This window comes from Micromys minutus, assembly GCF_963924665.1.
Source record: "Micromys minutus genome assembly, chromosome: 9".
In the NCBI taxonomy this organism is placed as follows: domain Eukaryota; kingdom Metazoa; phylum Chordata; class Mammalia; order Rodentia; family Muridae; genus Micromys; species Micromys minutus.
Window position 1 is genome coordinate 37,814,210 of NC_137978.1, and position 115,302 is coordinate 37,929,511.

The following is a 115,302-nucleotide window of genomic DNA, read 5'->3' on the forward strand; positions in this document are numbered from 1 at the left end:
TTGCCCCAGGACCCAAGCCCATTTTCTTCAAAGCAATCCTGGTTATAAGGGATGCTACACTGCATCATTTTAAATCTTCCTTAGAAACAGCTCGTGGCACTCCACTCCAAACAATCATATGTCCCTCATTCCCCTGTATCTGGCAAGCCTGGTGTGGCCCTTGTAAAGACACAGTGACATAGCTTCTGCCCTTGAGACAAGGCAGTGGGCCTCTGTGAGTGCCAATGGCTACTATGAGCAAAAGGCTTGTTTGTGTAATAATGATCATATTTTTTGGACCCACTAGCAGTGAAGGACTCTTTCCTTCTGAGGAATGTCCCCCCCCCCCCCTGTTAATGTTAATGACTCCATGATAATAGAAACAGTACAAGTCCAGGAGCTGAGGATGTGGCTATGTCTCACCAAATGGTAAATGCTGCCACCTTCAGGACAGCCCTTAAGGCTATCGAAAACATAGCTCTAAAAGTAAATAAAATAAAGAAAAACACTAAAAATGTGAGTTTAAAAATATATAATTTCCACCTATACAAAAAATAAGAATGCAATATGAATTTTATGAGGGACCTCATGAATCTAAAGAAATAAAAGCAGCTGTACTGTGAAACAACTTGCTAAAAAATTACTAAGAAGGAAATAGAGATTTAGAGAGTGGTGATCACAGGAGATTCCACCCAGCTAAATTTTTCTGTTTATGTTTACAAAGGCAGATAGATTCCTGAATTTAGGATCAGCCTAGGACAGAGCAAGGTTAGACTCAGGCATGGTAGAAATGGTTTATTGTTTGTGCTTAACAAAGACAGACAGATTTCTGAATTCTTTTGTAACATTAAGAAAAAATGTATGCTTGCTGTCTCTTAAGACTAAAAGGTCTGGGTCATGTGTTGGCATTAGGACAGCTCCTATCCTCAGTGATGGCACCACCCTCAAGTGACAGGGACCTGGCACATCCATCGCCATGGAAAAACAGCCAAGCATTCCCAGGATGCACTCCTTCAGAAGCCCACCTCCACCTGGAAACAAATGAAGTCACTACCCCCATAAAAAACTGAACCCCTCCCCTTCTCTCTCTTCCCCCTCTTCTCTAGAGCCCGACCCCTGTCTTTGTTCTATTAAACCTCTCCACAAGGAACCGTGTTGGTTTGGTGTGGTTTGTCTGGGCTCGAGCTGAGAAATCTGTTTAAGAACATCATGGGATGTTGACTTATAAGACAATCAAAATGAAAACCTGGTGTAAATGACTGGATTGACATGTTAAGCAAAAGGCTGGACCTGTGTTTTGCAGGAGATAAGCTATCCAGATAATTATTTTAGGATAAAAAGAGAGAACTACTTAAACACACACACACACACACACACACACACACACACACACACACACACACACTGAAGCAGGACATGGACAGAGAGTCTTCTTAGAATAGCAAGCAGACTATAGACAAAGAAATCTCTAGAAATATGCAGTACATAGAGAGAAGCAGACTGGGAAAACTATATTAAGCAGAACATAGATCATCAACTTAGATCCATGATTTGACTTCAAGTCATTTTTTTTCACTGCTCCCAGACACCCCTCCTCTCAGAAAACCCCTCTCCAAATCAAGGCTGGTCCTTGGCACAGACCTATAGGACCTAGGTCTCACAGATTCTAGAAACCTCAAATGACCAAGATGGGACTGAATGATCTCCAACATAAAGCCTAAACTCAACACTTTTTCCTCTCCCCTATCCCCCTTCCTTTTCTTCCCTCTCCCCCTTCCTTTTCTTCCCTATCCCCTCTTTCTTTCCTGGATGGCCTAAAACTGGCCATGTAGACAGGTCAAACTCAGAGATTCTCAGCCTCCTGAGTGCTTGGATTACCACCACTTAGATTCTAAACTGACACTTTAAAACACCTTATATTTTGGCCACTCCTCAGCCTAAGAACTGGGATCCTTATCTTTACCTTATACTAAATCTATGGAAAACATTTCTTTTGCCCAACTACTTCTGACTAGCACCAGCCAACACCTCTTTATAGACCCTACCTGCTAGAATACCCACCACCCAGTTGTGTACTAGGTATTGTTAGGGTCCAAGAATAGCCACACAAACCACCCAGATACCAATCTCAAGGTATCGATAGTTATTTAAAGCACAATCCAAATATGATTAATCAGAGTACAGTCAGAAGTTGGGATCCAAGAAGGCTAGGGGATCTCCAAAGTCCATGAGGCTCTGTGACAAAGTACAAGTTATTTTTGTCATGGCAAGAAACAATATGTCAAGTTAAGATTATGAGCTACAAAATGAAGGTTAAAGGAATATGACAGAGCTGTTGTCAAGTGTAATATTTAACATCCCCCCTTGAGTTGTATATGGGGTCAAATCATTAACTCCATGGTGTCCTTCATGAGCAGAAGATCCTATTACATCTTAAGAATCATAAGCTAGGCAGCAGAAATTCTTTTTGTTGTTGTTGTTGTTTTTGACAAAGGAAACCTCTGGGACCTGGTGCCAGGAGTCCCACGCAGTTCTTTGACTGGGGAAATGGCAGCCTCTTCTACCTCTATCACTGGGTCCAGCTGGCATGCACAAACCTAGGCTTGGACAAGTGAAAGCAATGCTCAGCAGGTCATGTGAACTCAGCCTTGAGCCTGTAACAACAGCACTATGCTGCTGATCTTGGCAGGGCACGGCAGAACGCTGTGGCCACCAGGCACCATGCCAAGCTGAACCCAGCTGTCCAGAGGCTCTGGTGCAGGGTGCAAAAAACTTCAGGAGAGAAAATCTCTTCCCAATAAAAGGTGTTACCAGCTCTTTAAAACAAAGGATCTCAGGTGGAGGAATAATTTCTATACCTGTCTCGCTTTACTTTTGCACCAAGCTTCTGTATAAATATAGTTTTTTAAATGGTTCAGAGTCTGACAACCAGATTTCTATTGTCTTGGTCTCAGAGCTTGAGTAGACCTTGTCTACATATTTAGGGGTGGTTCTGCTTCTGCCTAGTGTTTATGTGTAGCCACGTCTACCTGCAGGGGAAGGACTGGGGGAGTGGCCAATCTGGCTGGGGTATATGTCACATCCTCTTGAGGAGGCAGGACTTGAGATGTTGCCAACGCCTTGAGGGGCTGTGCACTGCTGCACCGCCTATGGTAACGTGAGGATTTTTGATTTCTCTAGAGTTTGGGAAGCTCCTACCATCTCGTTTATTACTCCCAGGGCTTCAACCAGTCTCAACCAAGAATCGGGGCTCTTAATTATGGCCCGAGTCCCTGTCCAACCCAGCAGAGTGGTCTGAGTTCCACAGAAACCAAGGCATTAATAATGCAGGGTCCAAACCTTAGCATCAATAAAAATAAGCAGAGGGGACCAACCAAGGCTGTGATGAGTGAAGTTAGCCAAGGGGACCAATTAAAAAGGGCTCTATAAAGCTCACTGACTGCTTTTTCTGTTGTTCCTTATGGAGAAGATTACTTTCTAATTCCAGGTGCTCCTGATTATCCCAGAGTGATTAACATGAAAACAATATTGTTCTCCAAGGGCCATACATAATCCTCCTTCCTTTAGGAACAGTAAATTTATAGTCCTTCGATTCTGTACGACTACTTCAGCTAAGGAGTCTACTTGATTCTTTAGGAAGGAAGTGGCTAAGCAAAACAGAGTTAAGTCTTTATCAACTTGTTCACTGGGGTATTTTATATTGCTAATGGTCCCGTGACTTGAGCTGCCATACCATGCACAGCAGAGCCCACTATCCCCAATCCTACTGGTATCTATCAGAACAGAGGCTATACATTGTTGTGGTGGGAGACCTGTGTTAATGCATCCTGCAGTGCTTTAATAATAATAAGGGAATCTGGAGCAGAATACTTACCAATATGCAAAATTCAGGGTTTTGCTCAATAGTAGAATAGCTAATAGAGAGATAAGGAGTAAGTCCTGAAGTACCGGCAAACCAAAGCCCTCCTGGTGCAGCCAGGAGATTTTTCTCTTTCAGCCTGATGGTATTAGAGGCCTGTATCAAAGGCACATTAGAATCATGACATATTTAAGAATAAGGTGAAGTAGGGAGGGAATATCTATTTGACCTAAAATGAGTTCCAGTTCCTCATATCTCCCCTAAGATGAAGGGAGTATCCCAGGACCATGATATGCTATCATTGAGGGGAATCAGCTTGAGGGTCTGGAAGATCGTGGTATCTATCGCTGCTATGTCTATACGGTATGAGGCTTAGGGTCTAGACAGGGCCAAAAGTCCTCTGTCTTATTGGGCTAAATACTGTTTAAAAATTTAAACATTGCTAAAACAATGTCTATTAATGGAGACCAAAGTGACAAATGAAGTCTGGGAAGTCGGGGAGAAGGGAGGTAGAAGACAAATTTGTGGTTCCTGATTCACAGGGTACAAAGGAACTTTTGTTGGGAAGAAGAGCCTTGGGAATTTTCACCAAAGGTCCTATGGATTTACAGAGATAGGGTTTAGTTAGACTTTGAATGGTGAACATGGTTCCGGGATATTAGCCATAAGGTATGATGTAAGTCCTCAGGTTCTCCTGGAGACCTAATAGTCATAAGGGGCAGCTGGTCCCATTTATTTAAGGTGATGGGGACTGAGCTACAAGTCCAGGGTATCTAACAACTAATATTTTTTCAAAGTTTATGTCTAAGTACTCATCAGCAATATTGGGCTCCCAGTGCTTAGCTCAAGTAATGCAAAAACAATGGGGACAACAGAACTCTTTTTCATCTTAATAATAGGTTTAAATATACTTGGCCCCGGGAGTGGCACCATTATGAGATGTGGCCTTGTTGGAATATGTGTGGCCTTGTAGGAGGATGTGTGTCACTGTGGGGGTGGGCTATGAGACCCTCTTTCTAACACGTGAGAGCCAATCTTCTCCTAGCGGCCTTCAGATGAAGATATACAACTTTCAGCTCCTCCTGTACCAAGCCTGCCTGTATACTGCCATGTTTCTATTTTAATGGTACTGGAATGAACCTCTGAATCTGTAAACCAACCACAATTAAATGTTGTCCTTATAAGAGTTGCTTTGGTCATGGTATCTCTTCACAGCAATGCAAATTCTAAGACTATCTCAACTCCCTCAGGACATAATATTAATCTTCCCCCACAAAATTCTTTCTTCTCAATGTTTCTAGGTTAGCACCTAATAGTGAGTCTAGACCCCGGCATCCCAAGGCCTGGCCATAAATGATATGTTAAACTGGGGAGACTCATGGGAAGAGGAGTGAGCTCAGAAGTAATTCTGTGTCTGAAAGTCTCTATAGCTATGTCCTTGGCCTACAGTTTCCTGGTTTCATAGGCACTGTGTTTTGGAATAACATCATATTAACAAGCAAGCAAAGAGGATCAAGGGAAATAGCAATCGTCTTTATCTCTAGTGGATCCTCTGAATGTGGCCTGATAATCCGTCGCTAGTCTGAGTTCTGGTGCTTTGGGGGAGTGAACTTCAGGTGGGAGTGGTGGATCCAAGTTTTAAATTCTATCAACTTTTACAGCTATGGGTATGGTCAGAAGTACAATGTAAGGGGTTAAGAAGTTCCAGCAAGGGATTAAAGATTCTCTCTGATATCTTTTGATCAGGACAAGGTCACCAGGTTGGAACCAATGAGGATTGAAGGGTAGCAGTTCATGCAAATGTTGAACATATGAGTGGAGACCTATCTGGACTTTCTGGAGTGCCTGGATTGATTTAGGAATAGGATAATCAGAGATATCTGCTAATAGGTATGTTCTAGAATTTGGGAGGATTGAAAATACTGTCTATCTTGAAAAAAATCAACAAATATTAAGAGGTATTTATAACAATTTTCCGGACTTTACCTCTGTGAAGTTCATCTCCCAGAAGACACCTGGTGCAGTTCCTCTTTCTCTTTTGGCTCATGTCCTTTTCCAGGCTAGGCTGGTCATTTAACAAGAATGACACCCAGTGATGTTTTGAAGTTCTTTAGTAAGATCTGGAACATAAAATGTGGGGGCAATCAATACTTTTATCATATTTACCTCCAAATGAATGCTCTCATGAAGTTGCACAATTATGATTCTTCCTAAGTCCTTTGTTATGATTCTCCTTCATTCTTCCTCAAGTCTTTATCTATCTTCAAAGTGAGCGTTGGTAGCCAGAGACCCATGTGCTTTCTGGTTCTCACCTGTGCCAGGAGCAGAGCCAAGGGGATGGACCTGATCCCACACCACTCACAGCCCAAGTGAAGCTCAGCTCCCTTATATATTCAGACACATCCAGGTTCACAGGATCACAGGATCACAGGAAGGACAGTCTCCAGTCAAAGATAAGAAATCCAGAGTTAATCAGATGGTGAGAGGCAAGCATAAGAAAATCAGATGAAGATGTAGAACTTTCAGTTCCTCCTGTGCCATGCCTGCCTGAACACTGCCATTCCCCCTACCTTGATGATAATGGACTGAACCTCTGAACCTATAAGCCAGCCCGAATTAATAATGTCCTTTATAAGAGTAGCCTTGGTTATGGTGTCTGTTCATAGCAGTAAAACCCTAAGACAATAGCTCTGGCAAGGTGACTTGCCTAGCATTGTCATCTCAACTTGCCAAATATAATGTCAGTTAACCCATATTCATGTCTCTTTGTGCCAAGCAGGATGTCAGTTACCCAGAGAAGTCTTGAAACTTAAAATTTATTTGACTCCTATTTAAAATGGAAGTTCTATTCAAAATGGATTCAGTTTGGTTTCATTGTACATAACTGTCAGAGAAATGCAAGTCAAAATTTGAGATTCTATCTTAACCTGTCAGAATGACTAAGACCAATAACATAAGTGACAACTCATGCTGTCAAGGATGTGGAGCGAGGGGAACACTCCTCCATTGCTTATGGAAGTGCAAACTTGTATGGAAATCAATATGGTGGTTCCTCAGAAAATTGGAAACCAATCTACCTCAAGACCCAGCCTTAGCATTTTTAGGCATATATACAAAAGATATCCCAACCTACCACAACCACACTTGCTTAGCTGTGTTCATATAAACTTTATTCCCAATAGCTAGAAACTGGAAATAGCACAGATGCCCCTCAAACAGAAGAATGTATCAGGAAAATGTGGTATATTTATACACTGGGGTGTTACTCAGCTGTTAGAGAAAAAAAAATGGCATCATGAAAATTTTTAGGCAAATGGATGAAACTAGAAAAAAAAATCCTGAGTGAGGTGACCCAGACCCAGAAAGACATGTGATTTTTACTCACAAGTGGATATTATCTGTTAAATAAAGAATAATCACATTACAATCCTGAAACATTTTGAGGATCATGGTGAAAACATCCTTCACCTCTGAAGATGACGCTAGCAAGGATTCCAAGTAACGGAGGCTATGAATCCTGAATCATCCATCTTTGATAACCTAGCAAAGCTCCCAGAGGCAGGACCTGGGCACCAAACCACCCATAAAACCTTCGACCCATACCTGCCCCGCCTACAAAATGTGCTGGGGGCCAACCAAAGACTGGTCTAACCAGGCCCTGGCCACAAGAGGGAGCTCATGCCAAACACTGCCTGGATGTCCAGAAACTGGAAACTAGGTGGTTCAGACACCTAGGGTAGAACCAAACACAACTGAGAGGAGAAAGAAGTCATTGAAATGATTCCTAATGGTGCTCATACATTGGTGCCTAGCCCAACTGACATCAGAGGGACTCCTTCCAGCAGCTTATGGGAGCAGATGGGAGATGGAAGAGACCCACTCAAACATTAACTGGAAGTCAGGGAGCCCTGTAGAAGAGAAGGGGGAAGGATTGTAAGAGCCAGAGGGGTTAAGGACTCAAGGAAAACACAGTCCACAGAATCAACTAAGCAGGGTTCATGGCGCTCACAGAGACGGAAGTGGCAGTCACAGAGCTTGCACAGGGTCTTGCTACGTCCTCTGCATACATGCTATGCTTATTTAATTTGGGGGCTTTCATGGGGCTCCTGACAGAGGCAGAAGGGATATCAGTGACTCTTTGCCAGTTCTTGGGACCCTTTTCCTCCGATGAGTTGCCTAGTTCAGTTGATATCAGTGCTTGTTCCTAGTATTATTGCATCTTGTTATGCTAAGTTCAGTTAGTATCTCTGGGAGGCCTGCTCCTTCCTGAAGAGAAATGGAGAAACAATGGATCTGGGAAGAAGGGAGGCTGCAGTTGGGAGGTATTATATAAGAGACGAAGAAATTTCAAAATAAATGTTTGTTTTCAGGCCAGACTTGATGGTGTGTGCCTTTAATTTCAGACTAGGGAGTCAGAGGCCAGCAGATCTCTGTGAGTTAGAGGGCAACCTGTCTACAGAGTGAGTTCCAGAACAGCCAGGGCCATTACGCAGAGAAACCCAGTCACAAACAACAACAACAATAATAATAATAATATCATAGTATTAGTAGTAATATATTTTCTTTTGTCCAGTGTGTTGCCTGCACATATAACTGCACACTGTGTGTGTGTGTGTGGTGCTGGGAGGAGGCCAGATGAAGAAGTTGAATCCCTGGAACTGGTGCTGCACTTGTATGGTTGCTGAGAATTGAAGCAGGAATATCTGAGAGAGGGACCAGAGCTCTTAACTACCAAGGGACCTCTCCAGCCCCTGGTTTTTTGGTTTTGGATTTTTTTTTTGGGGGGGAAGGTTGTTTTTGAGGCTGGCCTGGTACAAATTGGCCTCAAACTTACAGAGACCCTATTTTTTTTCTGTCTCCTGACTACTGAGATTACAAACAGAAGGCATCACACCTGGCCTAAAATTAACTGGTGTGTGTGTGTGTGTGTGTGTGTGTGTGTGTGTGTGTCTGTCTATCTGTCTATCTTTGTGTGTGTGTGTGTATGTGTGTGTGTGTATAGTATATGTGCACATGTGTGCAAGTGTGCACTGCTGTCTTCAGGCAGAGGCCACAGAACATCAGGTGTTCCACTCTATCAGCCTCTACTTAATTCTCTTGAATCTGGAGCAGGCTGGTGGCCAGCAAGCCCTAGCAATCCTTCCCCCAAAATAACTAGATTATAGGTGTGCATAGACCACATGCAGCTTTTAATGAACATTCTACAGGTTCTGTGGTAGCTTAGGAGTAACTTTTAAAAAACATTAGAACTGAAGTTACAGATGTTTGTGGGCTGAAAGGTGGGTATTTAGAAACAAACCCAGATCTCCTGGAAAAGCACGTAGTACTTTTAACCATTGAGCTGTTTTTCTAACCCCATAATCTTTTTAATTTTTCAGGATAATATCAGATTGTCTCCCATATTCTATGTATCTTTTTACATTCTTATCAGTAATATACAAGGTTGTAGTTTCTCCACATCATCCACAGAACCTGACTTGGTTTGGTTTGGTTTGGTTTTTGTTTAATATCAACCTTTGTAAAAACAATGGAACACACATTTCTGCCTCAGCTCTGAAACAAAGCTCCAACAAGCATAGGAGATAGTGGTACTAAAAGAACATTTAGTTTCATATTTAGTCTTTGACCACAGTTTCTCACAGAAATATTCTCAGGCCTTTATAATTTCTAGACTGGTAGAAGTGTCTGGCATAGCCCCTAAATCACTCATATTTCTCCGCAGATAGAAGCATCTTTAATTCTAATAAGATGACTATTGATTAACTCCTTCAGAGGGGCTGGTCCCAAAATGACCAAACCATGATTAGAAGTTTGGAACACTCATCCCCACCCCAATTATATACATAGAGGAGATTGAGTTATACAAGTAGTTAAGGTAGAAGAGATTGAGTTAATCATCAAAGGTCCAAGAACTTTGTCTGGAAAAACAGTTCAGTCTGGACTCAAACCTTCATTTCATCTCTAGCATTTATAGAAGAAAAAAAAACTGGATAGGATGTGTTAGACTTCAAGGTAGATTAAAGATAGAGAAGGCAGCAGGAGACCAGAATCTGACCTCAGCAGATGAGACTGTTTATTTCAAAGAGCAAAGGGCAGACATTCTCATAGTAATGTGGGTTCTGACAAGGGAAAAGGCTGACTGGGACCCTTTATGGGAGTGAGTAAGGAGCTAGGGAATAAGGAAGTTGATGAGGCCATAGGAGGATATGTGCAGGTTTGTGGTCTCTTCTTCCTGGAATTGTTTGATGGGCTGAGACAGACTATCTTGGGAAATGGCTGTCTCAGTAAACATTCCTCTCAGTGGCTGACTGATAACTGCGGGGTAAGGCCAGCTGAAACTTCACAATAATTCAGTTTTTACAACTGAGAGATTCTGATATGGTAGTTTGTGCTTGTGATCCCAGTGATAGGGCAACGGAGACAGAAATAGCCCTGGAGCTGACTGACCAGCAACATTAGATTAATTGTTGAGTCCCAGTTCCCTATTAGAAACATTGTCTTAAAAAATAAAACAACAACAATAAACAAGGCAGGTGGCTCCTAAGGAATGATATCTGAGGTTGACTTCTGCTTTTCATAAACATGCATACCTACACATGAATGCATACATATATGCACTTACACACACACACACACATACACACACACTACAAGAAGTATAGATACTAAAAATTATTCTGGAAGGCTGTCATCTGGAGGTGCCACAATATGGTGGACAAAGGTCATGCAACAGGAGAGCTGTAGCCTTTCTCATGTCTTCCCTGTATGGTACTTCATTTTCTTTCTTCTTCCATTTTGGGTTGGGTTGGGTTGGCTTGTAATTTTTGTTTAGACAGGATTCTCTGTGTAGCCCTGAATGTCCTGAAATTTACTTTATAGACCAGAAAGTTCTCCTTGTATTGAAGGCAAAGCCAAGAGCCTGGGTTAGGAAGTATCTGATGGCATTGGCCAGAAGGATAGGACTCCCTTGTTAGTCAAGTCCAGGAAGAGCTGGCTGTTTCACTGCTGTCCAGGCTGTGGGGCCATCATTGGGTAGGAGTGTGAAATAACATCATCCCTGTTCCTTGGGGAGACAAACCATACAGTGTATAATGCCTCTGTATTGCTTATCTGCCATAATTTGCTTGCTGGCATGCTGCAGCAGCAGTTTAACCTGCTTAATGGGTACTACCTCCATCTTGAAAATACTGAGGCCACTCCACCAGCCAAGAAGTCATTGGCAAAGAACACAGCAGCATCTATCATGCTGAAAGTAAAAAGAAGAGGCCGGCGAGTGAGGAACAAGACTGAGTTGACAACAGCTTTGATTCCCAGACCCTGGACTTTCCTTTCATTTTTTAAAATATTTTATTGGTTATTTTATTTATTTACATTTCAACTGTTACCCCCTTTCCCAGTTTCCCATCCACAAACCCCTCATCACCTTCCCCCGACCCCTGCCTCTATGAAGATGCTCCCTTACCTGCTCACCCACTCCTGTCCCACCACCCTAGCATTCCCCTACACTGACTGGGGCATCAAGTCTTCACAAGACAAAGGGCCCCCCTCCCATTGATGCCAAACAAGGCCGTCCTCTGCTGCATATGTTGCTGGAGCCATGGGTCCCTCCATGTGTGCTCTTTGGTTGGTGGTTTAGTCCCTGGGAGCTCTGGGGGGGTCTGGTTGGTTGATATTGTTGTTCTTTCTATGGGGTTGCAAACTCCTTCAGCTCCTTCAGTCCTTCCCCTAACTCCTCCATTGGGGTCCCCATGCTCAGTCCAATAGTTGGCTGCAAGCATCCTCATCTGTATCGGTAAGGCTCTGGCCTAGCCTCTCAGGAGATATCCATACCAAGCTCTTGTCAGTACACACTTCTTGCTATCAGCAATATTGTCTGAGTTTGGTGGCTCTCTTTTCTCTTTCACAGAAGCCTCATCTCTCGCTTTTCAGGCAAGAAGGAGGTTTGTGGTAATAAACTTTTATTGAACAAGGAGAAGAGAATCACACTCAAAGAAGAAAATACTTTTATACAAGCAAATATGTATAAACTCACATACATTCATATACAAATTCATGTACATATTCACACACTCCTGTTGGGTCAAGCTACTTACTTATCTCCTATTTTCATACTTACACACATACACACACACACACACACACACACACACACACACACACACACACACACGTGCATATGGAGCAAAAGCCCAAGTGCCAGTGCAGAAAGAACTTGCTTATTCTGATTGAAAATTTAGCTATAATCTTTATTGCATAGGGATAGAAAAAGCTTCTACCCAATTATTGCTAATGAATTAAACCCAAGTCTGTAAGAAAAGCTTCTTCCTCTTTAGTAAGACTAAGTGTCCCTTGCTGCTAAGAAAAGACCTGTTCTTTTCTTATGTAGCAGGAGCCATGAACCAACCCATGTATGTTTTTTTGGCTTAGTCTCTGGGAACTTCGAGGGGTTTGTTTAGTTAACACTGTTGTTGTTTTTCCTATGAGGTTGCAATTCCAGGGGTGAGGTAGGAGTGGATGTGTGGGGATGCACCCTCTTTAAGGCAAAGGTGAAAGGGATAAAGTGGGGGTTTCATAGAGGGAGAATCCGGAAGGTAGACAACACTTGAAATGTTAAATAAATAAAATAATTATTAATAAGAAAAGACCTGTTTCATCCCATGGTAAAGAGAAGCCTGCCTCTCTTTTCCTTCCTGCTCTCTCTCTGCAGCTTCTTCTTTGTTCCTCTTTCTTTCTCTCTGCATTCTTTGTATTGCTCTCTTTTGCTGCTCTTACCTAAATGTCCTCTTTATTTCTAAGGGAAAGTAAAAGGGGAAAAATCTATCAGATTATATGCTCTTTTCATTTCTAAGTTACTCTACTGTCCTCCTTCCTACTCCTTATCTTGCTCTCTCCTTCTGCTGTAATAACTTTCCTAGGTTTTCTTTCTTTCTTTCTTCCTTCCTTCCTTCCTTTCTTCCTTTTGTACTTTTTTAGAAGAATGTATCACATGGTTTTTTCAAGCATTCTTTTTTAAATGAAAGTTTACTAAAAGTTCAAACATAGCTTCAAGTCATAAATCGAATAAGAAGTTTACAACAGAAATATTTACATGTGCTTCATTAGAAGAAGATATCTCATAGACATTCATTATCTGTCACTAGGCTCCACCAGTTCATTAAGAGTCTAAAACTATATTTTTTTGTGACTAAGTTAGCATTGAAATTTTGTATAGATAAACACAGTCAGTGTTTTATCTTCTGTCCTTACACCTACAATAAATGTTTTAAAGCTTCTAGGAATGTGTTCTAAGATGTAAATGCTTACTTCCTATCTCAGAAGCGGTTAACAAGTGACACATGAAAACTGGCAAAGTTCTAATCGCAGTTTTCATATCAGAGAGGGCTTTAATTGCAGTCCTATTATAAAAAGTTTAATAGTTATTAATATAGTTGTAGGAATTCTTATAAAGTCATCATTTAGAATTAATAAATCATCTATTTGTGTATATAACATCATTACAAGACAGTACATCTTCATTGATCTGCAGAAATTCACCCAATAGGGTGGACCCAATGTTTTTAATACTAATTTTATAAGGACAGAAAAGGTATATCAGCTGCAGAAATCATTGCCTGAGATTTTGTTCTTTGGGCCTTGCCTCTCAAAGGCTCTTTCATAGTTGTTCCATGCTGAAACACCTCTGGAAGATCACCCGCTAGCTTTTAGCCTTTGTTAAATGGCTCCTGCACTCAACAGATGAAAGGGTGTAGTGAGTGTGTGGAAACAGCAAACAGTAGTAAACAGAAGACTCACAGACTTAGGGGAGCTGTGGACACTTCTAGAAAGTTTACTTTTACACATTCAATACATTGGGCCTTAAAAAAAGAAAAGGAAAAAACTTCTGAGACCAAGTCTCATTATATAGACCTGGCTGACCTGGAACTCACTATGTAGGTAGGGAAAGCTGGGCTCAAACTAGGGACAATCCTCCTGCCCCTGCTTCTAAAGTGCTGGGCTTACAAGCATTGACAGATCCAAATTACTTTTTTCATATTTCTTTAACTGTTGGTTTTTGATAAATCAGAATATTACCGTTTCATCTTAGAACTTACTTTATATATCAATGCATCCTAAAACTGTCCACCTTCCTCTAAGCCCAACAAGCTTCTGTCTTCCCATTAAAACAGTTATCCTTTTTAAAACTATTTTATTTATTATTATGAAGGTAAGGAGCAGGGTGCATGTGGTCAGGGCAGCTTTGTGGAGTCGGTTTTCTCCTTCCACCTACATGGGCTGTGGGGATTAAACTCAAAGTATCATCAGGCTTGTATGACAAGTGCCTCCAGCCACTGAGAAAATTGCCTGTGCTGAAACATGTCTCTAGCACTAAATTATCTTTCTCAAAATCATTCTGCAGAGGGGCTGAGGGTGTGGCTCAGCAGCTGAATACAGTTCATACCCTGTAAAGAAACCCCAACATCCCCAAGACAGAGCCTGAAAAGAAAAATTACTAAACATGTGCAACTTCTTCACAGTGGTCTGTGGTTCGGTAAGGATTAGTTTCTTGTTTTCTTCTAACATAAGCTGATAGCAACTCATTTTACAACACTGTCTGAAGCATCTTTATTCTTTATTGGTGACTGTTGAAGGGACTCTGCCGAGCTTGAACACGGCAAGCATGCCTCTGGTAGGTCTTTCCCTTCTCCCCATAACCCCTGCCTTGCTAAAAACTGTCAAATTTCTTTCCTAACGCTAGCCACCAAGGTCTGTTCCCTATTTGTCCACTTCCTCCTCGTGGGGCTGACTACCAAGGTCCAGCTATCAAACTATTCAAGTCCAGCAATCAAAAGCCTCATTTGACGTACCCAATTAACATATCCAATTAAAATTAAACACCTCATCCTAACAATGGATTTCCCCATTTACCTTTATAAACCATTTGTTCCTCTCTACCCAGAGGCAGTCCTTTGTCCATCTGTGCCGTCCACCAGACTCCCAGACACAAATATCCCTTCACCCTTTCCCCTGTTCCCTTCCCTTTCTACATCCTCAATCTCCTGTCTTTGTCTCTTATTCCCTCCCCGTGTCCTTCTGGGGCAAATAAAACACATTTGTGCTGAGAACTTGGTCTTGGGGTGAAGCGTGCAGATATCAGTCTCTTCACCTGTAACTGAGAAGGTCATTATTTGATATATACATATTTCACCAATTGTAATCTCTGAATATCTTCCTTCTCTAGAGCCTTTATTTCTTTACCTCCTATTTATGTGTGTATGTATATATAAAGGACTAAATACATATATATTATATACAAATATCCCTAAGTATATATTTATAAATACATGTATATGTATGTATGTAGGATTAGTGGGGTATAAAAAGTCCTCCATTTTGTGCCAAGCTCAGATAGCTGTTCAGACAATGGTAGACTTCAACCTTAATTAACAGGGCCCAATGGGAGTCCTGGTCCGTAGGTTGAGAAACATTGGCCTAGACTTTCCCTCCCTGGTACTTCCTCTCTCAAGCCATTTGGGCCGTCTGATGATTGCAGGTTATGTTAGCCCTCTTTCTCTGAACTGTCTCTTCCCTCCCTGATCTGGACCCTTATTTAGTCAATGTTGTTTCAAAATGGGTTTATCTTCCTAACTTTATATTTGTCATTGTGACAGTCAAAACAAAACAAAACAAAACAAAACAAACAAACAAACAAAAAAAAACAACGCCTTCAGAAAGCAACAGAAAGTCATTTCTTTAGAGACATCAATGTTTTACAAAATCAAAAAGACTAGAGGGTTGCAAATCAGAAAAGGCCAGCCTTTGCTCTCAGATTTGACACCAGCTTTCAAAGAACTAAAAATTCTAGGAATTACAGCAATTACTATTGCTTGCAGTAGTCATGTGGGTGACTGTGGAGAAATGTGTGGAGGCACCTCAAACCCTCTTGTCATCCAAGTATGGTCCCAGAAGCAATGACATGTGGCTTCTTTTGCTTTCCAAATTTCATCTCTGAGCTTTTCACTGGTGGGAACTTACCCATACCCTACTCAAAATGAATTTTGGAAAATACAGAGCTTAAATTTCCAGTCATTGGGTAATATGGATAAACACAGAAAGCTTTAAATAGTGTGGAATGCTAGTACACACTTGACATAGCCATTTCCTGTACATGAAATACACTACTCCCACCCTCCATAGTTCACCCTTCCCCTGGATGTTATATATTGAGACATATTTTTCTTTATAGCATAGGTTGCTTGGAACTCAGTCACCCACATGCTGGGATTATACAGTATCAAACTTAACTTACATTTTATTTTTATTTTCTTTTATTTTTGAGTTATAGTCTCACTATATAGCTATGACTAGCCTGGAATTTATATAGACAGGCTGACTTTAAACTCACAGAAATCCTGCCTCTGTCTCGCGAGTGTTGGCATTAAAAGCCTGTACCACCATGTTCTTTTTAATGTTATTTCTGTAATTTTCTTATTATAATACAAAATAGTAATACATACTCATAGGGGACATACAGATGTGAAGCCAGATCAGACCGAGAAACAGGAAGGAGCACCAAGACTAGGCCAGAACAGAATACATACTTTATTATTTTGCATTTGAAGATGGGTATTGCAAGAGGGCCCCAGACCTTAGCACAACTGAATCCCTGGTGGAAGTACCATTCAGGCTGTAAAACCCAGCACACAGGCAGCGCCACCTGCCAAAATGAAAACAGAGGCCTAATTCATCAAAGTCCATAGTTATGGAAAAACACTCTAGATGTACTAACTTTGCTTTTTGGCCTCTGGAGTTCTGATTCTGGATGACTTTTTTTGTTAACTGAAATATGTCAATCCTGGACATGGTTTTTGTGATTAAAGGCTTACCTGAGAAAGTCTGGGTACTACACTGAGATCCTGAACACCCCGTGTCACTGCTGAATGGCCAATAAGACTTCCTATTGGCTGAAACCCATGTTCAGGTAGTCTTTTTTGGTGGATGCCTGACAACAGGTGCCGTGTGCACACACACACACGTGTGTGTGTGTGTGTGTGTGTGTGTGTGTGTGTGTTTTCATGGAGGACAGGGGTCAATGTTGATGTCTTCCTCAACCGTTTTCCATCTTATTCTTTTAAATTTTGTTTGATATGTATATGTATATGTATATTATATATATATTGTATATATATATATATATATATTGTGTGTGTGTGTTATGCCACAATGCATATGTGGGAGTCAGTGAGTTCACCATGGAATTGGTTCTTTGCTTTCTCCTTGATATGAATCCAGGGTATCACACTCAGTTCTTTGTGCTTGTATGGTAATCGCTTTTACCACTAAGCCATCTCTCCAGACTCACCTTATTTTCCAAGACAGCCTCTCACTGAACTTGAAGTTTGCTGATTCGAGTTGGCCAGTAAGCCCTGGGGCTCCTCCTGTCTCTATGTTCCTAGTGCTGAGAACACAGGCATGTGCCACTGTGTCCAGCTTGAACTCACATGAGCATGCTAGTGTGACAGGATATTTGTCAACAGAGTCATCTGTTCAGTTTCCACCTTTATTCTTTTTTTTGTTCATAACATCTTTATTTATAATAGCCAGAAGCTAGGAAGAACCCAGATATCCTTCAACAGAGGAATGGATACAGAAATTGTGGTTCATTTACACACTGAAGTATTACAAACAATGACTTCATGAAATTCTTTTCTTTTGTATCCAATATATTTTTCCTTACAACTTTATTTTTTTATAAAAACCAAGATACATGTACAAATTATTAAAAAGCATTTATGAATATATTTTTGTCAGTACTTGATTTTTTTAAAGGTTCGATAGTATGCATTGAAATTTTACTATTTACAATGATCATAAAGTGTATATAAAACAAAACATAACATAGAAATAGTCAAAGTTTTCTTGGTGACCTTTATTCTTTATATGCAAACAAATGGCACATGATTGAAGCTTTGTAAATGTAGCCACAATGTAACGTGGTTTATTTATTTTTAAAACTTTCAGTGGACGTGTGGTTATGTTCAGCTTTCTTCCCTTATCAGAGGTTCCGGTGCAGCAGCCTGGCTTTTTTGTCCTTAGCAGATGCTAGTGAGGAGACTTCAGGCCCCCAGGTATCCTATGCTTTCCTCTGTCAACTGTTCTTGTAGAGGTTTCGGTATGTATGATGTGTGCCTCTTGCCTCCGATGCTTCTTATGTGAGAAGTGCATAACACCAACTTTGTTGTCACTTGTGAATAACAAGTGAGTGAGAGTTAATGGGCTGGGCATGTTGATACCTTTAGTATCAACACTTTAATATCAGAGGGAGGAAGATCTCAGTTCTGGGCCAGTCTGGTCTACATGGAGCAATGGTTCTCAAGCTTCCTAATGCTGTGACCCTTTAATACAGTTCCTCATGTTGTGGTTGTTAGGCTGGATTCCCTGCTCATATCCCTACACACAAGCTAGGAAACCCCATCTATTCTCCTTCCCCTAGCCCCTCAAATGCAGGAAAAAACTACCCCACCCCTCAGAAAAAACTCTGAGCTAACATGTTCCCTCCTAGTCTCTACATTTCTGGCAACCCACCCAAGAGTGCCCGCCCAGGGGTTCAATTTTTGACCATGTGTGGAAACAAATCCCAGCTCCTAGCTCACAAATCATCATCCCTGCACACAAGACACATAAAAATCCCCTTGCTTCAGCCTGGTTGCAATGACTTCGCTGACCTCCACCTGTGAGACTGGTAAACCCACCTAAGAGCTGCCTCCTAATAAACCGGCCTTTATCTACTTGTAATCTGGTCTAATCTGTACTATATCAGAAAGAGAAGAAGAGAAAAAGTTTATCTTGTTGGTGCTGAAACCTTGGAGGTGTTGAGCCCCCAGCCTGGTCCCACCTTCCCCAACCTGTTTTGTGGGGACCTCTCCCCTGCCACCTCTTCACCAGATGTAATCAACTTTCTCGCCATTTCCCAGCCACAGCCTAAGAGATACCGGGTCCTTTCTTCAGGGTCCAGGGTCCCTAGGATCCAATACTCCTCGACCACTGGTCATTCTTGTCCCTCCAGGAACTCCAGCTTTCTTAGCCCCTTGCTACTGTGACCTGCCCCAAAGTCTTCCAGACCCTGCAGCTGTCCCCATGGGTCCTCCAAATTTTTCCAGCTGCACCACCCCAACAGCCCCACCTTCTCCTCACAGGCAAGGCTCCAAAAAAGCCTACACCTTTCCAAAAGCTAAATTTACCACTGCTGATAACCACAGAAGCTACTACACAATTTATGACCTTGTGATAACAGCTCCCCTCAGGCCAAGTCCTTGCCATTTTCCCCAATTATTAACCGTTTCTTGTCCTGATGCTACCTTTAGCTTAAACCTAATCATATAAACATTTATTGTAAACTATTAAAAATAATTACATACAAGCTAATGATCAATTACCTCATAAATAATTATAGTTTTTCTTTTTTTTTTAAATTGGATATTTTCTTTACTTACATTTCAAATGTTATCCCCTTTCCCAGTTTCCCCTCTGGATTCGCCCTATCCCATCCCCCTCCCCCTGCAGCTATGAGAGTGCTCCCCCACCCACCCACTGGATACCATCTTCCTGCTCTGGCATTCCCCTACACTGGGGGATTGAGCCTTCACAGGGCCAATGACCTCTCCTCTCTTTGATGCTTGATAAGGCCATCCTCTGCTGCATTTGCTGCTAGAGCCATGGGTCCCTCCATGTGTACTCTTTGATTGGAGGTTTAGTCTCTGGGAGCTCTGAGAGGTCTGGTTGGTTGTTGTTCTTCCTATGGGGTTGAAAACCCCTTCAGCTCCTTCAGACCTTATTCTAACTCCTCCATTGGGGACCCCATTCTCAGTCCAATGGTTGGTTGAAAGCATCCTCCTCTGTATTTGTCAGGCTCTGGCAGAGCCTCTCAGGAGACAGCTATATCAGACTCCTGTCAACATGCATTCTTTGAATCTGCAATCTTGTCTGGGTTTGGTGACTATATATGGGATGGATCTCCAGGTGGGGCAGTCTCTGGATAGCCTTTCCTCAGTCTCTGCTCCAAACTTTATCTCTGTATTTCCTCCTGTGAATATTTTGTCCCCACTTTTAAGAAGGACTGAAGAATCCACGCTTTGGTCTTCCAACTTCTTGAGCTTCATGTGGATTGTATCTCGTGTAATCCAAGCTTTTGGGCTAATATCCACTTATCAGTGAGTGCATGCCATTGTGTGTTCTTTTATGATTGGGTTACCTCACTCAGGATATTTTCTAGTTCCATCCATTTGCCTAAGGATTTCATGAAGTCATTTTTTAATAGCTGAGTGTGTAATGTGTAAATGTACCAAAATTTCTGTATCCATTCCTTTGTTGAAGGACATCTGGGTTCTTTCCAACTTCTGGCTATTGCAAACAAGGCAGCTATGAACATAGTGGAGCATGTGTTCCTGTTATATGTTGGAGCATCTTTTGGATATATGCCCAGGAGTGGGATCCTCGGGCAATACTATGTCTAATTTTCTGAGGAAACTCCAGACTGACTTCAAGAGTAATACCAGCTTACAATCCCACCAACAATGGAGGAGTGATCCTCTTTCTCCACATCCAAGCCAACATCTACTGTCACCCAAGTTCTTGATCTTAGCTATTCTGACTGATATGAGGTGAAATCTCACGGCTGTTTTGATTTGCGTTTCCCTGATGAGTAGGGATATTGAGCATTTCTTTAGGTGCTTCCCAGCCATTCAGTATTCCTCAGTCAAGAATTCTTTGTTTAGCTCTGTACACCAGTTTTAATAGGATTATTTGATTTTCTGGAGTCTTAACTTTTTCAGTTTTTGTATATATTAGATATTAGCCCTCTATCAAATTTAGGATTGGTAGATATTTTCCCAATCTGTTGGTTGTCCTTTTGTCCTATTAACAATGTCCTTTGCCTTACAGAAGATTTGAAATTTTATGAGCTCCCATTTGTCAATTCTTGATCTTAGAGCATAAGCCACTGGTGTTCTGTCCAGGAAATTTCTCTGTGCCTATGTGTTTGAGGCTTCTCCCCAATATCTCTTCTATTCGTTTTAGTGTATCATATTTTATGTGAAGGTTCTTGATACACTTGGATTTGAGCTTTGTACAAGGAGATAAGTATGTATTGATTTGCATTCTTCTACATGCTGACTTCCAGTTGAACTAGCACCATTTATTGAAAACACTGTCTTTTCTACTAGATGATTTTAGCTCCTTTGTCAAAGACCAAGTGACCATAGGTGTGTGCCTTCATTTCTAGGTCTTCAATTCTATTGCATTGATCTACCTGCCTATCTCTGTACCTAAACAAAACAGTTTTTAATCACAATTTTTCTGTAATACAGCTTGAGGTCAGGGATGGTGATTCCCCCAAAAGTTCTTTTATTGTTGAGAATAGGTTCTGCTATCCTGGGTTTTTGTTTTTCCAAATGAATTTGCAAATTGTTCCTTTCAACTATCTGAAAAATTGAGTTAGAATTTTAATGGGGATTGCATTGAATTTGTCGATTCCTTTTTTCAAGATGGCCATTTTTACTATATTAATCCTGCCAAACCATGATTGTCGGAGATCTACCCATTTTCTGAGATCTTCTTCAATTTCTTTGTTGAGACTTGAAGTTCTTGTCATATAGATCTTTCAGTTCCTTGGTTAGAGTCACACCAAGGTATTTTATATTATTTGTGATTCTTGTGAAGGGTGTCATTTCTCTAATTTCTTTCTCAGCCTGCTTATCCTTTGAGTAGAGGAAGGCTACTGATTTGAGTTAATTTTATATCCAGCCATTTTGCTGAAGTTGTTTATTAGGTTTAGGAGTTCTCTGGTGGAACAGTAATATTTTTACTTCCTCATTGCCAATTTGTATCCCTTTGACCTCTTTTTGTTGTCTAATTGCTCTGGCTAGAACTTCAAGTACTATATTGAGTAGGTAGAGAGAGAGAGTGGGCAGCCTTGTCTAGTTCCTGATTTTAGTGGGATTATTTCAAGTTTCTCTCCATTTAGTTTGATGTTGGCTACTGGTTTGCTGTATATTGATTTTATTATGTTTAGATATGAACCTTGAATTCCTTATCTTTTTGTCAAATGCTTTCTCAGCATCTAATGATGATCATTTTTTTTCTTTGATTTTGTTTATATAGTGGATTATGTTGATGGATTTCCATATAAAACCATTCTTGCATCCCTAGGATGAATCCTACTTGATCATGATGAATGATCGTTTTGATGTGTTCTTGGATTCAGTTTGCAAGAATTTTATTATTTTTTGCATCAATGTTCATGAAGGAGATTGGTCTAAAGTTCTCTTTCTTTGTTGAGCCTTTGTGTGGCTTGGGTGTAAGTGTAATTGTGGCTTCATAGAAGTAATTGGGTACTGTTCCTTCTGTTTCTATTTTGTGGAATAGTTTGGAGAGTATTGATATTAGGCCTTCTTTGAAGGTCTGATAAAATTCTGCCCTAAATACATCTGTGTCCTGAGCTTTTTTTGGTTGGGAGACTTGTGATGATTGGTTCTATTTCTTCATGGGTTATGGGATTGTTTAGATGGTTTATCTGAACCTGATTTAACTTGGTACCTGGTATCTGTCTAGAAAATTGTTCTTTCCTCCAGATTTTTCAGTTTTGTTGAATATAAGCTTTTATAGTAGGATCTGATGACTTTTTGAATTTCCTGTTTTTCTGTTGTTATAGTTCCCTTTTCATTTTTGATTTTGTTAATTTGGATTCTGTCCCTGTGCCCTCTGGTTAGTCTGGCCCCAACTCCAGACTGACTTTGCCAAGCCTGGTCCTAGGCAAAGACACAGAATTAATGTCCCTTTGTCCTTTTATCAGGTTCTCAGAGAAAGCCTTGGATAGGCCTGGCTCCCAACACCTGACAGTCATGCTCAGTGATGTGTTTATAAAAAGATAAAAAGAGGGGGGATGTGTTCTATGGAGTAAGGTTGAGGTATGGGGGAAGGGAGAGGCCTCTGGTGGGCCCATGTTGAGGCAATGAGGGGCATCCCTTCCCGCAAGGACCAGCCACACAATGGTATAGTATATAATAGAGTTTATTTAGGGCATGGGTAGTGAAGTTAAGAAGATAGTAGAGGCAGAGAAGCAAAGAGGCAGAGGGGGAGAGGGAGAGAGAGAGAGAGAGAGAGAGAGAGAGAGAGAGAGAGAGAGAGAGAGAGAGGGAGGGAGGGAGGGAGGGAGGGAGGGAGGGGGAGGGGAGGCCTGTCATGAGCATGTGGAGAAAGGAGAGACAAGCATGAGGAGAGAGTGGGGGCAAAAAGGCAAGAGCAAGAGAGCAAAAGGGTAAGGAGGGGCAAGCAGCCCCTTTTATAGTGTCAGGCATACCTGGCTATTGCTAGGTAACTCTGGGGTGGAGCTTGGACAGAACGCTAACACCCAACACCTTCTCTTCAAACCCCAGTGCTGACAAATAAGTTGTAAGGGCAAAAAAACATATTCTTTGCTTAACAGTTTTCTCAAGATTGAAACTTCCAGCAGGGAAGTACCTTAAGCAGGAAGGTAAACAACTGGGACTGGTTTTAGGAAGTACCTGAAACTGACCAGATTCACAAGGCCCCTCCCTGCCAGAGTAAACAATACTGGTTGGGGATCCTTCTCAGAGGAAGGGAAACTGAGCTGCAAAGACTCTGAGAGCAGACCACCTTCCTGGTTAAAGCAGAAAATCAGCTGAGCTGCCTGGAAGATGTTAAGACCAACTGAGGTACCTGGAAAGGACACTCTCCAATCTGTTGAGCTGCCTGCACACTGTGCAGTACATAAGCTCCCGGTTACCAGCTTTGTGAGCTGTCAACCCATGATGGGGTGGGTTTTGGGGATGCAGCTGGCTGAGTCATTTCCATTCCTATAAACAAGCTTTCCCCACATATTCCTGAAAGTAACCCCAATAAAACTCACCAAGCTGGACTTTGGTGGTATCTGTACTTTGGTCTGCTGTGGATTTACTATTTAGGGTAAATAAATATGTGTTATGTCTCCTCAGAAAAAGCTTTGTCACCCAACACTATGCTATAGGGCCATTCAAAAGACACAGAGCCATGCCAGGTGGTGGTCATGCATAGCTTTAATCCCAGCTTTGGGGCAGCAGAAGCAGGCAAACAAAAAGGGGGAGAGGGAGGTTGGAGGCTTGAAGATAGTTGAAGTTAAAAGTTCTTGCAGCACACAGACATATGTTGGATCCCCAGGTGCAATGGTGCATGTTGTGACCCCAGTGCTGGGGAGGCAGAGTAGAGGCTACCTGGGACTTACTGACCAGACAATGTAGCCTAACCAGTGAGCCCACGTTCCAGGCAGATGGCTCCTGAGGACTTACACTCAAGGTTGACCACTGGTCTCCACACATGTACACATACACCTGCACCTCCTAAACATGCTTACATACTTACACATACTACATATCAAAAAAAGAAAGAGAGAGAGAGAAGGGGAAGCTATATATTCAAACACAAAGGCAATAAAGATACATTATTCAATACTTCTGCAATAAGGGAGATAGATTCAGGAAAAGTGAGTTCAATTTTAAATACACCAAAAACATGGTGAGGCCCAGTGTATGGAATATATAATACAGGGAGATAGAAATATATGGCTTCATGTGTGCAAGGCTAGCCTTGAATTCACTATGTAGCTAAAGATGACTTTGAACTTCCAGCCCTCCTACCTCCATCTGTCTAATGTTGGTGTTCAGGCATGTTCCACTATGACTGGTTTGGAAAATTACTAAGATCAGACCTTTCTTCTTTCTTGTTCTATCTCTTTCCTTGTTGGTTTCCTGTGTGTATATGTGTCTTGATTATATGCATTTCCAACTCCCCCCTCCTATTCCTCTGGATTCCTTGAACACATGCCCATCACATTTTCATGCCCACCACTCCTTCTCCTCCACCTTCTCCTCCTCCTCTCCTCTTTCCAACCTGTGCTGTCTACTCTCTCATCTGCCAGGCTGTAACAAGCTGAACTGCACGCTCCCCAGTCGTGGACAGGAGCTGCCCTTGGCACCTACCATGAATGCCACCACACCTTTCATCATCAGACTGGATTGTCTTCCCCTCCTCTTCTCCCTCCTTGTTCTCCTGCCCCACCTCCACTCTTTTCCTGTTTCTTCCATTTCTATAATCCATTGAGTCCAATTAGTGTTGCCTGAGTGAGCATGTGTAACCTAGCAACAGTCACACCAGAAGAAAAGTGACTCCCTGTCACCCCAGCAGCCATCAGTTGACAATAGCTCCTCAGCTAGGTGGGGAGCCTCATGAGCCTGTCTCTCGAAAATGCTGGGATTTTTGACTGACTTGATCTTGTGTGGGTGAGCATTACTGCTCCTGTTCAGGAGGACAGTGGACATGTCATATTCAAAAGACAGCATGTCCTCCCCCACAGCAGTCCTCCCCGTCCTCCAGCTCTTAGTCTTCCCACCCATCTTCTGAGTTACTCCCAGATTTATGGGGTTAATACAGATGTCTTAGGGCTGAACACTCAATACTCAATCTCAGGACCTTAACAGTCATGACTTTCCACACTGACTGCTGGCCAAGGTCAGCAGCAGCACTAACTTATGAGCATAAATATAGACAATGCTCGTGTCTGCTTTGCAAAACAAGAACAGTGAGTTCCCCTGTTAGGATCTATAAGCTCCTATGACCTCACAGCACTGGTTCTCAACCTTCCTATTGCTGAGATCCTTTAATATAGTTCTTCATGTTGTGCTGACCCCTAACCATAAAATTATTTCATTGCTACTTCATGACTGTGATTTTGGTACTATTATAAATTGTGATGGAAATATCTGCTATTCAGAATATCTGGTATTTGACCCCCAAAGGTCATAACCCACAGGTTAGGGACCACTGCCTTATAGGCTTTTGAGCAGGTTTCAGTAGTACTGATCGCATCCTGCCAAAGGTAGGCCGAAGACAAACGTTGAGGGTAGGTAACATGAGGGTGGTCAGATGGTATCAAGGGAAGAGGGTGATTCTCATTAAACAGACTTGGTGGGATTCTTGCTCTAAGACTGGACAAGAGATTTGGAGGTTTGTGTAAGTGGTAAAATTCTTGCCTAGCATGGAAAAGACCCTGGTGGCAATCTCAGGTGGCAGAGATCAGCAAAATGAAACCAGATGGGAGTGTGGCTCAGCCTACACAGTGCTTGCTTAGCATGCACAAAGGCCTGAGTTCAGGTACCACCAAGTGAGTCATTAAAATGTTTAAGCTATAAAGTGCTTGTATTTCGTGTGTACAGAAAAAGAAATCTGACATTTGAGAGCATTTGGATATTTCTCAGTTCCCATAGTTTCTTGCATGATACAAATTATTTGGGGAACTGCGAGAGAGCTTAATCGCTTTCAGTTCTATTTGAAGTTAATATGGAAATTCAGGCATTGAAATGTCCTTATTAAAATCACAACTTAAATTGAGAGAACTGTACCATCTTCCGCTAGACATTTCCTCCTAAAACCAAATTCAGAGGAAGCAATAACTCTTGTCTGTTCTCCTGTAAACAGTTTTAACTATTTGATTAAAATATTTGAACATGGGACGGTCAAGAGAAGAGATGGACCAAAGAGAACAAAACAAAACCCACTGTTATTGTTATGAGAGGAGATTTTAACATGTTTCCTCCAAACTCAAAAACACAAATGAAGAAACACAAATGTTACGTGGAAAATATGAGAAATAAAAACAACTGGCCTCATGGGCATATTTGGAAACTCCAATCCACCACACACACACAACTACCTTCTTCCCCCTTTTCTGTCCCTCTCTTCAACCCATGCCTTGGACCCAGTCGCTCTGCCTTTGAGCCACACTGCCATCCCAAGAGCATTCTTCTCATACATAGAAAATAAACTAAGTACTTGGGCCAGCAAAATGGCTCAGTAGGGAAAGGCACCTGCCACCACTGGGCAACCATCTCTGGGACCCACATAAAGGAGAAAACTGAGTCTTAAAAAGTGGCCCTCTAACCTCCATTTGTGCACCATAGGATATGTGCATCCACACACATAGCTACACACACACACACACACACACACACACACACACACAAACATACAACACACACACACAACCCATTTTTTATTTTAAAAAACTATACCTGATTTAATGTGATTCTCAAATTATTCTATTTCCTAAACTAACACTTGTTTTTCCTTCTATTACATAGGCTTCGGCCTTTGGGGTGTGGTGTGGCTGCAACTAAGAGGGAGGAAAATGTTGCTTTCCCCCATGTTTGCCAACAGAACAGTCCTCTACTCTTGCTGCTGAAGCAGTTTACATGCAATCTTTAATGTGTACGTATCACTGCATTCTGATTTCCGAAGTCATGTTTCCATAGACGGTGATGAAAACAGCTGTGATTCTAACAAGGAGGCAGAGGTAGGAGAGCTGCCTCAAGTTGAAGGCCAATCATAGTGTACATAGCAATTCCCAGTCCAGCTAGGACTCTGTGAGTCTGTTTCTCAAAGGGGCGTGGGGGGCTGGGACATTGCTCAGTCAGTAAGGGGTTGACCTGGTAAGTTCGATCCTCAGAGCCCAGGTAAAAATATCAGGCATGGTGCTGAGTGCTTATAATCCATGGGTAGAACTGGGTAGACAGAGACAGGCAGATCCCTGGGGAATTTCTGGCTAGCCAGCCTAGGTTACTTGGCAAGTTCCAGGCCAGTGAGACCCTGCCTCAACAGAACAAGTGGCTGGCTCCTAGGGAGTGACACCTGAGGACATCCTCTGGCCTCATTATGCACTCAGTCACATAACAACACACACACACACAGTGTGTGAGCCTTGCTACATGTCCTTGCTATAAAAATACAAATCATACAGCAATGTATAAAGTAAAAAATGAGCTGGGTATGGTGGCCCAGGCCTACAATCCCAGCACTTTAGGGGCAGGGGAAGCAGGAGTTCAAGGTCATTCACAGCTACATAGAAAACGCCAGGCCAACTTGGGCGACTGAGAACTACCTATCTGGTTTCTTTCTTCCTCCCTCTCACCTCATGTCTGAGACAGAGGCTCCCACTAAACCCGGAATTTGGTGATCTGATTAGATTGTCTGGCCGGCAAGCCCCAGGGACTCCCTTGTCTTTGCCTCCTCCACGCTGGGATTACAGGTGCACTGCTCCACACCTGTGGGTGTGGGCATCCAACTCGGGTTCTCGGGTTCATGCAGCAAGCACTTTAATGATGGCTGTCTCCCTAGCCCTGGGCCTATTTCTTCTTTTCTTTGTTTATATTATGATTTATTTGTTTACGTGTCTTTGTGGGGACATGTGACTGTGTAGAGTTCAGAAAACAACTTGTTCAACTTGTTTGTTGTTGCTGCTGTTGTTGTTGTTGTTGTTGTTAACCTCAAACCATCATAGTGCCAAGAGGAAAGGATCCAGAATGGCTTAGTGGCCATTGTTTTATCCAGTTGAGCAATCTCACCGAACCAAAGCTTATCAAACTGTGCACTGTATAATGCATCATAATCCTGGGTTTTAATTGGCATTTCAATTACTAAGTAACTGCTAGTTTCGGTTGGGTGGTACAGAAGGGTTTGTGTGGGTGTGCAACTGGTTATTCTTCTAGATTTTTCCTATGTTGCTATCTATAAGACTACTTCATCCTTTGTAGAAGCCGGTGTCAGAGAGTCCCACTGGACCGTGAATACACCCTATTTAACAGGTTCACTTAAACATTTTTAATGTTATGGGGGGGGGTGTTTGACCCCGTCATTGAGGCACCGAGGCTGCACTGAGAAAATCTGGAAAAGATGTGAGGGCAGACACAAGCACCTCTGGCTGTAACAAAGCAGAATGTAGCCTGGATAGGAAGTGGCTATGTTTCCCCATTTTCCTAGTTCACAAAACACCTGAGAGTCTGTGACAGCCTGGAAGCCCTGACTAGATCTTTAATAAGATACTTTTCCCCCTCAGGAGTTCAAACTTCCTCCTCCCTAATTACATCTTTGTCTGTTGAAACCCCATCTTAGCTTTACGATCCACAACAAAACTCACCAGGATATAACTTGCCCTGGATGGAAAATCAAGTCTCCCAGTCCCAACACTGAGCCTTTTCTTCCAAGGGCTGTAAGTACTACAGCATAGTGTAGAAGAGTTCGATGCCTCTGTGGACCTTACCTAATTTCTCACAGGGCTCTATACGCGCGCTAAAATAAAGTCTCCTGGGGTAAAAGTACCTGCAGCCAAGCCTGATGACCTGAGTTCAATTCCTCTGACTGACAGAGTGGAAGGCAGGAAGCACTCCTGCAAGCCGCCCCCTGACCTCCACACATGCGCTATAGCACGCGTGCCATACACATATAAAATGCCCACACACAGAATGAAAATAAAATAACGTGTAAATGACATAATTGTTAGGGAATAAATAGCTCGTTTCTGCTACTACACAGCTGAAAAAAGAGACCCAATTCCGTCGGGGGGAAAATGTCACCTAGGCGTCCTTGGGTGTAAAATGAGAGTGGTACATAAGATCAATTAAAAGATGGAAAGCCCTTATACAGTCGTCTGATGGGTGTTAAGCAATGCATAAACGTCAGGCGGCAGAGCCCGGCGGGGGCGTGGCCACCGGAATTACCTCGGTTCCCCAAGTCGGCGCTCGCGATCACGTGATTGCTAAGATGGCGTCTCCCGGTATCCGGACACTGCTAGCTGCGGCTCTGTTGCCTTGGTGTTGCGTTGCCTGGGCCCTGAATCATGTAGACCCACCTTCTCCACCACCGCTGGTGATCTGGCATGGGATGGGTGAGTGGGTGTGGACGGGGGCATCCATTTCCCGCCTCGGTTCTTAGATCTGGAAGATTGGGAGCCAGAGCTCCCGCCTAGTCCAAGGTTTTCGGATTTGGGGGCTGCTGTGCACTGGAGGGAAGGGAGCCTGGTGTCTTTAGTGAGTGATCAGGGAGTATTGTCCACTGTTGCCTTTACACTTTGTTAAAATCCTAGCAGCTGTGGCATCAGCCTGCAGAAGCTCACAGTCAGGCCAGCCTGTCCCTGCAGAGCTGGAGAGCACACTCAGGCTTTCATTCCTTCACATCTGAATAGAGATCTATCAGCACCTGCATGTCCTTCACACAGTGACCTCACAGCACCTGCTCCACCTGAGCATGAAGCGTTCTTCATCCTCGGGAACCTGCTTTCCAGTGGGGAAACATTATAACAAAATAAGGGAAATATGTCAAATGGCCATTGGTACAGTGAAGACAGACTACACCAAGAAGAGGTGTGAGCTTGTGTTTGTAGAGAGCAAGGTAAGGACGGGATTCACCCAAGAGTGACAACTGAGCAGAGCTGAAATAGACAAGGAAAGATGCCGTATGGATGTGTGTTCAAAGGAGTAGAAAATGCAAAGGCCCCAAGTTTGGTACATCTGTGTGCTGATCAGTGTAGCAGGAGCAGAGGGAGCAGGGAAGAGAGGTGGTCACAGATCCTGGGGCGTTTAAGACGCGTGTAAGGACTTGGGATTGGACTCAAACTAGTGAAGAGATTAGTAGCAGAATGTGCCTACTTTACATTTGTGAGAAATGGTTCTCAGCCCATTGTGCTAGTCAGTGACTGCAAAGTGCCAGCTTAGGGAAGTAACTCCCCTGCGTTCAGAAGGCAGAAGCAGGAGGAACACCCCAAGTCTGAGGCCTGCATGATCTTCCATGTCAGCCAGAGTTACATGGGAAGACCATATAATTAAAATTAAAAATGACATGACAGGTTCATGCAGACCCTTCAAGTGGTCACTGAACAAAGGCTGTGGCTCTGAGCTCTGGGGAGAAGTTCTCTTTAGAAAGAGAGGGATTGAGAACGTAGGTCAGCTGAGGTCATAGGGAATTCAGGCTCCTTGTCGCCAGAGACAACAGGCACTTTCTCGGGCATATTCTCTGGGAGTTCAGATTTATTAGCCGTGAAGATTCGTTTTCTTGAAGAGTCTTGGGGAGATTCCCCTGTGTAAGAGTTCAATAGCCTGCTTGTCCTAGAGAGTCCCTGGCTTTATCCTGTAGCTACTCAGTTGTTTCTTTTTATCATGGGATAAGGTGAAGAGGATCGGGGCCAGGCTCATTCCAGGACTGTAGAAAGGGAGGAGGGAGACCATATAGGACCACACTTTATGGATTAAAAGCATGAGAACATGTCTTTTTCCCACCATGGCCCACATTTCCGTTTTAGTTGCTGGGTTGAGAATAGATTGTAGATGTCACGGGAGCTGGATGGCCACACTGCAGACCTTAAACCCCAGAGATGCCTGTGGCTCAGAGCTGCTTAGCAACAGCTCTGTGGTAACATGAAGTGTGGTGGGAGTTTGATATACTTGAGGGTGGCATCAGAGGATTAGATATGGCATGAGAGATGAATGTGGCAGCCATGACGCCACCAGTTTTTGGCTTGGACGATAAGAAAGCGAAGATTGTTTGGTGAAGATGGGATTTCTTGTAGGGTGAGCACACTTGGGGTGTGTACGTGAAGTCAGAATATTTTTAAACCAAACAAAATAACACACACTGGTACTTGCTGCCCTCCAGAAGCTCTAAGAGTAGGGTCCTAGTCCCAGGCCAGTTGAGATACATAGTCAGACCCTGTCTCAGAACAAAAGAAATAGAGGTTCTGCTTTTGGACTTAGTAACTTAAAGGGTGCAATGTTATTGTTATTGTTGCTAAGTTTAAAGTATCTCTTATTACTGTGTTTGTATGTGAGTGTGGCATGTAACCCCTGCACAATTACAGACCTAGTTTTTGGCTGAGACAAGGTCTCGTTTGGTGCAGGCTAGCTCACAAATTATAATTGTTGTCTAGACAAGAATGACTTTAAACTTCTGATCTTACCCCTTCCCCTACAGCCCCCAAGGAGCTAGAATTATAGGCATGTGCAAATATGCTGGTCTCATTTGGTTGGTTTGGTTTAGTTTGGTTTGGGGATAGTATCTTTTGTAGGCCAAGCTATCATTGAACTATGAGCCAAGGCCTCTTTTGGTCCTTACTCATCACATGGTGGATGTCATCAGGAGAGACATAGAAGCTTCTCTACGGCAGAGTGTTTTCTGCTTTGCCTTCCCATCCAGCTGGAATGCTGTGATCCAAGTACAAAGTGGAACACCATATCAGCCCACATTTCTACTCAGTGGTCCATTTGCTTCCTGTTCTCACTTCTGGTTATTTTCAGGAAAGGAAACAATCCTAGGGCTAGGCTGAGGCTCCAAACTCCGAGGCTGACTCCCCAAGTTTTTATAACTTGGAGGTCAGCCATTTTCCAAAGTGCACAGTGACTGGTTACATTTTGTGCTTTGGGCATTTCTTGGACCTTCATCCTGGTCCCTGAATGTGTGACACCAAACCTTCCCCCTTGTCCCTGATTTACAGATGTGTGACACTTTGCCTGCCTTCTCTTTTTTCTTTCTTTCTCTTTCTTCTTTTGCTTTTAAGACTCATGCAGTTTAGGCTAGTCTCAAACTTTGGTATGAAACCAAGGATGACCTTGAACTTCTAATTCTTCTTTCTCTGCCTTCAAAGTGCTTGTGTGTGCACTCCTTTTCTAGTTTATCCAGTCCTGGGGTCCTACCCAGGGCCTGATACATGCTGGGCAAACACTCTATCAGCAGGACTACTTCTCCAGCTCCGCCTGGCCTTCTGAAGCTTGTTAGCGCTTGCTGGACAAAGCTTCTGCTTGTGTTCTTTGTTGCTGTTGAGGTGAAACTCATGTAATATCAGGTTTGCAGTTTTCAGTGCACAATTCAGTGGCATTGAGCCTGTTCACAAGCTGAGGCTTCCTTGTAGTTTCAGAACTTGTCGGCACCCTGGAAACCTCCATATGGGTTAAGTCATTGTTTCCTTCCCCCTCCACTCCCGATAACCTCCAGCCTATTTTCTATGCTTGTGGGGGTGTCTTGTTCTCGACATAACAGGTAAAAGGTATTGGATAATTTGTTCTTTGTGCAGGATTGTCTTACGGATCATGCTTTGAGGCTCATCCAAGTTGTAGCATGTGTCAGCACTTCATTTCTATTCATGGGTGAATAGTATTCCATTGTATGAATACACCACAGATTATTTATCCGGTAATGGACATTTGGCTTATTTCTGCCCTTTAGCTATTACCAATAATACCACCTTAGATATTTGTGTAAGGTTTTATCTGTATGTCTTCATTTTTCTTAGTTATCTAGTAGGAGTAGAATTACTGGATCATTTGATAATTGCAGGCTTAATTTTTTGTTTTTGTTTATTTGTTTCTTCAAGACAGGCTTTCTCCACATAGCCCTGGCCATCCTGGAACTCACTCTGTAGGCCAGGCTGTCCTTGTCAACAAACTCACAGAGATAGGTCTGCCTCTGCACCTTGAGTGCTAGGGTTAAAGGCATGCACAGCCACTACCCAGCTGCTTAATTTGTTTTTTAAAGGCATTGTTATACTTTTTCGCAGAGATCGAATTGGTACAGTTTCATTAACAGGGTACAGGCATACCTAGTTCCTTGTATCCTTGCCAACACTTATTAAAATGGTTTTTTTGTTTGTTTGTTTGTTTGCCAGATGTGGGGGTACACACCTTTAATCTCAACACTGAGAGACAGAGGTAGACAGATAGCTCTGAGTTTGAGGCCATCCTGGTCTATATGAAGAGTCCTAGTCCAGCTAGGATTATGTAGCAATACCCTACCTAGACAACAACGTTGTTGTCTTTAAGCAGTCTAAGTGGGTATGGATTGACAGGTCATTGTTTCAGCTTGCATTTTGTCATCTATGATTCTATTGAGCATTTTCTGTCTTCTTAGAAAACTGTCTTTCCATTCTTTTCCAATTTATTTTCTAAGATTAAGAAAAATTGTGTGTGTGTGTTGAGTGTGTGATACCATATGTGTGTATGTGCCCATGGAGACTAGAAGAGGGCATCACTGGATTCCTGGAACTATAGTTATAGGTGGTTTTGAGGCACCCAACATGGATTCTGAATCTGAATTCAGAAGTTCTGGAAGTGCTCTGAACTGTAGACCCTTCTCTCTGGCCTCTTCATTTCTTTTATCTTAAAATTATTTATTTTTATTTTTGTGTATATGCGTGTGCCTATGTGAGTGTATGACAAGTACATGTAGATAGGTAGCCAGATGATGGTGATACCATAAGATTTCCTGGAACTGGAGTTAAATGTAGTTGTAAGCCATCCAACATGAGTACTAGGAACCAGACTTGGGTTGTATGCAAGAACAATCAATGTCTTTGTCACTGTTGCTATGAAAAGACAGCATTTCCAAGGCAACTCGTAGAAAAGAGGGCACTTAATTGGGGATTTGCTTACAGTTTCAAAGGTTGAGTCCATTATCATCATGGTGGTGAGCTTGATGACACTCATGGTGCTGGAACAGTAGCTGAGAGCTGCATCCTGATCCAGATAGACAGACGGACAGCCCCTGGCATGGGCTTTTAAACCTTGGAGTCTACCTCCAATGACACACTTCCTCTAACAAACCCACACCTCGTAATCCTTCTAATCCTCTCAAAAAGTCTCATTCCCTGACCAAGCATTCAAACCTATGGAGGCTTTCTTATTCAACCCATCACAAGCAGCCAGCATTCTTAATAACTAAACCATCTCTCTACCGTCCCCTTCATGTCATAATTATATTGCCTTATTGAATTGTTAGAATTACTTGTGTATCTGGACACTGAATTGAGATGCACATTTCACAAATATGTTCTCTCCCTCTGGAATCTGGCATCTCAACTTTTGGTTTCCAGCTTCTTACATTGTGAGTTAGGTCCCCATAGGGGATTATGTTAATAAGTATGAGGATCTAGAAAAATGGTGTTCTGAACACTCAATGAGTAAAAATTTATTCATAGTCAAGGGTGAAGTGAAATGAGTTATTTCTGGCAGTGTGTGCATCTCCCACTCCACTGGGGTCTTGGTTCTGAACAAAGAATACCGCACTTTGCCCTGTGCTTAGTGAACACCAACAGATACTTCCTCCAACACTCTGCTCAGACTCCAGGCTGCTGGATGTTATAAACTCCAGTACTCTTATTGTGTATACCATGTCTTATGCTCTTCTAGTGGTTTTATTGCAGAAAACAAGGACTTAATATTTTCATCAGCATGTAAGTGCCAAATTCGTTTATCTTTCTATCATATTATGTCCCCGTGATTAATTTTAAAGTTGCTGTTTGAGAGGGACAGAGACATGGCATAGTAGTTAAGAAAACCTCTGATCTTCAGAGGACTTTAAGTTTGTTTCCAGCACTTACATGATAACTCACAGTTGCCAGAAACTCTACTTTCAAGGGCAGACACCCTCTTCTGGCCTCCAGAGGCACCAGACATGCATATGGTGCACATACATACATGTGAGCAAACACTCCAACAGTTTGTGAGATAACCCCAATCGTGTTTCTGGCTATTATAAATAAGGCTTCTATGAACATTTATGCCTAGGAGTGGTATAGCTGGGTCCTCAGGTAGGACTATGTCCAATTTTCTGAGGAACTGCCAGATTGATTTCCAGAGTGGTTATACCAGCTTGCAATCCTACCAACAATGGAGGTGTGTTCCTCTTTCTCTGCACCCTCACCAGCATCCGCTGTCACCTGAGTTTTTAATCTTAGCAATTCTGACTGGTGTAAGATAGAATCTCAGGGTTGTTTTGATTTGCATTTCCCTGATGACTAAGGATGTTGAACATTTCTTTGGGTGCTTCTCAGCCATTTGATACTATTCATTTGAGAATTCTTTGTTTAGCTCTGTCCCCCATTTTTTTAATAGGATTATTTGACTCTCTGGAGTCTAGCTTCTTGAGTTCTTTGTATATATTGGAAATTAGACCTCTATTGGATGTAGAATTGGTGAAGATCTTCTCCCAATCTGTTGGTTGCTGTTTTGTCCTATTGACAATGTCCTTTACCTTACAGAAGCTTTGCAATTTTATGAGGTCCCATTTGTCAATTCTTGATCTTAGAACATAAGTCATTGGTGTTTTGTTCAGAAAAATTTCCCCTGTGCCCAAGTATTCAAGGCTCTTCCCTCCCCACTTTCTCTTCTATTAAATTCAATGTATTGGGTTTTATGTGGAGGTCCTTGATACACTTGGATTTGAGCTTTGTACAAGGAGATAAGAATGGGTTTATTTGCATTCTTCTACATGCTGACCTCCAGTTGAACCAGCACCATTTATTGAAAATGCTGTCTTTTCCACTGAATGGTTTTAGCTCCTTTGTCAAAGATCAAGTGACCATAGGTGTGTGGGTTCATTTCTGGGTCTGGGTTTAAACGGTGACCTACTATGCTGGGATGAAAATATAATTCTTTATGTAAAAATAAACAAGTACAGTGTTCATCATTTAGTAAAATTAATTTTGCCCTTTATAAATGATAAAATGCAATGTATGTCAAAGAATTATTTTACAGTAAATTTCTTCATGATTCATTATCAATAAATGTTGATATACTTTATGCACCCATATAACCAAGGTAGCATTAAGAATTTCTGAAGTGAGAAGGCGGCTGCGTAGGAAAAGCTGGCAAAGCCCTGCATCAGACCACTGCTTCCGTGTTCTCTCCGCTCTGTGTGCTGCCCTTTCTCAATCGTTCGTACCCTTTGGTGTGAGACATAAAAGGGTTTTGTTTCTTAAATAATGTTCTAGTCATGAATTTCCACGGTTGTTTTTCTTGGCTAGGGGACAGCTGTTGTAACCCCATGAGCATGGGCGCCATTAAAAAGATGGTTGAAAAGGAAATACCTGGGATCTACGTCCTGTCTCTAGAGATTGGGAAGAACATGATAGAGGTAAGAGCCGAGGGGTTTGATAGACAGTGCTATTTGAACGGTCCACCTTGCATTGTTAGCAGCACACCATAGCCCCACTGGTTTGCTTTTATTTTACTTTGGAATGTAGGCTTTTGCTCTGTAACACAGGCTGGCCTAGAACTTGATCCTCCTGCCTCATCCTCCCAAGTGCTTGAACTACAGGGTTGTCCCATCATGCTCAGCTATGTTGACCCATGCCAGCCCCTGTCTTAGAGAAGATGCTACTTACGTACAGTTCCTTCTTTTCACTCCTCACCACTCCTCTTTTAGGACACGGAGAACAGCTTCTTCTTGAATGTCAATGTCCAAGTCAAAATGGCATGTGAAATTCTGGAAAAGGATCCGAAGTTGCAGCAGGGATACAATGCTATTGGCTTCTCGCAGGGAAGCCAGTTCCTGTAAGTACCTTCTGTTCCATGGTACCATCGTAGAAAGAAAGTTATTCTTAAAATGTCGCTGTGTAAAAAGCTTTGTGGAACTTAATTTCTTTTCTTCTATATATGCGCAGACGTGTGAGTATGTGTGTGGAGGACAAAGGTCAGCGTTCAGTGTCTTCAATTACTATCCACCCTAGTTTTTCAGGAAAAATTGTAAAGATTTTATATTTATATCAATTATGTGCGTGTTGGGACATGTGCCCGTGTTAAGTGCAGTGCCCACAGAGGCCATCAGATCACCTCAAGCCTGAGTTACAAGTTGTTGTGAGTGACCCATTGTAGGTGCTGGGAGCCAAACCTGAGTCCTTTGCAAGCAGCCAACATTTTTAGTCATTGAATAGTTTCTCTCCAACCCTTATTTTAACTTTTTAACTTTGGGGGGGTGGGAGGTTAGAGACAGGGTTTCTCTGTATCCCTGGCTAACCTGAAACTCACTATACAGACCGGGCTGGCCTGGAACCCAAGAGATCTACATGATTCTGCCTCCCCAGTGCTGGTATTAAACATGTGCACCACCACCATGTGGCTTAACTTAAAAAAGTGTACATGTCTGTGTATGTATGCATGCATACGAATACACCCGTGTGTGTGTGTGTGTGTGTATGTGTGTGTCTGTGTGTATGTGTGTGTCTGTGTGTGTGTCTGTGTATGTGTGTCTGTGTTTCTCTGTGTGTGTGTGTCTGTGTGTGTGTGTGTGTGTGTGTGTTCTCCCCTTTCACCACGTGGGGCCCAGGAGTCAAAGTCTGGTCACCAGGCTTGGCAGCAAGTGCTTAACCCTCACTGGACAACGTGATTTTATTTTTGTTGTCGTTCCCATCGCTGAGAAAAGATTTCTTTGTGAACCTGGAGCTCAGTATTAATAGACCGGCTGTTGGCAAGCCCCAGGGACCCTCTATCTCTATCCCCCTCACACCGGCTGATATTACTGGGTTACTGTTGTGCCAAGCTTTTTCTTGTTTTAAGGAGGAGCATGCAGTCCAGGCTCAGTTCTTCATGCCTGCATGACAAGCACTTCACAGACTGAGCATCTCCCCAGCCTCTCTTGATTTATTGTCTATGAAATAAGGTTTGTATTTAGCCTTAGGGGAGAAAGATCCTGTTAGTCTGTGGTTTGTGGACCTGTGGTTTATTAAATGGCTTAATCTGTGAAGTGACTATTGATGTATCCTAACCTGACCATCAGAGCTAACAGCCACCCTTGATTTCTCCAGGAGGGCAGTGGCTCAGAGATGCCCAAAACCTCCCATGATGACCCTGATCTCAGTTGGGGGACAACATCAAGGTAATGGTCATCTCTTCATTCCCATGATTCTCTCTCTTCCTCTTTCCTAACCCATGTCCGTCTGATTTTTTTTATTTCTTTTTACTTCCATTTTCCTTCCTTTATTTTTCCTTCCTTCCTCCCTTCTTACCCTTTCTTTGTTTCTTTCTTTCCCTTTCTGCTCCTCCTTCTTCTTTTTAGGTAAGGTCTTGTTTGGTAGCCTAGGCTACCCTCAAACTTTAAGCAATTCTTCTGCTTCAGCTAACCAGATGCTGAGATCATAGGTGTGCATACCCAAACATGTGCATGTGTGCGAGTGTGTGCATGCGTGCGTGCGTGCATTTAATTTAGTTACATGTACAGGGGGATGTGAGAGGACAGACGTATTACATTTCCCTGGAGCTGAAGTCATGGGAGATTGTAAGCCACCTTGCGTGGGTGCTGGGAACTGAATTTAGGTCCTCTGCAAGAGCTGTTCATGCCCATAACCATTCCACAGCCTTGCCTACTTTCTTTTTAAAATGTAGTATTGCCGGGTGGTAGTGGCTCATTCCTTTAACACCAGCACTCAGGAGACTGAGGCAACTAGATCTCTGTGAGTTCGAGGTCAGCCTGACCTACAGATGAAGTTCCAGAACAGCCAGGGCTACACAGAGAAACCCTGTCTCGGAAAAAAAAAAAAAAAAATGAAAGAAAGGAAAGATGTAGTAGTTTGATTTGTACACTTCGGTCAGCCACCCTTGTCAAATGCCATTTCTACATAGTGGAACAAAGTTACCATCACCAGTGGAGGAATAGGAAGCTTCTCCGGATTGCAAAGCTCTGTAGCACAGGCAAATCTGGTAGCCATCTCTTCTACTTCATTAGTAAGATTTTTATAGAGGTAAGAGTTCCATCCATTGGCAGTTGGTAGTTGAGGACTTGCACAAGTAAACTGGGCTTCGCATGTAGCCTGGTGGTCATACAGTCGTCCAGCATGTGCAAGGTCCTGGGTTCTACCCCAGCACTCCCAGAAAAAGGGAAAGATGCTGGCATTCCCTGTTTTCTGACTGTGCTGTGCTACTGACATTAACCAGGGTGTAAGCTTTAATACCACTCAGAAATGCCCATTGGAGGGAAAAGCGGTGTCACTGGATTAGAACTCATGCTGTAAGTTATTGTCAGCATGTTTGACGAGAAGTAAAGCTTGGGTGCAAGCTCTAGTGTTCTATTAATTTTATGTATTTATTTTAGTTTTTCCAGACACAGTGTCGCTGAGTAGCCTCACTGACTGTCCTGCAACTCGTTCTGTAGACTAGGCTGGCCTTGAACTCACAGGTATCCACCTGCCTCTGCCTCCTGAGTGCTGGGACTAAAGGCATGCGCCACTGCCCAGCAATTTTTTATTTAATTTTTTAAGATGTATTTATTTTATGTATGTGAGTACACTGTCGCTGTCTTCAGACACACCAGAAGAGGACATCAGATCCCATTACAGATGGCTGTAAGCCACAATGTGGTTGCTGGGAATTGAACTCAGGACCATTAGAAGTCAGTGCTCTTAACTGCTGAGCCATCTTTCCAGCCCCTTTATTTAATTTTTTAAAAGCTTTATTTCATATTTATGTATTATATTCATATCATTTCCTGCCCTCAACCCTCAAGCACCTCCCACTCCCTCCCAAATTCATGACCTCTTCTTTAATTATTATCAGTGTACATACATATAGATGTGTGCGTGTGCTTGCGTGACCTGCTGAGGCCATTTAGTGTTGCTCATAAGTATATGGCCACATAGGATTGAATAAACTCCCAGGGCTCATTCCTGAAGTCTGATTCTCCCTCTCTCTGCTATCATTGAGTGCCTGTAGTTCTTCATTTAGGCGTGGGGCCCCATGAGATTTCCTGCACCTGCACTGGCATGTCAGTTGGTGTTAGAATCACACATTTCAGTGACCATATTGTTGGGATTTGATGTGTGCAGCATCCCTGCCATACAGAGAAGACACCAGCTCCACAGCAGCCATGCTGGTCTTCTGGCTCTTACACTCTTCCTGCCCCCTCTTCCAACATGCTCCTGAGCCTTGACAGCACGTTGCGTTGTCTAGGTAGCAGTTGCACTTGGGCACCTCACAATCACCGTTCTCTGCATTTTGACCAGTTGTGGTCCGCTGTGGTGGTCGCCATGTGCTGCAGACAAGCTTCTGGGAGGAGCGTGTGAAGCCACACATCAGTGAGTGGCCCATGAGTGTGGATGGCAAGCTCTCCCTCTCTCCCTCCCTGTCTGTGTGTGTGTAGTGTGTGTGCATGCGCATGTGTGTTGCTGGGGATAAAATCCAGGGTCTCCACATGTGAGGCAAGAATTCTACCACAGAGCTGCACCCAGCTCACATTTGGCCTTCTGAAGCCAAAGTGTTCCATATCTGTAGATTCAAAGATACACCGATGAGAACTACGCTGGGAAATGTCAAGGAGTTTGTGTGTGCCTACAATCCCAGAATTTAGGGATTGGGGGCAGGAGGATCATCCTCAGAGAGTTTGAGTTCAGCCTGGGTTTTATTAGACCCTACCCTATTTTCATAAAAGGACAAAGGGGAGGCAAGGGAGGGCAGAGGAAACGAGTCAAGAAACAATTGAATCTGTGCTGTTAATGTGCACGTTCTTTTCTCGCTCCCTGAATGACACAGTACAATAACAATGTGGGGACCATTCGTGATGTAGGTGTCAGAAGCAATTTGCACAAGAAGAAGAAGTCAGAGCATGACTTGGGAGGGGAATGGGGACACGGAACCAGATGATTTTCCCAGAAAGGATGAGACAGCCATGTGCTGTATGTAACAGCCACACTTGGGCGCCTCTGGGGCAGAGGTCCCTGGGGAATGCCAGGAGGAAACCGCCGGTGGGGCTAGTTCTCAGCACTTGGACTTTTTTATTTTTCCGGTTTCACAATGCTATGGTGGCATTCAGTAACTGATTATTGGAGTAATGCCTGGCTGTCTTTCTCCTACACAGGTGTCTTTGGGCTCCCCCGATGCCCGGGAGAGAGTTCTCACATCTGTGACTTCATCAGGAAGTTGCTTAATGCTGGTGCTTACTCCAAAGCTGTGCAATTGCGGTGAGTGCAGATAGCTGTCAGGGCTAGACTGGGCATTCCCTGCGGCATGCATGCTCCGTGACTCTAGAAGCAATTGCTAGAGGTATCCCAACAGTTCATAACTCTAGTCTCGGGATCCTCTGGCCTCTGGGAGCATTGCCTGCACGTGGTGCATAGACATACATACAGATAAAATACCGACATACATAAAAATGAATAAATGTGGGGCTGGAGAGATAGCTCCGAGGTTAGGAGGCTGTTCTTCCAGAGGCCCAGGGTTCAGTTGCCACATGGTAGCTCACAACTGTCTGTAACTCCAGCTCCATGGGATCCTGCGCTCTCATGTATGCCGTCAAAACACCATGCACATTTAAAAAATAATTTTTACAAAAATTAAAAGACAAACAAATGAACAAATCTTAAAAAAAAAAAAAATCAGGCCTAACACTTTAAAAAAAAAAATTAGGTAGGGACAGAGTCAGGCAGATCTCTGTGAGTTTGAGGCCAGCCTGGTCTACAGAGTGAGTTCCCAGACAGCCAGGGTTACATAGAGAAACCCTGTCTTAAAAATTAATTAATTAATTAATTAAAACCAAATTTACAAAAGTAAAGGACTTGCAAGAGGCAGAGAGAACGAGAGGCATGAAGAGCCAATAGTGGAGCTCAGCATGTTTCTGAAAGAGCAGACTGGAGGACCCTCTAAGAACTGCTGTGGCTCAGCTGAAAGGCTTTGCCTCTCTAGAAGGCTCACTGCAGAGACCCATGCTCTAGAGCCCCAGGAAAGCTTGGAGACTGCTCAGACTAAGTCAGGTTTGGTAAGTGGGCAGGGCCAAACTAGGACCTTTTGAAAACCTGAGGCAGGAGCATTCTGAATCCTGACTCAAACATCCAGGTGACTACTTTTTCCCACCCTGGACCCTGACAGGAGACACACAATCTACTCTCTCAGCAGTTTAACTGGATGACCCAGACTTAGAGCTAACATTGTTATGTAACAGGCAGGAAGTAACTAAGGGAGAATTCTTGATACAGGGTGGAGGGATAGCACCTCCTTTAATCCCAGCACTTTGGGAGCAGAGGGAACTGGATCTCTGTGAGTTTGAGGTCATCCTGCTCTACATAACACATTCCAGGACAGCCAGGGCTACAGAGATCCTGTCTTGAAAAATTTTAAAAAGAGAGAAAAAAAAAAAAAAAAAAAGAAGAAGAAGAAAAAAAAGGGAAGAAGGAGGAAGAGGAAGAATACAAGAAGATACCAAACCATTATTATGCACAAGCTTCCTGACTGAAAATTCATGAAGAATAGATCCCAGCCAGGATGGATCGGGAAAAATGCAAATCCTGGGGGCAGCATGCCTACCCAGAAGGCAGTGGTGCAGAGCTTTGTGACCTGAGGAAAGCTGTTGCTAACTGCAAACCTGTGTGCCTGTACCAAGGGACAACCCAGAGATGAGGAGGGGCGTGACCTTCAGACATGGGAAGGGAGATGGCCTCTTGTGTTTTCTGGGGGGTTGTTGGAGAGCCCTCATTCTGTCATCGGCTAGCTGTGTGGCCCTGGGCACTTTAAACCCTCTGACATGAGGTTAGTAACATGCTTTACTAGAGAGTCGTTTTTCAGGTCAAGTAAGTTGAGAATATGCTATTTAGTGCAGCCTGAACTCCTATTAAGTAATGACTGTAATTGTAGTTGGGACAGATTTAAAACATTGAGCTTTCTATTTTTTTTCCTGGTGTTGTCATTTATTTTCTCTTTTAGTTGCAGTTGTGAAGTCTTTCATTCATAGTTTCAAATATGGATTACTATTTGCCAGATCTGGTTGTGCGCTTCTTAGATACCATAGAACAGAAGGCAGTTGGGCACGCTGGTCTCATACAAGTAGGGGAGGGGAAACAGGCACCTTACATGGAATCTGCTAAGATGCAGGTGTGCAAGTGACATTAGTGTTTCCTACATTGGCACCTTTAATCTGGGGTGTGAAAGGGGAGATGCAAGGAATGTGGGAGAAGCCAAGAGAAGAATGGCCAACACCAAGGCAGGGACAAGTTTGGCTTGTCCCGGGCTGGGGTGACTTTAGTGATGATAGATGGGAGAATGAAGAGACAAGTTGGGGCTCTACCATGGAAGGAATTGGCCAGGAAAGGAGCACTGAGAAATGCTGTTCTCTCTGTAACAGCATTTGAAGCTGTTGGGGGTTTAAGCTGAAGACTAACATGACTTAGTCGTGTTTTCAGAAGGCCCCCATTGCTTTGTAGAAAGTGGATTCTGAGAGGGCTCAAAGAAAAACAAGACTCCTTAGGGTCTGTGCAGTGGTCTAGGTGAGACAGTGGGGGCTGAGATGCTAAGGTGACAGTTAGCTGGAAGGATGTCTTGAGGAGTGTTGTATGACACTAGATGAGTTAGGCCTGTGAGCCACCACAGCACAGCACTAACACAGTCTCCCTGGGTGTGTGTTCTGAATTCTCAATGGCTGGTAGCACAGACTAACTTTTAGGCCACCATTTAATTTTCATAGGGTTGTTTGCTTTTCCTTTTTTAAATGAATATGAGCAGAGCCTCATTTGCACAGGTGGCCAATATGGCACAAAATGGGAAAGGGTCTTTCTGCCATCATGCCAGGTTGTCTTTTGTGTGGGAGAGGATTCTGATGACCAGAAGGAAACCAAATCCAGCCAATCTTAAAAGGGCCTGTCTGGGTCCCAAGAGGTGGCTGAGTATTTAACATGCTTGCTGTGCAGACGTGAAGGCCGGGGTCCAGATTGCCAGCACCTACATAAAAAGCTGACCACAGTGGCAAGTGTCTGCAACTCCAGCCCTAGGAGGCAGAGACAAGGTGATTCCTATCATAGTCTCAAGGAATATGATGCAGAGAAAGGACACCTGGTGTCAATCTCCACAAGAATAACACGTACACCTATACAAACATACACACAACCACACGTAGACACTAAAATAAATCAATGAAATTCCCTATTTGGTTCCCAAAGCCTCAAAGAGCGTGGTGGTTCACACCCATAATGCCTGAAGAGCTCAGGAGGGTGAGGCAAGAGACTCAAGTTTGCTGCAAGTCTGAGGGCCCCACTGAGCCCTCAGTGAGGACCAGGCCAGTCAGAGTTACATAGCAAAACCTTTCCTGATAAAAAAACAAACCAAATAAGTCAAGTGTGGTAGTGTATGCCTGTAATCCTAGGACTGGGGACACTGAGACAGGAAGTGTCCATTTGACTGTATCCGGGCTACAGAGTGAAAAACCCTGTCTCAAAACACCAGATCAGATAGTCTTCCTGTCTAGTGACAGTGCACACTGGTTCTCCTTCTCCCAGGCCCCTCTGCTTCTGCCCACCTTCAGGCCTCTACTGGGTGGGACTACTTACATCAAGCTCCTTACAGTAGAATTTCCCTTGCATCTTCCTGTCCTCTCCTCTTAGCTGTCTCATTTTGGTGGCAAAAGCTGGAGTGATGGTTGGCCTCATGCCCACCCTTAGTCATCAGCTTCCTGAAATTCTGGGCCCAAAGACCTTCTTCACCATCACTTTCTATTATTGAGTGAACCATGATCAACCGCCCCCAGAAAGTGTGTGGTGTTTTGACCCTGCAATCCCCCTTCTTATCACTCCAGCCCCCAGCATGTGAGCTAGCAGACCCCTAGTACTGAGCATCTTACTGTCTTACCAAGGGCTTTACAGTCCTGTAGGGGCAAAGTAGTGAGCAGCAATGTAAAGCCATGGCTAGGTCAGCACTGGTGGTAGTCATTTATAAATGTTCAGTCTGTTTAACTTTATTTATCTATGTTTGCAGTGCTAAGGATCATCAAACCCAGAGTCGTGTGCAGGTCAGACACATACTGTGAACTATATATACGTTTAACCCTGAATCCATTTATATACTATTGTATATTTTCATTCTACATTTGGGTGTTTTATCTGCATGTATGTACGCACACCATGTGCATGCCTGGTACCCAGGAGGCGAAGGAGGTGGCACTGGATCCTCGGGAACTGGAGTCATAGATAGCTAGTTGTGAGCCACCATGTGAGTAGGGAGAAATCAAACCCAGGTCCTCTGGAAGACCAGCTAGTACTCTTAACCACTGAGTCATATCTTTAGATCCTAGCCCTGAAATTTTTTAAAAATGTATTTATTATATATAAGTACACTGTAGTTGTATTCAGACACCAGAAGAGGGCATCAGATCCCATTACAGATGGTTGTGAGTCACCATGTGGTTACTGGGATTTGAACTCAGGACCTCCGGAAGAGCAGCCAGTGTTCTTAACCGAGTCATCTCTCCAGCCCCTGAAATTTTAAGTATCAGTGAAATTAACTTTTTAGAACTTCCAAAGCTTTTTTTTTTTTTTTTTTTTTTTTGCACAACAGGGTCTCATGTTAGTACAGACTGACCTTAAATTTACTCTGTAGCTGAAGATAACCTTGAACTTCTGAACCCTGTGATTCTACAGAGCTCCCATGTGCTGCTACTACAAGTGGGTACCACCACATCCCACTCCAAGCACATTTATAAACAGACTGACAGACTGGAGAGGTTCATTCTGATGATAGTCACTCTGACATGGCTCAATCTCCATTCCAGTCTGAGGAAGATGAGGAGAGGGATAACAATGGAGGGGAAGCGGCAAAGGCAGCTGAGTCTTATGGGATAAAGAGGAAGCAAAGGAGAGTGAGGGAGGTGAGACTGTAAGAAGGGATAACCTGGACTACTGTATTAGGAGGCCCAGTATTAATGAATCTCCTCCCCAAATCTTTGGCCTTTCTGTGTCTGCCAAATGTCATTCTCTCAGCAAGATATTCTGTTGACAGGTCTAAGAAGCAGTCCCTATTAGAAGAGAAGGCCTGGGATGTCATCCTTTTGGAGTCTCTTGGTTACCTAGGCACGGGGGCATACTCCAGGCGTGCTGACTGAAAGCACCCAGTCACCTTCATTCTTTTTCTTCTTCAGCGTGGTGCAAGCACAGTACTGGCATGACCCCAACAACGAGAATGTGTACCGAAACTGCAGCGTCTTCTTGGCAGATATAAATCAAGAGAGAGTAAGCACCCAAATAGGCTCCTTTGGGGAGGCATTGCTTTCTGACCATGAGAAATCGGCAGTGGCCTTTTTTTTTTTTTTTTTTTTTTTTTTTTTTTAAGAATACCCTGAGCAGAAAAGAAGGTAGGAACCATGGGTTTTGCTGGTGAGAGGCAGTGCTCATGAGTTTCAGTTCCTTTTAGGGTAGCTGGGCTGGGACTCATCTGGCTCTCCTCCCTGAAGTCCTCCCCTTCCTTCATGTGACATATTACAGTAGGTGGCCCGCTGGGCAATGTGGAAACTCACAGCTGCTGTCTTCACAAATGACATTCCTCCAGGTGGGACCCTTCAGGGCAGGCTTTTCTCAGAAAAGACGTACTTGAGAGACTCGGGGACGGGCATGTTTTGGGATATCCTGGTAAACTCAATGGATCATTTTATATGATGGCCAACTAGGGGGAGTTTGTTGTTTTAAGTAAAAGAGTTGAAGCAGATAGCAAACAGATTTCTAAGAACAGAATCAGATGCCAGAACAGCCCAGTATTCTGTCCTGTGTTTGACACTTGTGACCTAAATGAGTAATGTAAACAGAGTGTAGATAGAATTCATGGCAGATCCAGACTATGGCTGATGACATGCCAGTCAGACAGGTTTTAAGGGAAGGCTGAACTTGACAGTAGTGACCTGCATGACTGTCCACTCTTTTTCTAGAGTGTCAATGAGTCCTACAAGAAGAACCTGATGGCCCTCAAGAAGTTTGTGATGGTGAAATTCTATAATGATTCCATGGTGGACCCTGTAGAGTCTGAGGTGAGATGTGTCCAGAATGCCAGAAGATTGCAGGACGTCAGTGGTACTGACTAATTGACGCAAAACCAGCCTTCACCTGTGAACAAGGTGTCCCATCAATGAGATACCAAATCAGCGCCAATCCCCTAGTTGTACCCAGAAGTTATGTGGTGTACTCTGTGGGGGAAGGGTTTATGGCTTTAATGAGCTTCTCAAAGAGATCTGTGACCCAAAAAGGCTCAGAATCACTAGCCCCATCTATAAACCTTGAGCTTAACATCCAGGCCTGCCCCAGTTCAGAATGATCAATCTTTCCAGCTTCGTCACGCATATTTTAATACTTAAAATGTCCCAAGCCTCTCTCTCACATGCCCTGTCTTTTGAGAGCTTTTCCCTGGCTTTTCCATCTGACTACTCCTGTTCTTTGTTCAGGCCAAATACAACATCATTCTTCTAGGACACATCCCTACTCCCAGATTTTGGTTGCCTCCGTTTGGAGGGGTCCTCCTGGTTTGGGCTGGCCTCACCCTCTTGAATGCTGGGATGACAGGTGTGAGAAGCCACCAGCTGCTTCCACTTTTGAAGTCACCAATCTCAACTGAAGCTCTGTTCACACTGTCAGATCACAGTGGAAGAGGGGAAGGCAACCTAAAGGCCAAATTTCACTATATTTTTGAGTGGCCTGTGAGCTCAGAACTTCTACTTCTATAAACAGAGAAAAAATTTAAAATATTTTAAGCTGTGAACACTGTAAGAAGCCAAATTCCCATGTCTATAGAGACATTTTTATTAGAAAATTCCTACTCACTTCTCACACACTGTTGCTCCGGGAGTAGTCACAACCACGTGATTCTGTATCGGGCCTTAACAGAAGTCTGACCAAGTGCTATACAGTGAACTGGTTCTGTGCCTGCCAGACTGGAGGCTTTGTGGGAAAGGGGCTTGTGTGTCATCCTTGAATGACTGGGGCAGCACAGGGACCTTCAGGAATTATATATTCAAGGAAGGAAACACAAGTTAAAATGAGATAACTCAAGATACATCTTTTTGTTATGTATGACGGCACATGCCTATGGCTAAACCAACCTAGGTACATAGTCCCAGGTCACCAAAACTAAAACCCCATTCCCGTTCTTCCTTCTTGCTTACTATGTCATGTATTATAAAGTTCATTTTGCTGGTAGTTTTAGGTACTAGCTAGCCTCAAATGATTTTTCAAAGTGTGCTGGGTGCATGATCTGACCTATTTTCTTCCTTCTCTCCTGAAGTGGTTTGGATTTTACAGAAGTGGCCAAGCTAAGGAAACCATTCCCCTCCAGGAGACCACACTATACACCGAGGTAACAGGGAAAGATCTACTTTGGGAGACTGAAACTATTTCTCTCCACCCTGGTTCCTGAAGCTGCTGTTCAATGGGACTAGACCCCTCCCTGCCTTGTCTGTCCTAGAACATACTAAGAACATACAAGCCATCTGACTTAGGTCAAAGTAACTTCCTGGGTGTTGATTTATAGATATGTACTAGATCCTAAGACTCCTTGCTCATAATTTTTAAACACAAAAGAGAAACATCAACTCTAAGGCTTTACTTTTGAAAAAAAGGTTTGGAACTGGCTTCCCTTACAGAGTTAGTTTACTACATATCCCAGAAGCCCCTAACTAAATGCAGATATGGGTGAGGTGTTATGTCATGACAGCCATGAAGTGTGAACTTTGGTGGTCTGAGGGTATGCCTCAGTGGCAGACGTGTGCTTAGCATACAGGATGACTTTTGGGTCTGTGCCTCAGCACCAAGATTAAATCTATCAATCTGTTATTGACAAGGGGAACTCTCCGACAGTCTCTCAACTAGGGCTGTTAGGCAGGTCCATTCTCTGGAGCAGAAGTTGCAGTGTTTCACCACATCAGTTATTGCTTGCCATCAACTATTTATACTGGAGATGGACTCACAGATGCCCAAGTACCATATCTAACCCACCTTTTATTAGTCTCCCCCATACCCCAATTTCAGAGGTGGATTTTACTCTGTTTTCATATGTGTGGTGTCCTAGTTTAGATGAGGTAGAAATAAAGGAAAGCTAGGTTCTGGCAGCTTTGGAAATTATAGCCAAGATTGTCCTTATCATAGAAATCAAACCCAGGGTAGACAAGCAGTGACACTGGTCTAGCATGCTAGATTTTCTCTTCCCGCCTTGGCTAATGGGGGATGTCCCTTATCAGTTCATTATCCTGAGACTCAGATATGTTGGATATTAAAACAGTTGACTAATTTCCCGTCTTTGTTCTGGGCCAGTTGTGCTTGCCCACTGCTTTTCAGAAAGCTGACTGCCCTGGGTGTTCACTTCTAACATCTTACTGGGGTTGGAAGTGGGGCAGAACATAAAACAATCTCAGCAATATTTTTCTTTTTTTTTAAGACAGCTTGTAGCCCTGAATGTCCTGGATAGCCTTGAACCCAGAGATCCACCTGCCTCTGCCTCCCAAATGTAGAATTAAAGGGGTGTGACACCATGTTGACCTTGCACGTGTATTTTTAATGCTTAGAAGCAAACTGAAGGAACCAGTATGAAACATGCTTATAATCCTGGCACTCCAGAGGCTGAGGTGGGATTGCTGCAAATTTGAGGCCAGCTAGGACTACAAAACAAGACCCTGTCTCAAAAAACAAAAACAGAACAAAGACCTGAAAGGAGTTATCTTTTTTTCATCAACAGTGTACCTCTAGTTTAATACTGAGGAGAAAGTGTATCTTGAGAGTAAATGTTAATATTTTACTGGTTTAGTCTGAAACCTTTCAGTAAACCTCTTGGATTCATTCTGGCCTTTCTCTCTACAGGACCGCTTGGGGCTAAAGGAAATGGACAAAGCAGGAAAGCTGGTGTTTCTGGCTAAGGAAGGGGACCATCTTCAAATATCTAAAGAATGGTTTACTGCCCACATCATACCTTTTCTTAAGTAAAGCCCTTGCAGAGTTCATGAAACCACAGCTCTTCCACGCCATGTAAATAGTTCTTCCTGCTCAACCCTGAACTCTAGCTTGCAACCAATCCTTTCCTGTTATCATCTAACATGCCCTACTTGGAAAGATCTAAGATCTGAATCTTATCCTCTGCCGCCTGCTATCACCATATGGTGTTGAATTCAAGTTTAATTAGCTAATAACCATGGAGATTGTTTTACAACCTTGTGATATGGTCAAGCTTCCTTTTAAGAAAGGAGAGTCTGCTGTTGCAGATCAATATTTGTGCCTAAAAGAGATGGCAGTGAAGCAGAGAGAGACAAGCTCTGAGGGAAAACTCATACAAATCTGGAGCAAATAAAAGCTTCAAGACCCTGAGATGTTCACAGGAGCAATTTCTCAACACTGCTGTGTGGGCGACGTATGATGTTTCTACATCATTTAAGGCTGTTTTCCTGATTAAGTGGTGCCCTCTAGTGGCACCTAGCAGTCACTCAGAGCTCGCCTTGTATCCTTAATCCTCAATAATTGAATTAGTCACAAAAAGCAGGGTTGCTTAGGAGAGGAAATGTACTTTCTTTTCTTCTCTTTATTTTGAGACAGGGTTTTATTTGCTTTGTAACCCTAGCTGGCCTGCAAGTCACTAGGTCAAGCAGACTGGCCTTGAACTCAGTGTCACAGAGCTCACCTGCCCCTCTGCCTTCTGGGTGCTGAGATCAAAGGCATGCACCACCAAAGCCTACAGCAATTCGTGTTTACCATAAGACAGTGAGGGAATGGAGAAGTGAACACTAGGTGGTGGTTCTTGCCACTACACTCTTAGCTAAAAGATCTCAGCATGTTCTAGATTCCTACAGAGACTGCTTTGGAGAAATGACTATTAGCCTGAAAGCACCATTTGCACTGCAGAATTCATCCATTGCTGGGTTTTCCTTTTCCTTCCTCAAGCCTACTGAAACAAAAGGATGAAGGTTTTGGGCAGGAAGTGGGAGGATCTGAAAATAGCTTTGAGGTTGTCTTAAAAAAAATAAAAGACTAGTTTCTTATCCTTGGTGTCATTTTCAGTATTTTTATATCTCAGTACAGAAAACACCGGGTGAGTAACTAAACAAGTTTGGTATTAACTTTATTCTATTTTCTGTATAACTTTAAGTACATAAAGGTTTATTTCCACAGGCCTCAGGTAATGGGCAGAAGTCACAGGACAATCTCTTCCTCTTTTCCCACCAAAAAAAAAAAAAAAAAAAAGTTTGCATATTTTGGTCAGTGTGTCCTAGAGAGAACTGGGATTTTGCAGTACTAACGTTGTGCAAGATTCTGATGTAAATCAAGACCTAAACAGCCGCAGTGGAGGCCTTAGTCCTATCCAGGTTCCTGCACGGAAGCCCTAAGGTGCTGCGTGTGACCAGCAGGAGGATGAGTGGAGGCGATGACAGTCATCTGGCAGGGAGGAGGAACGCCAGATTCCTTGGAATGCTGTGTTGTTTTTCTTTTTCCCTTTATTCTAAGTTGTTCCCCATGGGAATCAAGGCAGTCATCCCAAGGGGAAAGGGTACTGCTACTGTTCTGCAGCCGCATGAGGAATGCCTGCTATGTTGTGGTGGATGCTGACCCAGGATGGAATGCAGAAGGAAGGATGCTTTTAGGAAACAAGTCTGCTTGGAATGCTGAATGGCAATTCTTAGCTTTTGGTCAGATGCAACCCTGGCCTCACTTGTCAGCAATGGAAAACTAGGTTGGTCAGAACCTAATGGGATCACTGGCTCCTGCTACCTCCATGCTCACCATTAGAAGATTAGTGTGCATTCTGATGTTTGTTTCCAGGATGTTTTGAACCCAAGGACTGTGTGTTGGTAGAATGACCCCCAAAGCTGAAAGCTTCAGTGCCCCAGCCTGGGTCTGCAGCTCCATAAGCTCAGACTGTGGTGCAGCTGCGCTGATGCAAAGAAGCTGCACCTTCCGGTGAAAATCCACTGACCTGCTGTCCCGCCCGCCTCAGCCTGAGGTATATTCAGTGAAGGCAGGTAGCTGGGCTTCTCAGAGCAGAGAAGCAGTTTAAGAGCAGAAAGGTAGAGGAAATCTAGAAAAGAACCGTCTCCATACAGATGTATCCCATGGTGTGAAGGAGAGGGCACAGGACCCATGCATTCGCTTATCCAGCGATTTCCGTCACTGTGGTGACCAACTTCTGTCCGTTCCACAGGGTCTTGAACTGCTCAGGGACTGGGAACTCGCTCTGCAAAAAAGAAGTGACCAGTTGATGGGACTGGAGAAAGGACTAGGTAGCTAAGAGCATTTGCTCTTAACTTGAGCTACCTGCTGTGGTAAAAATAAAAAATGGATCGGCGGCCACTGGTTCCTGCACACCATGTGCCATTTAGCCGGAACCACTTGCCCTGGCTGCTTCTCTACCAGCCAGGAACTTTGCTCACATTCCTCACAACACAGTAAAATAATGACTCAATAACCAACAATTTATCAATCATTTATATGTTAAGTTTTCAAACTACAATATATCCACACAATAAATTCATTGCCAATTAATACAGATATAAACTGCCCACCTAGACAAAATAAAACTGATCTAGTTCAATGGCCCACAGCTCCACATGAATGTAAGCTGACTGAGAACTCTCCAAAACCAGTAGCCACCGATCCATTCTTTATTTTTACCACACATACCAATGTGGTGGCTCAGACCCTTTGTAGTTCCAGTTCCAGGTGACCCAGTGCCCTCCTCTGACCTTAGGCAAACAACCTCCCCAGCCATGCTGCTTGGCATCTGCACTGTCCTGGACACTTAGCTCTAGACAACAGCCTGATGGGAGTGGGGGGCTGGGGGAACAGCACTCTTACTCCTAGTGAACTAAGAAAGGTAGGAATGACCCTCCCTCTAGAACCCCCTTCATAGAACTACCTGGTCTCTGTGTCTGTTGTGTCTATTTACCTGCAGAATGCCAAATATCCACCAAATAGTTTTCTCTAATTCAATAAGTATTCGGTCCTATTTCAGTTGTCTGAGACACTGTAGGAAGATTCTGAGTTTGAGGCCAATCTAGATCGGTAAGACCCCACAGGGAATACAGGTGTATGCCAACAGCCCCAGGTTATTTCTTCTGTTTTTAGTGTCATGTTCCTCAGGGATATAGCTTAGTGGAAAGAATGCTTGCCTAGCATGCACAAAACCCTGGGTTCAATCTCCAACAGAAAAGAAACAGCCCTGTGCTATATGGCTATATCTCAGCTCTTAGGAGTCAGAGGCAGGAGGATCACCATGAGCTCCAGACAAGTCTGGAATACAAGAAACACTGTGGAAGGAAAGATGGAAAAGAAAAGAAAAAGAACTTACAAAATCACCGCCCTCTGTAGGAATGAGGACGTTCATCTCAGAAGACTTGGCACTGACTATCTCGCAGTCCAGGGAGTTCTTGCTCAGGTAAACGTGGCAGCCATCTGTTTTGTTAATGGAAATGGTTGGCACTTTTCCCATCACCTGCAAGAGGGGAAAAGACAACTGAGTCCCAGCATGTATGAGTAGACTAAGCTGCAGAGAGTACTCACTGTTTTAAGTGATTGCACTACTTTACAAAAGCACCCAGTGCACACCAGATATTAGAAACTGGGGATGGGCTAGGCCAAGTCCTAGAAAGAGCTCCCTTAAAGAACCAACTTCCACCACATCCAAAGTAGCTCAGCTTACAGACTTTGGAGAATCAGATTCCTGCCCAAGGAACATCTGCGAGTCTGCTGTGTCTCTCTCAATTAATTCTTCAGGGACCAAAAGAAGAAGCCAAGACATCAAGTTACCTGAACTTTGACATCCCTACTATTGATTATCTCCACAATGCCCACCACGTCATCAAACACCAGGCCAAGCTTCTTACAGTTATCTACAAGAAAAGAAGATCAACAGTGGCACCAAAAAGGCAGTAGTCTAAGACTTTACAAACAAAGTGGCTCTAGCCCTCTGGGGCCAAGGGTCAGAACCTGCTTAGGACAGCAAGGGGGACTCACCTACTGTAATGGAGTTAATTTTGCCCTTGATTTGCAATGTCGTGTTGACACATTTGTAGATGTAAGCCACCTGCTTCAGCTCAGTTTCATCAATCACCAGGTTGGGAACATTCTCCTGGTTTTCCTGATAAGGACACATCCCAGGATTCTTACCACAAAGCACACATCAGCAAAAACAATGCCCATCCCACCAAAAGCCAGAAACAGCCACCCCCTCCCCCAACCGGCACTCTCCAGCTAAACTGTGCTCAAAGCCTTCTTCTTATTCCCTTCTAAGAGTCCAGGCTTAACTCACCACTCTCCATTTCTTGCCTTCCAGTTCCAGCAGAGCTGGTTCCTTCTTTGTGGCTGGTTTGGGGGAGGGGCTAGTTTGGGGTTTAGGTGCAGAGAATGGTTTGGGGCCACTCCGAACTGGACCACTCTGAGCTTTCAGGGCAGGGTTCTTGTGAGTCTTCATGTCATCAGATACGTGTTTCAGAGCTGTAAGAACACACCACAGCTACCTCGCTCCTGCTCTTCATACTAGAGCTTTGGGCTGAGGCAATAAACAAGGTCTGCTATTACTAGTCCTTAGCAGAAACTTCAAAGCAAGAGCTCAAGCTCTTGAGAGACCATCTTGCAAAACAGCTTTGAAGAACTGCCTTTATGTTTTCTCTTGTCCTCTTAAGTTATATGGTTTTAACCAAGTGTTGGCATTTGACTTCCTACCTTTCTCTTACGTATATTAATTACACACACTAATGTGTTCCACTGTGATTTTTCATACACATATGGAATGTGTTTTGTTCATATTTACGCCCACTACCTTCTCTTGCTCCCTTCCACTTCTACTGACCCCTTCCTCCCCTCACAAGTTCCCTTCTATTCCATGTGTCTGTGCTTTTAGGACCATGGGTAAGAGGTTATTTACTGATCTCTTCTATCAGCTAGTCTCCAGTCATCCTGTCTTATGTGCTTATAGCCATACTGGGTGTTAGCAAATTTAATCTAGTTAATTCATATTCAATTAAAATTAAAACTTACTCATTTTTTTTTAGCTTTTTCCTTTTTCTTTGAAAAGATTGCAATTAGTGAACAGGCTGGCCCAAAGTTTGCTAACTGCATAAAGCAAAAATGAGTGCCAGTTTTAGCTCTACTGTTGCTTACTACTGCTTCTGGTTGTAATGTATTTGGTTTTGGAAGTAGGAGCTGTTTTGTGAGGGGGCACAGTGAGATCCACCTTATTCCACGGGGCTGGAGATCCATATCTGCTACTTCCTTACCCATTACATGGTTCCTTTGTTGGAAAATGTGTATCTCATGGCTGTACAGCATCCCATCAAGAGGATATACCACAGTTAATAGCCATTTCCCTTAATGCTGGATATTTCCCTAATTATACCACTACTGGCTACTATCAATAACTGTATATGAAAATATTTTTATTTTAAGTTAGTCAATAAGTCAAGTAAGAATTCCACTAGCTAGTATAGAAGTGTCTACTTTCTCTGTAACCATAGGTCCCTATTTGGCAAACTTCCTGTGTGACAAGAATACATCCTGAGACGTTAGCATCCTAACACATGACTTCAGAGACCAGGTGGAACCATGCCACAGGCTCTGGGAAAACCGCCATCACTGTGAGCTGGCTCAGATGCCCTGTGCATGCTACTTAATGACTTCACTGGTGCTACCCTTGTTCAATGTCTACTTATGAATTTACTGTAGGAAGGGAGAGGGGAGTCAGGGGACAATGTGCAGGAGTGGGATCTCTCCTTCCACCACGTGGGTCTCAGGAGTCAAACACATCATCAATCAGGCTTGGTGTGCACCTTCACCCACTGAGCCAGCTGTTCTTAACTCAGTTATCACTGTGGGTGTGAGGACACATGCTAGTGTGCACATGGAGGAGAGGACAGACTACCAGGCTTGGCCTACAAACATCTTTTTACCTACTGAGCCATCTTACTGGCCTGTTGGTCACCAAACTTAATTCAAGTTTGATGTCCCTTTGAGTAACTTGAAGGCAAGTGACACCCCCAAATGAACGTTTCCAATGCAAGCCAGGATTCTGGTTTAGACTGGTATCTGATTGATGCAGTCTAATGCAAACCATTTGCTTTACCAACTGCCCATGCTAAAATACTCACCATGTGTGATGCTTTCCCCCTGATTAATCTGTGCAAACAGTGCTGATCGAGAAGCAGAGTCGTCAGAGCCAGAACCAGTAGGGACTGGGGGAGGAGGCGGGCCTGGTGGGGGAGGGGGTGGGCCAGATCCCACAGAGGGTCCAGATGGCAATCCGCTCAGTTCTTTTGCCACAGGCCCCTGAACAGAAATGCAAGAATACAGTCATACACTCCTCATCTTCTATATTTTTATTTGCTGTGGGCTGTGTATTTATTACAGTATTTAACTTGTTAATTTATAATAGGGGCCTGTGTTTGTATTTTTAAGTTTATTTTAACTGACTCTCATTTTATTGTGTATGTGTATTTTGCCTACATGCATGTGTATTCTACATGTGCTCCTGGTAGTTAAGGAGGACAGAAAAGGGTGTTGGAGTTATAGACAATTGTGAGCTGTCCTGTAGGCACAAAGAATCGAAACCAGGTCCTCTAACAGATTAGCCAGAGCTCTTACTGCTAGACCATCCCCACAGCATTCCTTTTCTGGCCTTGGGTGATCCTATCCTGGAGAGAAAAGGGAAGGTTCACTAACCGTCTTACTCCAGGCCAGGCCAGTGGTATGGAACTCCTTGATGTAAGCCTGCAGTTCCGTCCATATACTCAAGTAAGCTCGGACCCAGTCCACATGCTTTTTATCTCTGAAAATCACAAAAGAAGCTTAGAGTGCGGTAGCAACTCCAGACCCCCTCCTGCCCACTGGCTCACATCCTCCTGCTGTGGCATTTCTTAGGCTCTGCTCAGTGACAGCTTCCCTATCACCAATAATATTTTTCTAATTAGTTTATTTTATGTGTATGGGTGTTTTGCCTACACATATACCATCTATAAGCCACATGTTTGCCTGATGTCCAAGGAGACCAGGATTGGGTGTTGTATCCCCTGACTGTTGGGAATCAAAGTAGGGTCCTCCCCAGGAGCTGTCAGGCTCAAAATTGCTTAGCCGCTCATCAGTGATGTTAAAAAAAAAAAAAAAAAAAAAAAAAAAAAAAAGCTGGCCATGAGGTACACACCTTTTCCTAGCACTTGGGAGGTAGAAGAGGTGGATCTCTGAGTTTGAGGCCAGGACAGCCAGGACTATGTAGAGAAACCCCGTCTCAAAACAAGCAAACAAAAACAAAAAACAAACAAAAGAACCAAAACCTTACCCTCTTACCCTAATTAGACCAAATTCCCACAGAGCAGGGACCTGGGTTACATGTTTATCTTTGGCAGCAGTATTTATCAATATTTTTGTTAGGACCAATTTTTTTCCCCAAAATATACCATAGGCAGAACCTAACAGCAAGGCTGTTAAAAACACATTTATGTAGGAAGCCACAGTAGAGCCAAGATTAGTGAAGCATTGCCATGGGACTGAGGGATTCCACGAGCCCACTGCCTATGTCAGCAGTGTGCCCACAAGCCCACTGCCTATAACAACAGTGTGCCCACAAGCCCACTGCCTATAACAACAGTGTGCCCACAAGCCCACCACCTATATCAACAGTGTGCCCCAACTACAGGTGCTCCTTTAAGAGGAACAGTCAGCTGGCACTGTGGCCCAGCACTCAGGAGACAGAAGCAGGTGGATTTCTGTGAATTCAAAGCCAGCCTGGTTTATAGTTCGAGTTCTAGAACAGACACATATAGAAATACTGTCTCAAAAAGACAATAAGCAAACAAAACCAAAAAGAAAGGGGGTGGGGGACAACAATCAGCATTTATTATAGAAGATACACTGCATTGTGTCTAGAATAACCCTTCTTTTTAAATGTTAGCTGGAAGGTTCTGTGCTTACTTAGCCCAAGACCTAGCCAGCTATAAAATGACAGTGTAAATTCCAAATAGGGTATGGGTAATTCCGGGCGTCTAGAAGGATTTATGAAAGTGTGAGGGGTTGTGGGACACATTTCACACAAATGAAGGCTTTTTTCTTACACAGCTTCAACAAATGTCTATTGACTGATGATGTCTGTATAGTTTTAGCTAAGCAACTATAGTTATTCCAGCTCAAAAACTAGCAACGGAGAGTCCCTCAGGACGAGCATGGTTATGTGGCTAGAACACAATGACTGACCCTGGAACACATGAATACACAGGGTAACTCTCTCAAGCCCTACTGACCCCTTCGCCATAAAACCATCTGATACAAACAAGCAACTTAAAGACCTGGAGAGATGGCTACTTAGTTAAGAGCAGTGGCTGCTCTTCCAGAGGACCCTGCATCAATTCTTTAAACACGAATGGTGTCTCCTAAGATCTGTAACTTCAGTTCCAGAGGATCCAAAGCTCTCTTCTGGCTTCTGAAGGCACCAGGCATGCACACAGTGCATAGACTTATAAGCAAAAAAGAAAAAAAAAAAAAAAACCCATACATATAATAATGATAATACAGTAATCTTAAAAAAGCAACTTAAAAGGCATTAATGTTACCTCCAACATAACCCCCTAAACCTGGGGTTATTGACTAGGAAACTAAAGAGCCCCTGACAGTCAGAGTGGAAAAAAAGATGGGAGCAGAAATATTCCCTGCTTGCAAATGCAGTTTCTATAAGCTGGGAGCTACTGTTTCCATGAAACAGCCTTGAAGTGAGAAGACCACACGAAGTCACTCCAAGAGGTCACAGCTGCATTTGTCCTGCCCCCCTGGGGAAAGGCAGACTCACACATCTCTGTACTCCTTGAGGACTCGGTTTGTGTAAAACATGGCCGCATCATTCATCTCTTTCACAAAGGGGCCAGGTTTTGCAGCCTGTGGAGAAAGAAGCAGCCAGTGACAAGAGAGCCTCTGCAGCCATATCCCCTTTCCTGCTTACACTTTCCCTTCCCTCTTACCAGAGCCACCCAGCCCAGGGCCTGGATGCTTTCACTGACAGCTGATAAATGATTAAAAAACTTGCTGCCTCGGTTCTTCTCCCTGAAGGTTATAACTTCTTGGATCTGCTCTGAGATAGGTGCCAACAAATCAGAGAGTTTATTCTAGGAGAGATGGGAAATGAATGCAGTTAGTATTTCTAAAAAAAAAAAAAAAAAAAAAACATACATATATACATATTAGAATTGACTCTTAACTCTGAAGGCAGGTGTTTCTCCTCTTCAGTTTACAGAGACAATATTCTATGTAACCTAGAATCCAGAATACTCCTGCCTTAGCCCCCAAGTGTTGAAATTATAACCATGTACCCAAAGAGCTGGCAACGGGAGAATGTATTATGGCCTATAATGAACACTAAGGTAAACTTTGTATCCACCCCACCTTGACTCACATGGCTAAGATACAACTCACATCCTTCCTCTGCATAGTTTCAAGTCCTCAAGAGAGACTCTGTGCTTGGAACCTATATTCTATACAGAAAAGCCCCTCCCTCCATCCAGGCCATTTGTCTGTTTTCTGACCCCCTAATAGAAGACACAGCTCATTCTTGTTTCTTATTTCTCTTCTTCCACTCCTCTAAATGCTTCATGTGGCTTCCCTATCACATGTCAATATAACCAATCTTGATACCTTACATACAACACTGCAAACTATCTCTGGACCCATGGATGTCCTTCCTTTCCCTCGTTTCTCAGTAAGACGGGATCCCATGCAGCCCAGACTGCTCTTTATGTAGCCGAGGATGACTTTAATTCCTTCTGATTTTTGTCTTCACTTCCCAAATGCTAGAATTTTGGTGCTTCTTTTTCTGTTAATTTTGTCAAAGACCAGGGCTTTGTCTGAATTCTCTGTCCTCAACGCACCCTGAGCCACACACAGCAGCTGCTGAGCAGAGATCTGGTGATTCAAATGCAGTCCGTTCAAAGGCACTTAGTGAGATGGCTAAGCCTTGTGTTCCTATTTTTTGGTCCTCCCTCCAAACCAGGTTTCCTAACCATGTCAGTCCTCAGGTCCTATGTGCACACAGTCTAACATGAAGTAGGAAAACTTCTCTAAAGTACTAATCAGTGAATATCTGTTCCCCAAAAAACTTCACTTTCATAAATAGGTGGAAAATAAGACCAGCCTGCAGTCTGTGGTTTTGCTAACCTTAGTCTACAACATGAAAGTGCTTTATTCATCTGGGAAAGGGTGAACTTGGAGAAAAGACTGAGATGAAACACTCTTGTCACTCAAGACAGACATTTATATTATCTGCATCATTTTCACAGACTTAGGCATGACAAGGATTCAAGGGTTTTATTTATTTCACCTTAGCAGGAAGACTTGTTTTAGCATCTTCTGTGACCAGGAAAGCCTACGACAAGTTAATAATCTTCCATACCAGGCAGCAGAAAATGCTGACGTAAGAGTCGAGTTAAAGGGAGGTAAAGGATAAAGGGAATCCCAGTTCCAAAGGCTCAGCATCCTTACCACTGCCTTGCCACCCACCCAACACTAGAGCTGCCTCTGTTTCCTCACAAAAGCAGTGGCATCCCAGGGGCAACTAAAGTAATGTACAAAATGACAGAAAACAAAAAGTCATTGGGGACCGATAACTACCCAAGGCACAGTCCCATGGGGCACTTGAGGCTGCTTTTATGTCTGTAAATTACTGTGTATTATTGTATCATGTTGTGACAGCCTCTTGGAAATTTGTTTGCCCTGAACATCAGACCAAACTGAACTATCTAATACACTTACACCGGCTGGCTGCTGGCACTGAGAAGCTGTGACCAGGAGAGCTCTCTCCAGCTTCAGGCCTGTGTGGACCATCTCCGCCTGCAGGATAAAGCAATCTGCTGTCACACCCACAGACCCTGGTGGTATCCAAGCCCTCCATGTTGTCTGCCTCATGTGTTCCAGAGTTAGGGACTGATACCAGAATCACATTCACTGTTTCTGTTGGAACTGTCAAGGGTAAATAGCCAGAAGTGGAAATAAAGATAATCAGCCATAGGTGAAGGCAAGTTAGTGAGTTCATATAAAGTACTTTGGGATCTATCTATTTGGGTGTTTGGTTTTGGGGGTTGTTTGTTTGTTTGTTGAGGTACTAGGGATAGAATCCAAGGCTCAATGAATGGTACAAAAATATTCTACCACTGAGATAATACTATATCCCAGTCCCAAGTAAATTTGCTTAAATTTACTTTTATTATTTATTCATGTGTCTGTGCAGATCCCAATTAAGGCCAGAAGAGGGCGTCAAACCCCCTGAACTGGAGCTGTAGATTGTTGTGAAGCACCTGAAGTGGGCTGGGAGTAGAGTGCAAGCCACGTGCAAGAGCGGCTCTCCAGCTCCTCATTTTATTTTATTTTATTTTATTTTTTGATGTTTTGAGACAGGGTCTTAAAAGTATGACATCCTCCTGTAGTCTCCCAGGACTAGGATGACAGGCAGAGCTACCACATTGCAGCTGGATTTGTACTTTCAGAGAAAAAAAGTGACGTTTTATTTTTTTTCCCCAAGGAGCTAGAGAGGGCTCAGCAGTTTAGAGCACCAGCTGTTCTTCCAAGGGACCCAGAGTTAGTTCCCAGCACCCATCATGGCTCATAGCATCTGTAGCTCAACTTCTAGGGTATTCAATGCCCTCTTCTAGCCTCTCTGGGCACTATGCACACAACTGGCTTATGGACTTGCATGCAGGGAAAACACCAGGACAGAGAATGTTTTTAAGAAGGTGGCTTAAATCTTGTTCAGTGTTGCACGACTGTCTGAAGTAAAGAGTACACCACCGCCCCCACCAATGGAAAGTCCCAGCACCGCTCCACAGAGCTCACACCTCTCAGACTCTGCCAACGGCTGGTGGATAAGGGGCTCGGGTCAGTTAGATCCTAAATAATTAGAAATGATCATTCAGTGTACCAGCAAAAAGGTGCTGGGTCTCAGGAGAGATGCAGTGTGTCTGTGAGTGAGGGATGCAGGAGGTGGTGACAGTGTAGGAGGGAAAGCATGAAGGGAAGTGGGAGGACAGGCATCTGTCATTGCCTACTTCATTCTCACAGGGGGCTAGATGGAAGTAATCCATATTAGCATAGCTAATAACTACCATGCACAGTTTTATAGACGCTAAGTCATGAGAGTGATTCTTCCAAATAAGCCACCCTCCACTTGGTTACATAACATTAAGGTAAGACTGCAAGGACCTTTGCCACCACACGCTACCACAAAGATGAACACAGCTGTATTTCATGACCAAACAAGCTTTGTCATAAAAGAAACACAAAGCATGTAGTAAAACAGGAGGCCTAGAAAAATATACTCCATTTCTGTTTCTGGACCAATGTAGAAGAAAAGTCAGGAAGCTCCTAGGGGGCCCCTATGCTGAGGGTGAAGGAGATGTGAAGAAAGCTTCCAGCCATTAAATAGGAAGGAAAAAGAAAGGCCCCACATCCTTACGTGTTTGTGCACATCTCCCCCAATCTCCTTACTCATCTTCAAGTACTCTGCCACAGGATTGGCAAGCAGCGTGTCAAATGCTTGCACATATGGAACTGCTCCTGGGGAAGGCAAACACACCCAATAGGAAGCATCAGTCATGCACCAGAAGGACTAAAAAAGACACGTGAGTGATGAGTGCTGGCACTTATGTGGTCATCAGGACACTGTCAGGTATCTGTCCTTCCTGCCTGCTTGGACGCAGCGTCCCTTCTTGTCCACTACGGCACACACCTGGCTAACTAGCCCACAGGCTCCCAGGATGTCCTTGCCTCCCACCTTGACACAGGAGCACTGGGATTATAGACTCACGCTACCATGTGCAGTGTTAAGAGAGCTCTGTGGACTGAACCCAGTGAATCCTGTCCCCAGACAGAAGTTTCTAGAAAGTGGAGAGCCAATGAGACACAGTGCACAGAAAACAGAAGCAGGAGTCAGGCAGCAGAGCTCTGGCTCTAACCCCATCACTAACTGAATCTGTAACATCCTTACTCTCTGGGCTTAATGTTCATCTATAAATTGAAAACAAACGTGAAGATCCTCCAAGATCCCTTTCATCTCTAACAGTCTATGTCTGGCTAGTATTAAGGCAAAATGGATAACTGGCCATATCACTTAGAAAGAAGAAACTAGTATCACTTGTCACTTGACAGAATGACTAGTCATTCTGCTACAGAAAGGACAGGAAACACCACACAAGCAGGAAGTTCTTGCGTTAAAATTATTTAACCACAGGGAGGTCTGTACCAAGTCACTTCCTTCCTTATCTGTTCCCAGGAGATGAACTACCTATCTAAGTCTGGGGGATGCACTCCAGAGAAGGTTCACCAGGACAGAAAAACTAGGCCAGGATCACACAGAGCAGCCCACTGGGTCTGGCTTACCTTTTGAAGGACTGTCTCCATATCCACAGTGCGTATCAGAAGTATTTGACACTGCCTCCAGGCGGCCCACTGCCCTCTCCAATCTTTCTACAAGATTTTGCATGTCAGCCATAATGTTCCACCTGCTGAAACAGATCAAATATCTTATGTTATTTTAATATTATACCCACATGAGGTGAGGAGGATGCCAATTCTGTGGAACAAGATAATTTAGTAATAAAATACAGGGGAAAGTCATCTAGAACATTTGCAAAACCATGCAGACTTCATTAAGTAAGAAAACTACTTAGGAAGAAGTGTTTGCTAATACAAATCTTATTCAAATGCTTGAAGACTTAGTATATACTAACAAATATTTGTGTAGGAGTTTAGAATTTACAAAGTAGGCCATACATACTTTCTCAGGTTAAACCTCCCTACAACTATTCGGGATAATTACTATACTCTTTTTGGAGGATGGGAGGTTTAGCCCATCTTAGATAAGGTCTTATCTAAGCCCATCTTAGTTTAGGTCTTCTTAGATAAGCGCTCTACCACTGAGTCACACCCTCAATCAATCACCATAACTTAAAGATAGAAATTTAATTTTCAGAAACATTTAATGCCTTGTCTCTAGTAACACACTAGTCACCACAGAAGCCAACATTCAAACCTCCAAGCTATACATTCAATGTGGTTTCTACCCACCCCCAACTTCCTGTCTTCAGTGGGACATCACATACCAGGATAAATACCATCCTTACTAACTTTTTACTAAAGGTGGGAGAGGGTATTTAACTTATATACTAATAGCTACCAAACAAACTGGGGAAAAAGCCAAAGGTGACAGAAGCTGCAGATAGAGTGGCATGGAGTTTCAAAGACGGGCTGAATACATCAGCTGGGAGATCAGATAAGGGTATCATGAAGCTGCCATCTGAGCCAAGCTCAAAAGAGAATGGGTGGGGTCTGGATATGCAGCCTAGGAGACCACAGACCTGAAAGCTTGCTACACACTTTTCACAGTACCTTACCTGAACTGGCCTCATTCTCTCCAAGAGAGGAGAAAGGCTAGTTATCTAGTTTGCCCCTTACTCCACTCATACTTCTAGGCCAACTACCAAGCTGTTTAGGTTGAAGGTGTGCAGCACTTACATATGAACCTATACACATCATGAGACCACAGGAGAACAGAGCTCTGATAGTTGTTTGGACTACACACCCAAGTGTGAAACATTACCTATCTGCACCTGTACACAGTAACTGTGGTTACAGAATTTCAGTTAATTCCTTGACTTATTCTGATTCATCAAAACATTAGTTAATTCAAGTAATTGAAGATGACTGGACTCAGAGACTCCTAAGACAATCAGAATCTTCCCCAAAATGATAGATAAGATGCCAGAGTATCTCACTTGGCATTAGCTTCCCTGTGCAGGAGATAAGCTGCTCGCCAGACAATACAATCTCTGTTCATTCTTCTCCCGAATCCAGTCGCTTGTTACCAAATGTTTTTTGAGTGTCAGTGCTGGGGGTAGGGAAATAATAGTAACCGTGAGAAATCAACTTTTCTGTTTCCTGAACTGAAGCGGCAGCAGGAACCTCTGGGTCTGTCCCTGCTCACAAGGGAACCATCACACAATATTCAAACTGCTCCTCTGATCCATTCTGGGTACTGGCCAAGGCAGACTCACATGTAACCCACACTATAAATCTAAAGGAACAAACTAGATCCCAAAGCTGCCACCCAGTTCTGCTGTACAACATGCTCTGTCACACATAAAGGTAGGAAGTGAGGCCAATGCTAACATAGGAAATACAATCCAATAATAGAAAGTACAATATAAACTGTGTAGGACAGTACAAGCTACCACAGCTGTGAAAACTAATGTCATTTTATCTTAAGATTTATTTTTATTTTACATGAATGACTTTTTGTTTACAAGTATGTCTGTCCATTTTTTATATATGGATAGCCCCCAGAAGACAGAAGGTCAGATTTCCTGGAACTGAAGCTACAGACATCTGTGAGCTGCCATATGGGTGGGTAAATTGAACCCAGGTCTTAAGCTAGTGCAGCCAATGCTCTTAACCACTGAGAGCAGTGCTGGGGAAGGTGAGGAATTGTATTTCAGTCTGAGGTACCTTTGGGACAGCCAGGGTTAGATGTCTAAATGGAAGCTGCATCTAGGATTCTGAATTCCAGAGAATGGCTTGACTTCAATATGCTGCTCTGAGGTGTCCATCTCTCCAGCCCTGACAACTAATTTCAAACGTTTAAAATAATAATCAATGGTAAAAAAGTGTGTCCTCCTCTCAAAAGACCTGAGTTCTGCTCCTTAGCACCCACTTCAGAGAACTCTCCACCACCTATAATTCCAACTTCAGGGGATCTAATGATTCGGCCTCTGGGGACACTTATATTTACATGCAGATACCCACACAAATACACATAATTTAAAAAATTAATCTTCCTCTAACTCCCAAGTTGCTAAAGATGATGCTGAACTCCAAATCCTACTGTTTCTATCTCCCATATGCTAAAAATACAGTATGAACCACCTTACCTGGATATAAAACTACCATTTATAGCTAATCTCCTCCTACCACTAACCAAATATAGAGCAGTAACCAGGGCTTTGGGGTTGTTTTGTTTTGTGGGAATAGAGTGAGATTTGATAGGTTGTGGGAAAGAACGTCCAAAAGCAAAGGGACCCAACGAGAAACCAAATGACACGACTTTCTTCCCAAGTGCTCAGATTACAAGTGTGAGCCACCACTTCCAGCAAGACACACTTCTTACCCTACACACTCTCTCAGGGTGATCATGTCTACTTCTCCCTAGCCCTCAATTGCTGATACTATAGAAACACAATCAACCCACTGCAAGCACTTATCTGTTAAAGACCCCAGAGCAGAATATTGAAGTCAAGCCATTCTCTGGGATTCAGAATCTTAAATTCAGCTTCCATTTAGACATCTAACCCTGGCTGTCCTAAAGGTACCTCAGACTGAAATACAATTCCTCACCTTTCCCGGCACTGCTCTCCCAAGCCCTCTGCAAACCGTCTCAGTGGTCCAGCACTGTTGGCTATCACATAATTGCCCAAGCTAATAACCTGGAAACTGTTAGCCAGAATATAGTGAACAAGAGTGGTCTTTCTGCTGTTTTGTAGAGACAGGGTCTCACACAGGATAGGATAGCCTCAAAATTCCTGATTCTCCTGCCTACACCTCCCAAATATTGCATGAAACACATCTTAAATAAATAAATCTACAGGCTTTATTTTGCATACCTCAAGAATAAATGTCCCTTGCCTTCATCTGGACTTTAACCCACCAACCCCCCCCCAGGAAAAAAAAAACACAGGAAAAAAAATTACTTAGACTTTGCCTTGGTTACTGCCATAACTTCCTAGCTAATCTCCTAAATTCAGCAACATACCCTTTCAGCCATGTCAAATGCAAATATAATTAGGATGTACATTTTTTTAAAGCTTGTGGGGATGGGTGTGGATATCGGAGGGGAGTCGGAGCGGGGAGAGGGATGCTTTTAAGGTGTTGATTCTCTCCTTCTACCTTGTTTTGAGGCACAGTCTCTCAGTGTTTCTTGAGGTTGCACTGAGTATGTGATCTTTGGTTGATTCTCTTGTCTCTGCCTCCCATCTTGCTGGCAGAATGCTTAGACTACAGATATATGCCCCAGCATCCACCTGGGATTTTTTTCCCAACGTGGGTTTTGGAATCAAACTAAGTCAATAGGTCTTATATAGCATGAGCTTGTCCTTACTGTGCTATTGCCCTGGCCCATAACAGGGCCATGTTTTATTTAATACCGTTCGGTATTCCACATAGCATTGAGGGTAAAGTCTAAATAAGCCTTTCCACCAAATGGCCCTACGCTATCACCTATCCTCACCGGGTCTGACCTCTCACCACCTGTCTTAACCACTTCAGCAGCCAACTCACTGCATTTCCATAAATGGCCATGTCTTCACTCACTCACTGAGCTGCCCGACTTGTGTGGCTGCACTTTGCTCCGCCTCAGGAACTCTTATTGTCCTTTTAGTCTTAGGGAATATGTCACCAGGCAATCTGCCACCCTAGGGCAGGGATCATGGCTTCTCTTTGTAAATCCAGCATTAGAAAATTAACCAGCTAAATATACAGTGGCTCTTTGGACAGATGAATGAAAAAATGAGTGAGACCCTACCCACTGACATCCAAAGCAGACCTGCCAACTCTGTGGGGCGTGTTTCTTCCTCCTTCTTAAAATTCTTTGCTTGTTTTTGTAAAACCTTACAAATAATGTTCACCTGGAAATAAATGCTGCTTTCTCAGGCACAATTCACATTACTGTATAGATTTCATGGAACTAAGTGACACAGAGAAATGGTTTTGCTTATTAGACTATGACGTTTCAGGGCTCGAAAGATGGCACAGAAGGTAAAAGTACATGCCACCAAGTCTGACAATCTGAGTTCAATACCCAGGACCCACGAGGCAGAAAGAGAACCAGCAAGCCATCCTCTTCTTATACACACTGTAATGTTTTCTTTCATTTAAAAAAATTTTTTTTAGCTGAGCAGTGGCATGGTGCAGGTCTTTTATCTCAGCACTGGGAAGGGAGAGGCAGGTAGATCTAAGTTCCAGACCAGCCTGGTCTACAGAGTGAGTTCCCGAAGAGCCAGGGCTACACAGAGAAACTCTGTCTCAAAAAAAAAAAAAAAAAAAGAAAGAAAGAAAGAAAAGAAAAAAGAAAAAAAAGTTGTGTGTGTGTGTGTGTGTGTGTGTGTGTAGGGGAAGTAAACTGAGCCATTTCTCCAAGCCCACTTACAAAAGCGAGTGCCCATGCACACACACGCGAGAGCACACGCACAAACACACACACACACACACACACACACACACACACTTTTTTGTATGTGTGGGATCTATGACTTTGAAGCAGCTTGATCTATATAGTGAGAGTTTCAGGCCAGCAAGAGCTACAGAGTAAGGCCTTTTCTCTAAGATAATAAAAGAAATAGACTATGTTTAAAAAAAAAAAAAAAGTCAGGAATGTATGCACTATGAAAATAAGGCAAGCTGAGTCAGATAGTCTAGAAAAGCCGGCTAGTGTAGGGTCTGCTTGACATAAAGACGGAAGTGAAAGAAGGAATTCAGAAGAAAGAAAGCAAAGCATTTACAAGCACTGTCTGGTAAACGGAATAGGAACTGAATAAAAGGGAAAATATCAGGGTCTGTAAGGTTGCACACCTATCAAGCGCCAAAATGCTCAGGAAAAGATGAAGGCTACTACAAAAGACTTTGGGGGGGGGGTAAGGCGGGGGGACAGAGATTTGCTAAGTAGCATTGGCTGGCACAGAATTCTCTGTGTAGACCTGCTGGCCTCAAATTTATGGAGATGTTTGCTTCTGCCTGTAGTGCTGGGATTAAAGACATGCTATGATGCCCAACTCATCAAGATGATACTTCAAACAAACAAACAAAAAAAAAAAAACCTACAATAATTGGTACCTGAAAACCATCAATCAGCCTACAATCAATTCCCTTTTAGGCAACTGAGAAAGTGGCACCTAAATTAAGTGCCAGAGTTTTTTTTTTTTTTTTTTTTTTTTTTTAAGGGTGAAATAGTTTCCCTGCCCAAAGGGGGAGAGGCAAAGCTACCTTCCATAGAATAAGCTTCTTGGGATTAAAAGTAACTGTAGAAATCACCTTATAAAAACTCCATTTAATGCCAGAATAGTCCCTTTGACATTCTTAGCAATTAGTTGGGCAGCCTGTGATCAAGCACCTTCAGGGATAGAGAACCCTAGACTTCTGAGACAGCCCATTCTTCTCAGACAGCTCAAAGTATTCCTTATATGGAGGCAAATTTGCCTCCCTGCAACTTCCACCCACTGCTCTCAGCTCTGCCCTTGGAGGGCACACACAAGTGTGAACCAGACGGAGAACAAGGGTAACTGTGGTCCTGACTGAAGGCACCACAGCATTCAGAAGGGAGAGGAGGGCAATTCTAGAGTGACAAGTATGGGGCCTTACAAGAATGATGGCATTAAGGCAGTAGCAGGTTCTAGTTACAGCAAAAAGATGATGTCTGCTTTGATGTACAGTCTGAAGAGTTGGAGATTCTAAATAAAAATGTCCATTAAGTATTTAAAAAGAGAGCTTGGGAAAGGATCAAGCCTGGAGACAATGTTTACAAGTCACTGGCAAGAAAAGCTTCATGACATCACCATGCAGGATACAAGGAAACTATGAGCTTGATTCTCCAGCAATTTTTTTTTTTTTTTTTTTGCAATCTGAAACCAAGAAAAACTAGAAATGGCTCAAGACCTTTGCCAACACTGCTTCGCTTTCGCCATTCTGTATTCCGTGGCACTAGGGAGAGAACCCAGACACTGTGCTACTGAGCTATGTAAGCAACTAGCAACCTCTCAATCTCTTCGTGCCAGCAACTTCTTACTACTCATTAACTCATGCCGAAGGCCATGGGCTGGGTTACTATAGCAGCTCTGGTCACAACTCAAGAGGCCATTAGGGTATTAGTGAGAAATGGTTTCTACTTTATCTCATGGGAGTTCAAAGTCATCAATTCATATAAAACAGAAATGAAAACAACTATCCAAGTCAGCCTATAGTCTTAACCTTAAAATTCTTCTCTTGTCTAGGAAGTGGTGGCACATGCCTTTAATCCCAGCACTCGGGAGGCAGAGGCAGGCAGGTCTCTAGTGTTCGAGACCAGCCTGGCCTACAAAAACAAAACCTAAACAGAGAGGGAGAGGGAGAGGGGGAGGGGGAGGGGTGGAGAGGGGAGAGGGGTGGGGAAGAGGGAAGGGAGAGGGAGAGGGAGAGGAGGAGGAGGAAGAGGAGGAGGAAGAGAAGAAGAAGAGGAAGAAGAGGAGGAGGAGGAGGAAGAAGAGAAGAAGAGGAAGAAGAGGAAGAAGAAGAGGAAGAGGAGGAGGAAAAAAGAAGAGGAGGAGGAAGGAGGAGGAGGAGGAAGAGAAGAAGAGGAAGGAGGGGAAGGAGGAGGAGAAGAATGCTTTTTTGGGCTTGTGTTTGTATGCCTGTTGACATTTTTATCCTAAGAGAGTAAACTATCACAATAGACTGAAAGTGTTAACATGAAGATATTCACTGCAATGTTACACAGTGTTACATATCTATCCACCCTCTACAGTGATGCACCTTGGGCTCCTAATTTTGGGAAACAGCTAAATGGACTGGGGGTGGGGGGGGGGGGCTGGAAGATAAGATTTACAATAGCTAGCACATGACAAAGTTTTCAGGAAACTTCTCTTTCTTTCTAAACTTTCACATATTAGTATAGTACTTTAGAATTTTTTTTAAAAAGCATCTTTAACCTAGCACCCAGGAAGTTGAGGTCAGCGGGTCTACATTATGAGACCTTATTTCAAAAAGAGACTAGGGAATGAGGGAGAACACTAGCTCCTGGGTTGTCTTTTTCAAGCTTCCGCAACACTATATATATTAGTTAGTTCTAGCCCTAATAATATAGAAATTCCCAGTGCTAGGTTCTAGACATGCTAATAGAAAATACCTACATATAGATTGATGTTCTGGTTGGTTTTATGTCAACTTGACACAGCTAGAGCTATCAGAGAGAAAGGAGCCCCTCAAAGAAGAAAAATGCCTCCATAAGATCCAGCTGTAAGACATCTTCTTCACTAGTGATCAATGAGGGAAGCCCAGGCCATTTGTGGGTGGTGTCATCCGTGGGCAGGTAAGGTTCTATAAGAAGGCAGCTGAACAAGTTGTGGGAAGCAAGCCAGTATGCAGCACTCCTTCTTAGCTTCTGATTTAACTCCTGCCCTGTCCCTGTCCTGACTTCCTCCAGTGATGAACAGTGTTGTGGAAGTGTAAGCCAAAGAAACACTTTCCTCCTCAACTTGCTTTTTGATCACAGTGTTTGTTGCAACAGCAGAAATTCTAAAACAGCTGGCTTAACCCAGAAACCAAAGAATCAACTCTGTAAAGATGTCATCTAAATCTAACCCAAATCAGGAGTCACTGTTCTTCCCTAAGATTTTGGTTTCACTGATGAAACCAATGACATTTAGTGACCAAGTCACTGCCACCTGAGGATTAGATTTAAAAAGAAAAGAAAGGCCTATCTTCTAAGGAGGGAAGGAATCCAAGTCAATATCAGGGCTTGTCTCCTATTCCCTTCTGCCATGGTCCTCTATCTGAGATTCCAGGAGTGTGAAACAAGTAATATCACCAAAGCTGAACTCAGATTCAGAACTAGCCGTTTCGATGATTTGGGGCTAACTGTTAGCCTATGACTCCTCTTGCCCTTGGGCTGAAAAGAGTATATGAGCATTCAGCAGGCCCATGTTACTTCCCTGTGTGTACGCTGTGTGACGAACAACTGCACTGCTCACTGCTTCCGGGATGGGTGCTTTAATACAACAGCCTTTCCAACTCACAAACAAAGATATTTTCAAAAATGATATCCATCCTTAGCCATGATTCAGCTACAACTATAGATATGAAAAGATCTGTGACTCTAAGTCTATAATTAATTTAAATATAGGAGTTGTAATGGCCTCTGGAGGAAGAAAAGAGCTAAAAACACTCTACCCCCAAAAAAACCTCAAACAAAAATAGCAAGGCTGCTTATTCCTTCCATTAAACATTTCAACTATTTTCCAGCCAAATGGAAAAGTTTGGCACATGACTGGTAATAGAAGGGAAACAACGCCGCACTGTAGCGAAGGAATATTTTTAGAGCTTTGACTTTTTTTTAATTGGGTTTATATAACGGTATATCAAGAAGAAAGTTTTATGGTGAATGCGAAAGTTATATTAACTTAAAGGAAGAAACTACAAGACTATCACTCTGTAATCCCCACCCACTAAACCCAAGCAAGCTAAGTACTACCAATATGAACATGACCAAGGCAGGAGTCTACAGATCCATGGTATGAAGGAAAGGCAAAGATAACTTGCCAGGTAACTCACATAAACTTTGCTGACAGTTCCTGCCAATCACTGGCCTTTCTCTATTTAAAAAGATTGCAAGTCGGGCGGGCATTGAAGAGATGGCTCAGTGGTTATGAGCACCTGCTGCTCTCAGAAAAGACCCTGAGGCTCCCAGCCCCATCCCAGGCAGTTATGTAACGGGTAACTCCAGTTCCCTCTTCTGGCCTCCATGGTAACCAGCATGAACATAGTGTACATACATGCATGCACTTGGGATGCATATATACATAAAATAAATTTTAAAAATAAATAAAAACAGGGTCTTAGGAGGGTGCCAAGGACTTCCTCGAAAGCACAATGACATCCCAGTATCATAATGAAAACAAATGATTTATTCATTAAAAGTATGATGCTTATAATCTGCCCTACACTGTACTAAATGCAGCTGCAGAGCCTCCTCTGAGACATTAGCTGAGGAAACAGACCCCGGAGAAATAGCTATGTTTTCTATTACTCTCATTTACTCTGTGTGGATGCCTGGATGCTACAGGCCTGGGTAGAGTTCAGAGGACACTTAACAGGAGTCAGTTCTCTTCTGGAACCTTGTGAGTCCCAGGGATAGACCAAGGGCTGTGCTTGGCAGCAGGGGCCTTTATATTATAAGCCATCTCCCCAGCCCACGTACGAAGTTTTCTGAAGCAGTTCTCCACCAGGAGACATTCTTCCCTCCAGGAAACATTTAGCAATGTCTCAAGACATTTTTGGCTATCACGACTAAGGAAGTGCTACCAGCATCCAATGGGTAGAGGCCAGGGATGCTGCCAAGCATCTTACAGGACAGCCCGAATGTCAACTGTGCCAAAGCTGAGGAAAAAACTGGTCTAATATAAGAAGCATAAGGGGAGAACAAATGACTCACATAAAATGCTAATCCAAATTAGAAAGTCAAGTCTGAAAATTAATTTAGGCAAGTGTCTGAGTGGGACTGTGCTATAGCTCACTGGTAGACAAGCAAGCACAAGGCCCAGGGTTGAATAGTGAATCCTTCCAAAATGAAACAAAATACAACACTGCGCAACACAACACACAAAAGTCTAATTGTTGAGGACTGGTAAGCTTGAAGAGAAATTTAGACTTGGTTCTTTGGATTATGAAGAGAATAATGGACAAGGTGAAAAGACAATTGGTTTTCAAGAACTTTAAGCTTCACTCTGGTACAGAAGGTGCGGAGTTAGGTTAGTAGTAGATAAACTGATGATGATATTTAAAGAAATAACCACAACCACTGATAAGGTAGTTTACGGTCCTCAGGTTTCTAATCTCAGCATTAAATTTCAAGCCAAAGGGTTTGACTTCCAATAACGCTTTGTGTTTGCTTTTTTAAGCAAAATGAACCTTGTACTTACAGTTTCACAGAAAACCAAAATGAAGAAGTCATTCCTTTAAACCAGTCAGTCTCTGGTTTAAAAAAAAAAAAAACAACAAAAATCCATGCACTACCATGAACATGGTTGGAAAAAAAAAATCCCCCTCAGGATGGAAACATTTCAGGAACACTGCCTCCTCTCTCCAGCACCTACCACTTGGTCTGCAGAGTTAAGTTATACTTTAAAGTACTTTCATTGCTACCAACTTTATTCAAATTCTCTGCATCATTAATTATGCTCAGTTGACCTACAGAGTATTTCTGCAAAGCAGGAAGTATCTACAGAAAGTTATGTATTCTGGGCTACAGCAACTCAATTAGTAAACGGACAACTACAAAATAAAAATCTAAACACGTTCAGATTAAGGCAACCAAAGCACCCCACCCCACTCCCAGTTTCTACCAAACTCCAGGCCTGAGTATTTCTGAGTAGTACAGACCAACCCTCTTCTGCCACACCTTTGCCCTGGCTAGATCACCACATCACACACCTGTGCCTAGGGGAACTAATGCCTAGAAGGCTCCAGATTTTGTTTTTCTTCAACATTTCACAATTTTACTTCTCTTTCCAATGAGTCTTTTATATTCCTTATCTGAATGGTACCATCAGTATCTTAGGCCAGAACAGCAGCAATTTCTAGACTACAACTATTTCTTCACTCCTATAAATAACAAGCCTCCAGTCCCTTGGATTGCAGCCTTGTAGTTGCCCCAGGCTTCAGCTCGTGACTCTCCTGCCTCAAACTCCAGGTGCGGACATTACAGACACACACTGCCACAGATGACCAAGACTCCAGTTTAATTCTGCTCAACCACAACCCTCTCATTTCCATTTCCACTGCCCCTCTCTAGCTCAAGCCAGGACACAGCAACAGCTTTTAAATATTGGTCTACTCCAGTGTCTGGTCCCTTCCCATTCTGCCAAGTGGAAAACCCTTCAAAGTATTCCCATAGCTTCCAGGCTAAAATCCAAATTCATGACTCCACAACCTCTCATTTTCTCCACTTCTCCAATACTGGAACCACAACAAGGCTGACTAGTCACTTTCACATGCCTAGGTCTCTATGCCTTTCTATCTACAGTACTCTGCCTAGAGTCTATTTCCTAGGCTCATTACATGCCTAAGGAAATCTTCAAACTCTCAAGTCCTCATTTCTGCCTAGAAGTGTGACTCAGTAGCTCTGTGCTCACAGTGCACACACTCAGCCAGCCTTCATTTGTGGGCCCCTCCCCGTACTGTACATCCCACGAGAAAACAAGTGTATTCCTAGCCACAGAGGTTAAGTGCCTAATCTAATCTGTTTTCTCACATATTGGGGTCCAATAAATGCTTAGCAAATGATGAATGTGCTGTCCTGACCCTGGATTTTCACTTCAAGGGAAAGCAATACAAAGAGCTACAGCTGGACAGTTCTGATACTAACTAACCTCTATCTAATATATCCCCACCCACCCCTTCTTGATCTTTTAAAACAGTTCTCTGCCTTTCTTGCTGCATCCTTCCTCAGCACCCTCACCACATTTCTATTTCCTACTGTCTTTCACCGCTAATTCGATGGGGGCAAGGACTAGACTTTTTAAAGCTGTATTCGATGAAATCCTCCATATTGCCAACACAGAATAAACGCAGCAATTCTAAGGCTACAGGCACTTGGCAACCGTGCCAGACCCAACCTGAATCATCTGACTTCAGATCCAGAAGTGGACAGCACCTCCCATAAAGTTAACTTGGGTTTCTAGCTAACAGTGGCCGTCTAAGAGTAAGGGGAGCTCTGAATGTAAACGCAGGGCTAACTAGCCTACGTTAAATTTAACAGACATTCCAAATTTTTAATATTTTATTTTTTTAGTTCTACATACCAGATAGCCTTTAACCTGCAACTGCCCAGATCGAAAGTTAGAGAGGTTCCAAGGAAATGGTTGTGGGAAGGATCTGGGACTGGAAACCTCCCTCTAAAACCAGATTCTTTTCTTTTCCGAGACCAAGTTACCCATCCGAGCAATGGGAACAAGACCTGGTCAGAAGGAAATTCTAAGGTCTCACAGGTTCCATTCAGTTAGTCAGGATGCCTTTAGAAATCAGGCCTCCGCAGAGGTTGATAGGCAGAGCTGCGAAATCAAGGGGAAAGAAAGTGGCTTCCCCAGGACTTCCCGACTCAATCCGGTACCCCAGCCCCACCTCAAGAGACCGCACCCAGGAGCCCGGGATGGCCGAAGAGCCCCAACCCCGGCCCTTTCAACAGGACTCCTCAAACGCGCGTAGGCTAGCAAGGCCGTTACCAACGGCCAGGTTACCAGTGGGCCCCAAAGACCACCCCAATCCTTAACCAACCACCAACCCTCACCTTAAGAGTTCCGCCTCACCTCCGGACTGCGATCAGCCGCTCTCCACTTCCGGCAAGAACCGCCCAGCGGTCTCCGCGCGACCCACTTCCGGGCCCTCACTGGGCGCGGCACCCCCACCGGAAATGAACTACCGGCTGTAACGCTAGCCCCAGAGAGAGGAAGAAGTTTGGCCGCTCGGCTCGTGACTCCGCCCTCATTCCCCGCCACCGGAGAGAGAATCTGGCCTAGGAGCGCTTGCAGAAGGGCTCCGCCCCCAAGGAAGGGGGGAGGAGGGAAGATTCGGAGAATGGGCGTGTCCACGGTTGGTCACGCCCCAAGACCAGACCAATAAGAAGCTGGAGTTTCTAGCCAAGCCCCACCTCCGCAAAGGAGGACAGGTGAGTGGCTGCTTCTTCTGTCAATTTGTGCTCAGTGACTGAGTTCGGTCTGTTTTGTTTTTTGGGGGGGGGTTGGGGGACTTTTTTTTTTTTTTTTTTTTCTTTAAAGCCTCAGTCCGGAAGAGATTCAGGGAACAACAGTGAGGCTAGAAGGCTCTGAGACCCAGTGTCTGTCTGATGGTGGCGGGGGACTGGGGCCAAACTTCGCCCTTCGCTGGGCGTGCAAGCCTTGGTTTCCTTGTCTGTGATACAGAAAAGCAATGGACTCAGTCGCGGGGATAATAGAGTAGGCCCGGCTTTGAGCGTCTGGGCATGCTCGCCCTCGCTCGATTCCGTGGCTAGGGCTGGGAAGGTGGAGAAAATCTTCCACTCGCGCCCCACTTCCTGTTTGCTCTATGCGTTTTGTGACCATAGATGGTCAGGTCCGTGGCCTCGCCAAAGCTTCCGCCTTAGGCTTCACAGTTCTTCCTCCCATCCAGCAGGGTGTGGTCCCCGAGAACGAAATGAGCAAAATTAAAGGAGATCCTGTCCCATTCCTCAGAAATCCTGCTTTTGAGGTTCCTCGCCCCAGGCTATGTATGCCCAGCTGGCTGCTAATGAGCCCATGTGCGATTCAGAACCGTAACTGCAGCCTGCAGGGCAGACTTCGTCTCTTTGTTTCCTCCGGACTTAACACTTTCCAACCGGTCATTATCCTTCCACAAAGATTTATTTCTAGAAAAAAAATTGGCGAGTGCTGAGCTATGGTTCCTACCCCTTCGACTGACAGACTGACAGCTCGGTGTTCAAGTTGAACGCAGGTGTTACATGCTAGAGTCAATCATTCAACAAATACAGTTCATGTAATAATAGCTACCATTTACTGTGCGCTGACTACATGCCAGGCTTGTGCTGAGCGCTCAAACCATTTTCACTTAATCCCAATAGCAACTCTCTGTGGTAGGTACCATTACATCCACGGAGCTTCAAATAAGGAAGCTGAATAACTTGCCAAGGTCACAAAGAAGGTGTTGAAACTTTAAACAGAACACACATTTGACTCTCTTAGAACCAATGAATTTAATAAACCCCAGTTTCCAGATCGATCTGGAAACATTTTGTAAGTTGGTTTCCTTCCTGACTCCGAGCCCCTTACTAGAGGCCCGACTTTGATCTGGTCGCTTTGGACAATTTGCTGGCCCCTCCCAGTTTGTTTAAAACAGAAATGACAACATATCAAATCATGGCACAAAAAAAATCTTACATTTAAAATATGTTCATTTGGGGCGCAGGTGTGGTAATGCTCACCTTTAGTTCCAGCAACAGGGAGGCAGAGGCAGGTAGATCTTTCTGAGTTCAAGGCCAGCCTGGTCTACATAGTGAGTTCCAGACTATCAAGGGATTCACAGTGAGACCCTGCCTCAAACAAATACATTTGGGCTGGAAAGATGATTCAACTGGCTAAAGACATCTGTTTGCAAATCTTGACAATTTGAGTTTGGTTCCCCAAGACCTACAATAGAGAGAAGACTTCAGAAAGCCATCATAGTCCATGTGGGTTCAATCTCCCACACAACAAATAAAATTCTTGTTTTGTTTTATTTTAAGACAACTTCTCACATGTGGTACTATAAAGTCTCTCTCTCTTTCTCTCTCTCTCTCTCTCTCTCTCTCTCTCTCTCTCTCTCTCTCTCTCTCTCTGACACACACCAGTAATAATAATTTGATAATAATTTGTATTTTTTAAGAGATTGGGCACTGGAGAGATGGTTCAGCAGTTAAGAATGTATACTGCTCTTGTGGAGGACCCAAATTCAGTTCCTAGCACCCATGTCTGGTGACTCACAATTGCCTGTAACTCCAGCTCCAGGGGGGATCTGATACCTCTGACCTCCAAGAACATGTATGTGTACTCATATGCATGTACCTACACAGGGATATACATACATGCACATAATTTTTAAAATATATAAATACATCTTTTTTTTAGAAGAGAAGACTGAAATATATGGCCCAAGATAAGAGAAACCGTCCTCCCGGCAGTAGCAAAGCCGGTGAGGAGAGAAGGAAGACAAACGCTTCTTTACAGCACATCTGGTCCCACAGGACTGCAACAGTGTACAACCGTGTTCCCCTAACATTCATAAAGAAACAATCCGAATCAACAGCAAGTGATGGGACTTTTAAAAAGAAGTGATTAGCCAGGGACTGGAGAGATGGCGCAGCGGTTAAGAGCACTGACTTCAATTCCGGGCACCCACATAGTGGTTCACAACCATCTGCAATAAGATCCTGTGCCCTCTTCTGGTGAGTCTGAACACCGCTACAGTGTACTCACACAAATAAGTATATAAAGTTTAACGAAAAAAAGGTAGAAGAGGGAGAGGTGGAGGAGGAGGAGGCCGTGATTAGGCTATGAGGATTCTACCCTTATGCACAGATAGTACTGATTCCTTTAAGGGCTTGAAAGCTCTGTGCCCTTTGCCCTGCTACCTTCTACCCCTATAAAAACTTGGCAACAAGAAACTATCTGGGAAACCCAGAGCAGGACCTTATCAGACACCTTAAGGACTTCCGAATTCCAGAACTGGGAGGGATAAATTTATATGCTTTACTAATTATCTTAAGCATTTTGCTACAGTAGCAGGAAGAGCTAACAGTGGGTATGTTTGCAATATTGCTGCTTTTCCTTCTCAGCGAGTCCTATAATCATAATTGTTAGGGTGGGGGTTGCTTGCTTGATTGTTTTGAGGCAGGGTCTCCCTATGTAGCACTGGCTAACCTGGAATTCACTGTGTTGACCAGGCTAGCCTCAAACTCTTAGAGGCCACCTGCCACTGCCTCCCAAGAGCTGGACGAAATTATCTTTTGATGCTTTTCTCCTCTCTATATAGTTTCTTGTGTTTCTGGCACAGAATTGATAATAAATATTTATGGGGAATTTTTGACTAAATAAAAAGGTTAACAAGTTGGTTCTGAGACCTAGTGTTATGGGAGATGGGAAGTTGAGAAGGGGGTGGAATTTTGGTAGGGACTTTGAGTTTCAGACCCCAAACTGTAGCTGGTAAGAGAAAAAGGAGGACAGGCTTGTACCAATCAGTTTGTAAGCAGGAGTTGCAGCAGGCTTTGCATACCTTATCACCTCTTTTTTGGTGGGGAGGGAAAGGGGTTGGGGGAGGGTGAGTAGGGGCTGGGTTTCAACACATTCTAGATCTGCAGAATTGCTTTGTCTCTAAGAGTGCTACCCAAGCCTCCTCCCTTATCTCTCAGGGTTTCAGACACAGAATTCTGGCAGTTCATCTGGAGTACTTCCCAGGCTGGCTGGGAGGACAGCCTGGCTCCCTGCAGCCTGGCTCAGAGGACTTTGTGCATCTGTGCAGCCTGGCTCAGAGCCTGCGTGCATTCAGGCAGATCCTGTGTCCTCTGCCAGGAGGAGCTGATGGCAGACAACGACCTTTGAGAAAGACTGACGTCTTACTCCCCCTCCTAAGGCAGGAGCCTCAGGCTGTGTCTTGAGTCAGGGTCCCAGGTCACACTTACGAGCTGCCAAAAGAAACAGCAAGGATGGGTTAAAAACTAACTTTAAGGTCATGCTGACCCAAAAAGGAATCCCAGATCTGCCACTTACTGTGTGATCTTGGAATTATCCTCACTTAACCTCCAAGAACAAAATTAATACCAAACTGAGACAGTTGATATAAATTAAGAAAAAAATTATACAGCTTATGAAAACATTTGGCTCTTAGGAAACAGTGGTTAACAGTTATTACTCAGAACAAAGAAACCATTGTCTGTGCCCCTGATGAAGGCCACCAGAGAACAAAATAAGATCTGAAGTGTCAGCACACTGGCTGGTGCCACCAGAACTGCCACTGCTATCTCTAGAGTCTCTACAGTCCCTTCGCACTTTTGATTTAGAGTCAGAGACTGTGTCCTTGGCTGCAAGTGAGACTAAAGTAGATCAGTTAGGAATCTGCATGCCTTTGACTACAAATAACAGAAAACTTGGCTGCAATGACTTTAAAAAAAAATGTTTTAATGGCTCAATATCAAAGCCAGTGTCTTCTGACACCCCCCCCCCACACACACACACACACTTTTTTTTTGAAACAGGGTCTCATGTAGCCTTAGCTGATCTGGAATTCATCCACCTGCCTCTGCCTCTGTTCCTGAGCGCTGAGACTAAAGGCATATGTCTCCTCCATGCCCCACTGATGCCTGTCTTCCCCTTACAGTTGTAAGTTTGGTGCTGCAGCTGAAGCTGTCTCATCATAGTTAAGGAAAGAGGAAAGGGAAGAGGCAGTGTTTGAAGCTGGAAAGCTAAACTTTTCTCAAGAACCCACAAAGCGCACCCTGTTTCCTGTCACAAAGCCAGATCTCATGGTGAACCGAGTTCAACTTCCCAGTCTCTTAGGGGGACCTTTCTAAGTTTCATTTCACATTGTGTCTGTGAGTCCCCAGAGATCCAATGCCCATTTTCTCATAGCAGTAAACAGTCACACACCATCTTAGTTGGGGTTTCTATAGTTGCAGCAAAACGCCAGACCAAAAAGCAAGCTGGGAAGGAAAGGATTTATTTGGCTTACAATTCCATAATGCTGTTCATCATCAAAGGAAGGCTGGACAGGAACTCAAGCGGGACAGCATCCCGAGGCCAGGAGCTGATGCGGAGGCCATAGAGGAATGCTACTTACTGGCTTGCTTCCCCTGGCTTGCTCAGCCTGCTTTCTTATAGAACCCATGGCTCAGGGATGGGGCCACCCACAGTAGGCTGGACTACTCCCTGTGGATTACTAATTAGAAAGTGTCTTTCAGCTGGATCTTATGGAAGCATTTTCTCAGCTAAGTTTCCCTCCTATGAGATAACTCTAGTTTATGTAAGTTGATAACCAACTTACACAAACTAGATCAACCAACACACTCACAAATTCTGTATTGGCTTTTCTCCCTTAATTTGTCAGTCTGGAGATATAGCCCTGTGATGGTTTGCATATGCTTGGCCCAGGGAGTGGCACTAGGAGAAGGTGTGGCCTTATTGGAGGAAGTGTGTCACTCTGGGGATGGGCTTGGAGACACTCCTCCTAGCTGCCTGAGGATGCCCAGTCTGTTCCTGGCTTCCTCTGGATGAAGATGTTTAACTCTCAGCTCCTCCTGCACCATACCTGCCTGGATGCTGCCATGCTTCTGCCTTGATACTGGACTGAACCTTTGAACCCATAAGCCAGCCTCAATTAAATGTTTTTATTTATAAGACTTGCCTTGGTCATGGTGTCTGTTCACAGCAATAAAACCCTAACTAAGACAAGCCCAGTTGATAGAGTGCTTGCCGAACATGTCTGAAGCCCTGGATTTGATTCTCAGTACTACATAAGCCAGATGTAGTGGCACATACTTTAATCTTTTCATAAGAGAGATGGGAACAGGAGGACTAGACATTCAAGGTCACCCTGGCATACCAAGTGAGTCCCATGCCAGCATGAGATGCACGAGACTTTGAAAAAACAAACAAACAAAAAAACAAAACAGACAAAATCATTTGAATTAACTTGTCTTCGGGAATTCAGAAAGATGGTTCAGTGAGTGAACATATTTGCTGCAGAAGGCTGGTGAGCTATCTGAGTTTGATATCTGGAACCGGTAAGGGAGAACTGACTCCACAAAACTGACTCCTGACCGCCACACGTATGCTGTGGCATGCACCTGTGTCCCTCTAACCCCAATATATACACCACTACAATAACAGTAATTATAATAAACCTTTTAAAGAGAAAAAGGAGGGGCTGAAGGGATGGCTCAGTGGTTAAAAGTACTTCCTGGTTCTTGCAGAGGACCTCGGCTAGGTTCCAAGTGCCCACACTGGGTGGGTCACAGCCACATATAATTAATTCCAGAGAGTTCAACATTCTCTTCTGGCTTTCCTGGGCACCTGCACATGTGGTGTGCCTAGAGAAAAACAGGCGCACATAGATACTCATAAATTAATTTTAAAAGAGAATGGAATTGGTTGGGTCTAATACACTAGGAAATTAACAGTGACCGTTGTTATCTTTGGTAGTAGACAGTGCACTCTCTCATGTGTGGGATAATGCCTGATACCATTTAAATCTGGAACGTGCCCCCAAACTATTTCGAAGGCTGTGGAGCCTTTCAGAAGTGGGTCTGGACTGGTGGAAATAGGTGGCCAGAGTGGGTCTTTAAAGATTATGCTCACTCATGATTCTAATTTGCCTCCTGTCTCCTGGGTGTCTGTCATGTGAACAGCTCTGCAACATACCCCCACCTCTATGATGGCCACAACATGCTCCTGTCCCTTTCTCTCTAAGGGGTTGAGATCCCTCTGAAACCATGAGCCAAAATAAACTGTTCTTCTCTTAAGCTGTTTACAGTCTGCAACAGTAACACATTGCCCAAGGTGGTGCCAATGAGGACTGTCCAATGAGAATGACGTACGTACACTTTGCCTAACCCTTTTGAGTGCTCAGTATTAACAAATACTCTCTATTCTTGCACTTCAAAAACTAAAACAACCCCCAAACCTCAAACAATTTTTTTTTATAACCTAAAGAGTAAACACCACATCCACTTTCTTCCTTACAAATGGAATCCTTTCATCCAGCAAGGAGTCCAGCATTACCAGATAACATTCATGCCTCTTTAAGTTCTTTAATGACCTATTCTCCATACTCTGTTGCTATGGTAGTTTGGATAAAAAAAAAAAAAAAAAAAAAAAAAAAAAAAGACCCAATAAGCATCTGGGGACTGGTGCTGTTGGGAAGGGTGGCTTTGTGTGATCTTGTTGGAGGAAGTGTGAGCTTTGAGATCTCAAATATTCAAGTCTGGCCAGTGTGTCACTGTCTCTTCCTGCTGCCTGCAGATCCAGATGCAGAACTCTCCGCTCCCCTCCAGCACCATGTCTGCCTGCGTGCCACCACACTTCCCTCCATGGCGATCATGGACTAAACCTCTGAACTGTAAGCCAGCCCCAAATAAATGTTTTTCTAAGCAAAAATTACCATGGCTGGGCAGTGGGGGTGGGGTGGGGCATGCCTTTAATCCCAGCACTTGGGAGGCAGAGGCAGGTGGATCTCTGAGTTCAAGGACAGCCTAGGGTACAGAGTGAGTTCCAAGACAGCCGAGGTTAACAAGAAAACCCTGTCTCGAAAAACAAACGAACAATCAAAGGTGTTGCCATAGTCATGGTGTCTCTTCACAGCAATAGAACACTAAGACAGTCATCAATGGATTAAACTTTAAAGTTAGCCACTACAGTATGCCAAGTCTGTTATACTGGAGTGGGAAGGGGAAGGAAAGGAGAAGAGAATTAGGTATACTGTGTAAATATTAAATAGAGATCGAGAACCCTTCCTGTTGCTGGTCCCTTCCTGTTAGTAGCTTTTTAGTGTATGCATTCTACACTTAGAACTTTATTCTACATTTTCTTCATCTTCAGTCAACACAGCAGGTCACTGGGGCCATAGCAATGAAAAGAGGAAGAAGGCACAAAATTGTCATGCCACTGTCCTAAAAGCCCTAGTCCTGGGGTAGCATGTAGCTCATGTGTTCATATTGCATCAGGAAGAACTTGCTCTACATAGCTTCTAGTTGGGACAGTAGCTGGGTTTTTTTATATGTGGACCAGATCAATCTTTATTCATCCCTCCGCCTCCTGTCTCTCCCTCCGTCCTCTGTGTGTGTGTGTATGTATGTGTGTGTGTGTGTGTGTATGTGTGTGTGTGTGTGTGTGTGTAGGAGGGAGAGGTCAGGGTCATGAACTGCTCTCCGATTTATTATTTATCTCTCTATTACGTTTTATTGTATGTGTGTGGGTATCTTGCCTGCATGTCTGTGGGTGAACCACCCCATGCCAAGTGCCAGAAGAGAGCACTGGATCCCTGCCATGTGGGTGCTAGGAACTGAACTCCAGTATTCTGCAAGAGTATTGGGGTTCAAATGCTCTCAACTGCTGGGCCATCTCCCCAACTCTTCCACCTTAAGTTTTGAAACAGGGTCTCCCATCGAACCTGGAGTTAGCCATCTCAGCTAGGCTGGCTGATCAGTAAACCCTGAAACCTGCCTACATCCAGCCCAGGGATTACAGACACACAACACTGTGTCCAGCTTCCATCTGATTGCTAAAGAGTCTGGGACTTTACCCATTAAAGCAGCTCCTCAGCCCTAAATCTTCTTTCTCCAGATATTGAAGAGCTTGGTGGCCTATTCTATATACTATTCTCATGGGTTTTTTTCCATTCACTTTTTTGAGACAAGATCTCACTACGTAGCCTAGACTAATTTCATATTCACGGTGTAGCTCCCGACTGGAATTCATGACAGTCCCCTGGCCCAGCTTCCCAGGTGTTGAAATTACAAATGTTAGCCAGCACACCCATTTACAATTTCTCTTTTTGTGCTAATAAGCCTGCCATTTCAACTAAAGATATGTATGCAAGAAAGGTATAACAGCAGTTTCTCCAGGAGAGTAAACCCTGATTTGTGGCATTTTATAGTTTTTTGAGTTTCTAGTTTTTTTGGATTTTTTGGGTGTGTGTTTAAATACTCCCTGTTAGGATTCTGTATACCCCACCCCTCAGTTACCTGGCAATAGCCAGGTATGCTCCACCCTAGTTACCTGACACTATAAAAGGGGCTGCTTGCCCCCTTCTCTCTCTTGTGTTCTTGCTCTCTTGACCTCTTGGTCTCTTGCTCTCCCTACTCCTGCCCCTCCTCTCCCCAGTCCCTTCCCCCCTCTCTCTCCACACGCTCATGGCCGGTCTCTACTCCTCTATTCCTCTCCTCTACTCCTCTATTCCTTTCTTCTCTCTCTCTCTCTCTCTCTCTCTCTCTCTCTCTCTCTCTCTCTCTCTCTCTCTCTCTCTCTCTGCCTCTACTACCCTCTTAACTCCCCCACCTCACGACCTAAATAAACTATACCATCGTGTGGCTGGTTCCTGGGGGAGAAGGGATTCCCAACATGGGCCTCCCAGAGGCATCTCCCTTGCCTCCAGGCCTCACTGCACCTCCATGGGCCATACCCCCCCCCCCAACACACACTCTCCTTCCCCTAACATTGGTGCCGAAACCCAGGATGTCATCTTTTAACAACATTGGTGCCCTGTGTGAGATTAGATTTCCTCACAACCGGATATCTCTTTTTTCCTTTTGCTCCCAACATGGCTAATTTTAACCCATCAAAGTTGCATCACTAAATATAAGGCCAAGAGAAATCTACTGTGGTACAGTAGAGTCATGGCTCTCCAAACATGCCCACATCCTAACCTCTGCAAGTTGTGACCTTTAGTGGCAAAATGGGCCTTGCAGATAGGACCAGATTAAGGATACCAGGCCGGGAGCATTACTGGGCAGTCCAACTTAATCATATTGAGCCATAAAAGGAAAGGAGGGAAGACAGTCAAAGAAACAGCAGATAGCACTAAAGATAAAGCTCTGGTTTATGGAATAAAGTCCTGAGTTCAGTTCCCAGCAGAGGGTGAGGGTGGAGAGCAAATTAAACAACAGTAAAGATCAAAACAAGAAAAGGAAAGGGTTTGAGCAGGTGATGATAACAGAAGCCGTCTTGGTGGTGCCACTAAGAGTGTTGGGGCTCCTGAGAGACTGGAAACATAAATGGGCCAATCTGAGGCTGTAGGCCAGTGGTATGCTAGCCAGGGTCTAAATTCAGTCCTCAGTGTGGGGAGAAATGACACTTTTATTACCCTTCAGGAACTCACTTTTTTAGGAGAAAGGGGCTGGCCCATGGTTTCAAGACAGGTGGGGAGTTGAGATAGATTTAGAAAGGAAAGTCCACAGTACAGAAACAAGGTAAAGGGAATAAAGGAAGGGAGAGGCTTCCCTTTAAAACCCAGAGCTTTATTAAGCAGAGAGCTTAAGGAAGAGTATAAGAGACAAGAGATGGCCATCGGAACTGATGGGGGGGTATCCCAGACAAGGAAGAGTGAAAGAGACAAGAGACAGCCATCGGACCTGATGAACTGTTGGGGGGGGGGGTGGTAATCCCAGAGAAGGTATCCTTTCCAGAAATCCCCAAAACAAAGGAAGCATTTGGTTTTTGATTTTTATATCTTTTCTGGGGTAGCAGGAAGTTTCACACCATGCATAGCCTATGTGACAAGGAAAACGGAGGAGTCTTTAATGGGTAGGACCATAAATTGGGAGTCGTAAAACCATAAGCTTAGGGCTGTGGAGACTAAGGAGTTAAGAGCACTCGCTACTGCTCCACAAGACCCTAGTTCAATTCCCAACACAGGTAGCTTTAAGCCCTAGAGCAGAGAAACACACCTCTAGTCTGTGCTGGCATTTGCACTTGTATACACACCACATGAACACACACACACACACACACACACACACACACACACACACACATTCAATGGAAAATAAAATAACTTAAAACCAACCAACAAAGAGCACAGGTTGGACCATTGTCTTAACTCTCTGTCCCAAGGAGGGACCTGCAGGAGAGATCTGGCCAGCTCCTTAAATGGACAGACAGGTCCATAATCTAACACTAAGTAGAAAATGGAGGATGGGGAGGGAAAAGCAACAGATTTCCCTCTAGATCTTCAGAAGAAGCACAGTGGAAGGTGTGCTTTGGAGATTGGGTTACACAGATAATCATGGTGATCAAATTTGCTAAAAAGTCTTTAAAAAGGAAGGATCAGCTTCAGTTACTGTCTCAAATGCATAATGCAGCCTTGCCTAATGCATTGGTTTGGTTTTCCTTCATCCATCCCTTCATCTTTCATATTTTTTATTTTGTGTGTAGGAGTATTTTGCTGGAATTTTGTGTGTGCACCACATGTGTGCCTGGGACCCATGGCAGCCAAAGGAGGACTTGGAACTGGAGTTTACAGGTGAAGTTGCTCTTCTGGAATGTTCTATTGTATATCGTTAATTTCTGTTTTCTCAATCCTCGTTAAAGTTAGAGAGGCTCCCAAGCACCTGAATGTCCTAGGCATGTGTGCTCACTCCTGGCAGAGGTCCTTTGCTGACTGTAATTCAGCATATGAACCACCACGTGGGTGCTGGGAGTCAAATGTAGGCTCTCTGGAAGCACAGAAAGTGTTCATAAACATTAAACCATCACTCCAGCAAAAATCAGCTGTTTCTTCCCTTTTTCAGAGTTCCCTACTAGAGGTAAGCGTGTTGGTGCTGATGGTGGTAGGGTTCCATTTTGTGTTTGGTTTGCTTTGCTTTGCTTTTTTGTGGTTGTTTTGTTTTAAGAGTAAGCAAGCCAGGTTTATTCCAACAAGTGAGAAACTAATAGATAAGGAGTATACCCTCCAGAGCCAAGGGCAGAGCAAGTCAAGAAACTGGCTCTGTAGACCAGGCGGCCTGGACCTCACAGAGACTGGTCTGCCTCTGCCTCCCCGAGTGCCGGGATCCAAAGCGAGGGTCACTGCTGCCCAGCTCGCAGTAATTGTAAAGGTTCCTTCTTAGGCCCTTGTTTCTTGCTCTTTCCAGTAATGATACAACCTATTGTTAACTATTATATTTATCCCAATGTCTTTCTGGAGTGTCGGACTTACTTTGATACAGCTTTACTTTTCTGAACATCTTTTAGTTGTTGGGAATGACGTTAGCCAGCACACATTTAAATCGCCACAAGATGGCAGCCTTGCCAATTCTGGCTTCAGGGAGTCCTGAAACCGGCTCCTTCCGGATGGAAGGAGAAAGTATCGGATTAAGATTTAAATCTTAAGACTTCGTGAGATCCTGTTCAATCCAGAGTCTTTTAATATATTAGAGGGTTTTTTTTTTCTTTCAAAAGTTGGCTTTATCCTCTTTTTAGATGAGGAAACCAAAATCAACCTTAGTTAACTGGCTCAGTCAGGGTCTGAATTTGAAACCAGAGTTGTCTGCTGACTCCAAAGATAAATAGTAATCCCCTCAATAAGTGAGTAACTTTTGTTTGGAAACGGTGTTATTTAAGTTTCATTTTTAAACTTCATGTTAGGCCAGTCAGACAGAGCACTGTAACTAACCTAAATAAAGGAAGACTCACTGTGGGCCTGGAGAGATGGCTCGGGTCTGAGAGCACTGGAGGCTTCTCCAGAGGACCTTGGTTCAGTTCTCGGCGAGAGGCAAGTACGAGAGGATCTCTGTGAGTGCTCAGAAAACCCAGTCTACACAGCAGAGTCTAGAACATCCATGGCTGTGTAGTAAGACCGAGTCTGAGAGAGACCCAAAATCTATTTTCCCCCTCTAGTGATGGAGATGGTAAATGTTTCCAGCCTAGACAAGTCCCCTTCCTTGAATTTTAGGTTAGTCAACTTAGACAAAGGAAGGGGAGCTGACAGGCCCACAGATTCAGGTAAACAAGTTGAGGACCTGTCTTGAAGGGTGTGACCATCCTGGACTCCTCAGCCGGAAGCATGGTGGTCGGGAGAAAGGCATATAAGAGGAGAAGAGAGGATTAAATATGACTCACAATCTACTGTGACTCCCGTTTTGTTTTGTTTTTGAGACAGGATTTCTCAGTGCAGCCCTAACTGTGCTGGAATGCACTCTGTAGACCAGGCTGGCCTTGAACTCACAGAGATCATCCTGCCTCTGCTTCCAGAGTGCTGGGATTCCAGAGTGGGGCTTCTAGGAGTGTACCGCCACCACCTGGCTCACTGTTAAATACATAATTCTTTCCTATGTTGTGGAAGGCTATAGGAGCACAAAGTACTCCCATTTCTCTTGGTCTTACAACTTCCCTTAGAGTAGCCAGAAGCGTAATTTCAGACGCTTGGAACCTAAGTCTGAAGATCCGTGATTCTTAAGCCTTCTCCATTTCTCGGACGGTCCGGAAATGCCCAGGAAACAATATACCATATACTACTGGCACTGTGGAAACAAAGATGAACCCAAATGGGCAGAGTCTGCCAAAGAGCTATCAAAGATGAGGACAGATGCAGAGCAGACCATGAGGAATGACAAGACTCATTACATGTTGTCAATCGGAAGCTCAGGAGACAGAAAGCAAAACTGACAGAGGTGACTTCATGGAACTGATCCCCAAGGAATGCCCTGAGGAAACCATACTTCCTGTGAGGCTTGAAAAGTGGGTATGAAGGTATCAGGGGACTGGATCAGAGAAGAGCTTCGCAGAGCAGGAGAACAGCACCAGGCTCAGAAAGTGACAGAAAGCACACTCAAGAATGTAAGATGAGACCAGTGTGGCTGAGCACAAGAATAAAGGGAAATGGCAGGCAATGACAAGGTAGAGGGGGCTGGACCTGGTGGTGCGAGCCTTTAATTCCAGCTACAGGTGAGGCTGAGGCAGAAGGATTACAAATTGAAGATTTGATTTGGCTTAAAGAGTGGGTTTAAGATCAGCCCGAGCAGCTCTGTGAAACCCTCTCTTACATTTTTTAAAAAAAGCAGGGCTGGAGAGATGGCTCAGCAGTTAAGAGCACTGACTGCTCTAACAGGTCCTGCGTTCAATTCCCAGCAGCCGCACGGTGGCTCATAAGCGTCTGTAATGGGATCTGCTGCCCTCTTCTGGCATGCAGGTGTACATGCAGGTGGAGCACTTAGATAAAGTAAATAACCCTTTTTAAAATTTGCTTTTAAAAGTAAAAAACAGGGATGGGCCGTGGTGGCGCAAGACTCTAATTCCAACAGTCGGGAGACAGAGGCAGGCAGAGTTCTGTGAGTTCAAGGCCAGCTTGGTCTGCAGAGTGAGTTTCCAGGACAGCCAGAGTTATGCCAAAAATCCCTGTCTCAAAGGAAAAAAAATAATACACTCACAGTGAAAGCCTTGCCTAGAATGAGTGAGACTCTAGGCTCAATTCTCAAGACTGCAATAAACAAACAAAACAAGAAAAATTTAAAAGACGGGCTGATGTCAAAGGAACAGAAGAAAGCAGACAGTAGCACAGAGTCTCAGTGCTCGATTAAGAATATCAAACTATCTTTCAAAGAAGATCATTAATCTAACATAATGTGTCTTTACTTCTCAAATAAAACATTTGTTTAGAACCCTGAAATATGAAGGTATTAAAATGGGATTATTTTCGTGGAATGGCGAATGAACAGACATTTAATATCTTGGGCTTCCTTGTTTTCCCTTTCCCTTCCCCACTTTTCTGCCTCTCTTTAGTCCTGAGAGAGGTTCAGCTTCTGACCCTAATATTCGCTTCTCTAAAGCCGTACCACGGCGAAGACCAGAAGCCGATGAAGAAGTCAGGGGCAAGAGATGGCGATGGCTTGGCCTATAATAAAACTGTAGGGAGGAGAAGAAACAAAGTGATTTGCTGATGAGTAAGAGTGGGCGGGAGCTGTGACCCAGCTGTGGGCACCAGCGTGAGGAGGCCGGGTAATGGCGTTATCACTAGTTTTCTGGCTTACACTGCCAGACGGATATTTTCTTAGGCAGACCCCTGGACGCGGAGTACGTGACGACCTTTGTGAATGTTCCATTCGAGGCGATGTGGGGCAGGGACTGGACCTCAGAAGACATCTGGCCAGCAGACATGGACTTAGGAGTTCTGGGCTCATTCGGGTGGGAGGAGGAAAGGATCATCTTGAGTTAGTCAACAAGGGGTTGGAAGAGAAGACCGAAAGAGGAGATTCAGAAAGAGCAATTAGAGAGAGACAGAGAGGACAACCAGAAAAGTTTCCGGTTTCCCCAGAAGTTTTTCATCCTGCGAAATGCAGAATGGGAAGAAGCTGGAGAGATGGCTCAATGGTTAAGAGCCCTTACCGCTCTTGCAGTGGGCCCAGGTTCAGTTTCCAGCACCCAATATCAGCTCACAACCACCTGTAACTTCGGTTTCAGAAAACCAAAGCCCTCTGTAGGCTCCTCCATGCACCTGGTACATTACATTTAAGTGCAAGCATATCCTACTTTTCAAAATGTTGCTAAGGGAAGAAACTTTTTTTTTAAAGGTATGGGGAGGAGAGCTGTCGTGCGCCATGCAGGAAGAGATGCAGTGGGCAAGTGAGCTCCCTGCAGGAGGCCCACCAGCTTGCGTGGCCAGGATGGGTGCACTCCGGAAAGGCACTGCCCCAGAGACTTGGACCCAGGATTGCCTCTTGCCACTGATGTGCTTTCTCAGGTTTGTCATTGTCATACTCATTTCTTTGGCTTGGCATGAGTGGACACCGGAGACCCTCGCTGCCCACAACCTGGGGGGGATTACTTCTTGGGTGATAGCCCCACACTCTGTTGGGCAAGTTTCCCCACAGACCAACACGAGGATGAAAGTTCTTGAGATAATGCTGCTTCGATGAATCGGTGATTTTATGGAATTTCTGATCTGATTTAAGTCGTTTTAAAGATAGAATCAAGAATAGAGTGTGCCCCTTCCTCATAGCCAGGCAGAACTGCGTGAGTCCGAGAAAGAAGCACAGTAAAGCATTCATGCACTGCAAGCGTGTAATTGTAGTAGTAAGAAAAATAGGCTTGGGACAAGTTAATGGTCAAAGAAAGCATTCACTCTCGGTTGGGCCTGAGCTCCTTGGTCTTGTGACCAAGGGATGGCGCAACAGGTTTCAGTGCACATGATGAAATAGAAAGGTTTTGAATAAAGAATAAACAATTCTATTATGAGCATAAGAACAGAGAACAGATGATTAGCTGATCAAGACATGAAAAATAAGACCTAAGACGACCTGCTCCTTAGTAAACCCGTAGGGAATAAGACCTGCTACTATAGACTTGGCCCGCTTAAACTTTATCTCTGACAAGAGAATTACTGCTTTGGGGTTACAATGAGCTTGTGGAAAGAAAGATGGATGACAATTGTTTAGTTAGAAGATATAAATCTCAAAAACGAAATGAATAATCCTGTTGTAACTGTCCACAGTTGTCCACTCCAAACCACCATCACCTCCTACTTAGACTATCAGAATACTCCTTGGTTTATCTCCTAAATGCACAGCCCTTCCTCACACACTGAGCTTGTGAACTCAATGGGCAGACTTCTGCCTCTTACATAAACCAGAAGGTATAACCTCTGCATTTATCATACTCTCCAAAACCAAGCAAAGTGGGAGCAAAGACAATTCTGAAACCCTAGAGTGTGCCTTAACTGCCTGAGAGTTAACTCACTGAGATGACTCCGACATCTGGGCTCTTGGTTGTCCCTGTGAGCCATCCCTTCTCTTCTGAAAGAAAATTAAGTTTACCTATGTCTAGGCTGCTCGGTGTACTTCCTGCTTCTGGGGGTGGTGGGGGCGGACGCAGAGGTGCAAAGGCCTCTCTCTTCAGCTAATTTGCTTATGTCCTAGTTGGCTCTAGATGTTGAGAAAGATGCCAGAGTAATTCTCTTTAGAGTTTGGTTATTAAATACCACAGCCACCAACAGGTGCATATGTTTGAAGGTTTGGCACTTGGTCCCCACATGGTGACACAGTTTTGAAAGGTAAGAGCTGTGCACGTGGGACCTCGCGGGCAGATGTTGAGATAGGTGTGGGTTTTGATGGTGATAGACTGGCTCCACTTCCGACCTGTGCTGTTTACCGATTTGCCAAAAACGTAACAAGCTGAGCTGCACACCCTGCTGCTGCCATGGACAGGAGCTGCTCTTGGGGACCATGAGTGCCACCACACCGCCTCTATCATGGCACACCGAATGACCCCCTGAACAGTGAATCTGAAATTTAGTAATGATGATGGTTGTATGGCCTTACCAAAAAAAATTATTTTATTTATACAAAAAGTTTTTTTTTATCATATACTTGGAAAGGTGATTTTTATAGCATGGGGATTATATATCAAATAAAGAACTTGCAAAATGATAGCAAGGTGATTTCTGCCGCTACGAAATTTAGTTCCTACATAGAGCTGTTCACAACAACCTGTAATTCTACATTCAAAGAATAAAACACTCTCTCAGACACCTGCATAACACACACACACACACACACACACACACACACACACACACACACCTTAAAAAAGAACTACAAGCTATTGAAATCCTGTTTTGGATTTCTGACTCTTTAAATATATAAGATGGCAAAAATGGCTCATCAGGTCAAGGCGCTTGCCACAAAGGCTGACAACCTGAGTTCAATGCTCAGAACCCACAAGGTGGAAGAAGCTGATGCCACAAATTGTCCTGTGACTGCCCCATAGCTGCTGTGGTTCTCATGTGCCCATACACTTACATATTCACACATATACATACACACAAAGATGTAAAGCAAAATATCTGTCATGCATTTGATATATTCATATTGGAATGTTAAACTAGTATAATTCTTTAATTTCCACAATAGAATTTAAAGAAATGCTGACCTTCTACACTATGTATTAAGGCATTGTTTATATTTTGCAGGCTTTTGTGTTGCATTCTTAAATGAAACTATATATGTTTTTTTAAGTTAGAGGTTCATAGTCATAATCAGTTGTTTCTCTTGTTCTAACGATAGCTTTCCTAGCAGTGCTGGGGATAAAGCCCGTGCTGTAGTGGTGAAGAACTCTGCTATTGGGCTATACCCCAAACCCATAACTATCACTTCCTCTTTAACATGGTGGTGGAAAGGACAACGTTAGATGGTGTTACCAAAGCCTGGTGTCCAAAGTCTACAAGCATAGACATCACCTCACTATCCTTTCTGGCGTTCTTTATTGACACACACTGTAAAATTCACCCTCCCCAGTATAATATGTTCCTTCTCGTAAGGTTTCGCAACCATCATCGCTACCAAATTCCAGAAAATTTTTATCACCCCCAAGAGAAGCCACGTGCTCATTGGCAGCCGTTCCCTGTCCCCCTCACCTAGTACTTGGCGAGCTCTGCCTCACGTTCTCACTCCACACCTCACGTAAGTAGGACTGTGCGGTATGTGGCCTGTGTTCCTTTCACTGTGCCGTCAGGGTTCATCCACATCGCAGCGTCTCTGATGTCACTGATCTGGGGACTCATTATTTCATTCATGGATAAGTTTCTATCTATTCATCTTTCATCAGCTAATGGACTTTAGACTATGCTCCTTCTTTTGCATTTGAATAATCACATTTTTGTATGAACACGGTTTTGATCTTGGGTATGTACCTAGGAGTAGCAATAAGTCTATTCCTGATGTTTAAACTCCTATTTTCTCTAACACTTGTCTCTTGGAGTTACAGCTTTCCTGTTCCGTTACAGTTTGTTTTATTTCCTCAGCACTTGGGAGGCAGGAGCAGGTGGATCTGAGTTCGAGGCCAGCCTGATCTACAAAGAGAGAGAGTTCCAGGACAGCCAGGTATACACAGAGAAACCCTGTCTCAAAAAACAAACAAACAAAGAAGATGTATTTTATTTCTTTTAGTTATACGAACTTATGTGTGAACGCATGGATGTGTGTATGCACACAAGTAGAGTTGCTTGCAGGGGCTAAAAGATGACGTCATCTCCTGAAGCTAAGGTTACAGGTGGTTTGAACCACCTGATGTGGGTGATGAGATCTGAACTCAGGTCCTCTGGAAAGGTAATTCATGCTCCTAGTCACTGAGCCATCTCTCCAGTCCTGTTATTTATTGCTTGCTTTTTTTTTTTTTTTAGAGGAAGGATTTATTTTAGATTAGTTGTTATGGCTTTGGTTTGCATTTTTTTCTGAAGGCTAATGGAATCTGTGATTTGTACTGTGTGTGGTATGTGTGTGAGAGAGAGAGATGATAACATGACAATTACCTGTTCGGTGAGCAGTGTATTTATAATAAATGCATCGAGGCAAACAATAAAACGCATGAAAAACTAATTCTATACGATATTCTCACATCTTTTATTGATTGGTCCCCTCCACAAGAAACACTCAATTTTCCCTCCTTATGCAGCAGGAGGGGCAGAGCTGAGGAGGCAGCTGAGGAGGCAGAGCTCTTGAAGGATGGAATCACCTTCTCTCCACATCCATGTATCTGTTTGAATCTGTCTTTCTCTGTTTGGACTTCAGTAACAACATATCATGAACTGGGTGGCTTAGAGAACAAAAAGATACTTCCCCATAGTTCTGGGAGCTCACAAGTTTGAAATCAAAATATTAGCTGACTTGGTTCCTGGTAAGCCATTGCCTCCAAGTTTGCAAACTGCTATCTTCTTTCTGGGTTTTCAGTGGCCTTCCTTGATGAGGACCTGTGTGGAGGAGGGAAGGTGTTCAGTTGCTGTCTCTCACCGAACACTGATCTGACCACATTAAGGCTCCAACCTTACTGTGCCCTTCTTTACTCCCTTACAGGATTCATCTTCAAGAACAACCATGTTGGGATTGAAGGCTGCAACCTCACATATGAATTTAAGCACCTGTGTGCCATTTCAACACATTTCCTAGGACCTTCTAGTTGTTGCTTTGGTTTTGTTTTTATTCTTTATTTTTATGCAATCCTGGCTGCCTGGAACTCTCTACATAGACCAGGCTGGCCTCAAACTCACATACATATGTCTGACTCCAGAGTGTTGAGATTAAAGTCAGGTGCTGCTATATCCAGATTTCCTGGAGCCTCTTTAAGAAAGCCTTTTTTTTTTTTTTTTTTTTTTTTTTTTTTTTTTTTTTGTTACCCAGGCTGGCTAGGCTCCAACTTAATAAGTAAGCCAAGGATGACCCTGAGTCCTGATCTTCCTGTCTCTACCTGCCAAGCGATAGAATTATAGGCATATGTTGCCAGGCCCAGCTGTAAAAAGCTCCATTTGATCCAGACCCAAAGAAATCAGTTTGGAGACTGGAGTGAAAACTGCCTGCCCTTGCAAAGAATGTGAGTCTGGCTTGCAGCAGCATGCATACTGTGTGGCTCAGACATGTGTCACTCCAGCTCCAGGTGATCAGATGCCATTTTCTGGCCCCCAAGAGCACCTGCACTCATGTGAACATAACCCCAAACAGACGTACATAACATGCAATTCAAAAAACTGAAATCCAAGGCTGAAGAGATCGCTCTGAAGTTCAGAGCGTGTATTCATTCCTCTTGGAGCCTGGAGTCGGGCAGCTCACACCACGTGTAACACCAGCTCCAGAGGGTCTGATGCCCTCCCCCTTCTGGGCCCCCATAGGCACCAACACACATGGACAGACACACGAAGATGAATATGTAAAAGGAAATTTTTTTAAAAAGCTCTTAAAAATAATAAAATGAATCTTTTAAAAAAATTAGCCTGAATCGATATTTTCCTTTTTTGAAGAAATCAGTCTGACCAATGTGGTGGTGTGTTCCTTTAATCCTAGCACAGAGAGGCAGAGGTGAGTAAAACTCTATGAGTTTGAGGCCAGCCTGGTCTACATATCAAGTTCCAGTCCAGCCATGGCTACTTAACAAGACCCGTCTCAAAAATAAAACAAAATAACAACAACCCCCCCATAACAACACAACAGCAGCAACAACAAAGAAATTAATCTGTATTTGATAAGGCTTTAACTGCTTACTTGTATGCTTGAGAAAAAAAAATCCGAGGGATGAAGGAGGCAAATTCAGCAAAAGACTGACATAAAAGAGAAAGAAGAGAGAGGTGCACAGGACCTATACTACACAACAGGAAGGCACTGCTCACACCAGAGTCTACACAAACCACAGTTCCTAGAGATTTGTATATTGCATGCTATTGCTATTACTGTGTGTGTGTGTGTTTGAAGTGTGTTTGTGCCACTGTGCACTGGAAGACAAGTTTCTAGAGTCTTCCACTTGTTCATTCCAGAGATCGAACTCAGACCCTTCTGGCTTCCAGAGCAAATGCTTTTACTTGAGCCCTCTTGCCTGCCTGTAATACCCAACTTATAAAGCCACACCTTAGGGAGTGGTTCTGAGTACAACGTGTCAGAGACTTCTGGCATCTTCCCAGAAAGTTTTGCTAATGTTACACACTGTGGAGGCATGCCTGGGGAGAAAATTGCCGATGAATGTATGTTGAAAAAACTTGAGGACTTCCACTAGCAGCCTTTAGATGAAGATGTAGAACTCTCAGGTCTGCCTGTACCATGCCTGCCTGGATGCTGCCATGCTCCCACCTTGATAATAATGGATTGAACCTCTGAACTGAAAGAAAGAGAGAGAGAGAGAGAGAGAGAGAGAGAAGAGAAGAGAAGAGAAGAGAAGAGAAGGGAAGAGAAGAGAAGAAAGAGGAAGAAAAAGAAGAGAGGGAGGAAGGAAAAAGAGGGAGGGAGAGAGAAATGAAGGAAGAAAGAAGGAAAAAAAGAAAAAGAAAGGAAGGAAGAAAGGAAGAGTCCTTCCAGTCTGAACTTGAGCCCTGAGCAGACCTTGGGCATGAGTACTGCAGTCATCCCCACAACACCCACAGGAAGCTCATCACCCAGAGGCTCTAACACTCCCAAGATCACAGGAACACAGGTATGCTAACAGGCCCAGGATTACAGGATAACAGAGAAAGAAGCTCTGACACATACAAGGGCATCAGGAGCTTGGTCACACTGAGACTTCAGTATCTCAAAGACAGCTTGATTCCCAGGAGCTCTGACACACTCGGGATCCCAGGATCACTGGTTCAAAGAATTTGTGATCACAGAGACACCTAGACTCTGAGGAGTCCTGACACAATCAGGATCTCAAGCAGGACAGGCTCCAGTCAGAGACAGCTAGGGCAGGTAGCACTAGAGATAACCAGATGGCGGGAGACAAGCACAAGAACATGAGCAACAGAAAGCAAGGCTACTTGGCATCATCAGAACCCAGTTCTCCCACTACAGCTAGTCTTGGATATCCAATCACACCTGAAAAGCAAGACTCAGACTTAAAATCATATCTCATGATAATGACAGAAGATGTGAGGAAGGACATGAATAGCCCCCTTAAAGAAATACAGGAGAACACTACTACATGAGAGAAGGAATTGAACAAAACCATCCATGATCTAAAAATGGAAGTAGAAACAATAAAGAAATCACAAAGGGAGACAACCCTGGAGATAGAAAACCTAGATAAGAGATCAGGAGTCATAGATGCAAGTGATCACCAGCAGAATACAAGAGATAGAGGAGAGACTCTCAGGGGCAGAAGATACCATAGGAAACATTGATACAATAGTAAAAGAAAAAGCAACATTCAAAAAGTTCCTAACCCAAAATACCCAGGAAATCAAGGACACAATGAAAAGATCAAACCTAAGAATAATAGACATAGAAGAGAGCAAAGATTCACAACTTAAAGGCCCAGTAAAGATCTTCAACAAAATTATAGAAGAAAACTTCCCTAACCTAAAGAAAGAGATAACCATGAACATACAAAAAGCCTACAGAACTCCAAACAGACTGAACCAAAATGAAATTCTTCAGGGCTGGAGAGATGGCTCAGTGGTTAAGAGCACTGACTGCTCTTCCAGAGGTCCTGAGTTTAAATCCCAGCAACTACATGGTGGCTCACAACCATCTGTAATGAGATCTGATGCCCTTTTCTGGTATGTCTAAAGACACCTATAGTGTACTTATATATAATGAATAAATAAATCTTTTAAGAAAGAGTAATTCTTTTTATCACATAATAGTCAAAACACCAAATGCATAAAACAGAGAAAGACTATTAAAAGCAGTAAGGAAAAAAGGTCAAGTAACATTAAAAGGCAGACCTATCAGAATTACATCAGACTTTTCAAAAGACACCATAAAAGCTAGAAGTCCTGGACAAATGTCATTCAGACCCTAAAAGAACACAAATGCCAGCCCAGGCTACTATACCTATCAAAACTCTCAATTACCATAGATGGAGAAACCAAGATATTCCATGACAAAACCAAATTTACAAAATATCTTTCCACAATTCCAGACCTACAAAAGATGGAAATCTCACAAGGAGAGAAACTACACCCTAAGAAAAGCAAGAAAATAATCTTCTTGCAACAAATCCAAAAGAAGATACCCACACAAACATAATTCCACCTCCAACAGCAAAAATAACAGAAAACAACAACCACTAGTCTTAATAGCTATTAAGATCAATGGGCTCAATTCTCCAATAAAAATACATAGACTAACAGACTGGGTATGTAAACAGGACCCAGCATTTTGCTGCATACAGGAAACGCACCTCAGTGACAAAGACAGACACAATCTCAGAGTAAAAGACTAAAAAACAATTTTCCAAACAAATGGTCCAAAGAAACAAGCTGGAGTAGCCATTTTAATATCAACTTTCAACCAAAAGTTATCAAGAAAAAAAAAAAAAAAAAGAACAGACACTTCATACTCATCAAAGGAAAAACCTTCAAAGATGCACTGTCAATTCTGAACATCTATGCTCCAAATGCAAGGGCACCCACATTCATAAAGGAAACTACTAAAACTCAAAGCATACATTGCACCACACACAATAATAGTGGGAGACTTCAACACCCTACTCTCTTCAATGGACAGATCGTGAAAACAGAAACTGAACAGAGACACGGTGAAACTAACAGAAGTTATAAACCAAATGGACTTAAGAGATATCTGTAGGATATTTCATCCTAAAACAAAAACTATATCTTCTTCTCAGCACCTCATAATGCCATCCCCCAAACTGACCATATAATTAGTCACAAAACAGGCCTCAACAGATGCAAGAAAATTGAAATAATCCCATGCATCCTATCAGATCACCATGGACTAATGCTGGTCTTCAATAACAACAAAAACAACTGGAAGGCCACATACACATGGAAGCTGAACAGTGTGCTACTCAATATTAACTTGGTCAAGGAAGAAATAAAGAAATTAAAGACTTTTTAGAATTTAATGAAAATGAAGGCACAACGTGCCCAAACATATGGGACACAGTGAAAGCAGTGCTAAGAGGAAAACTCATAGCCTACAAAAAGAAACTGAAGAGAGCATACCTGTACTGGCTGGTTTTGTGTCAACTTGACAAAAGCTGGAGTTATCACAAAGAAAGGAGCCTCAGTTGAGGAAATGCCTCCATGAGATCTAGCTGTAAGACATTTTCTCAACTAGTGATCAGGAAGAAGGGCCCAGCCCATTGTGGGTGGTGCCATCCCTCTTGGGTTGGTAGATCTGGGTTCTATAAGAAAGCAGGCTGAGCAAGGCTGGGGAAGCAAGCCAGTAAGTAACATCCCTCCATGGCCTCTGCATCAGCTCCTGCTTCCTGACCTGCTTGAGTTCCAGTCCTGTCTTCCTTTGATGATAAACAGCAATGTGGAAGTGTAAGCTGAATAAACCCTTTCCTCCCCAACTTGCTTCTTGGTCATGATGTTTTGTGCAGTAATAGAAACCCTGATTAAGACAATACCCTAGCAGCTTGAGAGCACATCTGAAAGCTCTAAAACAAAAAGAATCAAATACATCCAAGAGGAGTAGATGGCAGGAAATAATCAAATTTAGGGCTGAAATCAACTAAGTAGAAACAAACAAAAAAACTATATAAAGAATCAACAAAACCAAGAGCTGGTTCTTTGAAAAAAAAAAATACCAACAAGATAGATAAACCCTTATTCAGACTAAACAGAGGGCACAGGGACTGTATCCAAATTAACAAAATCAGAAATGAAAAGGGAGACATAACAACAGAAAAAGGGAAAATTCAAAAAATCATCAGATCCTACTATAAACACTTTAACTCAACAAAACTGTAAAATCTGGATGAAATGAACTATTTTCTAGACATATACCAGGCAACAAAGTTAAATCAGGATCAGATAAACCATATAAGCAGTCCCATAACACCTAAAGAAATAGAAGCAGTCATCAAAAGTCTGCCAACACCCCCCCCCCCAAAAATGCCCAGGACCAGATGGATTTAGTGCAGAATTTTATCAGACCTTCAAAGAAGACCTAATATCAATACTCTCCAAACTATTTCACAAAATAAAAACAGAAGGAACACTACCCAATTCCTTCTATGAACCCACAATTATGCTTATACCTAACCCACACAAAGACCCAAAAAAGAGACAACTTCAGACCTAACTCCCTTATGAACATCAATGCAGAAATACTCAATAAAATTCTCACAAACTGAATCTAAGAACACATCAAAACGATCATCCATCATGATCAAGTAGGCTTCATCCCAGGGATACAGGGATGGTTCAATATACAGAAATCCATCAACATAATCCACTATATAAATAAATTCAAAGAAAAAACCACATGATCATCTCATTAGATGCTGAGAAAGCATTTGACAAAATTCAACACCCCTTCATGTTAAAAGTATTAGAAAGATCAGGAATTCAAGGCCCATACCTAAACATAGTAAAAGAAATATACAGCAAACCAGTAGCCAACATCAAACTAAATGGAGAGAAACTTGAAGCAATCCCACTAAAATCAGAAACTAGACAAGGTTGCCCACTCTCTCCTTACCTATTCAATATACTATGGGAAGTCCTAGCCAGAGCAATTAGACAACAAAAAGAGGTCAAAAAAGATACAAATTGGAAAGGAAGAAGTTAAAATATCACTATTTGCAGAGGACATAATAGTATACTTAAGTGACCCCAATAATCTCACCAGAGAACTCCTAAACCTGATAAACAACTTCAGCAAAGTATCTGGATATAAAATTAACTCAAACAAATTAATAGCCTTCCTCTACTCAAAGGATAAAAAGACTGAGAAAAAAATAGGAAAACAACACCCTTCACAAGAGTCACAAATAATATAAAATACCTTGGTGTGACTCTAACCAAGGAACTGAAAGATCTGTATGACAAGAACTTCAAGTCTCTGAACAAAGAAACCAAAGAAAATCTCAAATGGAAAGATCGCCCATGTTCGTGGATTAGCAGGATTTATATAGTAAAAATGGCCATCTTGCCAAAAGCAATCTACAGATTCAAAGCAATCCCCATCAGAATTCCAACTCAATTCTTCACAGATTTGGAAAGAGCAATTTGCAAATTCGTTTGGAATAACAAAAAACCCAGGATAGCAAAAAACTATTCTCAACAATAAAAGAACTGCTGGGGGAATCACAATCCCAACCTCTAGCTGTATTACAGAGCAACCAAGATGAAAACTGCATGGTATTAGTACAGAGACAGACAGCTAGATGAATGGAATAGAATTGAAGACCCAGAAATGAACACACACACCTATGGTCCCTTAATCTCTGACAAAGGAGCTAAAACATCCAGTGAAAAAGACAGTATTTTCAAGAAATGGTGCTGGTTCAACTGGAGATCAGTATGTAGAAGAATGCAATTCAATCCAGACTTACCACCCTCTACAAAGCTCAAGTCCAAGTGTATCAAGGACCTCCACATAAAACCTGATACACTGAAACTAATAGAAGAGAAAGTGGAGAAGAGCCTCAAACACATAAGCACAGGGGAAATTTTCCTGGACAGAACACCAATGGCTTATGCTTAAGATCAAGAATCGATAAATAGGACCTCATAAAATTGCATAGCTTCTCTAAGGCAAAAGACAGTGTCAAATGGACAAAAGGACAACCAACAATTGGAAAAATATCTTTACCAATCCTACATCCAACCAAGGGCTAATTTCCAACATAAACAAAGAACTCAAGAAGTTAGACCCCAGGGAATAAAATAACCCTATTAAAACTGGGGGACAAAGCTGGACAAAGAATTCTCATCTGAGGATTACTGAATGGCTGAGAAGCACCTAAAGAAATGTTCAGCATCCTTAGTCGTCAAAGAAATGCAAATCAAAACAACCCTGAGATTCCACTTCATACCAGTTAGAATGGCTAAGGTCAAAAACTTAGGTGACAGAAGATGCTGGCGAGGATGTGGAGAAAGGGGATCACTCCTCCATTGTTGATGGGATTGCAAGCTGGTACAACCACTCTGGAATTTAGTCTAGTGGTTCCTCAGAAAAGTGACTATAATACTACCCGAGGACCCAGCTATACCACTCATGGGCATATACCCAAAAGATGCTCCAACTTATAACATAGAAACATGCTCAGCTATGTTCATAGCAGCCTTGTTTATAATAGCCAGAAACTGGAAAGAACCCAGATGTCCTTCAACAGAAGAATGGATACAGAAAATGTGGTACATTTACACAATGGAGTACTACTCAGCTATTAAAAACAATGACTTTATGAAATTCTTAGGCAAATGGATGGAACTAGAAAATATCATCCTGAGTGAGGTAACCCAATCACAAAAGAACACACATGGTATACACTCATTGATAAGTGGATATTAGCCCCAAATCATGGATTACCCAAGGTACAATCCACAGACCACATGAAGTTCAAGAAGTTGGAAGACCAAAGAGTGGATGCTTCAGTCCTTCTTAAAAGGGAGAAAAAATATTCACAGGAGGAAATACAGAGACAAAGTTTGGAGCAGAGACTAAATGAAAGGCCATCCAGAGACTGCCTCACCACTGATTCATTCCATATACAGTCACCAAACCCAGATAATACTGTAGATGCCAAGAAGTGCGTGCTGACAGGTGCCTGATACAACTGCCTCCTGAGAGGCTCTGCCAGACCCTGAGAAATACAGAGTTGGATGCTCTCAACCAAACCTTGGACTGATAATGGGGTCCCCACTATAGGAGTTAGAAAAAGGACTGAAGGAGTTGAAGGGATTTTCAACCCCACAGGAAGAACAATATCAACCAACCAGACCTTCCAGAGCTCCCAGAGACTAAACCACCAACCAAAGAGTACACATGGAGGGACCCATGGCTCCAGCAACATGTGCAGCAAAGGATGGCCTTGTTGGGCATCAACTAGAGGAAAGGCCCTTGGCCCTGTGGAGGCTCAGTGCCCCAGTGTAGGGGAATGCCAGTATGGGTGGGTGGAGGAACACTCTCATAGAGGCAGGGGGAGGGGGTGGGATGGGGGATTCCAGAGGGGAAACCGGGAAAGTGGATCACATTTGAAATGTCAGTAAAGAGAATATCCAATAAAAAAGAAGGGGGGCAGAGCGAGAGAGAGAAAGGAAGAAAGAAAGAATGGAAGGAAGAAAGACAAAGAAAAAGCTTGATTCTTGTAACTTCACTCACTCCTGCATCCCCCCCCCCCTTGTTATGGCATTCTCCTAACTGAGTTAGTGTTAATTAATAGGGTTAATGGATTAGAGACTGAAGGAAAGGCCATCCAGAGACTGCCCCACCCAGGGATCCATCCCAAATACAGTCACCAAACCTACACAATATTGTGGATGCCAAGAAGTGCATTCACCTCTGGATACAGGTAACAGAAATCAGTTCTGACAAACGTAAGAAGGAACATAAAGCTGATCATGGTGGTTCATGCCCTCTAAACCCGTGGGAGGCTGGAGACAGAAGACTGATTTATTAAGATGGGTCTGGGCTACCTAGCAAGACCTTATGTCAAAATTTAAAATATTTATTGGAAGAAAAACGTGAAAGCTTCATAGACTCAATATAATTTGGAAAAACTTGCAACCAGAACAGTAGAGTATTATATTAAAATATAATATATTTTAAAATTGCAGTGGTTCTAAATATGCAGATTACAGACCAATCTCTTATACTGCTGCCTACACTGGAGTTAATCAGCCCTGGGTGGTTTTTGCCCTCTTGTCTCCTACTATTTTTTTTTTCCAAGAGAAGGCACTTCCAATTGGCTTTGTTGTGATGGGATGTCATCCTCTGACAAGAAGGGCTTTGAACCGTGACTGACAGACCCACAGAACCAGTGTGCAGTGGGGGAAGGGACTTCTCCAAAAGAAAGAGATAGAAGGCTGATAGAGGAAAACAACAGATGTCCTCCGCATTCCAACTGCGGGTTGCCAAGCAACATCTTCCCACGTTTTAAAATACCATATACAATTTTTAAATGCTTCTGTCTAACATAATATAATTATTTCAAAGGCAAACAAAAGACACACTCAGCTCCTTCCAAACAGACACAGCTTATGTCCAGTAATGGCATCCTTCCCCGGCCCCCACACACCCTGGGTTCCATCAAGATCCTCCTCCGTAGTAATTTGGGGGCAGATGACAGATTTAACCAACACCGGTCCACAACACACCTAATTCTAGGACAAGAGAAGGACAATTATCTTTTTGGAGGGTGGTAGGGGAGATCGAGATAGGGTTTCTCTGTGTGGCTTTGGCTGCTTTGGGACTCACTCCACAGACCAGGCTAGCCTCGAACTATATACCTGCCTCTGCCTCCCAAGTGCTGGGATTAATGGCTTCTACCACCACCCAGATAACTACCTTGTAAATATACCTAACTTTATGCATAGTATTATATGAAACTTATACAATTTGCTCCCTGTTTACAATCTTACCTGATACTTCTAGGTATCATGTTGGTTGGTTGGTTGGTTGGTAGGTAGGTAGCATGTTTGGATTTTTTGGTTTTGTTTTGACCTTGGGGGAGGGGGCAGGAATAGCCTGTAGACCAGACTGGCCTTGAACTCACAGAGATCCTCCTGCCTCTGCTTCCAGATTTCTGAAATTAAACATGTTTGCCACCACACCTGGCTTTGTTTTCATTTTATGTTTTTGTTTGTTTGTTTGTTTGTTTTGTTGTAATTATATGAAACCCGAGATGGGAACTTGTTCTCATGAGTGCAGTGCTTCTGTAGGCCAGAAGAGGGCAGCAGATCCCTTGGAGCTGGAGTTACAGGTAGTTGTAAGCTTTCTTCTTCCCCTTAGGCCGGTGCTAGGAACCTTACTCAGGTCCTCTGGAAGAAACACTCTTGTCTACTGAGGTTTCTCAACCCCTCGCCCTGGCGTTTGTAATTTTGACCTCCCATCCCCAGTGCATGCAATCTAGCCATTGGCTGACCAGCACCTTATTGGTTCAGTGTTTTGTCAAGTGGGCTGTGGAATTCAGCCATCAAGATAGCACTTAACGATTCCCACCCCCCCACCCCGATACTCACACCCTTGTGGAGTGTCCTCCCACCTGAAGTATACTCCGGAATATTTCCAAATGTTGGAATAGCGTTGCTGTCTGTCTTCTCCTCTCCACCTTACTACCCTGAATTTCGGCACTGTATTCGTTCGCTCTGGGCCCTGGAGATTTCTCTGCGTTATGAAACCTCTTAGCTTTTTACCCGTTGTGGCTAAGCATTCGGAACAATGACATTTCCAGGTTATCTGATCTACGGGATTACTGTGTTTACTTTCCTAACTTCTGAGTAGAAAGAAAACTCTATAAAATCAGAGAAGATGCTCTCACAACTGTGTTCAGGTCACCTGGGACCCAAAGACATTCGTTTCATGGTTAGTGAATGGATAAGAGAAACCAAGGAAGGAAGAAATGACATAACTGCGCATGCGCTGTCTCTTGCTGGAAGAAGATAAGCAACTCCCCCGCCCCTTACACAGGAGATCATTACATGAATTAGTTTATTTTAATTTAAATAATGGAAAGGCACACAGAAGATTGCTGTCCACCGGACACGATTCTCTTTCAGAGCTGCAGACACTTTACCCTCGAGGCAAATATCATTGTTTAAACCACAAACACAGTCATCTTGAGTTTATTTCTTCTATTGATTGTTTCGTTTTGTTTGTTTTCTTAAGACTGAAAAAGCTTCCAGGGGAAGTGGAATTTGGCTATGCTGACTTAGTTTTGGTACTGACAGGACGTAGACATCTACTTGTTAGCAGAAAAGGAACAAAATTTACCTGCACACACGTTCTTTGCATTGGTAATTATGGAGTCGGCCCCTTGATTGATTTGAAAATTTAAATTGTTTGGACTCACATCCTATAGACTTGGGTATTTGAGCTGGTCAGTTTTGTGATCCAATATATATATATATATATATATATATATCCTGGGGCTGGAGAGATGACTCAGCAGGTAGGAGTGCTTGCTGGCCTTGAACATTCTGGAACTGAACAGGGATTGTCTACAAAAGCATCAAGTAACTCTTTCTTAGCAGCTGAGCTCCACCACCACTGCCGCCGCTGCCACTACCACCACTATCATCTCAACCCCTCCACTCTTAGTAAAACAAACAATGGTTGGGGACACGGCCCAGTGGTAGAGTGCTTGCTAAGAGTTTACAAGGCCCTGCTATACAATAATAGCACACCGGGAACTTCCTGCTCTCGCCTACCATTCACTACCCATTTGTGGGTCGGCCAATACTCAATCTCCATGGGACATGGGGGTTGGGAGTTGAAGGCCCTCTGAGTACTTACATGAATAACCGCAACTGGACCAGCTATCAGGAAGCACATAAACTTTACTTCGGGTGATTCAAGCTTAGAAAGTTTTGCGGGACTGAGCATAGAAACATCTGGGATGGGCGACTGTCATTGGCTGGGAGCTTAGGATATCTGAAAAGCCTCATTAGCGTAGGGAATCTTGGGTGCTAGCTGAACAGGTTTTATGAGGAGAAAGGAAGTTGGTCCTGTAATCTAAGTAAAACTACAAGACACTCCTGAGGTAGAGGCAGTGTGGAGACTTAGAATTCCTCAGTCAAAGGTCAGAGAAGGAGACGCCCGGATAATGAAGGGAGTCTCCCATATTGTGCCGAGCCCAGAGGCTACCCGGTCAGGGAGGACTTCAGCCTTAACTAGCAGAGTGTTCCCACACCTGTTGGTCACTTTTGTCTATTCCCAAAAGAGAATGCTTGTCTTTTCCAAACCTGCGTTTGGCTTTATCCTTGTCTTTCCTAGAATTTCACTTAGTAGTTCAGGTAAAACTTAGAAGCAACTTTGAGCTCTCTTTCCCCTCCTATGCCTCAGTCTCCTCCCTGCATCTAATTTGTGATCTGTCCTGTTGACTCTTCCTTCCAAACCCCAAATCTAACTGATTGTCAGACATCCTCAGCGTCAAGACCAAAGTTTTCTGTCACCACTACTGTAGCCCCAACCCATCCACCTGCACCCACTCCGGTTCCACCAGCGCCTTTCCAAAGCACTTCCAAGATCAACTCAGATCCCATTAGATCCACACACAGACCAGGAAAGGTAACAGATTAAACACAGCTCTGTCACTCCTGGCTACAGTACAGAGGCTATCTCATTAACAATCTAGTTATGTATTTATTAGCTCCTGAGGGCTGAAATCACGACCTCATACATGCTGAGCATAATATATGTATTCTACCACTGAATTATATTCCCAGGCCTCATAAAATGATTTAAAAAAAAAAAAAAAGGTAAGGTGGGGCCATGTTGTTGCTATAGAAAGTTATAAATAGCTGCGCTTGGCTCTTCTCCACGCTGCATTGTACGCTGCGAACAATTTCTGAGCAGCCAGTGTGAAAATGCTGGGAAAACAGTCATAATAACCCGGATGTTTTCCAGATAGGTTCCTGCCATGTCCGGTTGCTTCTCTCGTTTCAAAGTTGGCCTTTGATGAGCCAGAGAGTCTGGATTCTGTGGCCCAGGCAGCTCTGATGTTATGCCATCCATTCAGCAGAAATGAATACCATGGACTTTGGTTCTTTTCCACGCTCTTTTCCCAAAGAATAAATGGCCAGAAATACAGTGGACTGGAAGAAGCTTTCCAAGTCTCCAGCAGACTTGGAGGCATAATTACTGTGAGACTCCTAGGGCCTTACTGATGGCCTCTTCCTTGTGTGACACCCTTCCAAGACCATGTGCTTAATTTAGTATTCATACTTTTAAATTTTTTGAGACATGTTCTTTTTTTAAAAGAAGATTTGTTCGTTTGTTTGTTTGTTTATTATGAGTACACTGTTGCTATCTTCAGATGCACCAGAAGATGGCATCAGATCCTATTATAGATGGTTGTGAGTCACCATGTGGTTGCTGGGAATTGAACTCAGGACCTTTGGAAGAGCTCAATGCTCTTAACCACTGAGCCATTTCTCCAGCCCTTGAGACATGTTCTTATGACTCCTGGGCTGGCCTCAAGTTACTACACAGCTGAGAATGACCTTAAACTCCTGGTCCTCCCGCCTCTGTTTTCCAAGTTCCAGGATTATAGGTGTACAACCATGCCAGGTGCTGAGCACTGATTTATCGAGCCAGGGCCTCATGCATGCTACACAAGCATTGTGGTAACTGAGCCATGGTTCATTCTCTGTGCTCATACTTTTTTAATCCTATTTTATTGTATTATTAGTGTGTGTGTGTGTGTGTGTGTGTGTGTGTGTGTGTATACACATGCTGTGTGTGTGGAGGGGTTTGTGAGCCTCAGCATGCATGTGGAGGTCAGAAGACAACTTTGTGGAGATAGTTTCTCTGCTCCTTCCCCAGCCCGGATCTTACTATATAGACAGTCCTATCCATTTGGGAACTTTCTCCATACACTAGGCTGGCCTTCTCTCTGGCCTTGAACTCACAGAGCTCTGTCTACCTCTGCCTCCCCAGCACTGGAATTAAAGGGATGCCCTACCACACCTAGCTCTGTTTCCACCTTTAAGTGGGTTCCAAAGGATCAAACCAGTCACCAAACGTTTGCAAAAAGCACTTTTACCTGCTGAGCATCTCACTGGCCCCCATATTCTTTTTCTTTAAAAGAAAATGTCCTACTTGGCTGAAGGAATGGCACCGTGGCTTAGAGCACTTGCTGCTCTACCAGAAGTCAAGTTTGGTTACCATCACCTTCCTCAGATGGTTCAAAACCTTATTTCCAACTCCAGTTCTGGGGAATCCAATGCTTCTGGTTCCTAGGGTCACCCGCACTCAAGTACACATGCCCACACGCAGCCACAAACACACAAACAGATGATTTAAGTTAATATAGGCTGGAGAGATGACTCCATGGTTAAGAGCACTTGTTGCTCTTTCAGAGAATCTGGGTTTGATTCCCACCACCCACACGACAGTTCACAATTGTCTGTTACTCCAGTTCTAGAGGATCCAACACCTTCCTTGATCCTCCATGGGTACGGCACACATGTGGTGCACAGATATACATGTGGTCAAAACACTAATGCCCATAACACAAAACCAGAACTTAGTTTTTTAAATGTTTCCTCTTCTCAGGTTGTGTGTCTGCTCCAAGAAACAGGAAATTAAGGATCTCAGAAGCACCAGGACATAGGGGAAGAGAGCAGGGAGCGCAGAGGTCTGTGGCTCTGCTTGCCAGAGGCTATCTTCCGGCTGGGAAAGCTTCTAGTTTAGCTATTCCAGGTCACTTAGTACCACACCCTTAACTCAACAAACTGTAAAAGAGCTGGCTAAGAATCCCGAGGGACTAGTCCCTTCAGCAACATTGGTAAGGCTTTATTGTAAAAGATGTTTTTTTAGATATCTTTTTTCCCTCTTTGATGTATATGTTTTGCCTTAATGTATGTCTATGCACTGTGGGCATGAAGGCCAGCAGAGGGTGTCAGATCCCCTGAGACTGGAGGTATAGCCAGTCATTTGCTGCTGTGGGGATCCTGAAAATCAAGTCTACATCCTCTGGAAAAGCAATCACTTGATCTTAAGCACCGAGCTGCCATCCCTCCTGCCCTATTTCTGGATATCTTGATGATGAAACGTCATGTTAGCTTACTGGCCCCATCTTGTACAGAACAGCAAGCTCAGTGTACACACAGTAGATGTACTTGGTCCTGCCTCCTCCCACTTATCTGGAATTGTGATTCACTGATGTCTGGCAAGTTGCAGTTAAACATCTTGGTACACAGGGAGCTTTCTGCTTTATTTAACTTGCTTATAAGTGAGACCCATTTCTACACTAACTCCCAAATGGTCAGAGCGTTGAGAAACTGAAGCTACAGCAGTCACTTTACCCCATTTTTTTTTTAGGTAAAATCACCCCCAAGTAATTATATTGATGTGGTTTGAATGAGTGTCTCAGGAAGGTCCATGGCTTAATTCCCACAGAATGGCATTAGCAGGGATGTAGTAAAGCCTTTCAGAGTTGGGATCTTGTGAGAGTTACTGAGAGCATTCCCTTAAAGATAACCGTAGGACCCTGGCTACTCCTCTTTCTCTTCTGCTTCCTGGTTCATGAGCTGAGTGAGGTTTGGTTCACTGCACACTCTTGCCATGTGCATTGTCCCTCAAAGCAACGTGACCACCCAATCTCAGGGTGGTACCTTCAGGCCTGTGAGCTCAATAAGTAAGTGAGTACTCACTCTATAAACAATGTCATAGTTAGCTAGCTTCTGGTGTCAACTAGACAAAATTCACAGTCACTTGAGTGGGAAGGAATCTCAGTTGAAGAGTTACTGCCAACAGATTGGCCCAGGGGCAAGACTGTGGGGGCATTTTTATACAGTTGGATTTTAATTTTGATTTGACCTTGTAACTGTGCCCTGATTTTCTGATCTTGAAATAAGAAAGCATGTTTGTTATTTTGTATTTTGTAATTTTGAGGCTCTAAAGAGAACTTTTAAACCATTAGAACGTGTTTTAAAGACTGTGGTAGTTTTAAATGTTGTACTGTATTTTAATGGAGAAGTCAATTAGCTGCCTACACAGAGCCTCTACTTCTACGTGCTAGCATCTTTGGTATAGGAAGATCTGCTTGCTACCAAAGAAAAAAAACATAAACACCAACCCAGCTACAAATGCTCTAATCTACAATGCTGTTCTGCCTTCAAGATATGTTAATGCAACAGTGGCTCAAAGCTTGTGGGAGTAACCAAGCAATATCTGCGTGGTGGTTTGAATATGCTTGGCCCACAGGAAGTGCCACTGTTAGGAAGTGTGGCCTTGTTGGAGGAAGTGTATCACTGTTGTAGGAGGGCTTTGAGGTTTCCTAATGCTTAGGCTCCATCTGGAAGAGACCCTCCTCCGGGCTGCCTGCAGAAGAGAGTCCCCCTCCTGACTGTCTTCAGATCAAGATGTAGAACTCTCGGTTCCTCCAGCACTGCCTGTGTGCTGCTATGATTCTTTCTATGATGGTAATAGACTGAACCTCTGAAACTGTAAGCCAGCCCCAGTTAAATGTTTGCCTTTATAAGAGCTGTATGGTCATAGTGTCTTTTCACAACAATGGAAACCCAAACTAAGACAATCTGATTTAACTAAAGGTCCATTCCATGAGATGGAGCCCATACCTGACGCTTAGGTGACCAAGATCCTGAAACTAGATAGCCCAGGAACCTAGACTAAAACCAAATACTACTGTTCTTCTGAAAGAACACAGTGATAAAATGACTCCTAATGACACTTTGCCATACTCATAGATCAGCGCCTTGCTCAGCCATCATCAGAGAAGCTTCCTCCTTCACCAGATGGGAACAAATACAGAGACCCACAGCGAGATAATATTCAGAGAGTGAGAGACCTTGGAACACTCAGCCCTGAATGGGACGACTCCATCAAATTCCTCTTCTCAGGGCTGAGGGGAGCCAGAGAAAGAAAAGGCAAAAAGAGTGTAAGAGCCAGAGGGGACAGAAGTCACCTAGGAAACAAGGTCCTCTAAATCAACAGGTCGGACACAGGAATGAACTAACAGAGGCTGAAGCAGCTTGCACATGTCTGCCCCAGCTCATCTGCATATAGCAACAGAAAGTTGCCTGCTATAGTGACCTCTTGCCCTCCCCTTCATCATCTCCAACACAGAGCATCAGAGACCTAGGAAGCTGTTGCTGGGGAGACAGTTTAGTCAGTTAGGTACTTGTTGCTCAAGCATGAAGACCTGAATTTGATTCCTAGTACCCATTTAAAAAAAAAAAAAAAAAAAAAAAAAAAGCTGAGCTTGATGTCATTCACCAGAAATCCCAGTGCTGGGAGGCAGAGACAGGCAGATCCCTGGGGCTTATCAGTCAGCCAGACTAGCCTACCCTGTGAGTTCCTGAAAGAGACCCTGTCTCAAAAGAAATGAATGCTATTTATGAGGATGACACCCAAGGTGAACTGATACACACACACACACACACACACACACACACACACACACACAGACTTACTGAAGTACATTTTCACTAACTTTTAACTTGTTTTTTTTTTTTTAACATGTATGTATGAGTTCATGTATCTATAAATGCAGGCATGTGTGTGCAGAGGTGGAGGTCAGAGGGCAATCTCAGGTGTCCATCTTCACCTCCAGTATTATTTTCAGGCAAAGCTCTTGTTCACCTAGCCTGAGAACTTCGGGGAATTCTCCAGTGTCCAATCTCACTGTAGACACGCTGGGGTTATAGCTGGGTCTAGAGAACTGAAATCTGGTCCTCACACTAGCATGGCAAACACCGCTCCAATCCTACATTTGCAAACTTTATAAACACCCAAGAATCACTGTTAAGAGACTGGAGAGGTGGCTCAGTGGTTAAGAGCACTGACTGTTCTTCAAGAAGTCCTGAGTTCAAGTCCCAGCAACCACATGGTGGCTCACAACCATCTTTAATGAAATCTGATGCCCTCTTCTGGTGTGTCTGAAAACAGCTACAGTGTACTCATATACATAAAAATAAATTAATAAATCTTTTTAGGAAAGAACTAAAGAGTTTACTATTAAGAGATTTCTTTTTCAATTTAAAGAAAATTATTTCCATGTAAAGAAAAGTCAGTAAGGCCAATGTAGTTCTAATTACACTAGATTTGCAGAACATCTGTCTTTCCCAGCAGTATGGAAATCAATGCAACTGTCTGAGCTCCTAGTGTGGCTAAAATTTGCTCTCCTAAGTTACTGTTCTGTGCTTCCTCTTATAAGTACTGAAGTTCACCAGAAAACCACAGCGTTGAATGAGGCTTTGTTGGTTAGGTTTTTCTTTGTTTGTTTGTTGTTTTTGTTTTCTTTATGGTTTATGGAGAATGGTTTTCATTGACTTCATACTCCACTCAGCGGGTGGAGCTAGCTGAGCTGAGGTCTAGAACTGAAGAAATCTGAGTTGATCTGCATGCCAGAGTGAAACAAACCTGGAGACCAGAGGGCAGTCCTAGAAAGGACATGGGAGGGGAGGAAAAGGAAATCAAAAAATTCTGACTGATGGGGGAGTGTGCAGAGATCTGGACGTCAGCAAGGACTCTGGTGTGCTTGGTAAACCAAGGGAAATTTTAAGATGGGATTTCTGCCTGGTGCAAAGTCTAAGTATAGCTCACCTAATGTAGCCCTCTGGTTCAGACTGGAGACAGGCCTGAGTGGTAGAGAGTGCATCTTACTTGCAAGAAGTCTTGGGTTTGAGCCACACAGACAGACAGATGTCTTTTCATCTTCCTATTACTCATTCCCAAATATTTTATTGATTTATCCATTAGAATTTATTTGTGTGTGTGCCTGTTTTCTGTTTCTATGTTGTTTGTTTTGTTGTCTGAACGAATGCATATGCACACAGTGCCCTTGAAATCCGGAAGAGGCATTGGATCCCTTGGAACTGGAGTTATCAATGTTTGTGAGCCACCATGTGGGTGCTGAGGATGAGACCCAGGTCCTGTGGAAGAGTAAACAATGCTCTTAACGTCTAAGCCATCTCTCCTGTCCTCGGATGTTTTAGAATACAGTCACACCCAAATGCAAGTTTAGAACAAGTGGTACTCATAACATTTGGAGAATAAAACATGGGTACTTGTAGAGGAAATCCCAGGAAAGAATGTAGCCCAGGAGTAGATAGAGAACTACCCTGGCCCAAGCAAAGCCTTGATATCCATGCCCAGCACCACAAGGAGAAAAACTAGAGGGATGGATTGAAAACCAGAGGGATGACCTGAGAATGCAATCCCCAGGAATTCACAGGATTCTTAGAACAGTATAGAATCTCCCATAGGGTTTAGTGTTATATGATGTCCCGGGTTTCAGCACCAATGTTAGGAAAAAGATGAAGGGAGTAGGGGGAGGGGAGTATGGTCTATGGAGATATGACAAGGCATGGGGGCAAAGGGGATACCTCTGGGTGGCCCATGTTGGGAATCCCCCCAGGGACCAGCTACACAATGGTATAGTACAGAATAGAGTTTATTCAGGTTGTGGGGGGGGGGTGGAGTTAAGAGGGTCGTAGATGCAGAGAGAGAGAAGAGAAGGAGTAGGGA

General features: G+C 43.4%; 2 protein-coding genes across 5 annotated transcripts; one reads left to right on the forward strand and one right to left on the reverse strand.

Annotated features, from left to right (window-relative positions):
• Positions 1–29,458: 29,458 nt before the first annotated feature.
• Positions 29,459–51,166, forward strand: PPT1 (palmitoyl-protein thioesterase 1; the record flags this gene model as incomplete). Its single annotated transcript, XM_080922152.1, has 9 exons — positions 29,459–29,582; positions 36,483–36,592; positions 36,884–37,011; positions 38,262–38,332; positions 41,303–41,405; positions 46,340–46,430; positions 47,120–47,218; positions 48,466–48,537; positions 50,034–51,166. The coding sequence occupies 9 exons, from the start codon at positions 29,459–29,461 to the stop codon at positions 50,154–50,156; spliced, it is 921 nt and encodes a 306-aa protein (XP_080778278.1). The 3' UTR covers positions 50,157–51,166.
• A 99-nt stretch (positions 51,167–51,265) lies between these two features.
• Positions 51,266–76,611, reverse strand: CAP1 (cyclase associated actin cytoskeleton regulatory protein 1). 4 transcript variants are annotated; one of them, XM_080921878.1, is made up of 13 exons: positions 76,274–76,611; positions 63,555–63,676; positions 62,632–62,732; positions 60,936–61,013; positions 59,153–59,296; positions 58,984–59,069; positions 56,871–56,976; positions 56,300–56,477; positions 54,466–54,650; positions 54,171–54,294; positions 53,964–54,046; positions 53,506–53,649; positions 51,266–52,392 (listed from the first exon to the last, which is right to left on the reverse strand). In XM_080921878.1, the coding sequence occupies exons 2-13, from the start codon at positions 63,664–63,666 to the stop codon at positions 52,309–52,311; spliced, it is 1,425 nt and encodes a 474-aa protein (XP_080778004.1). In that variant the 5' UTR covers positions 63,667–63,676; positions 76,274–76,611; the 3' UTR covers positions 51,266–52,308. The 4 variants fall into 4 exon arrangements, with proteins under 4 accessions (XP_080778004.1, XP_080778003.1, XP_080778002.1 ...); XM_080921877.1 differs by having other exon boundaries at positions 63,555–63,679; positions 76,274–76,371; XM_080921876.1 differs by having other exon boundaries at positions 76,255–76,362.
• Between the last annotated feature and the right edge of the window lie 38,691 nt (positions 76,612–115,302).

Excerpts from the sequence above, each read along its gene's own strand:
- CAP1 (XM_080921878.1), bottom strand. The coding sequence starts at position 63,666 with ATGGCTGACATGCAAAATCTTGTAGAAAGATTGGAGAGGGCAGTGGGC. Across the intron at positions 54,295-54,465 it reads AAGGCAAGAAATGGAGAGTG|GAAAACCAGGAGAATGTTCC; the intron begins GTGAGTTAAGCC and ends TGTCCTTATCAG. Across the intron at positions 54,047-54,170 it reads AATTAACTCCATTACAGTAG|ATAACTGTAAGAAGCTTGGC; the intron begins GTGAGTCCCCCT and ends CTTTTCTTGTAG.